The sequence below is a fragment of the Emys orbicularis genome, chromosome 16 (genome assembly GCF_028017835.1).
Source record: "Emys orbicularis isolate rEmyOrb1 chromosome 16, rEmyOrb1.hap1, whole genome shotgun sequence".
Lineage (NCBI taxonomy): Eukaryota > Metazoa > Chordata > Testudines > Emydidae > Emys > Emys orbicularis.
In genome coordinates, this window is record NC_088698.1 from 28,992,535 (window position 1) to 29,136,713 (window position 144,179).

At 48.6% G+C, this 144,179-nt stretch overlaps 1 protein-coding gene across 1 annotated transcript; it reads left to right on the plus strand.

The window, feature by feature from the left end:
* The first annotated feature begins 18,732 nt into the window (after positions 1–18,732).
* On the plus strand, positions 18,733–96,803 carry WSCD2 (WSC domain containing 2). Its single transcript, XM_065417895.1, has 8 exons — positions 18,733–19,114; positions 42,655–42,769; positions 46,836–47,020; positions 61,732–61,853; positions 66,379–66,553; positions 72,431–72,595; positions 83,396–83,596; positions 96,451–96,803. Exons 1-8 carry the CDS (start codon positions 18,733–18,735, stop codon positions 96,801–96,803), a joined length of 1,698 nt encoding a protein of 565 aa, XP_065273967.1.
* Positions 96,804–144,179: the final 47,376 nt, after the last annotated feature.

The following is a 144,179-nucleotide window of genomic DNA, read 5'->3' on the forward strand; positions in this document are numbered from 1 at the left end:
CTGCGAATGTTGCAGGAAGCTCGGTGAATAATTCTCTTGCACATCAGCAGGATGACAGAGCCCACAGTGTCTTTGGTTTCCCACACTTCCCTAAATCAGTGGCCTGTGCTGACAACACCTGGTGGCTGGAACCGCTGGGCAAGAGCCGTCTCCCTTAGCTCTGTTGAGTTCAGTGAGGTTACTTCTGTCTGGATTTCAGAGGCGAATCAGGCTCATTATGCTCCCAAAGCTGACCCTCTACCCCCCCAGTTACTCACTGCCAGATCGGAGTGGGAAGGACTGACCCCTCTTTTGAATCGGTGGCAATCGCTCCATTGGGGGTAGGGTGATTCGGAGTTAAAAGGCAGCCTTCTCCCTGGGCGAGCTGGCTGGGCCATCCGGAGCGCTGACCTTTGCCCCTTTGAGCCAGATTCTGCTCTCACTTACTCTGGTGTCAGCTGGGGTATCTCCCCCGGAAGCCCATGGAGTTCCTCTGGTGTAGAAATGGGGCGAGGTCAGAATCAGACCAATTGCACCGTTATGCAGACTCACCAGCTACTCGGCCACGGGTTGGCACCAGCAGACATAGCCCCCAGAATAACGGTGTAGCCCCAAGTTCAGCGAACCAAAGTTCAGGGGCTGTTTATCCCTGAAAGGGCACAGGAGCAGCTCCCTCCAGGCTGCATGGGTTGCTGTCACCACACAATTTCCTTTTCTCCCAGTGGCGGGAAGAACAGAGACACTTCCTGAGATGAAAGAACCTCCCTCCCCCCACCTTCCCAGGGCTGTCTATCTGCAGGCCAAGGAAGCCCTGTAGGGCCAGCTGTTACAGTACTCCTCAGCGGGGTAGCTTGAAGGTCAGCGTTGCAGCTACGCCTCTGACTGAAGGCAACAGAGATGCTCACATGAAAGATGTAATAAGGACAAATGCAAAGTACTCCGCTTGTAAGGAACAGTCAGTTGCACACATACAAAATGGGAAATGACTGCCTAGGAAGGAGTACTGTGGAAAGGGATCTGGGGGTTATAGAGGATCACAAGCTAAATATGAGTTAACAGTGTAAAAAACAACAACAACAACAACAACAACAAAAAGTGAACCTCATTCTGGGATGTATTAGCAGGAGTGTTTTAAGCAAGACACGAGAAGTAATTCTTCTGCACTGATTAGGCCTCAACTGGAGTGTTGTGTCCAGTTCTGGGCGCCGCATGTCAAGAAAGATGTGGCCAAATTGGAGAAAGTGCAGAGAAGAGCAACAAAAATGATTAAAGTCTAGAAAAACATGACCTATGAGTGAAGATTGAAAAAATTGGGTTTGTTTAGTCTGGAGAAGAGAAGACTAAGGGGGGACATGATAACAGTTTTCAAGTACATAAAAGGTTGTTACAAGGAGGAGGGAGAAAAATGATTCTCCTTAACTTCTGAGGACAGGACAAGAAGCAATGGGCTTAAATTGCAGCAAGGGCGGTTTAGGTTGGACATTAGGAAAATCTTCCTAACTGTCAGGGTGGTTAAACACTGGAATAAATTGCCTGGGGAGGTTGTGGAATCTCCCTCCTTTCCACTCCCCCTCCAATACCCCATTCCACTAGTGCTTAGAATCATAGAATCATGGGACTGGAAGGGACCTCAGTATGTCATCTAGTCCAGACACCTGCACTCAAGGCAGGACTATGTAATAACTAGACCATCCCTGACAAGTGATTGCCTCCTTGGATGGGTGCTCAGCATCTGTCAGGATCAGACTTTACCGAAACTTCCCAACTCCTTGTTGGTGCCATCAATAGTCCCCTCTTGCAGCACAGAACTCAACATGCCTTTCACCAAGCTGAGCACCTGGTACACAATCTACCAGCATGCCAGGGCCACCTGCACACAAGAACACTCAGCTAGAGCAGCAGCAGCAGCCGGGAAGAGAGCCTTGGCCAGCACGGCATCAGCGGCGCGAATCAGAGATGGCCTCATGGTACTTTCAGACCAGGCAGCGGAAACATCTTCTCACATCCGTGAGATGGAAAGTCAACTCACTGCTTGGCGAAACCACCTGTTGGTCTCTAGGGATCAATCAGTCCTTGGCCGCTCTGCTGAGTCCGCCCACAGTGGGGCCTGTTGGAACAATCACCTTTCCATCAGCCACTGGATTGAGACCATCAGCTATATCGCAGAGGCCATCAAACCGCTGTAAGGTGCCACTGGACCTTTGTTTGCTTGGGCTGGATTCAAACCCAGCAGCCTGGAGGTGAAATTCTCCGTATGCCATTACCAATCCCCCATAGCCAGCTAGCCCCCACCGGCAGGCTCTCTTCTTACACTGCTACTGGCGGGAATGCTGAGCCGTCCCCAGGAAGTAACGGTCCTTCAAACTTTTGATACTCACAGGTCATCAAGCCACGAAAGAGAGGCGCCGACTGACTTGTCTTTTGTGGGGAAGGCTGGCACATTTCTGAGCTCTTCGGCGCCGCAGTAATCTATGCTGCTTTTCAAATCGGAGGGTAGGAAATGTCCCGTGGGCGCAGAGAGACATTTGAGTGATAGAGAATCTGGAAAACATTTACAGTGTGTTTAAAAAAAAAAGTAATAGCTCAGCTTGTCTACTTGAATTTAGGAAGGAAGAGGCAGGGGGAAAAGCCGGGTGAGAGCTGCAGACAGTCTGTTATGTGTTTTTTGAAAGCTGAGATTGACTAAAACTTACATTGCGATGGGAAATGAGCCAGTGTGCATGCAGAAAGGGGCTGTGTGCCTGTCAGCAAGCCGGTCTGGAGGGTGTGCTGAGATCCAGCGCTTTGCACAGATTAAATCATTTAGAATGTTTCTACAGCAAATACGATGTGATAATGCGCTCCGGGCCGCCCTGACATTCTGTCAGCATCACGTGACACCCCGAGCTGCCTCTCTTACTGGGAGAGATGGTGCCCTCCCGGCTGGGCATTAGGAGAACCCCAATAGGCTGTCGGCTTGGGGTGATGCCCCGGGGAGCAGCTGGTACCCTGCTCCAGACCCCAAGTCACATCAAGGGATAACCCCAGCAGAGAACTGCCCGTTGGGTTCTGGGGGGGAGGGATATTGCTGCAGAGGGATGTTGGCACCCCATTCTGCCCGGTGCCCCCAAGGAGCTGCACTAGATATTAGTCCCCACCGTTTGCAGAAGCATAGGAAGAACTCTAAGCCTAGGTGGACAAAGAGACGCTTTCAGGCAAAGATGCCCCATTAGCAGGGATTGGCCCCCTGGTCAGCAGTAAACGGTTTATCTCTCTGGTCAGGCGCTAACAGGAGAGTCCGGCTAGCACACTGACTAGGTGGCGGGGGCACACAGGCAAAGCCGTGCTTTCCAGGCCCAGCCCCACGTCAGCGGCGGGGTGGAGATGCATGGCCCAAGCAGACAGTTCCTTCTAGAGCTCCAAAAGAGAGGTGCTGCTAAACCTATGCACGGATGTAACCTATGGGCCCCCAGTTGGCCAGCATGTCGGTCTGTGTCGGGAAGGAGGGGATGGGCAGCTGGTTTCAATGGGAGACACCCAATCCAGCCTGGGAGGAGCAGGGCTCAGTCACATGACAAAGATTAGGCCCCTACCAGAGAGGGGCCTCCTAACCAGAGCCAGTCGGAATGTGTTCATTAAAATATGTTTTTTTGTGAAAGCCAAAATGTTTTGCAGAGACTTATCGGTTTCTGGGTCTGGGGTGGGGAGAGCGGGAGACTCCGGCAGGTCCTTACTCTGTGGCTTGGGGGTTTGAGGATAGGCTGGGACATGGGACACCCAGGTTTGAGTCCCTGATGCAGAGTGATCTAGAATTAACCACCAGAACCATTTACTGAGGGTTGTGGTGGATTTTCCATCACTGACAATCGCCTGGGAGGCAGCAGCTGGATGTTTTTCTAAAAGTTCTGCTCCAGGAATGACTGCGGGGCAGGTCTCTGACCTGTGCTACCCAGGCAGTCAGAGCAGAGGGTCAGCATGGTCACTCCTGGCCTTGAAACCTCTGAATCTCTTCCCTGTGGCAGCTGGAGCCAGGTTCGCCTCGTCTGAAGATAAGTTGCAGCAGCCTGTTGAGAAGGAGGCTGTTTCAGGTGCTCTCCTGCACGGCTGTACGGGAAGGAGCTACCTGGTCTCGCTGAATGAAGCCGCTCTCCATTTCCTCGCAAACTCCTCTGCAATAAGGGGCTCTGGTGCTGCTGGTCTATTGCCCAGGGGTGAATCAAAACAGCTTCCGTCCGTTTTAGCTGCACAATTAATTTAGAAAGGGCTTTAAAAGGCCTAATCTAACTAATGAGGATAAGATGTGGAAGGTGATTACGCATCTGCCTCTCCGATCAACAGGGGCACCTGGCAATAAATATGCAGATTTGGACCAAATTCAGGCAGCCACGAGCGCTTCGCTGGTATCTGCAGAAACGAGCGAAGAAGAGCTCGGTGGGGCTATCTCAGGAGCAGAAGTTATTCCCTCACCCAGTTGGCTCTTTAAGTAGAACACTGGGAGACAGGAGGCCCTGAGTTCAAATCCCAGCTCTGCTACTGCGTGACCTTGACTACGGACTCACCTTTCTGTGCCTAAGGGTCCCCCTCATTAAAATGGGTGTGTGTGGGGGGGGGATCATGATAGTAGCTACCTCCCAGGGATATTGTGAAGCCTGACTGGTCAAGACAAGATTGTGACCTGGTTGCTGGGGTGGGATGGTTGAGAAGCAGGCTGTAGTGCCCTACTCTCATTGGACTCTGGTGTGTGTTGGCACTGCAGAGATCTGCAGTTTTCTCCCGGTAGCCCTGCTCTGTCACATACACTCACTGGGGTGGTTTCTCTCTCTCTTTCTGAGCCTCCTGTGGTATCGCAAAGTACCACGGATACATCCCAAGCAAAGGTACGTTTTTGGTCCGGTAGCTCCCGCGACAGACAAGGGCAGATGAAATAAACCCAGAGCCGCTCTGTCTCTCTCATCGGTGGCCCAGAGCAACTCTCGTCTCTCCCCCACAACTGCTCAGTGAAATATGAAAAACAGGCATTTTCTTGTCTGAGCCTGAACATCCCAGCAGCCTGATGACACCAAAAACGCAGACGAGATATGTCTTGCTGCTCAAGCCTCACCATCTGCTTTCAGTTCTGATGGAATCTGGTAGCTCCCAGCTGCTTCTTCCACCCCCCACCCAGTTCCCACAACCATGCACCACCTTCCTCCCCATGGCCCATATTCCTCTCCCTTCCCCACCGAGGTCCTGCTACATCTCCTCCACCCACAGCTTCTCCTTCCCACAGCTGGGTGGGTCATTGCTGCCAGTCCCGGTCAATGTTTCCTCTTGCCGGTCCATTTCTCAGCAGCGGGAGAGTTCGGTGTTTATTTAGTTCTGGGCTCCCTCCCCTCTGCTGTGTTGTGTGAGCAGCGTTGTGTGGAGCTCCCGGAAGGGAAGACTGAGATATTTTGGGGTGGGATGATTGAAGCTGTACTTGTAATTTTGTTTTTGAGGCCACTAGGAAATTTCTTTTGCTTGTTGATATCCCCTTCCCCCCCCCATTTCCCCACAACTGTACATTCACCTGGCACCTGAGCTAACCATAAAGCATGCCCTGTTGCACTCTACACGGGATCGTTATTACACTAACAATTTAGGCTAGAGATGGGATTTTTACCCATATCAAAATAAGATGAGTATCAAAGCAGCCGGCTGGATAAAATTGATATCTAGCACTTCATGTCGTAAGTACCTCACACAGCTACAAAGCAGTTTCTACAGGGGAAAGATATTGGTTGTAATAAGGGAAAGCAAAGCGCTTCGATTACACGGCGTTCATGAATATGGACGACACAGCACGTCCTGTAACATCTTCTTCCTTGGGGAACACCAGCTACACCTGTCTAATGAAGGAGGGGGTATTAGCCAGAGGGTCAGCTGTGATCAGTGAACGGAAGACTGTCATCAGCTTTGGTAAACAACGGTAATACTAAAATAGTAATGCCACTATTCCTATTGAGTGTTTCTAAGTAGGTAGCATTGAGAGGCAGTGTGGGCTAGCAGAGGAGGCGCTGTTCCCAGCTCTGCTACTGACTCACCGTGTGACCTTGGGCAAGTTACTTCACCTCTCTTCTCTGTCGCCCGGGTCTATTTAGACTGCAAGTTCTTCAGGGCAGGGGCCCTTCTTATGCATCTGTGCAGCACCTAGCATAACGGGGTTCTGATTTCAGTTGGGGCCTCTAGGTGCTACTGTGATACGAACAACAATAATAATATGAATACTCCCCAGGCATCTTCGCTATCAGACCAGCACTCCAGCGTGTGCCAACCAGACAGCAGCACCGACTGGATTTTCATAGACAGCATCTCTCGCATCCCTGTCATCTGCCCACAGGGGCATTTGTTCACTTGCTAGAGGCTCAATGGACCAGTGAATCTTGGTGATGTGAATGAACTATATCTGCTGCTTATCAACAGCGTACGGGGAAAACTAGTGAGTGTCCTGGAGTATGATCGTTTCATTCCGAATTTTCTTTGCTAAGGGGGTTGCTGGTAGCAGGGATTGAGCCGGTGACCTCTGGATTTTAAGGCATAAGCCCCTCCTGTTTGAACTGCAACCCAGTTGTATTAGCCCAGCTGGGCGGGAGCAGGCTCAACGTCTAGCTATGATGCGGTCACTACTAGAGGGGGACACAGCACCACACCAAGTGGGCATGGCTTGCAGAACTTAGCTCTGCTCTACACCCAAAAGCCCTGGGGTATGAGTCCTCTAGCTAGGTTCTCTCATGCCCCAGTCCTTACTTGGAGGGACCAGCCCGAATGGCTAGTGAGTTGAGGCTGCATGGGCCCCTTCAGTCTCTGCTATTTCTGCAAACCAAGGGGCCAGTCATGATGGGCCACTTTTCCTTTAAGAAGTGAGTAGATAGATGCCACCTGGTGAGGAGCATGGTAGAAAAGCAGCTGCCATGAGATCGCTGAACAGCCGTCAGGTGGGAGTCAAATCCTAGGCTGGATCTGAAGTGAGACGTCTCTAATCTCTCTCCCCGCCCCCAGCAACCAGTTAGTCCATTTGCCTGTCTGGAGACACCTGGCCTTGCTGAGCCTTAACCAGCATTTTACACTGTGTGGTTCTAATCTAGTGCGATAACCCTGGACAAATGAAATGCCTTTCTGCTTGTGAAGTCAAGTCAAACCCCATCCCCTTCCTAATTCAGTCCCAAGCAAAAGGAGCTCAACAGGGTAAGAACATGCCATATGCAAAAATGGCAGCTAAAAACTAGACCTCTTCAATGCTGCAAGAGCCACCGGCCTGGTGATTTTGTCCAGCTGCCGAGGTTTCATGAGGCAGGACGGTGGGCTGGTGGGTTGAGCGCTGCACTGAGAAGCAAAAGTTTCCTGCACGGCCACACATCCCCCTGTGGCCTTGGACAAGTCACTTGTTCCACCCTGTGCCTTGGTCCCCCTCTGTACAAGGAGGATCAGACTGCCCGGCCTCCCAGGATAAAATCCATGCCTGGCTGGGAGGTGTTCAGGCGCCGTGGTGGCGAGAACCATGTAAGTAACTAGAGGGCTCCTCACAAGTGAACCCCTGGAGTCAATCATTGTTATTTCAAGTCCTGTGGTCATTATTCAGGAAAATCTTCCACTGATTCCTGCCCAGGGTCACGTCAGGACCCTGTAGGCTGCTGGCTTGTCTCCCAACCCGGGGAACCCTAAACTCCACACCCCAGAGTCTGCTCAGACCCTTTCTCCAGCACACCATTGACCGCCCACCTACAATCTCCAGCAAACCCCATAAACCAGTTCAACATAACTCCAACAGCCACCATGGCACAGACCTCCCTGCTCCTGGCATCTCTTCCCCACCCCTCCTATAGACCATCTACCTCGGCCTTTCCCATGCCAGAGAAACCCACCTACCCCCTCAAGCTCTCCTCCTTAACTGAACTCTATCAGCCTTTATAAGATCCAGGTGCTCATCAGGCAGTCACCTGATTCCTGCCCAGCTGGGACTTATCATCCCCTCTACCTGGCCCAAACCCTGGTTCTTACAGGGGCTCTGCCTGGCCCTGCCACAGGCCCCGCGTTATTTCTTTCTTTCCCACAGTGTGTTCACTCCAAGTAAGGAACCGTGAGGTTCATCTGCAATAGAGATGGGGAACCAGTTTGGAGAAAATAAGAACTGTACTGATGCAGAAGTAAAACCCAGGTGGGAACTCGCTCTGATGCCTGCTGAAACTCAGAGGCGGGTTCTGTTGAATATATAAACACCTTCTACAAGCGCAGTAGTGTCCGCGTGCATGTATACTAGGAATGGGCAAACCGATTTGAACCTCCGTCCAGCACTTGCACCAGCTCCAAGTCATTTGGGGAGCGCTGATTTCAAGTGTGAAACGTCCTTACGTGCATGCTTCCGAGCTGGTGATATCAGGCGAGCATCCCCGTACGATCGTGGTTTATAGTCACTGTAATTCTCCTTCCCTCTGTTGAGCCCTCGAAGAAGAGTTGCTAGGGATGCCTGGGAAACTGAGGCTAGCACAGTGCTATCGTCCATGCCTGATCAGGGGTTGAATTTCATCCCATCCCAAGCGGCCGCCCCAAGGGAATGTGGCGATGGCAATCTGAAATAGCCGAGCGTTTTCAATGGGCTCTGTGTCTATCCAGGAGCCTGATCTCCCCATTCCCAGCACTGCACAGGGCTCTCCAATATGCTGAAAATGGTATTAAAGAAAGAGTTAATGGCCACAGGTACTGCTATGCCTCTTGCTCCAACAGGCTCGGCATAGTATTGTACCGTCAGCCAGAGCTGAGTCAAGAGGACTGTGTTCTTGCCTTGCTGTTGCATTGGATGCAATGCCACAAAGATATTGTCCTGCAAGATCTAAGGTTTGCGCTGTCTGCAAACTTGGGGAAATAAGGGAGACTCATGCACAGTCTCCCTAAAATCCCCCAAACCCTCCACTTTCCCCTCCTCCTCTAGTCAGCAGAATGCTAAAAAGCTGTGGTATGTAGCCAAGAACATAAGCAGTGTGGAATTTGCAGCTGATCTGAAACACAGGTGGGAGGGAGGGAGGGGGCATTACACGATCTGATCCCATTTATTGACGAGCAAAGCCATTTTCCACATCACATAAAGAGGAGGCTGGAAAATCTGCTAGTGAGTCAGACTGAGAAGCAATTCTCGTGCCCTCCTCCAGAACTGCTCGTGCAACGCTGTAACATGGGTGATGGGGAGAATTCCCTCCTGACCCCGAGCTGGAAATGAACTTCTGCCCTGAGGTATGAGGATTGATTGTATCCGAGCTAGCGTAACTGCCCTGCCTGTTCATGGGAATGCCTGATAGACAGTATCAGCATACAATCTGCTCATGCCAAGAGCTTGGTCCAGGCCTATGAAGGTGTATGCTTGTGTATTTGTGTGTATGTCCGTGCTGACCCGTCTGCATTGCACACTACATGGCATTCTCTTTGGGCGAGAGGGGCGACACGGGCGCCATTAGAAACTGAGCATCCTTGGATCATTGAAGGGCAAAGGCCTGTCTTATTTGTGACCCTTTTCAACACCTCCGTCTCCTGTTTATTCTTCCCACCGACCCAGAGCAGGGCAAAGGGGAGAACAGAAGCTCATGCACCAGCCAATCATTTTCAGGTCAGCAAGCTGGGCACCAGCAGAATGGGCAGCGTGTTCGGGCCATGTCCTAATGGCATGTGGGGCAGATTTTCATATGTGGGCACAATGGGTGCATCCCTGAGGATGCATAGGAAGGTTGGATGCCTGCAAGCCACTGCATGGCTGTGCACAGACGAGCCATTACCTGCTTTGTATGCGCAGTTTTGGACCCTTTCAGTGGCTCTTTGACTTGGGTAGGCAACGGGGCAGGCGGATTCTGCCACCGCCATTATCCAGGCTGAGTGCTTGTGATTATGTAGCGCTCGCCTGACTGGTGAAATAACAGGGGAAATGTCGTATAAGGTGGTTCTGGTTCTTGTGACAGTCAGAAAAGAGACTCCTGCTTTAGACTTGCTTGGTGCTCTCCCTTAGGCCACCTTAAATATTTGGGGGAGGGGGGCTGAATTCTCCTTCACAATGCATTGCCGCAGATGTCAGGACCAGGTGAATTCATTCATATTCACCACCCTAGTGGCATGCAGCCATTCTCCTCTAAGGGAAATCCTTGGAAATTGGCCTTTGGAAGGCTGGGAATCGAATATTTAGAACTCAGCCACTTCCCAGCAGCAAAGATGCAATTTACAAAAAGTTAAAGTGAAACCAAAGTACCCCCTGAATTCGAGGGTTTTCATCGATTTCTCCCATTCGTTCCGACAAGGCCATGATTAACGGTGACCTTTTCCCTTCAGCACCTTTGTGACCGAATAGCTGCCGGCTCATTAAATATGAATCTGAATTAACAGCCAATCAGAAGAGGGGTTGCTGCTGGGGAATGACTGAAGCCCCTTTGACGACTTGGCTGTAAATTTGCTTTTCATTCATTTGTGGGAGCCTGGCCTGAAGCATGACAGTCTCGAAGGGCTGTGATTAACGGGATGGTGCAAACGGCTACCCTGGGGATCAGTCTGCAGAGGCCTCGTTGCATACCAGGGACGGGAAACTCTTTGCCTCATTTCAAACCCAGCCGAATGTCCAGGCCATTATCGCATTTGTGTCCGGCTTTGGAAAGACAGGGAGGGGACGGGGGAGAACAGGAGAGGAGAAGGGAAAACGGTTGAAAGACAGACCCTACTGCAGCAGAGTGAATAGCAAATGTGCACGGAGTGTGGCACAACGGAGTGGAGGGGAAAAGAGTGAAAATGGATGCTGTATGTACATATATGTTGTACACCGGGCAGCTACTGATGTGTGTCTGTGTGCGTATGGCTGTGTGTATATCAGTGTGTGTGTGTGTGACTGTGTATATTGCTGCATGAGAGGGTTATTCTATTCTTGCTAGAAAAATTCAGTGGAACTTCCCTAGCAATCGAATGGCATTAAAAAACAAATGTCGTCACTCTAACTTGTCACCCTTATTACCAGGCATAAAGCCCTTCTAGTCCCGTAACACACCCTGGGGCTGTCAAGGCAGTCAGTAGCACGGCACATGTCTCAGCCCTCACCTGGCTGGCCCATGTCCCCAGAGGCCACGTTGGCCTTGGAAACTTTTATGTTGCAGATACACGGATACAAGTCTCCCTTCCCACCTGCTAATCAGCTCATTCATGAAACTGGCAACCTGCAGATAACATTCCATTGCCCTTGTAATTCAGATGGTTAATTGCTTTTGGCTACTTACCTGGTCACTTTTTAAAAAGTGGTGTCAATTCCTTCCTGACCCGAAGCTGGAAATCGCTTCTGGCCTGAAGCATGTGGATGGATCACACTTGTGGTTTGTATCCTAGCTAGCATAACTGCAGCGTTTAGTGCTCATACCTGATACACAGTATGGCCTTTTTATAAAGGCCTCTAATTTTGCTTCCTCAATGAACCATAGCCACAAGCAACAGAATATGGATGCCTGAGTGCTTGGTTACCCCTTGAACAGAGACACAGGCAGTCAAGCATGCTTAGTTAGATGGAATATCCTGCGGTACCCCTGACCTGATGCCACCCATCACTAGTATCTACTGCAGAACACAGGGAAATAAGAATCTTGTGAGAGACGCTCTGGGGTGGGGCTGGGGATGAAGATTTTGGGTGCAGGAGGGGGCTCAGGGCTGGGGCAGGGGCTTGGAGTGAAGGGGGGTGAGGGCTCCGGCTGGGGGTGTGGGGCTGGGGATGAGGGATTTGGGGTGCAGGAAGGTGCTCCGGGCTGGGACCAATGGGGTCCGGAGGGTGGGAGGTGGATCAGGGCTGGGGCAGGGGGTTGGGGCATGGTTGGTGGCGCTTACCTCAAGCAGCTCCCGGAAGCAGGGGCATGTCCTGCCTCTGGCTTCTGTGCGGAGGCGCAGCCAGCAGCTCTCGGCGCTGCCCCATCCGCAGGTGCCGCTTCTGGCCAATGGGAGCTGTGGGGGCAGCGTGCGGAGCCCCCTGGCTGCCCCTACGCGTAGGAGCCAGAGGGGGGACATGCCGCTGCTTCCGGGAGCCGTAGTGAGCCTGCTTTAGCCCCTCTATGCTGCTGACCAGACTTTTAACGGCCCGGTCAGCGGTGCTGATCGGAGCCGCCAGGGTTCCTTTTCAACCAGGCGTTCCGGTTGAAAACCAGACACCTGGCAAACCTAACATCCACATTTACATTGTGGGACAAGGGACTTAGCAAGTCTGCCTTGTAGCAAAGCAGAAAGAGACAAAACCTTCACTCCAGCAGACAGAGTCAGCCATCAGAGGGCCCAGCACAAGGCCAGTGATAAAGCTCCATTTAAATCCATGGCCTGAAGTAGGATGCAAGTGATGCATAGACCTTGTGCTGGTTTCTCTGCACGGGGTGAATACCTCTCCATGAGAGCCAGGGAAGCGCTGCAAACAATGGGCCTTGGAGAGTTGCTCCCAGGTGAAATAAATTGGTTTCAGCCGTGCCTGTGCCCCCTTTGTGTCCATCCTGCAGGTGGGTTTCACTAGCACGAAGGCTCCCGTAAAGTAAATTTCAATGCCACCTGGAGGAGCTGAATTTTAAATCCACACAAGGAAGTGGTCACACTTGCTCAATCATCCAATCAGGGAACAGGAACAATGCCATGTGACTGATCTGACCACTCTTAGCTACTTGGGATTGGCTACGCTCAGATAATTGTTTGTGAGCAACCTGGGCAGTTTAAAATAAAATGCAAAAAGGACATGTTCAATAACAAACACGCAAGAGGAAACTGTGATTTGCTTGGGGACACTCAGCAGAAAAAGTGATCAGTTATCTGTTGTGAGTTATTGGCCCATCCCTAAGTCATTAGTAATAAGAGCTCATTCAGATCTGGGGTGAATAGGCTGAGAGCAGCGGATAGAAATTGATTAGAGCATTAGAGTACACTAAATGCAATGATAATTAGCATAAATCCATGCGCCCGTGCCTGCTGCCTGGCCCTCGGTGTGATGAAGAGGGAATGTGAAGAGGGAAAGACCTGAATGAACAGAAAGAAAGCCTGGAAAAGGAAAGAGATCACAGTGGCCTGCCGCCCTGACTCTAGGGGGAGCTCCCGAGACACTCCCGGGAGGCTAGCAGTCAGTTTTGCACTGTTGTCCTTCGCGGGACCAGTTCAGGGTTAATGAGTCTTCTCGCCACGTTTTCTGTCTGCTACTAATTGTCTCATTTGCATCTTAAAAATCTTTCTCACCCCGTTGTAAAGGCTGCTAACTAGTAGTGCAAACCCCAGCGAGGAACCCAGAGCTGCAGAGGGATCTGGAAGGCCTAGCTAGAGACACGCAGTAGCATCTGCATACAGATAGTCTCTCTCTCTCACCCCCAGCAAGGCAAAGGGCTGCAATGTAATTAGACCTTTCCAAATCACACCCACTCCTTGGGGTTCTGTGGCTTGATGACGCCATTTCCAGGGGTAATTTTCCTGGCACGAGCTGCTTTTGGGTACATTCCTCTTGCCCACAATAAGAACTTGTGCCTTTTGGGACGTGGGGCCCAAGAAAGTTGAGACGGTGCCAGACGTGTCTGGGGTCCAGACGGCTCTTGTGTGGCCGGAGAGGAGCCAGGACAGGGGCTGGAGAAGGCTACTTTCTCGTCAGCGTAGAGGTGGTAGCTGAGGCAGCAGAGATACCAAGGCTAAGAGCCAGGCTTTTAGCAAAGCCTACGTAGCCCCCATGTGCTGAGCAGCTCGTCTGAAAATCGAGCTGTAAGTGTCACTGTGGGAGCTGCTGGGAGCGGAGCCAGTTTGTGGGGGCTGAGCTCGTTTGAAAACCTGACCTCCCGTGGGAGCAAGTCGCTAGGAAAGGGGCCCGGGCATTGAAGGAATTCACACAGGTATCTTTGCACAACAGAGCAATAGACACACAGCTAGGGCAGTTTGACAGGCAGGAGCGGAACAATGGCTGGGTTGGCTAATCCTGAGAGAAAGGCCAGTTTTGTGGAGCAGCAAACAGGAGAGCCGAGTCCTATCACTTACTCTCACTGTGCCTCAGTTTCTCCATCTAATAACACCAACCTATCAGGCCGGGGTTTATGAGGCTTATACTGGTGAAGTCTGTTGAGATTTTCAGATAGCAGGAACCCTGGAAGCGCAAATTGTCTATGGCATGTTACTTTGATTAGGGAGGGAAATATGAATGTAAAATCCATTCTTTTTCTAAGTGCACATAACCAAGGAACATCTGTTTGTTGGAGAGCATTAATTGGAAACAATGACCGTGACCGAACCTCCCTCTGCACTCAGATGTGTGCTCTATTAGGCAGGCTGCAATGAGGAGTTTGTTGCCGATGCTGGATGGCTTTGCGGTGGAGGGGTTTCTGATGGCTGCTTCTCATCTGTCATGCAGAACGGCCTGGAAAATGCAAGAGAACGACCACATTTAAAGAGCGCTTCATGGGGCTGTCCAGGTCCGGGTGTTTTTTGGTCTGGAAATAACCTATTTCTGGGTTGCATTGGATTAGAAACACCAGGAGAACAGCTGAGCCAGCTACATGTTGGTCCTTAATATTTCTAGTCTTCAATGAAGCTAGGGGCAGAGAGACACATTCAGTAAAGAAATAATGGCTGGAAAGTTATTGGAACTGTAATACCCCCCGGTTTGGGTTCAAGGAAAGCTTTAGGCAGAGGTTTGGGTCACTTCTGCTTTTCAGTGAACTAGCCAGTGCATCCCTACATAGGGCCAGATCTCCAGCTGGTATAAAGTGATGTTGCTCCATTGAAGACAAGGCTCCTCGGTGTCATGCAGGAGCAGCAGCTCCGTGCTTTCCCAGAGGCACAAGGGAAGACCCATGAAGCACAGACAGCTGTGCAGATTTAGCCCAGCTGAGGATCTGGCCCATTTTGTCAGAACCTCCTGTCTGGAGCCCAGGAGCGAGTATGGCATTTGCACAAGGAGAAGAAGCCGGGTTGAGCTGTTCAGGTTACACTCTTCGCTTGTGGTCCTACTCTCCTTTTTCTGTGCTTACGCAGGCTGTGTGCATGACCTGCATGCCCCCTATGCAGCACTTCAACCCTGTGTGTGCAAAGAGCCTAGTGCTGGTGCTCTGCTCTGCCCGGAATTTCACCTCTCGTTTTCCCCTCTCAGCGCATCTTGGGGCTTGTCTTCACGTACAGCGCTACAGTGCAGAGTTCTCAGCTGTGCCACTGTAGTGCTTTAGTGAAGACACTACTACGCCGTTGGTAGAGCATCTCCCGTCAGTGTAGTTCATCGACCTCCCCGAGAGGCGGTAGCTGTGTCAACAGGAGAAGCTCTCCCGCCAACATAGCACTGTCTACACCAGGGCTTAGGTCGGTATAACTCTGTCGCTCGGGGTGTGGATTTTTCATGCCCATGAGTGACGTAATTCTACTGTTACAGGTCTGGAGCGTAGACCTGACGTTAGTCACAAAAGAACCGGTACATTCTCTGGGGGATGGTTTTGTCACCACCTCCTCAACTCTGGAATGGGAAACAGGGAGTCTCTTTTGTCATTATGAGGGAGCTGAACAGGTACCTGTAGCACGGCCACCGTGGCTTATGATTGTGTCTGATTTAGCAAGCGAAGGCGAATCCAGGCTGAGCAATGCTTAGATGGGAGACTTCCAATGAAATCTCAGGTTGGGGTTCAGTGGGTGGTAGTCTGGGACCAATTGAACTGAGCCACTATGAACCAATGGGGGGAGGGAGAGCTCAGTGGTTTGAGCATTGGCCTGCTAAACCCAGGGTTGTGAGTTCAATCCTTGAGGGGGCCATTTAGGGATCTGGGGCAAAAATCTGTCTGGGGATTGGTCCTGCTCTGAGCAGGGGATTGGACTAGATGACCTCCTGAGGTCCCTTCCAACCCTGATATTCTATGATTCTATAATGCCACCACATGATCCTGGGGAGAGCAGGAGGGCCTGTGCTGATGGGAGTTGTGGCAGAGGTAGGGTGACCAGACAGCAAATGTAAAAAATCGGGATGGGGGTGGGGGGTAATAGGAGCCTATATAAGAAAAAGACCCCAAAATCGGGACTGTCCCTATAAAATTGGGACATCTGGTCACCCTAGGCAGAGGTATAATCCTGAGGTTCTCTGACCGCTGCGGGGGGCATTCAAGATCCAGAGCCCGTTAATGAAGCAGGGTGTTAATATGAAGAGAGCGATTTTCAAAAGTGCCTTGGGAGCCTGCAGCATAAAACGTCATTTGCATTATGGTCACCTGACCATGGACCGGCCCCTTTGGACAGAATCAGAGCCAGGTCACTGCTATTGGTTACTAAATTACTCCCCCGGCTCTAGGCTCTTTCTCAGCAAAGAGGCGTCCTGCCATCAGTGGGGGTTTTATCATCAAGTGCATGAGAATTTCATCAGAAGAGTCAGCCCTGGTTGCTTCCAGCTGTTGTGCTCTAAGAACTGGGAAATTCCAATGTTGCTCTGCCCTTGAGGCCTCTCGCCTCGGGTGAGGGAGGCAGTCGGGGGCTGAGATACAAGACAATCCCTCTGAGTCAGCAGGGACTTCTCAAAGCAGCGCATGGTTTCGATGAGGGGATCGGGGGCTTTGCGGTGACACATTTTTGAGGGAAGTTGATCCTCAAGAACTGAATGGCCTGATAGCAAAGGTTGGATCCAGACAAGGTGCAGGCAGGTGCTGTGCAAGCTTCTCATTTTAGTTCCGCCAGTACATTTGCAGCCTCCCCCGCCATTGTAGCCCTGGGATGTTCCCTGCACCGGCTCTGCTGCTGATGCCCTTCCCCCTGCTATGCCAGCCAGGAGCACCTTCCTCCTGGCTCTGCCAACAACCCTCAGTTTTGACTGGGCTCTAGGACACTGGTCTCTGCCATTCTCCTTTGACTCTCTTGTGCAGGAATTCCCCGCTGTGCATGGAGATTCGCTATGATATGCCTAGGACTAGCAGCCTACCAGCTTCATAATGACCTGACCAGGCTTGAAGTCCAGTCTTCAGCCCCAAAAGGCTCACACATGCTCTCCAGAGACTGAAAATCAGAGCTGGTTTAAAAGATCTTGCCTGTTTCACAGCAACCCCTCACGCTGCACCTCAGGCTCAGCTGGAGAGCCCTTACCATCCCTTTTGCTCATAATGAGCACAGTTTAAGGAGGTTTAGCTGTCCCTTTAACAAGGCAATGTTGGTGAAAATGTAGACAGCTAATCATTCCTCCATGTGGAACCATATGCCAGGCCAACAGGGAGTTTGTAGGAACAATAAGACACATGTGCTTTGAACCCAGTCTCATCGACCGGTTGGCTGGGTGTTCTCCGAGAAGTCTGCCTTTGCTCAAACTGTGACGGGAACAGATGCAGGCAGTTGTGTGGGGATGTGGCTTTCCACACACCATGGCAGGAAGGCGATGCACAAAGATGCGCTTTGTATGAAATGCTGCAATCCTCTGCCAGCTGATTGAAAGATTTAGCATCTGTAGAGGCTTTGGAGTGGAGGGAAAGGTAATTAAAATATAACGCAATGCGAAAAAGGCTGGTCAACAGGCTGGAAACATCAGAAATCCTGCTCCAAATACTTATATAGAAAAGTGTCAAACATTCTGATCCAATTCTAAGGATTCAAATTATTTGGAGAATCTGCAGACAACTTAGTGTCACAGTGGTATTCATATTATATTGTGATGAAGTAGGTAAGTAGGTAGGTAGAGAGAGAGAGAGAGTCTCACTATTCTCCACTTGATGGCATCATAACTCATCTGTATGACATAGGCCCTATACTGCTGATAGCTAATAGGGATTCTCCCTTAGCTAGCAGGGACCTGTGCTTTCATAGCAAGAGAATCTGAGTTCTATCCTGTCTGAATCCAGGAAATTCCAAGTGGTCGCAGTGTACGACACAGTGACAACTGTGACATGCCTGGACAGTCCTGGATTTCTTATAATACTAGGTTAATTTGCAAATATCCCAGACTGCTAAGCTTCAAAAGGAAAGAAGAGGATTTGTGTTTTATCTTGACTGGGATCTGTCTCGGGGAGGGTATGCAGCTTCAAATGCTATAAATCTGTCCCTGCTAAAGCCTTCCGAACACTTTTCTAATGATTGTCTTTCCTTTTGACTTGCAGGTGGAGATTTCTTGTCCTGAGACCAAAATGAATGGAGATTCATTAAACAAAGGGCTCCAGTCAGTATTCCGTACCTGGAGACGCATCCAGGGACCTTTCATTCTTTCGCTGAAAGGGAGACCGTGCCATTTCCATTACAGAAATGCCTGCAAGAACCAGCGCTGAGGAGCTGAAAGCGGAGAAAGTCAGTGAAGGGAGCCGTGTCAGCTGATCAGCTTTCAAATCGCCTTCAAAGACTCATTTTTCTTAACATGATCCCGCCATCAATGGAGTCTCCAGAGCACCCCTTAGGAACGTTAACAGGAGAAGAATAAAATGGAGCCAAATGGTACTGTGATTTGCTTTGAGAAATACCTTGTTTTCTTAGCACAAAACGGGAACTGAAAAATAGACTTTCCATCCCCTACCCCAGCCCCTTTGGACTTTATAGAATTCTCAAATATTTTTGTATGAGTTCAGTATGCAGTCCCGTTCTGCTTTAGTGGCTACTTATTGATCCCAAAATAATACCAGGGGAGAATACTTCAGCAGCTGAACCAGTGCAGCGGGACGGCTGACAAAAGGCCATTGTCCTCCCTTTCCCACTTATCTTATATCAGCTGGTTTTGACCCAATCTTGTGCACTTGAAGAGAGAGTGGCGAGACTAGAGTTGCTGTCTTTGCTCTGCGACTTCCCACCCAACACAAGGCGAGTAATGAAGGCGCTATGGCCAAATTACTGGTAAAGTTCCAGCGTTATTTTAGGCGGAAACCCGTGCGCTTCTTCACTCTGATCGCGCTGTACCTGACGGCCGGGAGCCTGGTGTTTCTGCACTCTGGGTTTGCAGGGGAGCCCACCATCTCAGAGAATGAACCCAACCCCCTGGATGGCACCAGCGAAGGGGCAGCGTTTCAGTACCTGGGGGTGGTTCAGCTCGGGAGGGGGTTCAAGGAGACCCCGGAGGCTCGGAATTCTGTCCGGAGGTATGGGCCGTGGTTCAAGAGCGTTTCCAAGGATACGCCAGAGAGGAACAAAATGGGGGACTATGGCGGGGCCTGGAGCAGAGCTCTCAAAGGGAGGAAGGTCCGTGAGAAAGAGGAGGACAGAGGTAAGATTCTGATGGGGCTGTGGGAAGAGAGGCTGAATAGCAGCGTATATTCACAGCAGGGAAGAGGCACAGACTCATAGCAAACCTTCCGGGCAAAATCCTGGCCCCGCAGGAGTCAAGGGGAGTTTTGTCCCTGATATTTGCTCCTCCATCCCCTTGTAAGGCATTTTCTAGGGCTTTAGCGATTCTGGTTTTTGATAATTCACCCAACCCAGCTTCCCCCACTTCTTTTGGGAAATGATGCCTCCAGCCAGGAGAATTTCCTCCCCAGATATTCAGCCTGAGGTTTCCTTTGCTCATTTTCATCTCGTAATAAGTCCTAGTCCAAGGGCCTCAGACCCAAACAATCCGCCTCCCCTAGGGTGTTTATAAGTGGTGCTTGCAAACATCCAACGGACCCTCAGGGAACTTTCAAGAGGATAACTGCTAAGAGAAGAGAAACACAAGTTGAATCTTAGGTCCAATTTATGTCCCATTGGCCCCATGGATTTGAATATGCTCTTGTGTCTCCTGCATTGAGCGAGTCTCATTTGCTAGGCACACCTGGAGCCAGATTCTGATCTCAATTACACTATCTTATGTCTCCATTGGCTTTGGTGGGGTTACTCTCAATGTACGTTGGTGTAACTGAGATTAGCAAGGGTCTTCATCTTGCCCTGTATTTTTACTGGCGCCAGCCTGCAGGAACACTAATCTGAAAACAACCTGAGCTTCTCCCCTGGGGGTGCGTTGAAATCCACTCATTTTTAATGGTCCCGCTGGATGCCTAATTGAAAGGCTGAGGAAGACCGAAACCCACACATTCAAGTGAGTTTCTGTTTCCCAAACATTCTGTGCATTGGAGCTGATAAGGCAGCACTGCAGTGGATCAGTGATGTTTCTAAGCAAGCCAAAGAGCTTGCACCAAAATCAGCATCCTCAATCTCTTTGTGTCTATATGAACTATACATCCCTGAGCTGTTCAGCTTTGGCACCATGACGGGGGACCGAGAGGGCACTGGGGACAGACCAACACCCGTCAGTCCCTCCTAATCCCCTTTTAAACATATATTATCTCAGTTTTAAATGAAACCTGCTACTGATTTTACCCTCAGCTGACAGCGTCTTTTGCGTGGTGACTTATTGCGCGGCTTCTGATGTGCTTATCGTCTCTGAGAACCTAATTTACAGGACTTGACAGGACAGTTATTTTATGAGGGATGCAGAGCAATCATAGGTTCTGTTTCTTTACCGAGCAGGGTGGCTTAGCCGGCTTTGTCTATTCCCAGTCATTATTTCCATTCGTGCCAGAGGGTGTCACAGAGAGGCAGCACGTCATCCATTTCTTTAGCAAGAAAAGGCATCCTGCATCTTTTTGCTTAACGCTGCCCTGCATGGGTGTTTGCTGCGCGGAGCAGACGGCAAGAGCCAAATAAACTCAAAACCTACTTCAGAAGCTACCTGATTTCCTCCGCCTGTTCTGAACATTCCCGCTGCTCCACAAGGAGTTTCTAAAAGCATCCGTGCCATCGGTACGAACTGTGAGACGAATGGATCACCTCGCTCCGGTGCTGTAGTTATAGTGGTCTTGTTGCTTACCCTGAAACATTTGCCAGACTGCCAGCCCAGAAAGACACTGACATGCCTTTGATCATGAAGACACCTTACCAATATTTATTGTTATTAATACTTCTGGTATGCCTCACGTGCTTAACGTGGGCATTCTGGGTGAATGGGTGGATGCAAATTCCTTCTAAAGTAATGGGAAATTAAAGTACAGCCAATGACATTTGCAGTAGGCTCTCAGATTTGATGTCTAGATGTCCTGATATACCAACTGTCCTTCTCTCTGTAGGTAAATAACGTACAATTTATTGTGGATCGGCTAAAATGTTGTTAATTACCCAGGATACGCTCATTTAGTCGTTCTCGTTGGTTTTTAAAAGCTCACGTATTTACCCGTCGGATGAGTAAACGCAGACAAACACGCACTCACTGAGGTGCTCTAAGGTTGCATTTTCAGAAGCGCTCACTGCATCTGGCTCGCTCCGTTTTGGGGCCTACGCCAGGAGAGCGGGGGCTGTTTGGTACCTTGGGAAATCAGGCCCCAAATGGCTCAAGTTGAGCACCCAAAACTAGTGGCCACTTTTGAAAATCCCGTCTCGTATGCCAGAGTTAATGCTTCATACCCGGGATAAGCCTCCCTTTAGAAAATTGTCCTACATATGCTGATGGCATTAAATATCAGACGACAGCAACAGGATGAGGTGTCAGGAGAGTACCCAATGATGACACAAAATTACCTGCAATCAGTGTTCCCAGATCTGAAGATGAACGGGAACGGTACATTTACAAGGCAGTTAGACTCTGCAAATACACTTTGCCTTGAGTTCTCAATCTACTGTTTTTTCCCCCATGAAGCACTAACTTGCATCTTTGGTTGAGTGTGAATGCTGTTACAATTTGTTGTCATTAATAAAGTGGGCTGGTGAGAAGAAGCAATATAGCATATTGCTACAGTACAGTGCACCTGTGACAGCAGCATAATAGATTGCCTTGGTATTTAGGGAAATAGCTGCAGTATTATCCATTATGAGAACCCAAAATGAAATACGAAATAGCAGCAGTAACTACTGATGATGGCTCCAGCAGCAGATTATATTTTTGAAGATGATTTTTTCCATAGCTTTTCCCAGGGAAGGCTTATGTGGACCAGTAGTTATTGCAAAAACACATAGTTCTGTTCTGTTGCAAAAACACAGAGTTAAAAATGTGCTGTGTCCACAGGAACGACGAGACCGCCTGCAAAACCAGACAAACCCATAGTGAGGCATTAGGAAGCAGAGCATGTGAAGGAACGTTGGTAGCATTCACATGTCCCCCTGTTGTGAACTAATTCAGTGTCTCTCTATCTGTTCCCTGAGATAGTTCTGTGAGTGTCCTGCTTGATTTAGCATTAATGGGTGAGTGTCCTGCAGTTAGCAACGCTTTTCTCGTCATTTGGAAAACGAGCTCAACTAGTTGAGTCAGTTGGTTACAAGCCGGTAATCTATTCCCAGGCGTTTCCCCTCTAGGTCATAGGCTGGCATCTGGCCCATACAAGCTGCGAAAAAGGCTCAGCAACAATTGCCAAACAGATAAAAGGTTTTAATTCATTCACAGCGAATGTTTCGACCAGCTCTGGCTGTAGGGATCGATGTTGGTGGTTCTGGGCTGTGGAGGTGCAAAGGAGGACTGGAAAAGACATAAAGGAGGTGGGATGTACAAGATACCCAAGAGGTGATGGCTTCTCTTAATCTGTTCACAGAATATGATCCCTGTGTATTTGCTTTACCTCTGAGTCCCTGGACATTTTGCAGCATCAGCCCCTTTGTACAGAATCTGAGCATCAAGGGACAATAAATGTTACAGGCCAATTCCGATTAACTTCCACCCTCAGCTCCCAGTGGTGTGGGTGGGAATTGTGGTGCACAGCAGCCCCTCAGCAAATGCTCTGCACCAAACAGGATTAGGCCCGAAACAATACTCCTAGGTGCTGCATGCTGTGTGTTCGAATGGCTGCAGCAGTGAACCAGCCAGGAACTCACCTCTGCACCGTGGGTGCAGCAATGATTGTTAATTGGCTGATATTTTGTGTTTCGTTTGGAATTCCCCTGCATTTGGTGTTTGCTCTAGAATAGCAACTGTCACTCACGCGACAAGGAGCTTGTGTAAAACGTCCACACACAAAGCCACGGCAAAGAGATGATGGACGTGCACAGCTCCCCTCGCAAGCTGGTGCCATTCGCTGAGCATGCCGCCCCCGCTACCTTTCATCTTGCCAGATGTGCAGACAGGAATATGATCTCACCAGTGTGCATGGGAATCTGTATGTATAACTCCCAGGGACAGTGAGTATGGAGATGACAACATACCCCCAGTTAGTCGGGATTTCACATTAATATGCCAGATGAGTAACCAGTGAAACATTTAATTTTCCACAGAAGTAACCTTCCGTGGAAATGTTCCACTGAGAGGCTGAGTATGTATTTCTCGGGGGGGGGGGGGGAAATGCTGTCATAAATCTGTGGCAAGCTAGGAATTTCACAGCTCTCACTATGCTGTGCACCACGGATCTGCCTCTCAGGTCCTCGGTTTCCAAAATCACATCCACCAGCCGCTTTAGCTCAAGTTGGATCATCGTTGGCAATTAGCAGTATAGGGCCTATGAATCACAGTTGAATGGTTCTTATTTAATCTAGTAGAGGATAATGATGCAAATACTCTCTAGACAGTTCATTGCAATGCTCTGTAGTGGCAGCTAAGTCATTTCAGGTCGCTCCAATCCCCTACTAAAGAAGCTTTTCCAAAGCTGGAAAAAAGTAAATTCCCTCCAGCCAAGTGACTTTCATGTCACATAACAGGAGACAGGAAATATAATGCCCAAATCAATAATCTGCCCTTTCCCCTCCAGCCTTGTGGTGTTCTTACACTTACAACCGAGGAATCTGTGGAAACCCTCTTCTGAAACGCATTTGGTCGTGTTCATTAGATTAATTTGGATTGACACGCAGAGAATCTCTACCAGATGGTTAGCGAGAATCAGCTGTCTGTCACCATAAAAAACCATGCAGCATTCCTGTTCCTGGCCATATGTAATGTGTCCACTGCAATTAACTGCTGATAAAATGGCTTCTAATTCCTAACGATGGAGGTGGGGATTGACGCAGGGAGATGCTATTGTTATCAGTGCACAGTGATGCTGGCCATGAGCGACAAGAGTTGGACTCCACACTTGCGTCAGCAACTCCTAGAAAAGGGGCTACTTTGTGTGCAGTGGGAAAGCAGATGCTGCTACCACTCAGTTTATATCTTAGTTCCCAGCAAGTGACCGGCCCAAATAGTATTCAGAAGAATCTTTGAGTTCAGTAAAGCCAGTTCATCCGTAAGAAACCTCTGCCGGCTTTCTGCTAAATCACCAGTAGAGAAACAGCCCAATCCGAGACGGGGCTGCATGTGAGACAGAGGGAGACTTTGGGGCTGTATTCAGTACATTCTGGCAAAGCCCCATCTGCATCATAAGTTTCCCTGCATTTTGAAGCGCAGATATTGTACATGCTGCTGTATTTATTAGCACTTTCCTTGTTTGTTTTATAGTGGAACTAGAATATTTGGTTACTCAGGACAAAAAATCAAACTGCTCAGTGCTCGGACTGGGTATAAGCAGCTATGGCCATAATTAACAAGAGTAAGCGAGAGCCAGCGAGGCCCGAGTGAGATGCTTGTGAGCAAATGGAGCCTGAACGAGATCTGAGTAGACCAAATAGAGACAATCGGGTGGATTCACCAGTATGGACTGGCAGTAACCACACCCTACTCAAGGGCCTTCCATAGGGTGAAACCGGTGTAAGGGAGGACAGAATTGGGCCCAGTGTGTGTGCCCATGCTCCCTTCTTAATCAAGGCTCTACTGCCTAACCTGCGAGCGCTCCTTCTTCCAGCTTGGGTTGACATACCTGTGCTAGCTTTGATCACAGGTATGCGTCGCAATGTGCAGCGGCATGGACTAGCTGCCCAAGTATGCACCTCAGGTCTTGGATGGGATTATACTCGAGCTGTTAGCCCATGCTGCTGTTTTTAGTGTGCGAGCTTGGTCAAAGTTAGTGTGTGTATGTCTATCCGAGCTGGAAAGGACACCTCCAGTGGCACTGTGGACATCCCCCTAGAGTCTCCAAGTACATAAAAGGTTGTTACAAAGAGGAGGGAGAAAAATTGTTCTTCTTAACTTCTGAGGACAGGACAAGAAGCAATGGGCTTAAATTGCAGCAAGGGAGGTTTAGATTGGACATTAGGAAAAAGTTCCTAACTCTCAGGGTGGTTAAGCACCGGAATAAATTGCCTAGGGAGGTTGTGGAGTCTCCATCATTGGAGAATTTTAAGAGCAGGTGAGACAAATACCTGTAAGGGCTGGTCTAGATAATACTCAATCATGCTGTGAGTGCAGGGGACTGGACTAGATGACCTCTTGATAGGGTGACCAGATGTCCCGATTTTATAGGGACAGTCCCGATTTTTGGGTCTTTTTCTTATATAGGCTCCCACTCCTTGTCCCGATTTTTCACACTTGCTGTCTGATCACCCTACCTCTCAAGTGCTCCCTTCCAGTGCTACGATTCTATGCTTCCTTTGTGCCCTCCATTGGAAATGTGTCCCTCTGTTCTTCAGCCATTCACTGCCCAGATGTGCGGCTTTTCAGAGAAGCGAGCTGTGTTCCTGTAACGTATGTCGCAGTCTGAGGGTCCGAGCACGTGCTCTCCTGCAAGCACCTCATTCAGGGGTTGTCTCTTTGCTGTGTCTGTTTGGCATTTGGGGGGTGGTTGGGTGGGGGTCAGTTGCTTGTGATGTTTGGGAGCTTGGACTCGGTGATCTGGTGACCCCTTCTGGCCTTAAACCCTATGCCTTTATAACACACTCTTGGCAAAATTCTCTGCTGGGCAGAGGTGACAGCACAAGGCCCAGGCCTCACCTCAGACCAATTTTGTAGGGTTATGCGGTGCCTAGTCCTTGTGTGAACCTCCCCACAGAGGTGAATTTCTCCAGCTGTGAATTGCTGATGACACTAACCATGACCTTAGGAAAGGAGAAACACCCTTAACAAGCTGGCTAAACGCACCCCTGGCGGTACGTCCCCAGGCTGTAACTTGGTGACACTCCTGCTAAAATCACAAATACCAGTCCAGTCCGTCCTCCTGCCCCATTGCTGGAGGCTTTCTGCTACCCCAGAGCCATCGGGCGCAAACCTAATAGCATTGCATACAGCAATTAGTGTGTAAACCCTTTAGAACAGAACTGTATTTAGGCTGGAGAAACTGTGCGTACCAAACACGCAAGGCCTTTGATCTGCAGCCTTCAGGATAAGGGTAGATATTTATTTTAACGCCACCCTAAAGCTAAGCCCTGAGAAATTCTTTCATCCTGCTTTTAACTAACAGTTAATGCCCCGTGAGCCAGCAGAGAACGTGGAGGAGCAGACGCAGAAGCCAGCGCAGCCGAGTGACTTCTGCCAGCTCCGAAAGGCAGACCTCGGCAGCATCCACGCCTTGCACTTCCTTAGCGTCAGCTGTCTGGGGATCTCAAAGTACTTTGTAAACATTAGTGAACTGGCCCCATGATCCTTCCCGGAGGTAGTGGAATATCATCAACCCCATTATACAGGTGAGGAAAGTGAGGCATCGAGAGGTTAAGTGACCAATCCAGGGTCATGCTGAAAGTCAGTAGCAGAGCTGAGATTGGAACAAATGAATCTTGCTGCCCAGCCCCTCCCCCCCATCCCCCAGCGCTCTAACCACTAAACTGCACACCCCACCCAGAGCAGGGTATGCAAGTCAGCAACCTTGACTCATACAGTTTCGCTTCTTCTTTCAGTCACTACATTACTCTACTTCCTGGGTGTGGTTATAGAACCCAGGAGTCCTGACTGCAGGTCCCCTGCTCTAACCACGAGGAACCCGTTCCCAGTGCCAGGATCCCTAGGCCAAGAGAACTGTCTGACTCAGCTGTAGTCAATCCCACTGAACGCATTCCTGGACATCGCGAGTTTGTTTTAGCGGAGATGGTGTCACATGTCGTTATGTCCAGATGCCAAGTAGCTAGGCCCAGAGGCTCAAAGCTATTTAGGTGCCTCCTTTCCCATGGGAGTTAGGCACCTAAATACCTTTGAAAATCTGGGCCGAAAAGCCTTGCCTGCTGCAAGCCCTTCCTTGGCGCAGCAGAAAAGCCTCTAGGGGCAGCAGCCAGATAGGAAGAGCCTGGGGGGTTGAGACTCCACTTTGCAACCGAGTGACAGCAGGCGGTCAGGTTCACCTTCGGTCCTGAGGAGAGCACGGGAGTGTATCAAAGTCCGAGTGAGATCATGTGCTGCTTGAGCTGTGCCGCAAAAATTACCAGACTGGCTATTGGTGTGAGGGGAGGGTTTTACTCCGGGCTTGGTATCGTAAATCAAAGGCCCCTCTAAGTCACCGTCCCCATGCAGAGAGGCTCTCAATATCCATCACTAGCCGCCGACACAGCTGTCCCCTCCAGGTGATCAATGGCTCTCTGGGGCAGGGAGAGGAGCGGCTTGTGGAGAGCAGGCTCTCTCCACATCAGCCTCTCAGATCCCTGTATTACGGGATGTAACCCAGGTGGCGGCACCAGGGAGAGTTATTCCAGGCGGATGAAAATCACCGTATAGGTCTCGTTATTTGTATTACAGTCACATTCTCAAAGGGACTGGAAGTGAACGAGAGCTGGATGCTACCTTTGCTTTTTAATCCCTTTTCCCCCAAATCCATAGTGAGGCTCCTAAATAAGTGACCAGGTTCCCATATGTGCTGAGCCCCCACAGCTCCCACTGAAGACAAAGGGGCCCCGATATGAGGCTCCCCGGTCCCAATTCTCCGTTGGCCTAATTCAGTTGATTTCAAGGGAATTGCACCAGCAGGGAATTTGATCCTCAAGTTTGAAGTGCTTGGTCAATGAACACACCCACGGAAGTCCGGATCGGTCTATGGACCATCCGAACAGGCTAAAAAGGGCGACGTTCACAACGGTGTAATAATGATTCTGTGCTTGTAAAGCACAAGTGCACCCTTTGGGTCACTTTTTATTTATTTATTTAAGACAATCGTGCTTGTTCTTGTGATCGCCTCTTCTTCAACCTTCCTACCACGGAATGTACCCATGGAGATCTCTCTGGTCCTTTGACAAACTCGCTGCAGCGCATCCACTCTTCGCTGAAGAACGAACATCCCTACATCTGCTGCTTTCAGTGCAAAGCAAAATGCCATTTTCCGTGGGTGCTGGAGATGGATGGAAGCAGCAGCAAGATTTTGTGCAAGTGATAAGATATGCAAAGACTGTGGTTCCAGCTAAGGACAACTCAGTAAAGTTCCGACCAACTAGATGAGTCTCTTTTTTGGCTTCCTTGACTGAACAGATGTCTACGCACAGCCAATCGTGGCCATTGGAGGTGGGACTCCAAGCGTTGGCAAAGCCAGTTCTCGTGTCTGGCCACATGCAAAAAAGACATTGGCCCTGATTCTACACTACATGATCAGCTGCTATATTTCACTGGAGAGGTGGCTGCATTTCAGTGGGGGACAAAGTGTATTTACTGCATGGCCTGTAAAGTGCTTTGGGATTCTTTGGGATGAAAGGCACAATCTAGACAAAACGACATTTACTATGAATATGGCCATTGTATTTACAACGCTAATGCCACTTAACTACCAACGAAGCCATCAGATGAGAAAGAAGTAGGAGGAACGTGATTTAATACATATTTGCTGGATGGCTGTTTTCCAGCAAGTCAACATGGTCCAAATTCACTTCTGTTCCATTGACATCGGTAGAGTTACACCAGGTCTGAATTTGTCCAAATGCATTATTTATCAGGATTATATCATAGTAGCTGTGTTATTAACTCTTAGCTTCTGCTATTCCAACTGGGCTGTACTATGCTCATCATGCCCCTCTTAGCCCCTTGTTAACTCATTATCCTTGCATTTCCCTAATTATTCAGTAGCCTTCCTAATAAGTTGCAGTTCATCTATGTCAAGAGCAGTGTACTAAACATAACGCACATCAGTCACTGGCCCGTTAAAAATTACTGGAGTAATCCAATATCAGTTGGATTTATCATGAACAAAATTAGTTGACCTTCTGAAACCTGTTCAGCATTGTGGAAATGCCAAGTTATGCTGAAAATAATTGGAAGCAATGAGCTATTACTATTCCGTGGTTAACGTTATCAGGGCACATTTCCATCAATCTTCCTCCCGTCTTCTCCTCATCCTCCAAAAGTCTTTTAAGAGTTTCTAAGAGGATCTTTTAAGAGGTCTAAGAGGATCCGACAACCTTTAACTGTTCAAGTTGAACCCAAAAAACCAAACACAGTCGGTATTGTCCCTGGGATGCACTGTGGTTTGGATGGCACCCATGCAGTGGGGTGTGGAGAGTATGGATTTTGGCTTAGGTAGCTGTGATGGTTGCAGACTCCAAGCAGGAGCTGAAGAATGTTATCCGTCAGGAGCACGGGATGGCTTGGTATTAGCAAGTTCCATTGCTGCTGCATCTGATACCAAGGTGATGGATTTGGCGTATGAATTTAGACAGATGAAGAAAGAGAGAATGAAAGGCCCAAATAGTTATAATTGTGCATTGCAACGTGCAGAATTCTTTCCAAGCCAGAGTGAGCCCATAATGAAGCTGTTCTATAGGTCTGATCCAATGCCTACTGCAGTCAATAAAAATATGTGCTTGGCGCATGGGAATGATGGGGTCAAATCACTATGGAAGTATACAGGAACACAGGCAAAGAGGTCAGATTATTCTGTTCATAAATGTATCAGGCTCCATCTTCAGACTACTTAGGGTGTGTGTCTCCACTGCTCCCATTGGGGAAAAATGTATAGAAAGAACCAAGTCCCCCTTCTGTGATTTGCCCCCAGTTGGCTCCACATTCTATGGGCCAGATCCAGGCCATTAACTTCAGCTGAGTTACACTAATTTGCACCCTCTGAGGCTCTAGTCCGATGGGTCTGTGGTCTGTGACACTATGCTTCAAGCGCCTCAGGACTGGGTCTAGATTTGGATCAGTTAATTCAGAGTAAATCAGAGTAACTCCAGTGAAGACAGCACTGGTTTAAAACCAGTCCGAGATCAGATATAGGCTTCTTGACTTGTAATTTGCCCTGTAAATCATCCCGATTACCCCGGCAGCCAATAAATACATGAATACTATCATTAATTGGCCAGATTCTCATCTCAGTGTCACAGGAACAAATCCAGAGTAATTCCACTGCTGTCAAATAGGTTCTACCGACCGGCCTGGACATGGGATGATCTCACCACAGCAGGATTCCCACGTCAAAGCTACAGCTGGGAATCCATAGTTAGGAGGAGGTTGAGTCTAGGCTATAAGCAAGGTCAAAGGCTCCACTTGAAAGGAGACACTGAACGTAAACGGTATTTGTCTGTGTGTCTTTGAATCCCAGTACTTGTGGCCACATCCCTGCTGATGGACAACTAGGGTCCCTGCTCACCTGAGGCTAACAGGTTTGCTCTAGGTCTAGGCCCAAGACAGGGCTCTGACGCCGTCGCCGTGAAGTAAGGGGTAACTAAACAAACCCAGAGATAAAAGGGACTTGACCCCTGTAGGATTCAGGAAAGTGTTTTAAAGAAACCATTTGACTTCTGCACATTCAAGAGCAAATCGGAGATATGTTCAGAGTTGCGTGCCTCGGGCGACTCCTGTCCTAATCAGTAAACTGCACATCGCCCGTCAAAACAGATTAATAAACGTTACATTAACAGATTACCAAATAGCTGACTACCCACCCAGCACTTGGGAAATTGCTTTTTTTCTTCCTTTAAAAAAAAAAAATCGTCCCAAGAAATGGCTGTAGGCTCAGTTCGCTGAACAAACATGTCACGTGACTCTCATCTGCAATGTAGCTTTTCAGCAGAGCATGTATTTTGTCTCTGATTAGAAAAGAAAAGGCGAAGGCAATGAGAATTATGCCGGCCACACTTATTAGTGGTGATACAATACCCCAGACAAAGCATCTAGCGTGGGTGCCTGCCTGCTTTAATTTTGACTGGCTCGGGTAACTGGTGCACAATGTATTACCTGAGTACCAGAGCTTCCCTAGTCTTCAACAATATTCTCATTCATAATTAGAGCTGGCTGAATAGTGCAATATATTTTCCCTGACTATTCCTCTGAATGTTTAAATGAATCCACCCCAGCCCCGTTCGCCCCGTTCTGCGTACTCTTTCCCAGTCCCACTAACAATGGAGAGACCGAGTTTTGCTGGCATGAATGTGTGCGGGAAACAGGTGTGAAGTTTCGATGCGTGGCTGTTCCTGGAAACCTAATTTCTCAGGTGTGCATGTTAGCACACAGCTCATCCAATCGGGGAACAGAAAAAATACACCTGTCACAACCAAAAAGCATCCAATCAGGGACCATAAGCAATATATGTGACTTGACATATCTGACCAATCGTGACTAGCCAACATGACTAGCTTATAGGGTGTATACTGAATACCATCAGAAGCCTGTTAATAATCAATCCACAGAGTTTTCAAAATGTTAGATCACTTCCAATAATGAATATGTTTAAGGCGATTCTTATTTGCTTGCAGATCACTTTGAAAAAGGCTAAATTTGTCCAATAAACCATTTCTTATGAATTATGTATTCAACTCTATCCCCATCCACTGACACGTTCCACAAGTACTATTCTTTGTCCTAGAACAATCTTAACTCTGCCCTGTACTGACCCAATGCAGTAACCATACAATGATGATAAAGGCATTTTAGTATATGTGGTTCCAGATTTTTAAAGGCGCACTAGATTTTTTTTCATGCTGTTTCTCCCCACATGGCCTCATTATGGGGCAGAGTTAAGGTTGTTTGGGTGCTTTAACTGGGTTTTCCTTACATGCTTGGATTTCTTGCACTCTAAATATCCTGAGTTTGTAATACTTAGTTTTGAGACTATTTCAACATCCTTGGCACATGTTCACGCTGACTTTACGGATACATACTTTTAACCTTTTCACACTATCTTAATCTCATCTTTGTCTGGGGATAGAAAAAAATATTTTAGTGCGGTACGGTCATGACTCAGACCGCTATGGTAACAACATCACAAGCTGTAGGGTCCATTCTTGTAGGATACTGTGTCTTTTAAATATAAAAAATGTTGGGGGTGAGAACCCTTCTTTGAAAAGCTTTCTAAGGGGTGTTTGAATTGCAACCTGCGGTGTAACGCACCTTAGAGACACACAGGACCAGATACTGACCTGCGGTCAAGGAGAAATAGCTGCATCTCAGGAACAGAGCAGAAAGGTTACTTTAAGGCACCTTCACGGTCCCCTGATACTGGGGCCTTCCTGGCATCGCCATAGCAGTTCTGATGCAAGTGCGATTTTGCAGATATCACTCCATCACCTAGGCTGGCCTGATTCTGATCCTACTGGCAATTTACATGATTGAGTGCAAGATTTGTAGATTCCAAGGCCAGAAGGGACCATTGTGATCATCCCATCTGATCTCCTGTGTAACACAGACCAGAGAACTGCCCAAAATAATTCCCAGAGTAGATCTTTTAGAAGAACATCCAGTCTTGATTTAAAAATGGCCAGTGATGGAGAATCCACCACGACCCTTGGTAAATTGTTCCAATGGTTCATTACTCTCACCGTTAAAAATATCTGCCGTATTGCAGCCTATTTTCTCCCCTATATCATGCTTTGGACATGAAATGTGGTTGTCTATCTACACCATCTCAGGACCTCCACCTCCATTAAAGTGACAGACAAATTTACATTTCGGCCATTAAAACTTTTTCTTCCTTTCAAATAAAGGTTTCTCTTTCAACTTAATTTAAGATATGTGAATCCATCCATTATTATTAGACAAAGATCTGGGACAATTGGTACATTTCCATAAAATATATTGATTCGCCAGCCTTGGGAAAGTAAAGGTTTTGTGAAATACATCAATAAAATAAAAAGAGAGACCAAAAAGAGCATTTCTTTGAAGTAAGTGTTTGCAGGTGCCAGGTCTCTTACAAACTTCCCCACAGCCAGTTCAGGCCTAATAGAAGATCGACTCTATCACTTTTACAGCGACTCAAAGCAATGCTTTCCCCAAGCAGTTTTCAACAGTTCCAACGATACCGGAAGCAGGAGATGCTACCTGAATGCAGTCTGTATCCAGACGGAATTGAGTGTTCATTACACCCAGGGCCCTGTCTATGTGTGTGGGAGCACTGCTGTTCATCTCAGAAGGCAGAGGTCATGCTGTGATAGTGCCGGCCTATTTCACTCTGCCTTTCGACAGGAGAGATGGCGTAGTGACAGAAAATACACTTCTGGCAGATCTGAGAAATCCCTCATTGAGGATACACCAATCTATGACCCAGCTCTAGCAACTCTATGTGAGCTCCCCGAGGCTGCAATGACTGTGTTAGGGAACTGTGTATTGTCCCATCAGCCATTTCGAGCAGCTTTCCCCATGACACCCTGCCGTGAACAAGCGGCTCACATTGAGATGCTCGGAGTTGGCAGAATGCAGCATTGTGTCTGCAATGAAACTGTATCGTGACGGGTTCAGCATGCAGCACTCATGGATGCCAGACAGACGAGGCGAAGGCACCAAGGTCTCTGCTGAGCTTCAAACCAAATGGTAATTGTCCCAGTGCTGCAGCCTCATTTTCTGCCTGTTAAAATTAGCTCAGTGTCGTTTTTGTCCCTGCTTTGCAGACTTTTCCCCCAACTTACTGGTATTGTAACTATAATTTCCTATGGACGGAACCGAAATTAACTCCCGCTCAGTTCTTCAGCTGCATAAAAATGCATGACAGAAAGAAAGACACATGGCTAGAGATATAGAGGTGACCATACCTCGTCCATGCTAGCTGCCTTATTGTTTTTTAAAAGATAGCACGTTCTGGGTGACTTCCTGGCTCAGCGGATCTGTATTGGCATAAGAAGTCTAACTTCCACATTGCAGGTTTGAATGTGGCCATGGTCTGTAATGATCAGAAGCTATTATCCAGTCTGTTTTCTGACCCAGGGGAAAGGAGTTGTATTATGTCCATTAAGTTCCTTATAGGCAGATGACCATAAAAATTACCCCCTCATTTGGTACAAAATAGGCCCGGTCTCATCAGAGAAGTCAAGGACTTGAATGGGCCATTCAGACTGAAATCCACCCCTTTCCCCATGGTCAGGAATCAGTATATTAGGAGGACAGCATGGGGGGAAGCTTGCTTTGTTGATGTACCTTTTTGGTGAATAAACAGAGGACTTCAGTCTGACAACCCGGTCCCTTTCTCCAGACCAACATGAACCAGACAAAGGAGAAAGCTATCCCTTGTGCACTTTTATAGTGGGATGAGGTTTGTGTTGCCCTCACTGCCAAATAAAATACATCTCTAGGCCCATCTTTCTATTTTTGCTAATAGCAGCTGCTTGCACTGTTATTTGATTCATGAACAGGTTTCAAATGCAAATCAACAACTCTCTAGAGGAAAGAAAAGGGAAACACAAAAAGCGTGGGTAACTGTGAGAGGTGCTGGCCTCTCCCATTGAAAGGTAGCACGGAGAGATTTCATGGACTCAGACAAAGTACATCTGCTGAGAACCGGAAAGCTCCTTCTAGCCTGGCTTGACGTTAAAGAGCAGTACAGTCAGAACAAGCAGAAACAGGTTTCAGTAGACAGCAGGTAGTCAGTGTGTGGACTTCCCGGTGAAGGAGTTCATCAAAGCTGGTCTGGTTAATTTCAAGACCACCCTTAACATTTTCAGCTCCTGCGTGCAGCCATGATCATGTGTTCGATCCCTGGCACACTTCACAGCAGATGGGGTGTGGAAGCCAGGATGCAATTCGCCCGCCCCCCCCCCCAAAACAACAACCAAACACAGCACTGAACATCGTCAGATACATTTTCTTTTTTTGCTGTCCTCTGGATATTGGCCATTACTGAGGCAAGACTACATGCACATATGGTATCTCTTCTGCTCCTGTATTAAAGGCCTTCTTGACAGATACTGCCCTATAGATCTTAGTGAAGAATCGAGAAGCAGAACAGAAAGGACTTCAGTTTAATCCCTTTTGTAGAGGAAAGAAAACCTCCTTAGTGTAAGACTCCCACATCTTGTCCGCTATCTGTATTGATTCTTCTTCTGCTTTAAGTACCTCTCCTAGATGGCTTGCAGCTCTCTGCACCATCGTGTCTGAGGCACGTTATACTCAGAGCATATATTTAAAAAGCAAACAAACAAACAGGATGTTTTGCTGAACAGCTCGACTTAAAAGAGAAAGCAACGGCTCTGCAGGTGCAGTGTGCAGATGTTCTCCGAGCTGTATTGCCTCTTGCCGCTCTCCCATGTGTACTTGAGCCACATTAAGCTCCTTCCGACTCCATTATTCCTTCGCCAGTTGCCTAGTCAGTGTGGGGAATGATTGACATTTGTCAGGAGTCTGATGGCGGCACAGACATTAGGCACTACGTTATATGCTAGTTTGCATGCCGAGCAGTCTGGCTTTTCACTGAAGCACCTGCACGGATGCTGCCTGTGAGCTACCCAGGCGTCTACACGCTGGGCCTCCTCCAAAGTCGGCCATGTTTTATTGTCAGGCGTGACCAGCGCTGACAGATTATCACTTTTCCTGTGGGGGCAGCGTGGTCCAGTGGAGGGGCACTGGGCTGGAAGTCAGGACACCTGTCTTCTGTTCCTTGCTCGGATGCATGGCCCTTGGGCAAATGGCTTCACTTCGCTTTCCCCTCCTGTTCTTTGTCTGTGTCTTGTCTCTTCAGATGTAAGCTCTTCGGGGCAGCGACTCCCTCGCATGATATGTAAGCACTGAGCTCAGTTGAGCCCTCTAGATGTTACTGTCATACAAATTCCTCCTCCCCCTTGTTTCCAACTTGGAGACAGCTCTGCTTTTGGGGAGCAGAGTTTCTGAGGGGGGTTCTCCAAGGGTCCCAAGGGAGTTAGGCACCAGCTCAAGAGCTCAACAGGAGTTGGGCATCTCATGCCTTTAGGCCCCTTTGCAGAATCCAGCTTTATTTCCTAAAGGATATAGCAGCTGGCAACCCACTTAATGGCCGGATTGTCATACTCTACCCACCTTCCCTGTGGAATTCAGAGCTCCCCCGTGTTTGTGACGGCCACTAGCTCATGCTCTCTTTCCTCCCTCCCTTTCCACGGTGCTACATAAAGCTACGCCGTGGGCTTCTCTTTGGTGATTAATGCAGCAGATATGCAACCCCGAGAGAGACACCCAGACCTTCGGCAGCCTCATTATTTGGAATCTATGAGGTGTGCAGGCAAGTGTAATGGTCCCCACAATGCATTATTCATGACCCATATAAATCCTGAGCTGGAAGTATCAACCTTTACACAGATGGAAGAGTAACTAGGACTTCTTGATTAAATGCTGCAAGCCTGTGGGCTTGATCAAATGCCCCTCCACTTCCACTGAAGCATGCCTGTGTTTGTAAGGGTAGATGTGACAATACACAGCCACCTTCACAAATGTGCTGTGTGCCACGTAGCTTTTCATAAAAGGTGTCTAGTGCCTGGGACAGAAACTGTCTTCCTTTGATTACGCCTACAGTGACTTAACTAAATACACTTGCACACAGGATTCCATGTGCAGAGTTGGCTGTAAAAAATAATTGTGAACAAAAAAACCCTGGCTGTAGAATGAGAGGTTGGAATAACATCCCTTTGGAAACTTGTCCCCTAGTTCACACTAGGGATAGTGCCCTGCACAAGTGGAACATGTTGCCTTTGTACAACATCATCCAGGCCCCAGTCCTGCATAACTTTACTCAGATGAGTAGCCTATTGGCTTCATTCATGAGTAAAGTTCTTCATATGAATCCGTGTTTGCATGATGATGCACAAGATACATAAAGTATCTAATGCTTTTCTACTCATCATAACTTAAAACCAATGTAAACATTTAATTAAAGTCTTGGAGGGGGGAAATATTTGCTCACGAACAATGGCTTGTAGCAGGGAGCAAATTTCCTTTGTTGGGCATGACCAACCTGACATTCCTTTAAGAGCATCATAAGCCCTGGATTGTCACTGCATGATGCAGCGAGAACAGGATGTGCATGATGCTGCTAGCACAGAGATTACTCTGCCTACTGCAGATTTGCTCCTGCTCTCCTTTCTCTCTCCCTGGCCCCGTGTGTCTCCCACTTCCTTTTGCATTGTCCAATAATTCTGACCTTTCCTATCTGCCTGGTCCAGCTGCCTCCAGCTTCTCCACCTGCCCAAGCCACTTCTTGCCTTTAGAACAAAGAAAAGCAAATACATCTCCGGCCACAGGAGGTCAGAGTCAAATGCTGTGGCTGTATTTTAAGAAGGGCGAGGTAACTTTATGTCCATTGCTAGCATTTGTCCTTGTGCATGCTAGGCTAGGGGGAATCAGACCTCACTTCAGGATAGATCTTGGCGTCTAGAGATTGTTGTAGGGATGCATGAGAACAGAAAGCCCCACCTAACAGAATTCCGGGCCTGACTTCCTTACACTTTAGAAACTCCTGGGCTCCATGCCCTGTTTCTGAAGAGCTCCATGTTGCAGAGTGAAAGACGGAGTGGGCTTCCTTCCTTGTGCATTAGGCCCTCGAGCATCTCTGTGATTCTCTGCGGCGTGCAAGATGGAGCACCAAGCACATTGCCTTTCCCTGACTCCCTGTTCCCTCCCCAAGCCTCGTGTAAAACACACACGTTTGTATCCTGGAACAAATGTTTGGAGAATGTCCACACCTGCTTCTACCAAGGCGCAAACGGCCCTGAGCTAAGCGGCAATCAGTTAACTCAAGGTAAAAAAGACTAGGAAGCAAATGCCCCCTTACAGGAAATGTCACCCAGCAATCAGGTTAATTTCACCCTTTTGCCCAGCGCACAACGTCCTCCTCGAGAGGCTGAGCCAGCAGATCTGGTGACAATCAAATGCACCAATAAAAATAAAAAGCAAAGACCGAGAGGCGCCTCGGTTTCTCCTCGCAATTTATTGCCATCTCAGCCCTTGATGTGGAAAGCTGCTTCATACAGTCGGGGCCAGATCCTCAGTTGGTGTAGCTCAGCATAGCTCCACTAATGTCAATAGGCCGGTGCTGATTTATGTCCTTGTTCAGAATCTGACCCTTCTTCAGTATTTTAAAATTCATTTGATTCACCACCATTCTATCCTCTTTTCCTGTTTTTCTTCTTCCAAGCCCTTCTAGTAAGAGCATTTTTTCTACTAGTGAGACTTCCGTTCTAAAGTTAGCCATGGTTTATGCGTAAACTTATGAAAAAATATGATGACTTTACTGTAATTTTAAGAATTGCTGCTTTTCCATCAGGGAAATCATGTAGTTTTTACATGCAAATCGAAAAACAATGGACGGATCTTTTTGTAGGTGCAAGATTTAAGTTGCACAGCGCAGCATTTGAAACCAACAGGCAGGGCCAAATCCCGAAGACCTGAGTGGGTTTTTACTCAGTCCTTGCTGAGGCAAAGACTTCTGTTGACTTTGATGGGGTAAAACCTGGGTTTAATCCCAAGCCTGCTGCCATCAGTGGGGGGAGGTGGGGGGGGTCTTTCGTTGTTAGCACTGATGACTTTGTTCCAAAGACGTCTTTGCCCAAGCATGTGTGACGGCTGCCATCTTAGCTGACAGGCCAGGAATTGAACTGGCGACCTCCAATGCTAAAAGCCTGCGCTAAAAAAGCCATGCTTGTTACAGCCATCGGGGCTGTAACGATGCATTTCCTCTGCCAAGCGGCACGGTGGGGGTCCTTTGACACATGCTCACCAGAGGGTTACACCTGCACTCTGTGATTTATCTGCTGTAGCTCTGTGGTGCTGATGGGACTTGTGCACAGTAGGTGGGGGACCAGCCCCAGCCTCACCATCTGATTCCAAGTATTCGCCGTGCCTGCTGGCACTAATTTCCTAAGCATCTCTGCCGTGTTGTCTCGGCTCTCTCACTTGAAGTGCTAGGTATTGTGCCTCAATCTGGGATGCGGAGAATCAACTGACTGGTGCTAAACATGATGGATTGAGCCATCTTCTTGGCCGTATTTTTTTTTTAATGTAAGGCAAGTCCTTGAAAGGACTGTGCTAATTATATAGTATATAGCTTATGGTTTGTATGAATTAGCCCTGAAACAACGGTTCACTCTGCAAATACAAGGAGCCTTTGCTCTGAATGACCTGGGATATTGTTAGCTGATAGGTAAAAAGAGAATTCGTCCCCTGATAGATAGTGCTGTCAGGCTGCTAGAGAGAGTAAAGAGCGGGGAGCAGCAAAGATAAGCTGAGCCGAAACACCCGCAATTAGCTTGTGCCTGCAGCTACTGGAAGTGCCCTCTTCAGGCAAGGGGCTTGCCCTAGACTCTCCAAAATTCACACTTACTGTTCAGAGCCAGAATTGAATCCCGTAGCCACAGGCTTGCCCATAGAAATGGGTGAAAACGGGGGGAAACAGAGGAGAGAGAATGCAAATACTGGAAAGTGTCCTGCTCTACCTGTATAGCTGTGGCATGATCTGCAGACCCACAAGGAAGAGACAGCACCTGGCTATGTGCCCCATGCCGAACCTTGGGATACAGGACCTGTCTTCACACCCATCCTTACGTTGTGCCTGAAATAAGGAACCAAAGCTCAATTGTGTGTAGCCCTTTGGCCCCTTCACACCATTCCGGCAGCATTAATTCCAAGGGGCTTTCCACTGGGAAATACCTGAGCGTAGGGCTTGCCCAGGTTGTGTCCAATTTACATAGCCAGCCTGACATTGTCCTCCTCTTTACCCTCTGCCCTAGGGGATATAGCTGGAGCACTTCTCTGCTTTGGCTAGTCTCAGCTGCTGCAATGTATTTTCTACTGGCCGGCTCTCAGACACTACAGAGGTGAATGCAGTACAAGAACCTATATAGATTCAATTTTTAAAATATAATTTCAAAGTATAATATTGATGTTTATTTGTAAGCATTTTTTATCCATTTAAATATTAATAGTTGCACATACAATTTTGATCTATTTAAATTTTCACGGGAAATTGGGGGTGGGTCAGACAATAATTATTTAATGACAGCAGACATTGAAATTGAAAAAGTTAAAGCTGTAGAACTGTTAAAACACAAATTGTCAACATCCCCTGTCAAAATATACCAAGTAAAAGTCCTTAAATCAAACTCTAAGTTCTCAAGCGGCATTTTTTTTTTACTTTGCCTCTCTGTAAATGTAGATGATTATCAATGGAGATATTTTTCATCGGTTTGCATGTGCTTGGTAAAATCAGCGTTGACTGACATTGACCAATAAAAATCTAATCCTTCCAAGCTTAGATATACAATATAATAGAATAGGGGCTGTTGAAGTTAAGTGTAATTTAGAGCAGCCTTGAGGCTGATCTAACTTATGCTGGGGGCCAGGCCAAGAACAGAGGGAGGTGCCACACTGTATGAAGCTGCCTTTGCTGCCTCTCTGTTCTTGCACCAAGTGTAGCTCAGCTGGAACTGCCCACTCTGTGTTCATGTCCCCTGCCTATTCCTGTACTGCATCGTGAGCTACACATCCCAGGCGTTGCATCCACTTGCCACTGGACCTGTTTCTGTGGTTCATCCTGGGACACAGGCCGTAGCCTGATTCTCCTCTCATGTACACCAGTACTTCCATGGACGAGAATGGAGCTACTCCTGGTTTACACGAGCACACTTGAGGGGGGTGGTGGAATGAGGCCTATTATTATCACACCCTCACCTATTTCCGTGGTGCGTCTTGGAGGTAGACCCGTTTCCCTTTGCCTGCAGGGTGCACCTTCGGCTGGCTGGCAAAGCACTTAGCTACATAATCAGGGGAAGGAAAACCCGCCGAGTGATTTGGAGCCAGGCAATGTTCTGTCATTAAACTCTGTGAGCAAGGTAATCCCCGACCTGAAAGGAGCAGGGAAGAGGAGAGGACAGCGAGGAGAACTTCAGAACAAGGGAAAAGACGGACAGAGCTACGCGGCTCATGTCGGGCAGTGTGTGAAGACATCCCATTTCTTGGCAATCCTGAGCAGCGCAAATCACAGCAGCCAAGCGTTGCAGTTTTGCCAGCAGCAAAGCAGCAGAGCCTGCCAGTCAATTGCCCTTTGCATGCCCCCTCCCCCAGAAGCTGATCCCTGAAAGAGAATGAGAGGGGGAAATCCAACGCTGAACAATGGCAGAGAAAGCAGCCGAGATGCTAATGACCGTGCACAGGGCTGGGATTCTGCAGATGGAAAGGGGAACTTGTCCCCAAAACCTCAAAGGGAAGAAAAGTCTGTTCAGAAAGAGAAGCCAACAGCTGTGAAATGGCAACGCCTGCAGTTCTCTGTGCTACCCATCTAGTGTAGTGCCCGTCACCCCATTAGCAGTGGAATCATCTCTATTGAAACAAACAGCAGGTAACCATTTAGGGTTGCACTGCGCCTGGTCCGTGGTTTGTGTGTGTGTGTTGTGTGTGTGCACGTGTGTGTGTGTGTGTGTGGGGGAGGGATAAGGAGTCTTCCTACATCCTCCACTTATAAGGAGCAGCTCCAGTAGGGTTGCCAACTTTCTAATTTCTGAAAACCGGACACTACAGCAGGAGCGCCAGAACCTCCCCCGGTCCCGCCTCTTCCCCGAAACCCCGCCCCTGATTTGCCTCTTCCCCAAGGCCACGCCCCTGCTCGCTTCTCTCCATTCCTCCCCGTCGCTCACTGCTCTCCCCTCTCACCCTTCCTCGTCGCTCGATCCTCTCCACCTCCCTCCCCACGCCGGTTGGCCTCTCTCTGCTCCGGGGCTGGGATGGGAGCTGCAGCCCCTGACACACAGCCTGCCTACCCACGAGATGCAGGTAGGGGGCTGTCCCAGCTGGTACGGGTTGATGACCCAGTGCGCCCTCACCCGCGGTAACCAGACTTCTGGTGTCCGGTCAGTACATCTGACTGGACACTGTATAGGTTCCCTTTCGATTGGACTTTCCCAATAAAAAACCAGACAGCTGGCAACCCTAAGCCCCAGTCATGTTTCCTGCCCTCATAGAGGCAAGGAGAAGGTTTGGTGGGTGCAGCTTGGCCACGCCTGTGGAGAGGGGAGCAGGGGTGCACTCCCTATGCACACTGGACAGTCTTGGGAGTTATTCTGCCCCAGTCTGGCCCCTAGTCACAACATGATGATACAGGACCTGATCCAAAGCCCACTGAAGGCAAAGCAAATCTTTCCACTGAATTCCAGGGCTCTGGATCAGGCCCGCGGAGAGGACTTTGCGTGTGGCAATGGTTGTGGGGATGCCCAGGGTGGCATGGCATCGAGAGAACCAGCACTGGGCTTGGGATGTTTAGCCCCCTGTGCCCATCCCTGGATGGAGCCGGGACGCACAGCAAGTAGCAGGATTCTGGGTTGTGCATGGAGGTTTGTCTCCAGAACCCAGCTTAGAAGTTCTGATTGCACAACTGGGAGGGCTCTAATGGCCATGGCGTTCTGCCGGCCGGGAACCAGAGTAACGCAGCCATGAACCAGGCCCCGTCTGGATTGTGTTTCTAGCCTCTGCATTCTCAGCTTCCCAACGTTGCAAATTACCTCCCCAAATTCAACCCCCTTAGCCCCTTCCCTGAGCCCAGTGCTGCTGAGGAGAGCAGAACCTCCCACTGAAATATGGGCTATTTCTTTAGTGATGGTTCCTTTGCGGACGTGCAGCGACTGGAGTTAAACAAGTGAATGAGTTAAGCATTCGGCCTTCCAGGGCTCTGAAAAACTCATTTTGCTTCCCTTCCTTCTCAGGAACCTGCTTTATTTGCCTGTGTATTCATTCCTTGCACCTACAGGGGTGCTTCGCTGATGGATTCCTGCTCCCCCTCTCCCTCCCCTTGACTTGCATTTCTAGGCCAGCTGAACTAACTCATGTTGAAGAGGTGAAAAATAATATTTAGCCAGAGGCTCGGATTCGGAGAGAGAGGGAGACATTGGGAGTCTCGTAACAAGCCGAATTCTTCTTCTCTTTCTTTTCCCCAGCAAAATACATTGGTTGCTACGTGGACAACACTCGCCGACGGGCGCTGCGTGGCGTGTCCTTCTTCGACTACAAAAAGATGACAGTGTTCCGTTGCCAGGACAACTGTGCCGAACGGTAGGGTGGTAAATGAACACAGCGTCTTCATTAATTTCAGCACATCAACAGCGTCTCTCTCTTGTCGGCTCAAGCACTCCAGTTTCTTGGCCATTTTCCTTCTGTCTCTACTCCACCCCCATCCTTAAATCCCCCCCCCCCCCCGGGATGTTTTGAAAGATCCTATTTTTCTCACCAGGAAAAGGCCAGGGCAGTTGATGTTTCTCATTTGGGATGAAAATGCTGTCCTGATTAGAGGGGAGCCTGAGGCCCTTTCGCTGAGCACCACCCACTGACAAAACCAAAACCCACTGACCAGATTTTCCAACCTCCCCAAACTACCCTGGTTTTAGGCCCATTTGCTTTGGATGAAATTCACCCTGTGCAGCAGGCACTTCAATGCCACGTACGCCCTCAGCCCAGGGTACAGCCCAGTGCTGTACAGGCCGCGCGTTGGCTCTCTGCACAGGGTTCCCCTTTACACAGCATGAGAACCAACCAGGACCCAATCTCCAGGCCTGGAGGATACACCTTTAGTGCAACGATTGCACTGTGGGCCAAGCTGCAAGTCACAAGACACAGGCTAGTGACGTGGTTTCACATGAGACAGCCGGCATCTTTCCAGGCTGCTCGGTGTGGCCTTTGAATAGCAGTAATTGCCGCTCACCCCTGAATCCCTTTTTGTTTTGGGGAGAGGGTGGGGAAAATACAGTGATCTCCAGGTGAATGAACGTCTGAAACCTTTTATTACATATGTGGCCTGGAAAAGCTCTTCTGCCCCGAGCATCGTCCCAGATATATAATGTGATTCCGTTGCCTCAATTACCATAATATCTGCGCATCTCACACATATTTACCCTCCCAGCACCCTGATGAGGTAAGGAAGTGTCATTAGCCCCATTTTTCAGATGGCAACTGAGGCCCAGAGATCTTAAGTGCCAGATTTTTAAAGGAATTGGAGCATCTAAAGATACAGAGGGTAGGCACCTAATGCCCATTGAAACCAGTTATTGAAAGCCCACTAGGGACCTATCTTCATCTTTAAACGCTTGCATTGCTTTAAAAATCTGACCTTATTCAAGGTCACCCAGGGAGTCTATAATGGGGAAGGGGGGGATTGAACCCTAATTGCTCACATCCGAGTATCAGTAGACATGGGGGCGCCTTCCGTGATGCCTTTGACCAGAACTTTAAGCTAAGCGCTGTCTAGGTTCCTGTCTGAATGTAAAGCTGGAGGGATGCATTAACACAGAGCGAGGAAAGGAATTTGGAAACAATTTGCTGCTTCTAAACATTCCACCAGCCACTCAGCGTTCCACGCACCACCTCCTCCATTGCCGGGCCTTTGAAATGCACTGAAGAGGGTCTGTATATTGCCAGATAATCCCTCCTCTAGGCTCCGTAGCAGACATTATCACTCCTGTGTCTTCTGTAAAGTCGAGAGGCCAAAGCCCAGCACGCGGAGCCTACATATGCCTGTGACATTCTTGAGCTTTTCCATTAGTGCAGCCATTGATACAGCAAGTGGAGTCCTGCTCGCTGATCCCCGGTTCCTCCCTGCAATCTTTCCTTGCAACGGCCACATCAGCAGGGCGGGGAGACAGAATAGGAACTGAATGATCACCCATTGGTCCAAACTATATTGGACATGCAGGGATAAAGCTGCAGCTGGACCTCTAGCTCACTGCCTGTTGTGCAAGTACCCGGCTGGATGGGCACAGACTTGTGCCTGCCCTTTGCAGGGGCAAACACCTGCTAAAACATCTAATGCTTCTGTGTGCCCTTTACACAGCCTGGGAGTCCACCAGTGTTAGCATCTGCACCTTAGAAAGGAACATTGCCTCCTGTTGGGTTCGTGGGTGCAAATGCTAAGATGTACCCCCGGGCAGCCGTTAGACAATTGAAAAGATGCATGCAGCGTTGGGACACGCACAGGTGTTTGCAGATGACAAATGCAGCTGCAGGGTCATGTGCATGCAATTTTGCACATGTGCAGCTGCTGGCTGAGTGCTAAGAACCAGCGTGACTGGAGAAGTGACAGTGTGTCTCTTGACTGAGTTGCCACACAATACACCACAAGATTATTTGGATTGTAAAGTCCCAGGTGCGGGGATCTTCTCAGCTCCGTGTTGTACACAGCATTGAGCTCAGCCCTGCTATTCAACAACTAATGATAATAATAAAATAATCGGAGAGTTTGCCCAGCAGCTCTCTTACTCAGCAGAATTGCTGCATGACTGGCTCTGCCTGGAGAACCCGTGTCACCCCTCATGCTAGTCGATTTTCTGTGGCAAGCTCTGACCCTTGTCTCTAAAGGCAAAGGGGTTCATCTCTATGTTCACTTTTCAAGCCCACTCCTGGTTCAGATAATGTTGCAATCTCTTCTTTTCAAACCCAATCGGTATCAACTAGTGGAGCTTTCTGACTCTGAGGCCCTGGAAAGTCTTGTTATTTCACCCGCAACACATATAATGTCCTTTTTGCCTGTAAGTAATGTTGCTGTCTCTTGCTTTATGATCTATAAGATGCACTAAGCACTTTTTCTTTGAAAGTGATGCTACTTCCAGCTGGTGTCTAGTAAATCATCAGCAATGGACACACACATCCAAAAAAATCAAACACACTCTTGTTCAGAGAACTTTAGCTGTAACATGACTGCTGTGGCAACCAGAACCCTGAAATGGCTTGCGGCAAGCTGATCTCCCATTGTGCCCAGTACTTGGAGCAATTTAGATTGACTCTAGAGTGGCTGAATTGTTATGGAGAATTCTAAATGCAGCAGAATCCAGGTAATGCCACAAGCTGGGATTGGACGACAGGGGATGGATCACTCGATAATTACCCTGTTCTGTTCATTCCCTCAGAAGCACCTGGCATTGGCCACTGTCGGAAGACAGGATACTGGGCTAGATGGAACATTGGTCTGACCCAGCATGGCCATTCTTATGTTCTTATCAGTATCTTAATCAGTGTACCAGCTTAACTGACGCAACAGCCAAGCAATGGATTCCAGGCTGGCCTGCTTCTGATTCAACGGGTCTGATTCTGATCTCACACCCAGTTGACGCTGGTGTAACTCCGTTTCCTTAAAGGAATTACTCCTGATTTGCTCCTGTTGAAGTGAGATCAGAATCATGCCTGGTTTCGCTAAATACTGGATAAATAGTGCACTGGTCAGTTTAAATGGCTCACCTGGTGCAATCTGGATGCCTGAGTTAACAGATGTGACTTGGGGCTTCCTGGTAGAGTTTATCCAGGGTGTTCTCCCCAGCACCTGTTGTTCACCATTGAGGGCCTGATCCAAAGCCCATTGAAATCAGAGAGGTTAGGACCAGGCTTAGGAAAGTCAAACTGGCCTTAATAGAGGTTTCCAAACTGTGCAACTGTTTTTGCATCACCTATTTTGAGTGCAGCTCCTCTTGATTTGACAAGCATCGACCTGCCAGGGCAGTGTGCTCCCCAGGGCCACCGGGAATGGGATGTGCCTGTGATGGGCATATTTCTCTTCCCCCTGTGGTCTGTGTCGGGGAAGAGCCCAAGAGTACTTGGAAGGAAAATCCACCAGCTATTGAGCGAAATTCCCCTTGCAGATCTGCACGTGAAACTCTGTGCATAACCAGGGCTGCTGCAGATAGTCGTGGGAAATCTGCACACACAGGGCCAAATCTTGAGACCTGCTAATGTGAGCAGGAGAGGTCAGCACCACTCAGGATTCGGCCGATAGCAAGAGCCAGGGATCAGAGTTGCAACCCACTGTGTGGAGCGGAGGGGAGAATTTATGCAGGAGAGACTTTCCACCACGTCTGTCTCGTGCGGTGGGCTCTGAGGAACCTCAACCCTTTCCAGATTAAACACGTCCCGCACTGGGGAACATTGACATTCCCAGCTTCTTGAACTGCTCGCCCACCACTGCTCTCTTTAGGGTTTTGAACCGTCCCCTCTGGCAGGTGCAAGAACTCAGGGGGTCAGATCCCCAGTAGCTCTACTAACTTCCAGTAGGTTTACCTGGGCCAGGCTCCTCCTTCCGCCTGTCTCTGTTGTTTCACTGTGTAAGGGATGCTGCTCTGACTGTGGTTTCTACCTCCAGGGGTTATTTGTACGCCGGGTTGGAGTTCGGTGCAGAATGTTACTGTGGACACAAAATCCAGGCCTTAAATGTGAGCGAGTCTGAATGTAACATGGAGTGCAAGGGAGAGAAGAGCAACATCTGCGGAGGTGTGAACCGTCTCTCCATTTACCGGCTGGAGCTGGCCCAGGAGTCCGCCAGGAGATGTAAGTAATAACTGTGCCGCTGTCGGAAATGGAAGTTAATGAAAATGGATGGGCAAGTACAACATGGAAACAGGGAAAGTGCCTGGCTGGAAGCATTTGCATTTCCCAGAGCTTCGTGCCCACCTCTTTGGGTGAAATGCACTCCGTGGGCTTACCTTACCTCCGTGGGTGCATTTCATCCCTGGTGATCACAGCAGCTGGGAACACTGCACTCTCCTCTTCTCATGCTCAATTCATGCTGATGCCTGTAGCCCAAAGTGAATAGTGAGACCCAGGCTGGGGAGCCAATGTACCTCACTAGTTTGGGAGCTTGGCTTTGGCTGGGCTCTGATGCTTTCCTGCAATGTTCAGAGGTGTCTCTGAACTATCCGGACTTCCCCAGCTGTGGATGACTATGAGCTCTCTGGCAAGAGCTCCAGCACCTCTTGCTTCTGGCTGCAGGGAGGAGTTCAATGAGGAGAGAGCAGCTCCGGAAGGGGCATCCCAGGCACAGAGGGGCTGGGCTCCTCTCTTAACTGGGATTGTTTCCAGAGAAATTGCTGGGGTTTATTTGGGGGAACGCTTGTGCCAAGAGGCGTGGCACACATTGTGCCCTCAAGGTGGCCAGACTTAGGCTCCAGTGTTAGGGACAACCCCCATACTGCCCACACCCCCTCTCTGAGACAGGGGAAGCCGTCTCCTGCAGTAAGAGTGAACTATGACCGGACAATAGCTTGGCTTTAGACTCACACCCTCTAGGTCCTGTGGTGCACTATACGGTCAATGTAGGGCCACTTCAAGCAGCCATTCTGTGTCCTTCTACTATAAAGAAAGGGGAACTTTATATTCTTCCCATCAACTTTGCCTGGCCTCTTTCTCTTTTCCAAGCTTCGCCTCCCCCCACGTTCCTCATACGAGTGCTGGGCAACTTTGAGCCATAAACCGGGGAAAAGAGGAGATGGGGGGGGAGGGTTTGATGAGCCCTGGAACCCCCCCTTACTGGCTTTCCTAAAGCCCCAGTTAATCTTCTAGTCCAGTGCATAGTGCACTAGACTGGGAATCAGGGGACCTGGGTTCTGTTCATGCTGCTGACCTGAGGCAAATCTCTTAATTTTTCTGCTCCCCATCAGTAAACTGGGGTTAAAGATATTCACCTTCCTTTGTAAAGTGCTTGGAGATCCACAGAGGACGAGCACTATAGAAGAGCAAAGTGTTATTATTCTCTTCTGTCATTCAGGAGTCTGGAAAGGGTGATGGATCGAGTGGTTTGCCACTGGGGAGCTCTGCTCTTACCTGCTCTTGTCATTCTTCACAAGGAAAGATAAGGAGGGGCTCTCATTGCTGGTCCTAGATTCTGAGCTCAGAGACACTGATGTGTATCTGGAGTAACTTGAGGGGAGTTACTCAGGATTTAACCTGGCCTGAAGTCAAAATCTGGACACAGGCCCTTTAATTCCTCTTCATCCCGCAAGGAGGGAGAGACCTTTGAATTAGGAATGTCATGTTGTTCCATTTGTCCTGCAGAAATGATGCCTGCGGAGCTGTGGGTGGGCATCAGAACTGAACGTGGGCACTTGCTGTTCCTCTAGGAGATGAAGAATATACACGGGCTCCAGAAAGGAATGAGTGGACTTCCATTCCGCTCTCCTTTGAACACATGCTCTCTCTCGCTCTCTCTTAAAGGGACTCCTTTTGGCTTCCAGTTAAGTTGCATAATACTGTAATTACCCCCCATTCTAAGCCTTTTTTCTGACACTCTTTGGCGGAAGCTGCCAAGAACGGTGTCGTTGTGATGGTAAAGTGTGCAGCAGCCGTCAAATTACTCCAACTGGGGTCTTGCCATAATCATTTTAATAAGGATGGATTGACTTCACTGGCATAATTTAGCAACAAATAACGAAAAGAAGAAAACTCGATGCCGTGTGCTTTCTGTGATGAACTACATGCCAGATTTTTTTTCTTGAAAGGAACCTTTACAAAGATACAAGGCAGTACGTGGCTAACATGTAGATCTGGGCACTGGGAAGCCCTGGGGTTTGAACTACAGGAGAACAAGATTCCATATTAATATCAAGTACCATGGGGCAGTTGTAGAAGCAGAAATCTGAAGAGCGGTAAAACTTTCATCTCATTTTGGGTGTTGGCTTTAGTGTGCAGGTGTTGGGAGGGGGGTGTTGGTGGGCTGTGATCGGAGGTCAGCTGAGATGATCTGGTAGTCGCTTTTGGTCTATGAGAGGAGGCAAGGGCCATGGCCTCAGAACAAGTGCAGAATGATCTCTAATGCACCTTAGGCAAGACAGCCAAATGGTGAGAGACTTGCTCAGGTCAGCAGCAGAGGTGGGAACAGAATGTAGGTCTCCTGAACACCACTCCAGTGCCCACTCCCTGGCACTCTGTTGCCTCTCATTGTGTCTCCAGGCAGGGCCTGATTTTCCCCCAGTTCTCTGCCTGGCCTGGCTGAGATCAAAAAAGGCCAGGTCACTTGCCCAAGGGAGCAGCCCATTCGATCCACAACAGAGGTTCTCAAAGTGTGGAACCATGGACAGCAGAGCACACGGAGAACATGGTGCTGGCTCCCAGCGGCTAACCTGCATGAACAGAAACTCAAAATCCATTCACTGTTTCCCTACTGTGACGTTTTCGGGTTGACAGGCACGCGGTTGCCACAGGGATGTTATGGGGTGGCGGATGAGAGGGAAAGTGTCTATGAGACAATCTGAGTGTCGAAATGTGGTCCGCCCAGTGAAAACCTGGGGGAATGCCTGCATTGCCCAGTGATGTGCACTTTGCTTGTTTCGGCGCATCCCACTGTGGTTGTCCAAAGCAAAGTCTGCAGCAACCTTGTGCTCGTTTGTGTCTTCCGTTGTAAGTGGTGAAATGCTCTCCATTAAAACTGCAGCATCGGTGCATCCCCCTCAGCAGCTGTCCTGAAACGTTAAAGATGTTACAAACCTATAGGACACTTCTTATAATCAAAGGGCCTTTCCCTTGCAGTGAGCTGGCATTAGCGTTTGCCAGAAACAGAGGAGTGGGGAGAGAGAGAGAGTCTTGGGGAGCTGACGTTCTCTCAGAGAAGCTGTGTTATTAATTTACAGTAAAGGTGTGTCAGCATGGACCTGTCAGACCTCATTAACCTTAATGCTGAGTTGCAGATGTCAGGATTATTTGCAGTATTACAAAAGAGCTGTGAAATGGTCTGTCTGAATCGCATTGCATACTTACAGGACTTTCATAATGAAGCCAGCACCGGCTATGCAGTGAGCCTGGCTAATTAGTTCATTCCTGCCAGGCAGACCAAAGTCTTCCTGAGTGATTGCTTGGTAAATATGCCAAACGATTTGATTTCTCGGATTGAAAACAGAGGCATAATCGTTCTTGTTTGGGGCAGACAGTGCCTGGCTGGAATGTGAGCAGCATGGAGCATACGGATCTCAAATGACGTGCGTCTGCAAGTCAGACTGGTTTAGCAACAGATAATAATAGATAATGGATTCCACTTTGATGTTACTACTTATTATTTGAGGTGGCCCTACAAGTTGTCTATACTATTGACTATTTGTGCTACTGTGGTACCTAGCGGCCCCAGGCATCGGCCAGGCCCCCATTGTGCTAGGCCCTGTACAAACACAGCACAGAAAGCCAGTTCCTGCTGCAAAGAGCTTCCAATCTGAGTGTGAGACAAGAGACAACAGATGGAAACAGACGGACAGGGGAGCAGATGGAAACAATGAAATAATATTGGTCTGTATGATAGACAGCGGTTACAGCACAGAAGTGTCCTATAGCACTTTCCATCTGGTGATCTCAGATAGCTTTTCAAGTACTACTGAATTAAGACTCCTAAGCCCTCTCGGTAAGGTAACTCAGAATGATCATCCCCATTTCTCCAGGGGGGAAACTGAGTCACGGAAATCGGAAGTGACTTGTTCGGGAAGCCTGTGGCAGGTCTGGGGAAAGAACCCATGTCTCCTGACAGTCTCAGGCCAATACATGAGATCTGAAGAACAGCTTGTTTGTTGTGTGCTGATAAGGTGATAGCTGAGGTTGTACTAAGGTATGATCTTCACATCAGGTTACCTCGGACTTTCCGGATTTGATTTTATCTGTACGAGTGTTGCCTGCAACAAAATGTTCCTCCCGGGCTGAGCTATTCCTGGATGGAATGGGTGTTTTATTCAGATGTTATTTCATAGCTTATAAAGCCAGAAGGAACCACTGTGATCGTTCCTATACAACACAGGACAGTGAACATCCCTGAATTAATTCCCCTTTGCCCTGGTACAGATCTTTTAGAAAAATACCCAATCTTGATTGAAAAATTGCCAGTTGGTAAATTGCTCCCCTGCTTAAATCCCCCTCTGTGCCTTATTTCTAGTCTGAGGGTGTCTACAGCACAGCTGCTCCAGCGGCACAGTGACAATGTTGCAGTTGTGCTAGTGCACACTTCCTACAACAACAGATGGAGGGGGGGTGTTTCTCCAAGAGGCAGTAGCTAGGTTGACGGAAGAATCCTTTGGTTGACCTAGCCACCTCTACGGTGAGGGTTAGGTCGACCGAACTGCAGTGCTCAGAGAGTGAAATTTTTCACAGCTCTGTGCAACTTCCTTAGGTTGACTTACATTTTAGGTGTAGACCAGGCCTGAATTTGTCTAGCTTCAAATTCCAGCCGCTAGATCTTATTATACCTTGGTCTGCTAGCCAGAAGTGTTCCCCACGTAGACACTTCTAGACTGTGATCAAGTCACTCCTTAAACTTCTCTGTCTTAAACTAAGCAGATTGAGCTGCTTCCATCTGTCGTTATAAGGCCGGTTTTCCAATCCTTTAATCATTCTCCTGGCTCTTCTCTGAACCCTCTCCAATTTACAAGCATCTTGAATTGTGGACACCAGAACTGGATGCAGTATTCCAGTAGCAGTCAGTGTCAAATACAGGGGGATATAATCTCCCCACTGCTACTCGAGATTCCCATTTGTACTTCAGTGATCACATTAGCCCTGGGAGCTCATGTTCAGCTGATTACCCACCTCGACCCCCCCAAGTCCTTTTCAGAGTCACTGCTCCCTAGGATAGAGTCCCCCCGTATGCAAGTATGGCCTACATTCTTAGTTCCTACATGTACGACTTTACATTTAGCTGTATTAAAATACCTATTGTTTGCTTGTGCCCAGCTTACCAAGTGATCCAGATCGTCTGTATCAATGACCTGTCCTCTTCATTATGTATCACTTCCCCCAATCTTTGTGTCATCTGCAAACTTCATCAGTGATGATTTTAAGTTTCCTTTCACATCATTGATAAAAATGTTAAATAGCAGAGGGCTAAGAACTGATTCCTGCAGGACCCCACGGGCAACAAAGTCATCCCCCTTTTAGAGTTACTCTTTGAGGCCTATCAGTCATCCAGTTTTGAATCCATTGGATGTGTGTCATGTTTATTTTGGCCCGTTCTAGTTTCTTAATGAAAATGTCACATGGTACCAAGTCAAACGCCTTACAGAAGTCTGAGGCCTTGTCTACGCTACACTACGAACAGGGGAGGTGCACACACTACAAAGCTACTTTTGGCGGCAAAACTCTGCTGTTTTGCCGACAAAATAAAACCACCACCACAAGAGGCATAAAGCTTTTTGCAGCAAAGTTAAAGCAACAGAGCGTCAGTGCAGACTCTGCTGTTTGTTTTGTCGACAGGACTGGCTTCCCCCAGTATCCCACAATGCCTGCCGTGACCGCTCTGCTCACTGGTTTGATCTCTGCTGCCCTGCAGGCATGCGCCCCTCCCCTTTCCGAGTTCCGGGAAGTATCTGACAGCTGAGTGCGCTGCTCCCTTTGGGGAACAAAGAGCAAATCATGGAAGGCTCCTGTTGTGCCCTGCCCAGGAGCACAGCGGCAGGCAGACTGCTGCTGCAGGGATGGGGAGGAGAGACTGCTGCGCTGCGTTGACAATCCTCAGCACGGAGAGCTCCCAGAGCTACTCAGGATGCCGCTCCCCGCAGATGAGGAGGCTGTGGGAGAACTCGGAGGGAATCACAGAACCAATCACAGAACCATAAGCAGGCAGAGCGGGCTGCTTCAGGAGAGACCAGTGTGCCAAGGAGAGCCAGGGCCTGATGTGGGGGTGGGAGGGTGTCCCCCTCACCCTGCCTCAGGATAGATCAGTCAGCCTGCTGTCTCCCCCGCCCCAGACACACCACTCTCCCCCCCCCTATTTCAGTTGAAAAGCGGCTGACAATCTACTTGGATGCCCCTGGAAGGATGGGAGGAGAAACCTGCATCATGTGACGTTATCCCTGCCCCATGAGGCATTGCAAACCCTTCCCAAAGCACCCTGCGGCCAGTTGCACAGTGGGATAGCTACCACAATGCACTGCTCTCTGTGTCCATGCAAGAGCTGTTAGTGTGGATGCACCCTGCCGACACAAGGAGCTAGTGTGGACATGCGATAGCGGTTTTAATTAAAGCGCTTTAATTAACGTGGCATAACTTTTGCTGACAAAACTCATTAGTGTAGACAAGGCCTAAGTATATTCCATCAACACCTTTAGAGCCAAATGTGTAATCTCATCAAAAAAGATATCCTGTTAGTTTGACAAGGTCTATTTTCCATAAACGCATGTTGATTGTCATTAATTACAGTACTCTCCTTTAATTCTTTCTAGTCAGTCCTAGATCAGCCATTCCATTAGTTCGCCTGGGATCTATGTCAGGCTGATAGGCCTATAATTACCCAGGTCATCCTGTCTACCCGTTTTAAATATTGGCACAACGTTAGCTTTCTTCCAGACTTCTGGAACTTCCCCAGCGTTCTAAGACTTATCGAAACAACACTGATGATTCAAACAGTTCCTTGGCAATCTCTTTTAAAACTATTGGATGCCCGTGGAATGTTTAATTTCAGGAGCTGCAGCTGAATATCGTCTTTAGTTACTGGTAGAAGGGAAAGTATTTAATCATCATATGTTAATATGACGACATTGTCTGTTTTTTCCCAATTACAAAACAGAACTGTTAACTGAACTCTCCTGCCTTTTCTGCATTATTACTTCTATTAGAGATTGGAGCATCCATTTGAATAATATAAGAACCAGCTTGAAAGTCTGTCTGTCCAGCAAACCTGAATCTTTTGGGAACTTAGAGCTCTAGAGGCAAACTTTCTCAAAGACCGCCAGTCTGTAACAATCAGAGCTGGACTGTGCTGGCCAAAGATGTTGGGATGCCCAGACAGTGAATCCACCTGGTCTCCGGCTCTGAGGATCCAATTCAGCAGGTTGCTCTGATGAGAAGGTCACCTGCTGCTCCAGCCCCTTTAGGAGAGTGATTCTCTGTGAAAACTTTGCCGTCTTCACCAACTGGAGACCCCTCTGGTCTCCATTCTGAATCAACAGCTTTCTCTTGGCATCCCTGTTGGCCTTTGCTCAATCAGCCTTGGAGAGCAAATATAGCTTCTCTTCTACTGCAGTGGTGATGGCATTTCCATTAGTTCCTGATCAGCTCCTGAGCATTTATAACATGGACTGGGAGAACCACATGAGACATGGACTGTCAGTTGGCTGCTGGGGGGGGAGCCCTGGAAATCTTTTTGCTCCTCAGGCAACAAGCTCCCCACACGCAAAGTGTGACATTCGGATGAACAAGGATCACCTGTTTCCCTGACAAAGGGTCAGGGCAGGTCCAGGAGAAGAGACAGAAACTGAAGTGCTTCTTGCCCTACTGTCCCCAGGGCACAACGCGGTGGGTATCCCAGGAGAGGATAAAAATAGAGACAGACTTTGCTCCTGGGCTTTCGCTCCTGTTTTGTGTCATAAGCAACCAGCAAAATGCAGCAATGTGAGTCTCACTGGAAAGCCTCACGCAGAAGGAACGAAGCTCATTCCGGCAAATTGCTTTTGCCCTTGTTTTGTCGTAGCTCAAAATGACTCATTCAAATGCCATTAGCAAATCTAGCTTCACAGCCATTAGGCGACAGCAGATCGTTATCATAATAGGACACAGAAAATGCTCTCCGGGCGCACAGAATCTGAGGGGTTTGTGGGGGAGGGGAAGCAGATGGAAGAGGATGTGTAGGGATTGATCCCTGTCTGTGGACTGAAATGGCAAAGGAAACACTGCTGATAGACTGAACCCTTCAGTGAAAATGTGGCTTTGTAACTTTTCTCTGCCTTTGTTTCCCCACCTCACAATGGGGATAATTCTACCTATCTTCCAGGTGGGGTGTTCCCCTCATTCACAGGGCTATAAAGTGCTGTAAGGATGCAGCAGAGAGGAAGGACATTCTTTTGGTTAAGAGACAACCTGGGATTCAAGTGATCTAGGTTTAGTCCCTGGCTCTGCCACAGACTACCTGTGTGACCTGGGACAAGTTGCTTAATCTGTGTGTGTTTCAGTGCCCCACCCATAACGTGGGGGTGACTGTACTTCCTTTGTCTGTCTGTTTAGATTGAAAGTCCTTTGGGACAAAGATGCTCTCGCTCTAAGGGTATGGACAGGACCTAGCACATTGGGATCTCAACTGGGCCCTCTAGGAGGTACCAGAAGAGCCGTAATGAGATGAAAGGGGCTATGGAAGTATGAAGTTTTCTTCTGCAGTAAGTGTCTCCTCGGTGAAATGCCATGAATTAAAGGGCTAGGCTCCCCACTTCACCCTCCTGCCTTTGACAACGGATAGGAATCTCTCTCTGGCAGAATGTTCTCAGTGTCCTTTAAGAGTCCTTCACGTCAGCAGTCTCCCATGGAGAAGGCCTACCATGCTTGGAAAGGAAGTATTAACCGAGTGGCCATGCATCAGCCACTTGACTAATGAGGTTGGTCGATGAGCTTCCAGAGGGATGCGAAATTCTGGTCACCTCCACTGCAAAGAACTTCAATCCGATGAGCTCACTCCAGAGGGTGGTTTAGATCTCAGGAAACAGAAATGCTCATGAAAGGGCAAAGGCTGGAGGTGGCTCTGGAGAGACGTCGTGGCCGATTCAGGAGAGCGGTCAAAAGCCAGGTCGTCTCCGTGAGGAGGAGGGAGGCCAGGTTCAACTGGCTGGAAAATTGAGCTGGCATCTCAGCCCACTACCAAGCAGTGTCTGGCTTCTCCAGCCAGCTGGGAGATCATGTGCCAGAGCAGACAAGGAGGTCGCAGGATGCACTCATATGGGAAGCAGGCGTGAGTGGTGGCGAGATTCCTACGAGAGACCCATGTGCTATCGGGATATTGGTGATGCGCTCTGTCTTCTCTACTGTACCAGCCACCGAGGTAGCTGAGCCCGCAGGAACAATTGGAAGCACAGGCTCTGAGGGGGATTTCTATGCCCTGTTAAGGTGCAGTTCCTCACCCCGTCACTCGGTGGTGCAGGTGGCCTGTGCTAAATCATAACCTGGCGGGCACACTGATTGTTCACTCCACTAGTCAGTAAAGGTACCTAGTCTTTCAGTCTCCCCACCCTGTCTGATTGCTTGATCCATCTGTTGTGTCCTGCCTGATACTTCTCTCTGGGGCAGGGCCTGCCTTCTTTATTTGTTTGGCGCAATGGGACCCTGATGCTTTGACTGGGACTGGGAGGCACCTACCATAATAACCATCAATAGGAAGGGCAGAATTTGCAATTTGCAAGTGACACTGCATTGAAACTATTTGAGACTTGCATTCTGATTCCATATGTAATACAAGCTTTGTACTCCTGGGTGCTGCGCAGGAATCCAGACACAGTGTGGAATTAGCTGATTATGAGAGTAGCCAATAGTCACTAAAAGAACCAGCTGATTGGTCCACGGGAAGTTAGACCCTTTCAATTCATTGAGCGTACCTCTGGGCCCAGGTAGCCTGTAACAGCTTGCTGATCAATGCCCTCTTTCCCCGCCGACCGTCTCTAATGGAGCAGAAATGTGTTTAATTACTCAAGGGATGTCCATTTTTTAATATCACAAAGGATTCGTTCTCCCATGTTTTTGTTGACGAGGACTAGTTATTACAGGGATTTCCCGATGTGGTAGGTTTTATATAAGAACGTAAGAACATAAGAATGGCCATACTGGGTCAGACCAAAGGACCATCTAGCCCAGTATCCTGTCTTTCGACCGTGGCCAATGCCAGGGGCCCCAGAGGGAATGAACAGAACAGGTAATCACCAAGGGTACCCACCGGATTGGCGGGTAGTGATCGATCTATCGGGGATCGATTTATCGTGTCTAGTGTAGACGCAATAAATCGATCCCCAATTGCTCTGCCGTTGATTCCGGAACTCCACCACGGTGAGAGGCGGAAGCGGAGTCGACGGGGGAGTGGCAGCCATCGATCCCGCGCCGCGAGGATGCGAAGTAAGTGATTCTAAGTCGATCTAAGTTACGTCAACTTCAGCTACGCTATTCTCGTAGCTGAAGTTGCGTATCTTAGATTGATCCCTCCCCCCCCCCCAGTGTAGACCAAGTGATCCATCCCCTGTCGCCCATTCCCAGCTTCTGGCAACGGAGGCTAGGGACACCATTCCTGTCCATCCTGGCTAATAGCCATTGATGGACCTATCCTCCATGAATTTATCTAGTTCTTTTTTGAACCCTGTTATAGTCTTGGCCTTCACAACATCCTGTAGCAAGGAGTTCCACAGGTTGACTGATAGCGGCCTCAGATCTGGATTAGAGGCCCTGCCTGTCTTATAATTAGCTAGTCACTTGACATCTAAAGGAATGCATCTGCTGTCTTTGGCCCAACTATCTAATAATGTAGTTCAGTAAATGTATATGTCTTGCTTGTTTTCAGGGGTGTCACCATGTAGGGTAGGTCCTTTGGTGCCCTCTGGAGGGGACCCCCTTGTGATACTCCTGCATCGCAGTGACTTCCCTAGAGGAAGGTCATGCTGAGCCCAGAAAAAAAGGTGTGATGGTTTGGGGTTAAATCCCAGCTTCCTACCTACATCTGCTGGGCAGGTACAGTTGAGCTTGGGTTGTGCCTTAAAAGGCGGCAGTAGAAACAAACGATCAGAAACCAGCGTGAAGGTTCTGGAGGCGCAATGGCTGCTTGGTTTGGTCTGATATTGTTTGTTGGGTGTTAACCGGCTGTTAAAGGGATGCCATCAACTTGAAACTCACATTTCCTAGGTGGGTGTAGCTATCCCCTGGTGATCAGTGATGGTGGCAATTTTACACCTAGTGACTTGACCAAGGTTGCACAGTAAATCTGTGGCAGATGCTGGACTTGAAACCCAGGAGTCCTGCCTTCCAGTTCACTGCTGCTCTAAACACCAGACTTTGTCCAAAATACTGACTGTTCCTTGAGGGAAATTTCCCCATTTCAGGAAAGTAATTCACCGGTGCATGTTCTAAGTGCAAGGTGACTTCAGCAGATCACTTTTGCTGCCTGGAAAACCCATAACCTCCCTTCGAGATAATAACGACCCACTTTGCATAAACGGAGCCAGGGTTGTGAATGGAAGGGGTGTAACCTTATTAAGTGATTTGGACAGGCGGATGAACTGTAACACAGCCAAAGGAGAGGGAAAGAAGAGAGAGACAGAAAGGCAGAGGCATCTGTGAATGCAGAGTGTTTCTTTAATGAGTCAGAAATGGGTTTTTGATCTCTTTCTGACTTTTTAAGGCTTTTGTGAATCTTGCCTGTAATTTCGTATTCATTGTATTCAGCCTCCCTTCATCTTTAAGCCCTAGACTTGTGGGGCTCATTAGCAAGTACTTAAATGTCAAAGGGAGAGAGAGAATCTATCCAGTCAGGTGAATGATCATTTACGGTGATACTTGGATGTGTCTAAGATCCCTGGGAGGAATGGTTTGGGGTTTTTGCCAGGTTGTCCCACAGGAAAGCCAGCAGAAATCAAATTAGAAAAATGCAAATGAACACTCACAAATTGTTCATGGCACTGGCATTGCTCTGAGACCAGAAGGGAGTGGAGTACTCCAAGCCGTGCTTTGCTGCCAGCATACTCTGGGAAGCTAAGACTCTTCGCTGCAAAGCCATTGTTGATACAGACCTACGGCAGGTTTCCATTATAAAGTCAGTTTTAATCAACAGTTACCCCACTGTCATGTGGCGTAGGCAGCCATGTACCTGGGATGACTTCGTTTTCTGTGTACTGCTTCTTTATATTTCCAAAACATCAGCCATTTTGTTCTCAGAGTCGCTGCAGCCTGTTACCGTGAGGCACATACACTGTGCTCGCTCTGTTTCTCTTGTTTATTTTTATTCACTCACCGAGTTTTTCCTTAATCTAAACTAGCAGCCACTTTAGTTGTAAGTAAAAGTGTATGAATAATGGATTTTTTGCATGGGTGCTGGACCAATGGGTATAGTGGGGGTGCTGAGCTGAGAGCTATTGTACCAAACTGGAAACCACTTCAAGCCAGGAGGTCTTCCACACTCTCAGAACGGCAAGGTTCAGCCCCTATAATTTTTTGGTTTACTGGCAATTCAAAAACAGGGGAAAAATCACTTCGGGTCAAACCAAAATTGCATTAAAAATTTTTTTTTTTTTGGCAAATTAAAAAGTTGGGGAAAAGTTCATTTACAGTTGAATGAAATGTTTCGCATCAAATTTGAGCACGTGAAGATGTTTTTGAATTTATTAAACTAAACAAAGGAAATCTCTAAACAAAAAGTCACTTCAAATTGAAAAATCAGAACGTTTCATTTTGAAAACGTTGAAATGAAATGTTATGCTGTTTCCAGAATTTATTTTTGTAGGGGTTTTTTTTATTCTGATTGAAACAATTCAGCAAAACTGACATGAATTCACAAAATGTTCAGTGGCACCGAATCTGTGTTTCTTGTTGAAAAAAGTTTTGGTCAAACAATTTTGCCCAGCTCAACTTTGAAGCTGGTTGGTTGGTTTCTGTGTGTGGAAATTCATAACATACAATATCTGAGACACCAGAGTCATTTTCTCTGCCATGTATATGTTCATACTGGGGTATGTAAGCTACCACACTATGGTCACTGGGGGCAAATGTTGATTTTTTAGGGATGACCACTGCAGATGTTTGTTCTAAAAACACATCAGAATAAACAGAACACTCAGACAGCAGAACACCCTGACCTTTCATACAGGACACTACAAAATGCACTTTGCTTCTGAAACCTCAGTTGAAAGGAGCTGTTGTTCTTTCAAAGATCCGTACAAATGGATTCGCTTATTGGGTTAGATTGTCATCATGCAGGAGTTCAACCCAGAAAGCTAGAAACAGGAGGAGAGAGGTCCATGGCAACCATGAGTTGCCTGATGCATGTTTTCCCTGGCGATGTCACTTGGGCTTTCAAAATCCCAGCAACCCAACAGCATCATTTTGCTGATAGAGATATTAAAAAACAAAGAGCCGGAGAGAGGGTTAAAAGTGGCCAGCAAGTGATGGAGGATGACAAGGGAGAGAAAAAAAAGGAACTCAGCCAAGTATGTTGAGTACCCATGGGAGGAACAGGGCTTCAAGTGACGGTGATGCGTGGGGGCGGGCATGCAGGGTCATGTCATCCCCCCCAGATTTGCTGTTTGCCTTGTACTGAGCATGCTCACATGGACTAAGCATGCTCAGTACCACCGCTGAAGCCGGCTGCCCTCACTCTGCCCCTCCCCCCCCATTATTGACAGTCACGGGTCATCTCTGGCTTCAAGCAAATCAGGCCAGAGACTTTCCAAGATTCACCCTGCCTTCGTGAAATGATGGAGATTAGACACAAAGTGCCAGGCTAACATGTAAGTGTATGCCAGTGGGTGCACTCAAACAGCCCAGAGCCCGGGGAGATACGTCTTCCTCCTCCAGCATGGCATTCCAATTGACACCCTTTCTAGGCTGGCTGGAGAAAAGCACAGAGTAGCTGAGTGAGGGGCTCTGGTGTCCGGAAGCAATAATCCTTAATCAGGCTGCTCAATACTCTCCTTGTAGAGCAAGAGACAAAGAAACAATGCATAGAACAGAGGATAAGGAATTAAACAGCAAAGAAAGTCTCATTGAGTTTGTGCTGCTGTTTGTTTTCCGGATAACCTCTCAGTACAAACATGAGGCGTTTGCATGTCAACTGGTGCATTTTTATTCAAGGCAGCAAAGAGTATTTTTCCGGGTAATGTTCTAGGTGCTTTCTCAGAGTACAGCTAATGGCATTCAGTTAGAATTGGCTCCTTTACTGTACCAGAGGCTTCTTTAACTTAAAATTGTCATGAAAGTTGGATCGTTTCCTGAGAATAAGGGGAAGGGTCCTTGATAAATCCGCCGTAGTGAAGAGACAAGATTGCTCGAGGGATTGGAGCCTTTCACCATGGATTCAGATCGTGATGAGTTCAATGATAGCCAGCCCTGTTACCAGCCAGTCACTGTCCATTGGTCTGTTAGAGATATGTAGGTGGTTGCAGACTCATTCATATTGGCCCTCTCTTCATGGAACTAGCCCGAGGTGGTAGGGAACTGCATGGAACCGGCATGCGTGGCAAGGGTCTGTAACCTATCTCATGCCTTTGTGTGGAGGAGGATTTGGAGTGGAGGCTCTTTGCATCAGTCAGGAGGGTTTGTTCAGTTGGGAGGAGGGTCAGATTACTTGTCGCTGAGGATAGCGTTTGCAGCCAGAAGGACTGGGTTTGGGTGGATTGACTGCCCAGGTTTCGTGGTGGGATGGGTGGCAGCAGGTGGAGAAGACCATGAAAAGCTCTCAGACAGTCTTGACTCATGTCTCTTTGCACTACAGCCATTGTTGCCAGTGAACCAGACTTTCCATCTTCCGTGTCACATGGACCTTTACTAACCAGCTCTCTCTGTTCCAGATGGCAGCGCGATATTCCGCGGATGCTTCCACCGGCCGAACAACGTCTCCTTAGCTTTGCCTGTGACTGGGGTGATGCTGAACATGTCTGTGGACAAGTGTGTGGACTTCTGCACTGAAAAGGTAAGTAGGAGAAGCGAATGGGGCTCTAAGCGAAGGACCCGGCACACACCTCCAGTTTGCAATGATGTAAATCAGGAATAACCTCACCAGAGCCAAGGAAGTGACTGGTGTAACACGGGTGCAAGTGGGGAAGGATCAAGCTAAGAGTCCTTCCAGAGCTCTGCATTTGCTTCAGAATAGTTATGTTAAAAATCATACTCAATCCATTTTAATCCAGCGTAATGTAATAATTGCTTGTGTCCAAACTACAAGAGGTGAAATTTACAGCTTGTATCTTTGCCCGACAAAAAGTAGGTTCTAAATCCCAGGAGAAGGCCATGCTGAGGATCACTAAATTTCTCCTTTCGCTTAATCTGTAACCTGCCAGGGTTTTATCCCCTGGCGGAAGCTTTACCTGTACAAATCCTATGCATGGACTTTCTGGGAGATTTGTATGCGGTTAGCCTGGCAGTGTCAGGATTTGACGCCACTGTTTCTAAACAACAAGTCACTGCTTCCCGTTTTAAAATGGCGGGACAGATTCTTAGCTGCTGTGGTGGCCATCACGCCACTGAAGCGAATGCAGCAAGGCTGATTTACACCAGCTGAGGGTCTGGGTCGGGGTCAGTTCCTACCCATGTTCTTGAGGTTGCTGGGCAAGTTTCTTCTCACTGGACTGGAGAGGGGAATAGGAAAAGTGTGTATTCCCGACCTTGGAATGTGTGTCCCGAGGGGAAGAGAGCAGAGAAAACAATGATCCTGGAGGACCGTGGAGGGAGGCGGAGGTGGGAAGGAGAGGGGACGGAGGAGTGGGGCCAGAGAAATTGTGGGACGGGGGAGGGAAAAGTGCATGGGCAAGAGAAAGAAGATCTAGAAAAAGAAAGGGGCTCTTGAATAAAAAATGCGGCCTTGGGAAAGAGACCCAAAGAGAGGAGGATGGGGCATAGGACTTTCAAGAGAACAAATTGTAACTCAGCTTAACCTTGAGGGGGAATTTTGCCATGAATGGTCCCATAGTTCCATGAGATCACTGAAGAGTCACGCAGCTTATTCTTCAGTCCTTGGCCCCTCTGCTGACACTGCCAACAAAGGCTGGGGTTGATAATCCTGGAGACCCCATTGTCTAGGCTTTGGACATAGGCTACCCAAGAGCCTTTAGGTGACCATGAGCCCACCCCATGACCCAAGAGCCATTAGGCTTCATGAGTTTGGTCACACTGGTAACCCAGGGCCAGATTTCACCCTTGTTGGTTCTTATTTTATTCAAACAAGTAAAGGGGCTTGATGGCGGAGGGAGGATGTTCACCCAGAGCGCTACAGAGGCTGAGCTGAATACTGCCCTGTGGGCAGTCGACGTTCTGTCTGGTGCTGTACCTCAGCCCTGCATGAAGGAGATTTCCTTGCTATCACCCACGACAAACCCATCCCTCAGGACAATCAGCAGCTGAGTAAGAAGGGAAGGAGGAGTGGGGCTGGACAAAAGCTTGTTTTCTTTCCCTTAATGCCCTGAAAACATGGGCAAGGACAGCTCCTGCTTAGGCGGCTCCCTGCCATGTTGTCAAGGCCTTTTCCCAACCTGCGCAGACACAGTTCTGACTTGGGAATTGCAGGGTGAATTGGTTGAACTTGCATCTTTGGGATAATTTGGCGCCTTCTCCCAACTCTGCTCCTCGGGGGAGGGAGAATCGACTTCTACTTCAGTGTAGCTCCCTTGGTGTCAATGGGGCTACACTGAATGGGGGTAGCCCCATTGACACCAGCTGAGACTTGGCCCCTGGGGTAGGGTCTCTCTGGCCCAGACTGCACACCAATCAAATGTCTTGCTGAGCAGTGAAACATCTGGGTGGGAAAGTAGCAGCATTATGCCAGCCCGTTACAAGGTCAACTACCTATCTCGATGCTTTAATCCATATAGATGACTCCATAGGGTCTCTTCCATGCCAGACTTTTACTATACTGGAGCGCGCAAATGTTAACATGTGCCGCGAGAGTTTTACCAGGGTTTAATCTATTGGATTTGAATGTTAATTTTTAAAAAATGAAAGAAAGAAAACAAGCAAACAAGCAAACTTACTGGTGGATCTCTGACCAGAAATAACAGATTAATGCTTCACCTCCAGCAGTAGACTGGTGGCCAAGAACCTGACCCCCACATGGGAAAATGTAGAATGTGTTAGAGGAAACTGCAGATTCCATACCATAGTAATGGGGAAAGGTAGTTTCCTTCCTGACCCCAGCTGTGGTCACAGTTTATGTCCTGAAGCATCAGGATTGTTCATTTTTCTGATAGCTCATATAACTGCAGATGTTAATTACGTAAAGGTCGAACCATCTGCAGCAGGGAGTTCATCACCAAACAATCCCTATAGCTTCCATAGGGCTACATCGCCACCCCCAAAACAGGGAGCCGTGCATGGGGAGTTCCTTATAATACGCTGTTACGAACCAATGAAACTCCATTGTCTGGCTTCCTGGGACTCAGTTGCTATGAGCTCTAAGGATGCCCAAACATATGCTTAAATGGCTGCCCTCTAATGAGGCCCTCCCGTCCTGCATCCGCTGACACTGGAAGTCTCCCTGCTGTGGCATTTCAGTGCCATAGACGGACGTAGCTCAAACAGATGCCTGGCAAATGGGAGGCTAAGAAAGGGATTTGAAAACAACATATCTAGACTCCGCAGCTTTCCCTGGCTGTGTCTCCATCTCTACCCCAGTGAACATGCTCCCTCAGCCGCTCGACAGACCAGAGAGCCCCTCTAAAAACCATTAGATTCCCTGCACTCTGTACAAGAGCAGCAGCTCCACACCACAGCCCTGCTTTGTTCTTGCTCCCCTGAGAGCTTGGCTCTTGGAGGTGTAAATAAAATCCTGAGCACCGAGCCCCTTGATTAACCCAGCGCCGCCACAGCCCTGGGTGTTAAATTGCCTGTCAGGCTCTGAATGTTCCCTCATAACTCCGCACTTTAAAATCCAAATGAGGTCACAGAAGATGCAGTCTGTGGGCTTTTAGTAACCTTACTCTGGGTGACAAACTCACAAATTACCAGAGCCGCATCAGGCCATGATTCTAAGAGGGGTATCATAGCTCCAGATATATTACACCCTGCACTAGCAAATAGCTCGGCAATTTCCAGCCCCGTGGTTTGGAATGCAGGGCCACAGCTGGGCGAGGAGGCGCTGGACATGCTAGAACTCGGGTTGGGTTGGTTTCTGTCAAAGCCAAGCTGCCGTTGCTAGCGATGCAGCGTTGTGACGGGCTCGCAAGGAGTAATAACACCTCACCCCTCGCCCGGCTCCACTCCAGGCCTGGTTACAGAGCTCATGGCAGCAGTGGAGCTGACAATGGAAGTTGCCCACAGAACATTTCATTTCCAAAGCACTGTGTGCCCTGAACCGAATTAGCCCTCGCTGCGTGGAGAGGGGTGTGTGCCAAGACAGCCAATGGGAGATGCCAAGGAGAGGGGTGTCTCCTAAGGCCCACCCAGTGGCACCAGCAAAGGCACTTACGGACCTTTTAACATGGAAATGTAGATGCCTAGTGAGTTTAGACACCTACAGGGTCAGATGGTGGGGGGGGGGAGGTTGTACATTGCAGTGGTGCCAAAACTGGGGTGCCTTTTGTGCATCTAGGCCTTAGTCTCGCTGTGCCTCTGTTCCCCATCTGTACAATGGGGACAATAGCAGGCATTAAAGATTGTGAGGCGCTCCGGTGATGGGGGCCACCGAAGTACCATGGATAGATAGAGAGCAGTCTGCCTGTGTAGATCGCAGGGCAGAATCAGGGCCTAAGAGTAAACCTACCCCCCTGGGATTTAGCTAGGAGCGGTCACGCTTGTAATGCACAGCACTTTTCCAGCTCCTGACCCAGAAAGGAGTCATGAGAGAGAGAGAGGGAAAAGCTTCTGTCACCCCAAAGCCTTGTGAACTGCCCCCAAACACCAATGCCATTATTCCTGTTTTACTGGGAGGGGTGGGGCAGCTTCTGGACAAGTACAACTGCAGCTCAGCTGTAAAACCCAGCTCCGGATACTCATCCTCCAAAGTGACTGTGGAGAGACTCCAGCCTCCAGGGCTGTCAGGCAGCCTCCCAGCCCGGCTAGACAGAGTCGCACTAGCAGGACTCCAGCTAGCACACTAAAAATAGCTGTGTGGCTGGGGTGAGCCCCCCAAACTCACACCCCAGCTGAGCTAGTGTGAGTCGACACGGGCCGGGAGGCTGAAGTGTAGCTACAGTGTAGACAGACCCTTTGATAACCACTGAACTTGGAGAACGAAAGGAACCACTTTCCCAGGCCGCTGTACTCAATCCCTGACCCAGCGTTAATAAGCAAGGGCCTGACCATGCTGCCCCTGCAGATGATGGGAGCTTTGCCCTGAACTCTGATGGCAGCAGAAATGGGCCCTATGTCTGGGGCTGAGTTGGTGGGGATCAGGAAGCCGGTGGGCGCGGGTGGCAGCGGGCAGGCGGCAACGGGCTGCACATCCCAGCCTCCTGGCCTGCTGCAGGCTGCTCAGGCTGAGCGGCTCTGTCCCTTGCTCCCCCCAGGAATACCCGCTGGCAGCCCTGGGGGGGGCCTCCTGCCATTGCGGCTTCCCCACCACGCTCTTCACCCTCCATGAGCGCGAGGACGAGCAGCTGTGCGCCCAGAAGTGCGGCGGCGAGGAGTTCGAGAGCTGCGGGACCGCCGAGTACTTCATCGTGTACCAGACGCAGGTGCAAGGTAGAGAGCGTCGCGCCGGGCTCTTGGCTCTGACAGCGTGTGTCTGCCGGGGAGGCAGCGGGAAAGGTGTCTAACTCTCCTCTTTCAGCAAGAGCAATGACTCCGGGAACCCCGGAGCGCGGCTGCTCAGCTGGAGTTCAGCTAATGCTGGATAGTTATTGCTACTTGCCTGTGGTGTCTTCTTCCCTGCAGAGGGGCTGGAGAGCTGGTGCATGCTGAACTCAGCTGCTCGCGCGATACTCCCCCTTTAACAGCTTTCTAGCAGAGCCAGGTGGCTATCCGGGCTCCACCCCCTCCGCTGAGAATAGGGCCATTCCCTCTCTGACTCACAAAGAGTTTTGCTCAGTGGTTTTTGACTCCCCGCTGCCTAGCCGAATGCTGATCCTTGGTGGCCCACCATTGCCCACCTCCCATTCATCGGTGCACCCTTTACTGGGGGTTGGGCTGATTGGACATGCAGTATGATGCATGTTCACAGCAGCCTTTGTTACAAAGGGCCCGTGCACTGGCGGGAATACTCTGCCATATATTGAGCATGTTCATTTCCCTTCAAAGTCAGCAAGGGGAATGTTTTGATTATAGGGCTTTGATGTGAGCCCCGCTCCCCAGCGAAGGACAACGAGCACCATTAAATCAGAGGTGCCTGCTTGGAGCGCAGCCTGGGACAATGGTTCTCCAGCTATTGATTCTGCAGACCTCCCAGGACGGGAAGGTCACCTGATGGTGGCCACCTTTACTGAGACCCCAGGACTTTGTGAATCTACATTCAGCCTGGCAGGTGGGCTCTACAGAACTAGACTAACGCCCCCCCCCCCAATTGCCCGGTGCTAGCTCTGGTGGGGCTCTTGGAGGAATTCTATGGGAGCAGACTCTACTTCCGTTGTTTAATGGTCCTAATCTGGGTCACAGAGTGGAGCTGCCCTGAACATTACACCGACAGCTGGTTCCTCTGCCCCAGCTGTATTTCCTGTGTAGCTTTTCCTTTCTTTCTTACCTGGGCATTGGAGTAAGGGGTGGGAGGAAGGACACACTAACTGATCAGATGATCACATGTCTCTGCTGCAGATTTCAGCTTTACCACCCGTGTCCAAACTGGCCATAGAATACATGGAGCTCTGAGCGTTCTGTCACCCTGCATAAAATAACCCGGGTTTCCAAATAGCCATTCGGCGTTCATTAAAAATTACCATTTATTTCAGTTTCCCAGGAAATAAATCCTCCTTTGAACATGCGACTTTAATTACTGCTTAGATCAGACACAGGAAATAACAGTTTGCCATCTGCCTTCAGCAGACTTTTCTTTTTTTTTTTTCCTTGTCACCGTCAATAAGTTACAGGCCAGAATAACCAATCACTGGTTAATAATGGGTCTCTGATCTTCTGTCACAGAGCCCTCCAGACATCCCAATGCACCTGCTGTCCAATGCTGCCCTGGGGGAAGCGTACAGGAGGCTGTGCAGACTGCTTGAAAGCAAAATGTGACAAATCCAGTCTCCTTTCCAAAGAAGCACCCAGTGTCCCAACGAGGCTGTTCATTTCCATTCGCTCTGGCATTTTCTTCTTGTTTGGGTGGTTATGATTTTCATCACATGGGATCATGCATATCAGTCCCTTCTGAACGCCTGTAGGCCCCACATGTGGCAGTGCTTTTCAGTTCTCTCACTAGCTAACCAAAAAGAATTTAGGGTTCGGCTTCATTCAGATCTGTGGGACTAGCTGCTTTTTTCTTGCACCTAGTTGGAAGCCTGTGTCTGGTGATCACAGCAGAGGCTGAGCATTAGCATTTCTGGGTGCAGCTCCTGGCACTGCCATTGACTTGCTGTGCATGTCACTTAATTGCTTTGTGCCTCGGTTTCCCCATCCATAAAATGCCACTAACATTCCTCACAGGGGGGTGATGAGGTTTTATAAATCGACCCATGCTTGTCAAGCGCTTTGAAATCCCTGTATGAGTACAAAAAATTAATACCCTGTGAAAATGTGGCCTAAATGAAGGAGGAAAGCCCAGCAGTATCATGTTTGAAGACATCAGTGCTTGAGAAATGTTACAGAAAGGTGCTTGGGGAATTACTGTCATAGAAAGAAATATACTCAAACCCCCATAGACCATTTTGACTTTGCCCGCTTGCCCCATTGCAATGCAAAGTAGATACATACATGAAATTGCTCAGCAGCAAGAGAATATGCTTCCTTCTGGTGAGTGAGTGAGTGAGTGAGAGAGAGAGGTGTCTTTGTCTCCTGAGCTCTGTTAGCATTTCACAGTGGCAAGGCGGAGAGTAGATCCATACAGTTACAACGCAGGATAAAAGACTGTGGGTCAAGGAAGGAGAAAAGGAAAAGCCAGTCCAGGAAAGTAGAGGAAGGAATCCTAAACAGAAAACTCAAAGGCTTTTCATTAGAGGCGACTTCTCCCAGCCCCCATTCAAGGTCAATTCCATCAAGATTGTTCCAAAAAAAGTTAAGTAATTAAAATGAAATCTCTGGTATGCATTCAAGGAGATTCTTTTTTTATCAATTTCATTAGGGCCCAAAGTAAGCAAAGACTTCAAGGACATCTGTAATCCAACATTTTTTTGCTATAACATGGTTACTTTTGTTCTGTACAAAAGCTCCTGTGGGGACTTTCTCAAGCAGTTTTAGCTTTTGCTAGAAAATAAAAAGGGTAGAATGTCTCCTGTTAATAACATTTAGCATGGAGATATCCAAGGAGCTCAGTGCACTCTGCAAACATTAATTGTCCATTAAACTTCAGAGCTCCCTGGGAGGCAAGTAAGTCACGTGCTCCCCATCCTACTGTCCAATAATCTGTAAAATTCTCTTTAGCCTTCGCTCTTTTGCCCAACATTCTTGCAATTCGTGTTCACTGGGATGGGAACAGAAAAGAGATGCCAACCAGCCCAGGAGAATTGGCTTCAAAAGTCAAACAAGTATGCACAGGGATTTAATATGCAGTATTCCTCCAGTTCTCCTCTTCTCTGTGGTCATTTGAAAAATGCTTTTGCATTAATCAGCATAAAAGAGCAGGAGGCATTTATACTTACGCGGCTTAGGAAATATACATCTATCTATGTTATTCTACATAAGATTGACACCAGTCCTGGACATGCAGTATTGGGCTGGCATCCCCAGCTCTGGAAGGTGATAAGCTGCATTCAGCACAGGGGATCAGTGCTGGGAAGATAAAATGTTGCGCCCACTTCAGCAGCTGAAAGCCTAGCAGGTGGGAGCAGAGAATCTATTATGGTCACTTAAAAGCCACTCCGCTGTCCATCTGTAGGCAAACGTTGCAGCTCCTCAGCGTTGCCTTTCATGATCCAGTCATTGGAGGAGATGTTTGGCCAGGATAATGTTGTTCCTTTTATTTTATTTGGCGACTCTGGTGAGCGGAGGAGGACATGGGATAGGAACAATAGCAATAACTCATCTCTGAGAGAAGCAACCAGGGGGAGGAACTCTTAAAACATGTTACCTCCAAAATGCCCGCAGGTTGAACTGCCAAATTCTGTGCGAGGTCAATAACATCACCGTCAGAAAACAAATAACACAAAGAATGTCTGGGTTGAAAGGGACCTCAGGAGGTCATCTAGTCCAACCCCCTGCTCAAAGCAGGACCAATCCCCAGACAGATTTTTGCCCTAGATCCTTAAATAGCCCCCTCAAGGATTAAACTTACAACCCTAGGTTTAGCAGGCCAATGCTCAGACCTCTGAGCTATCCTTCCATCCCTAAATTAAACCTGTTCCGTCTTGCACAGTGATCTCGATGCAAAGCAGCATTAAGTCTGGTCAGTACCAGGATGGGAGATCCACCCACCTACATCTACAGTGTTCAGTTCCTGAGCATTTTGTGATTCTGTCACCTATCTGAGTTGGCCAGCTGCTCCTCGAAAGCAGCAGAATTTTGAAGTAGAGCAGTTGTACCCAGTTAGAATATCTTAGTGGCTAGCACTTTTCAGTGTTTCTACAGTGAGTGAGGCTTTCTCCTAATGCAGCCATCTAACTGTGTACTGCTTCTGTCTGCTCCAGGAGACTACAGCAAGCCATACGGAGTTGACTCGTTTTCTCTATAGTAGAGCCAGTGATATATTGTTTTGCATCCTTATCAATTAGGATGAAGAAAGACACAAGGAGAATAAAACAGGAGAGCCAGTGTGCTTCCAAACAGCGGGGAAATCCTAGGCACGACTTTCTGTCCCTTGGAATATTCTGTTAACACTTTCTCCAGGGACAGCCCTCTAATAAAACCCAACCTCCCACTAAGCAAGGGGATACCAAGGGGCAATGTCGGGGGAAAGTTAAACTGGGACTCATTCTGAGGCTAAGGATGAAAGGTGGTGAGGATTTTCCCATCTCTAACAATGTTTACTGCTGGAGCCCAGTCAGCCTCTCTTCCAAGCTGCAGAATGATTTCCTAGAAGGGACCTGATGTGATTTTCAGTCCAAGGGCCAAGTCACCAGGCCGTAGAGAACAGCCATAATGGGAATGATTATTCCAGGTATAAGCTAGTGCTGGGCATCTGCCCGCACAAACCCATCAAGGTATACACTCAACCATGAATGCACACACACATTGTGTGCACACACCCACAGTACCTACACATTAGATATACATCCACCATTACACTCAGACTATCACACACACATGTCCTAGAAGCAAAACCACCTTTGAAATGGATGGTCCAGCTCCGTACCCAAAAAATTCACCTCAGATCCCCCGTCGTTATAATGGGCCAAACCCAAGTCCCTGATCTAAACATCCCAGGGCCATTGGGGCCAAAGTTTGAACTGCAGCCCAGGTCTGCCTCAAGGACATACGCACTGTTATTAGCACACATGGTGTCCTTTGCTGTAGTCCATCTGCCTTCAGAAGGGGTCGCAGTATGATGGCGGAGCCGGGTAGCAGAAGAAATGAGACTGTCAGTGTGTGCCTGGCTTGGCCATAACGATTCTTGTGCCACTCAGCATGTGTGTCCTGACTGACTGCCTTTTGGGGGTGGATCTGTGTGTCTTCCTGTTGGCCATTCTTGCTTTAGATGAAGGCTTTGAACTCTGTGGGGGATCCTGTGGGAAATGATCATTTCCTTTCATGTTTGTATAGTGAAACCCATCCAAGTGATGGTCCCTGCAAGTCTTCCCATCCCCCTCCCCCCATCCAACCCCCCGCAATGCATGTCAGGGATGGTCTGAAGGTTCCTCATTTCAAAGCAGCCCAGTTGGGATCCAGCAGCCATCACAGCTGCAGACTTGTGTTGTCAATGAAGAAGCAATCGCTGTAAAACATAAAGTAACAGGGACCTGAAAACCACAGTTAATGGAAAGCCCTTGAGTAATGTAGTCACCTCTTCAAATACCAGCATGTACAGCTGATTTTCCTTCTCTTTCCCCTTCTTGTCCTCACTGCCGGAGCTATGTGGTTCATATGCCCTGCTGCCAAAGTGGAACCAGAAACTGGCAAGACAGTCGCTGTGTCACTGAAAAGGCCCCAATGGACACAGGGACTGATGGAAAAGTGCTTAGTTTGGGATGCATCATCCACAAACATGAGGCTGAGGAGTTTGCAGCAAAGTAGCAGGAGTGTTTCTTGACACACTGTCCATAGATCCAGAAAATGGCAATAAAACTTGAGACGGCCACAATGGAGGGGAGTTTGGATGGTACCTGGTGCTTTAGCCAAAAAAACAAGCCAGACGCTGCTTCAGCTCCTGGGGCAACAAAAGAGACTCTCCCCTGGTGGCCATTATGAACAAGATTCACTGAATGAGCATTTCCACATCTCTGTTAGTATGTCCCCTGAGATCTGAAAACCTCTCTTCCCCTTATCTCAGTGGTGGAATCTTATGTATTGCGCCTTGACACATCTTCCATTTGTTCTTTCTAGACAATCGTTGTATGGATAGAAGGTTTTTACCAGCTCGGTCGAAACAGTTTATAGCTCTGGCAAGCTTTCCCGGGGCGGGCAACACTTGGGCGCGCCATCTCATCGAGCTAGCTACGGGTTTCTACACTGGGAGCTATTACTTCGATGGATCGCTCTACAACAAAGGTGAGAGGGGCCTGTAGCTTTTAAAATGTGCTAGGTTAAGAAATAAGTAGAAATTAGGCTTTGGCCTAAGTATAGAGGAGTATGAGAATTTGAGTTTGTTAATGTGAGCAAAAGTTAAAAATAGAAGTTGGAGTCAGTCAGATGTGAAAATTGAAGTTAGCAAGGACAGGGGCCATGTTGTGGCTATGTTTGGTTATAACTGGTTTTAGCAGGACATATATAGTGTAAATGGTAATTGCATGCCTCTTTGCTTACTAATCATTTCCCTCTTAATAAAATGGGGTTCTATCATTCAAAGAATCATCCAAGGTCCTCTACCAAATTCAATTGTCTGTAACTGATTTGGAGGCTCAGACCTGAAAACTAAGCTTGGTTTACTGCATTCTTAGCTTTAACAATTTAATGCTCATTGGAAACGTTTAAAATGGAAGGTCACAGGCGTCACCAGCAGCTTTGCTATCACTGTGACTTCAGATGGCCTATCAACGAGGATCTCAGGAACTGGACAACTTTGAGGGTTTCAGAAGAAAGGCAGGAGAGGAGATTTGAATTAGAAATACACTACTGTGACTAGGGAAGGAAATGTGCTTTATTGATGAGCAAAAGAACATAAAGGGGGCCACCAGCGCTGACTTTCCATTGTGCTTGACCCCCGGCTCTGCCCCAGACCCCGCCCCACTCTACCCCTTGCCTCAAGGCCACACCCCTTCCCCTCCCCCACCCCACCTGTTTTCACCCCTGCTCCCCCTCTTCCCACCCTGGTCCACTCCCTCCCCCAAGCGTGCTGCATCCTCGCTCCTCCCCTCTCCCCCCCCCCCCCCCCAGCCTCCTGCATGCCGCGAAACAGCTGATTGTGGCAGGCGGGAGGCATGGGAAGGGAGGGGGAGGTGCTGATTGGTGGGGCCTGCCGGCAGGCAGGAGACACTGGGGGGAAGGGGAGGTGCTGATAGAGGGGCTGCTGGTGGGTACTCAGCTCCCACCATTTTTTCCCTGTGGGGGCTCCAGCCCCAGGGCACCCCCGGAGTCAGCGTCTCCGAAGGGTGCACAGGCCAAATGCTCCGCCCTGCAATGAAAACTCATTGATAGATAGGTGGGTAGAATTCCATTTAAGTCAATATAATTACTCCTGATTTACCCCTTCTCCCCAAAACTGACGCATGTCGGGGATGGTCTAAAGCAGTGGTTCTCAATCAGGGTTACACATACCCCTGGGGGTATGCAGAGGTCTGCCTGGGGGAACATCAACGCATCTAGGTATTTGCCTAGTTTTAAAACAGGCTACATAAAAACCACTAGCGAAGTCAGTACAAACTAAACTTTCATACAGACAATGACTTTATACTGCTCTATATACTATACACTGAACTGTAAGTACAATATTTATATTCGTTGATTTATTTTATAATTATGTGGTACAAATGAGAAAGTCACCCATTTTTCAGTAACAGTGTGCTATGACACTTTTGTATTTTTATGTCTGATTTTTTAAGGAAGTAGTTTTTTAAGTGAGGTGGAACTTGGGGGTTCACAAGACAAATCAGACTCCTGAATGGGGCACAGGAGTCTGGAAAGGTTAAGAGCCACTGGTCTAAAGGTACCTCATTTCAAACAGCAGAGCTGGGATCCAGCCAGCCATCACAGCCGCTGACTTGTGTTGTCAATGAAGAAGCAATAGCTGTAAACATAAAGTAACAGGGACCTGAAAACCGCAGTTCATCGAAGGCCCTTGAGAAATGTAGCTGCCTGTTCAAATACCAGCATATCCAGCTGATTCTGTTTCCCCTTCTTGTCCTCACTGCTCTGAAACACAGTTTTGAGTCTTTCAAGCCATCACAATATCTTGGTAGATTTGTTACTAAGGATTCACTGGGTGCATTTCAAAGGGCCCCACACCCAGCAGTCCTTATTCAGCCAACACTTCCTTTGGCTCCAGTAGGAATTTTGCCTGAGGAAAGACTTCAGGCTTTGGGCCAATTCTTGCCCCAGGCTCATGGTGTGATCTCCACACTTTGGGAGGTTACGTGTCACTCCTTTCTGTACCTGCTGTACGGTTCTATTTGCATGGTCCATCTATCATCACCTCCTCGGAAACGGCCCGCGGGCCGGACTGTACCAGTTCCACGGAGCCCTGCGTGGGGCATGGCACCATTTAGCTCAACTGAGGACAATCTGAATTCCCCCCTCTCCCCCGCCGCATATCCACACGCACCTTCCTGAGGGCCAGATTGTGGGCTGCCTTGCGTGACCTCCCAAGCGAGTAAGGGGGTAACTCCCTTGCACCACCTACTTGGATTGTGGGAAGCAGGAAGAACCGTCTCTGTGGGACCAATGGGGAGGAGGAAGTGGGAAGTGGGTGGAGAGTGTGCGGCGTGTTGGCTCCCACTATCCCATTGTACCAGCTACAGTTGCTATGGCAGCCTCCCGGGTGATGCATGCCACACCCGGTGTGGACCTGGCACAGGGTACTTCCCCCTGGGAGTAGTGGGAACCTGGGAGACAGATTCTGAGTCACTCACACTGCCTGTTGCTTGGGGTTCGAGGCCATGCCACGACTGGGCCCTTGGACGGTACATTCACTTTGGCGTGGAAAAATTCTATGTAGAATTGTCATGTTTGTGTTGCGGCTGTCACTTGTGGTCCATGCTGGGGACTGAAACTTCCCATAAAAGGTCTTGGCTGGAGCGGCTCGGAATTTGTCACAAATTTACAAATTCCACATTTTTGCACCAAAAAAAAGAAAAGAAAAGAAAAGAAGCCACTCATTTTTGACCAGCTCCAGGCTCAGCCTACTGCAGAGTGGCTGGACCAAATGCCAGGGGCAAACTCCCATTTTGTTTTGCATTATAAAAACTATTTGGGGTCTTATAATGGACTCCTCTCCCCCACCCTTAACTGGGTATTTTACCCTGTTATTCCTACCCTGCCTTGTCCCCTGTTTATGATACCCATTTTGTAATATGTCAGTACTAAATTGTGGATTCGTGTGGGTCACCCCGAGACCATCAAATCTGCCTTTAAACTCACATTTCATTAGGGATTTTTTTTTAAATAATTTCTGTGGGAGACTAAGTCAGTGCAGTTAACAATCACCATCCTCTGAGAGCACAAGAAGAATTCAGCAACCAAACGCAACAATAACAAAGAAATCACCGTTACATCAATCAGTCTTAGATAATCTCCCAGGCAGAGAGGAAAACTGCTGAGAGTTAACTTAATGATACAGCAAAGCAAGGCTGCACGCTGGCTGGCCATGACTGTAAAACGCTGATGTCCTGCGTTAACAGTCGGGTAGAGGGACTAGAAAGGGTTGGCTTTCGTGGATTTGACAGTCTTGCTCCAGGGTGCCCAAATTGCTAACCAAAAACATCACAGACCCCTAGTGAGAAGGGCCAAAACGGAGGCAATCTGGGGGTCACCCAATGGAGCCTCCCTGTGACTAGCAGGACCGCAGCCTGACAAAATTGAACAGCATCAAGTCGATTTGCCTCTCCTGGTACGGTAACACCTCGAGAGAGACTGTAGCAGCCCTGCACAATCCACACCTAAGCCCATTCCACCTGGAGCCACCACGGGCAGGACTTTCTGACGGGACAAGTGGTTTTGAGCACCACACTACTGGTGATTTTAAGAAAGGGCCGAGCACTTGTCCTTTTTAGTGGCATTTAAGCATGTGCTTGAAGCTAAACACGTGCTTGATACATAGCGGCAAAGATTCCAAAGCCAGAAGGGACCACGGTGAGCATGTAGCCTGCCCTCCTGGATAACACTGGCCAGAGAACTGCCCCACAATAATCCCTAGAGCAGATCGTCTAGGAAACAGCCCATCTTGATTTAAAAATTACCAGTGATGGAGAGTCCCCCAGGATGCTTTATGAGCTCTGCAGAACAGAGAGGAACATAAGCACATGCTTCAGATTAAACACGTGCTAAAGTTCTCTGCTGAATCATGACTTTAAGTTCTCTGGACCTCAGTTCCCCATTGTAAAACAGGGATAATAATATTTCCTTTCTTTAGGTCGCTTTCTTGATCTCGTCTGTTTAGACGGCAGGCTCTTCAGGACTCTGACTGTGTGTTTAGATAGCACCTAGAATAACGGGGCCTTGGATTTGGGCCGCTCAGCTACACCAAACAAACAAATAAATAATGAATAACGTCGCTGGCTGGGGTTCCTACAGGAATACAAATCACAAAGAATAATGTTTGCATTTGAAAACCGTCGACGGGCTCATGGATGATTTGCAAACAGAGAGAGGGGGTCAGTTCCTTTTGAATATCACTCACACTGGATAATTTAACCAGCCCCATTCGTTCTCTTTCTGTTTCTCATCCTGCTCGTAACTTGGGAAATCGTGAAAAGAGCAAGTCGTTTGAGAACAAGTTATCCACTCCCCTCCCCCATTGCAAAAAAATGTTTTGGTTCAGACTGAGATGTGAGTGTGGAGTCAGATCACTTTGCTTTTTGTCAGGCCCGGCTCCCCCTGTTCCACAACAGCGCTCACTCCTCCAAATAAGAATCTATCTGCTTTCGAAATGCAGTAAATCCCCTCACCCTATGATCAGGGCCGGCTTTAGGAAGTGCGGGGCCCAATTCGAACAGTTTCGACGGGGCCCCGGCAGGGATGACTAAAAAAAAAACCACGTAAAAAAAATACGTGGGGCTTATACTCACCGGGCGGCGCTCCTAGTCTTCGGCGGTGGGTCCTTCACTCGCTCCGGGTCTTCGGCGGCACTGAAGGACCCGCTGCCGAAGTGCTGCCGAAGACCCGGAGCGAGTGAAGGACCCGCCGCCGAAGTGCCGCCGAAGACCCGGAGCGAGTGAAGGACCCGCCGCCGAAGTGCTGCCGAAGACCCGGAGTGAGTGAAGGACCCGCCGCCGAAGTGCCGCCGAAGACCCGGAGCGAGTGAAGGACCCGCCGCCGAAGTGCTGCCGAAGACCCGGAGTGAGTGAAGGACCCGCCGCCGAAGTGCCGCCGAAGACCCGGAGCGAGTGAAGGACCCGCTGCCGAAGTGCCGCCGAAGACCCGGAGCGAGTGAAGGACCCGCTGCCGAAGTGCCGCCGAAGACCCGGAGCGAGTGAAGGACCCGCCGCCGAAGCGCTGCCGAAGACCCGGAGCGAGTGAAGGACCCGCCGCCGAAGTGCCGCCGAAGACCCGGAGCGAGTGAAGGACCCGCCGCCGAAGTGCTGCCGAAGACCCGGAGCGAGTGAAGGACCCGCCGCCGAAGCGCTGCCGAAGACCCGGAGCGAGTGAAGGACCCGCCGCCGAAGTGCCGCCGAAGACCCGGAGCGAGTGAAGGACCCGCCGCCGAAGTGCTGCCGAAGACCCGGAGCGAGTGAAGGACCCGCCGCCGAAGTGCTGCCGAAGACCCGGAGCGAGTGAAGGACCCGCCGCCGAAGTGCTGCCGAAGACCCGGAGCGAGTGAAGGACCCGCCGCCGAAGTGCTGCCGAAGACCCGGAGCGCCGCCGGGTGAGTAAAAATTAAAAAGGCGCCTCTAGCCAGGGAAGGGATTCTCGGCCACTTCTCCCCCTGCCACTGGGCGCGGGGCCCTTTTAGGCGCGGGGCCCGATTCGGGGGAATTGGTGGAATTGACCTAAAGCCGGCCCTGCCTATGATGGGAGAGGCCAATCTTTCGGTTACAAATTAGACTGGTTCAGAGCAAATGTTATTGCTTAGGGCATGCAGGATGGCTTAACAGAAAAACGTTAGACTGCCAGTCTGCTCACTGCTGCTGGTTGACTCACAAAGCATGTTTCTCCTTGGGCGTAATGATTTTGCGGATATCCATCTTTTGTTCCTGTAGACATGGAGAAATTATTTACTGAGTTAATATTTTACAGGGAAAGAGTTCTTCCCTCACTCTGCCTCTAAAGCCCCCGGAGGGACAATAGCAACGCTGCCCTGAGGATGTAAAAGATGACAGTATGACTGGCTAGAGCTATAAAGAGCTACTACTGTGCTCAACGCAGGGAAGGTCTGAAACGGACGGAGGAATAGCTTATGGGACAAGCCATAGAACACAGTGAGGGCAACACAAGGAAGAACAGTTTTCATGCACTTATGCAATTAGCCGTGGAACTTTTTGCCATAAGATATAATTGAGTCAAAGACATTAGTAGAATTCATTGAAGGCCCGGTCATTTATATGGCTAACAGTAGTATCCAAAGTGAAATAATATGGTTATTTGTTACAAAAGAAGACTTTTGGAAGGGTTATAAACCCTCATGCTCCAGGGCATAAGACAACCTCTCATGGGGGTCAGGAAGAAACTTCTCTGGGAAAAGGTTATTTGATCAGTTCCTTCTGCAGGATTTCTTGCACCTGCCTCTAAAGCAGGTATTGCTGACCAGTGTGGCTAACAGGATACTGGACTTAATGGACCACTAGACTGATCTAGTCTGGTAATTTTTATGTTCTAATGAAGCTCCAGAAGAAAATTAAATTATTATTATTTATTCTTTGTATTGCAGTAGTGCTGTGGAACCCCAGGCAGGGTTCAGGGCCCCATTGCATGCAGTTCCCAAACTTTCCCCCTGCATGATGCCATTTTCAGATGTATTGTTTCCCATGTTTTGCCTCCCAGACAGCATGGAGGATGCCATTTTAAAATGGCGTCCTGCAGGCGGCGTAATCTCATATGCACCGTATGTACTAGGTCACGCTGTGCTGAGGACGCCATTTTGCTCCACAGAATGTGCTACTCTGAGCAGGGCCGGCTCCAAGGTTTTGGCCGCCCCAAGCAGCCAAAAAAAAACCAAAACCAAAAATACCGCGATGGCGATCTGCGGCGGCAATTCGGCGGGAGGTCCTTCGCTCCGAGCGGGAGTGAGGGACCGTCCGCCAAATTGCCGCCGAATAGCTGGACGTGCCGCCCCTCTCTGGAGTGGCCGCCCCAAGCACCTGCTTGCCAGGCTGGTGCCTGGAGCCGGCCCTGACTCTGAGGACACCATTTTGCTCTACAAACACCGACTAGAAAGACCCAGAGAGTTTACAATCTAGATTAGTGCTCAAGAAATGGTCTTTCAATAGCATTCAGTTTTGTGATAAGAGGAATAATGATGATCATATTTTATATTTATTTTCAATACCTTTATTTATAGATCCCAACATTTTCTTTTCTTTTTTTAACAAACTCTCAGACAAAATCTCTCCTCCTTATGCTATCTGTACCGGAGCTGGCCTAACAGTGCAAATGGTTATCATAGATAGTCATTTGAATACATATGTGAAATTTGATTAAGCTGTGTTTGCCACTAGAACCGGGTGAATAATTTTAAGAACTTTTTTTTGGTGAGTAAAATAGTCAATGAATAAATTATTCCTCAAGTATGTGTGCAAATGGCTCAGCACTGGAAATGTTGCTCAAACCTCCAGGATTCTTTCACGTCCACGGATCCTGATGATATCTGAAAGACTCACACCTAGCAAACGGCATGGCACTCAGTTTATGTGCCTCTGAAGGATGACTGGCTAAGCTGACCCTGTGGGGAATTAAACCTGTAACTACAGGGAGTCTAGTCTCATGCCTAGAACTGGTCACTCCCAGGATTAGAGGAGACCATGTTTCCCTAGTAGGCTTTACCTTACCAATCCTTGCTCAAAGCAAGTCCATGAGAAGTCTATTTCAAATACATTCCAAGATTCTCTACGATTTCAGTATCGAAACGCTGAGCTCAGTTTAATTCTATGGCACCCATTTGACATGGCATTGCAATAGTTGTAGCTGATACAGCATGATAGAGTTTCCAGACAGGCACTCGACACATTCACTTATATCAACCAATGCCCATCCCCTCGTTCTCCTTTGCACAATGGTTCTTGAGGATGTTTGTCCATTAGAGCAATTTATTTAAATGCCTTTATCCCACTGAGTTTAAAAAACAAACAAAACACACACAACAAAATCTACGCACTAATGATACAAAACATTTTGTTCTGCTGGCTAAAAATCAAAGAGTATTTTATGTTTATTCTGGGCTTTCTACTCATCTGACTGGGCTAGAATGTATCCAAGCAACTAGTAGATTAGCTACCATGTAGCTATGTTGTACAGCCTAACGGAGGAAAGCAAATGACACATCTATAATTGATGTAATACATCTACTTACATCCTCTGTCTCCCCCCTGGCTTGAATCATCTGCTGACATGTTTTTTTGTTTTGTTTATTTAGACGTGGTATGTGTATTTTTCATACCGCTAGGCCCACGGGTCATTGAGATGAGGCTATTCAGCATGTTGAGTGCAAGCTGGTTGGCTGCTCAGTTGGATTTGCAGCTGGTGAACTAAGACAGTGAGGCCACAGCCCTGTGTGCTCAGCAGCAAAATACGTCGAGTTCGGAGCAGCGGGGAGAGGGAAACCTGTGTCTTCCCAAAATGAGTTTGCTGGTGGTTTTTGCTATTGTAATCTTAGCCCTAGGAAATGGCACGGGATGCACAGCAAAGTGATTTCGGCAACCACACATTGGGCCGTTGCTTCTACTCCGCAGGAACCCCCAAGCACTCCTGCCCTACCCAGACTGTAGTTAGCACCAGTTCTGCTCTGGACACCTGGCCAGCAGGAAGTGGACTGGCTCCAGTGACTCTCCTTCTATAGGCAGTATAATGACTCAGCCAGGATCAGGCTCACAACCTGGAGGTGGAGAGCGGTAGCCTATCCCCAATGCCCGGAGACATCTGCTCCCTTCAAGTGTATTTAAGACAAATTATTCCTTATAGGAGCTCTGCTGAGTCACCTTGGATCAGTAACAGATGCCAGGTGTTGGGCGACGTGGTGTTAGGCGAAAGCCCCAGCCAGACATTGTATGGGCCATGGGTAAAACTGAGGCCTGTGCAGAGAACCAGCCTAACACTTTTACACTGCTTAACGCCCCCAAACCAGGCTAAAGTAAGCGGTGCAGGAGCCTCATGTTGGTCTGCTGCCCGGGGATGGATTTCAGCGCTGGACTCCCCAGGGGTAGTGTCACGATGGCCATCTCTAGGCTTGGCCAAACAGGAGTTCGACCAGCCGGCCTGTGAGCGTGCCTTTGCTCTCCTCAGCATGCAGGGTTGAGATCTTCAGTCAGAGATATGGGGGGGGGATATTATAAATCCCACCCTGCCCCTGATTGAACACAGGTGGTGCCTAATTGGCTGTGCACAGGGGACATGGTCGAGCTGAATTTTTGATCTATATAAACAAACAGCTTTAAAAGTCGGACGAGTGAAACCAATTTACAGACAACAGCAGAGGCCGGAGACATTAATGGGCACTCTGAGCGCTCCCATAACAGGCTGTCAAGTGTCATTTCTCACGTTACGAGTCACCGCCGAGTTACAGGGCGAGTGTAAACACCACGGCCAGGAAGATTATATTAAAAAAAAGTGCTCTTGACCCTCCGATTCAGACCAGGGCTCAGGTATGTCGGTTAATGCTGTAAATAGCCCGCGAAGGCTCGTGAATGCCGGCGTGTTTGCCACTGGGGCCTCAAGGAAAGCTGAGGTTTGGGAAATCAGTCTGTTTGCAGATAGCTCTGCTGACAAGGGGTGAAATTCACTGCACCGGCACAAAGCCAGAGGCACCGGAGAATCCTTGGCACCAAACCACCTGGTGTGTACCTGTGCACAGGATGCAAAGACCTGGCTAAGTATCGCTATCCTCCTTTTATACCTGAGGAAACTGAGAGGAAGTTATTTGCCTGGGTAGCCATGTGAGTCAGTGAAGGAGCCAAAAAAAGAACCCAGGAGTCTGGACCTGGAGCCCTGTTGGGGACATGAAATCCAGACACATCCCGCCCTGGTTGACTGGAGTGGGGGAGTCTCCCAGGGAGCCCTGGGAATGATGGGGGATTTCAGTGCCCCTTCTTTAGACATGGCATTGACCAATGAGGAGGCTCCAGATCTCGCTGAGAGTCACTGCAGTTGTGGTGTGCATGGTTCAGCCCTGGGCGAGGCGAGTTAGAGGGACAGTTCACCTCCTCAGCTGGCCCTTTGCCTAGCACGCCTCCAACAACTGGCCTCGGCTAATCCAGACATGGGCAGCATGTTCCCATGAAGCCCCCGGGAATGCCCTGAGAACACGGCCACTGCCGCCCCATGCTTTCACATCAGCGAGCTGTGGGACCCCGGCACTCACAGGCTGAGACCGACGCAGAGTGGGGCAGCTGGGGACAATGCACCACAGTCCCTCCAGGGCTGCTGTCATTAGAGACACTTGGCACTTCTACAGCACCTGCCTCATGGGGATCTCCAAGGGCTTTATAAGCGTCAATAACCTAAATCTCACAGCCCCTTGTGCTGTCTAGTAAAGTACAGGCATCATCATCCCATTTCACAGATGGGAGAGGCTCAGGCACGGAGAGACTGGTCACCCAATTTGCCCAGCTCCAGAGATTCCAGGGGAGTTACTCTTGATTTACGTCGCTACAAGAGCTCAATCTGGCCCAAAGTGATTTATCCAAAACAGTTGGGAATAAAACCTGGATTCCTGACTCCCCGTCCTCTTCTGTGACCATTAGGCCCCACTCTCTGACCACTGTCACTAGGACTGAAGCTGAGGTTGTGGACTGAGCCACCGGATCATTGCACTGGGTAACCAGGCACTGTGCTAAGTAAAACATGAATTGCTCAGAATCCAAGCAAATAAATTATTTCCATCTGGAACGAGGATGCAGATATATTTTAAATTGCCAGCTGCTTTCATCCAAATATATTTTGCAGTCTGATTTCTCCCTGCTTGCTGTTTTCTTTTCTTTGGTCTTTTTTTTTATTATTATTATTTTTGCATTTCCTTATTCTTTTGTGTCTGTTTATTTTTCTGGGAAGGGTTCAAAGGTGAAAGGGATCACTGGCGAAGTGGAAGGACAATCTGCATCAAAACCCACGAAAGTGGCCAGAAGGAAATCGAGGCCTTTGATTCAGCCATACTGCTCATCCGGAACCCATACAAAGCCCTGATGGCTGAATTCAATCGCAAGTATGGCGGTCACATCGGATTCGCTTCTCACGCACATTGGAAAGGCAAAGGTATGCTAGTCACCTCGATACTTTTTGTACCAGTGTCACTCGCTGGTTTGGGTTGGAGGGAAAAAACCCACCCATTCAGAACAAGTCTCAGTGTTTTGTGTCAGCATTTTCAAAATGAAATGTGTTGATTGTTTGGATTGAAACGACTTTTTGTTCCAAAAGGTCCTTCAAACGTGCACAGTAACTTGTATGCAGGCTGAGTTATGCATGCCACTGCCCTCTAGTAGCTGGAGGTATGAAGAAAAGACTGAGGCTAACATACACAATGCTCCTTTTGCGTGTGTTTTTCAGAGCTGTGCTACAGGACAGTTCACAGTTGTAACATCTATGTACAGTACATGAGGGCAGAGGACATTACAGGATTGCAAGGGAACTAATGACTTCTCATAGCCAGCAGCTTAATGTATAATAATAGTATTTGCCCTTACTTAGTACAGAGGCATAATCACCCCCCTATTACAGATTTCTATATTAAGGCACAGACCACTGAGGTGACCAGCCCACAGCAGGTGGTCAGCCTGTGACTGACCTGGGACTAGACTCCAGGAGTAGAGTTAAGTGACATTTTTTAGACAAAACTTTTTTTCAGTAAAAAAATGCAGATTTGGGGACACCAAAACACTTTGTGTATTTGTGCTGGTTTCACTGACTGGTTTGGGTTGAGGAAAAAAAACCCAACATTCAAAAAGTCTTATGATTTTGTTTCAACATTTTCAAAATGAAATGTTTTGATTTTTTGGATTGAAATGACTTTTTGTTCTGAAATTTTCATCAAATTTCTTTTAATGCGTTCAGACACATTTTAAAATAACGCTTGATGTAGAAATGAAACATTTCACTTCAGGATTTCATTCGACCCAGAATGATTTCTCTTTCTCTCTCTCTCTTTTTTAAACTTTTTGATTCACTGAAAATTTCAAAACCATTTATATTCGGTTCAATTATTTTCCTCATTTTTTCAGAATTACCAGCAAACTGAAAAATCCACTATTCTCACAGGTCTCTCTCTCCCGGAGTTCTGATTTCCATTCCACGGCTTTTACCACTAGATCAGAGACTTTGTGCTCATATTTTGCACAGAGGGGAATTTCACCAAGAGAGCAAACTCAAAAGGGGACTGGATATGGAGAAAGGGAATTCAGCCTTTAATCTGGGCAAACATTCAAGATAAAGATGTTTTGCCCAGCTCTGATGCATAGAGTTTGGTTGGTTTGGCTGGCAGAGGCAGACAGAGAGGATGCTGGGATTGATTGTCCCTATCTTCTTTTAACTCAGGGGCTCTCAAACTCAAATGACCACGAGGGCCACATGAGGACTAGTACATTGGCCCGAGGGCCACATTACTGACACCTCCCCCGCCCTGCCCTCGGCCCCGCCCCCATTCCAACCCCTTCCCCGAAATCCCCACCCCAACTCTTCCCCCTTCCTGTTCCCAGGAGGTGGAGGGGTGTGGGGTGTGGCGGGGGCTCAGGGCAGGGGGTTCGGCTGCAGGAGAGGTTCGGGGGGCGGGCTCCGGGAATGGGGAACCGCGGCCAATGGGAGCTGCTGGGGGCGCTGCCTGAAGCAAGAGCAACACACAGACCCCTGTGCCCCCCTTCCCCACGTTCCAGCCGCTTCCCGGAGCGGTGCGGGGGCAGGGCAGGCAGGGAGTCTGCCCTTCCCCCGGTGCACGTCGGGCTGGAGCCGCTCTAGGTAAACGCTGGGGGGGCCACAAGGAGCTTGCGGGCCGCAGAAAACAACCCCGCGGGCCGCATGCAGCCCCTGGGCCGCGTGTTTGAGACCCCTGTTTTAACTCATCGTACAATAGAGATAACACCCATTGAGCTGCAGCAGGCTTGGAACACGCAGCTTTTGCAGTTGGTTCTCAAACACCCATCAAAGCCATTTATTCCTCCTCCATTTGGAACATTATCCCTTAAACAGTGGTGTTAGCAGAGGGTGACACCATCACTCCCATTGGACTATTCAATTCAGCCTTCCTATGTGCTGAACGGAAACAGGAAACCTGTGACTCAGAGAATGCCCCTGCAAGGGCTGCCTTTCCCTGTGGTGTTAAACCAAAACAAGTAGCAAAAGTACCTTCCTCCAGGTACCATCCAGTGCTTCTGCACAAGCCCAGCCTGACTTCACTACTCTACCAACCCGTGGGACTTCAATGCTTGTAAGAGCCCATTGGGAGGCCTCAGATAAGCTCCGACATGGCGCTGAATCTCTGCTTGGTGGAATGAAGGAGAAATCCTCCAGGGTTTTCCCCTCTGAAGCCAGAGCTGCTCTCAGAAAGGGGCCTGGCCTCCTAGCAGAAATCACTATTATCAGAGCATTGCTTCAGGATGAGGCCATAAAATACCTGGCCCTGACACGTCTTCCGACTTGATGATCTTTCCCTCTGAGTGACTGGACATTTCATGTAGGAGCCCCAGCAGGAGAGAATCCTCCCCTCTAGACAAATCAGTCGCAGCCTTTTAATTCTGCACACCCTGCTGCTCCGGAGAAAGCACCTTTCCCAGCCACGCACAGACACATATTGTGGATGCTTGTTAATTACAGCAATTTACAAATTGCTGTTGTGAAATTGACTTCATTGGAAAGAGTTAAAATATTTAGCTTGATTGAACATCTGCTACCCTTAATTCAGAGTTTATTTAAGGGGATCTCTTCTTGTGTTGTTGGTATGTGCCTGGATTTCATTATTGCCACGTGCACTGAAATGCTCGCTCTCTCTCTCTCTCTCTCCTCTTTGCAATGCCACCAATACCAGAGACATGACCAGAGCAAAACCCCAGTGCTGACTGCAATCCAAACTTGGGGAAAGATTCTGCCTTTTTCAACACAGCTCTGAGCACAAGGTGGTGCGTCAGGGGCACCGTCCCAGGAGGAATTGCTTCCCCATTGGCTCTGGGGCAGCAGCGATTTGCTGTTGACTTAGGCCAGTAACAAATCACAACACTGTTTCACACCAGCTCATCTGTGCCCGGGAGGTGGAAGGCGTGGAGCCTCGTCTCCGCCCATTCCTCACCCATTTGTGCCAGTGGGGAGTAGCTGGGGTTTGTGTGTCTTGGAAGCAAGGTCTGGGTAGCCCATGCGGGTGTGTAAGGGGGGGTTGTGCTCTGCCATATCCCTTGCTGCGGGCACATGAACCAAGTCACTACCTAGCCCTCAGTCTGGGGCAGTTCATAGGTTCAGAAGAGACCATATTGATCATCTAGCCTGACCTGCATGACAGAGGCCATAGAGCTTCCCAGCATTAATGCCTGTTTGAACTACAGCAGATCTTCTAAAATAACAGCCCATCTTGTGCTCACCTCTGTGGTTACATTTTAGCAGTTTAGGCCCCTCTCTAGGACTGATGTGAAGGCTGAGGGAATACAGGCAGGAGAGGGTGCTGAGTCTTTCTTTGGAGTATGTGTCCCTGTGCTGAGGGTGCTGACAACAGTGCTATCTGGAACAGCGAGTGGTAGGTTTTTTGGATATCCATCCAGGCAGCCCCATCTGCTGATCTCCTTCAAATGACTGTCAGAGATAGCAGGCTGGATTTTATTTTCAATTATCCAGAGCTACTCCACTGAAGTCACTGGGGTTCTCTTGGACTTACATCCATACAAGTGAGATCAGAATCACACCAATCAATACTTGATGGCTCCTTAAAAAGGCTACAGGACAAAGGCAGTTGTCCATGTCTCCATCTACTGTTGATGTTCAGGGGACAAAATTCCCGCAAAGCCCTGCTCAGTTTTTGTAGCTCAGGGAAGGGCAAATGTCAATGGGTGGCCAGGCAGGCCATTCCCCGACCTGCACCAATGGGGTCATTTTCAGGTTTCACGATGCACACGTGGGCAGGTTTTCAGGTCCAGTGAGCATGTGCATATTTTCATGCCTCCCCGCACTGTACCCACACCTGAAACCTTTTCCTTTAACATACTGGTCTGGGATAGCCAACAGCTCCAGATATTTCTCTGTGTAAGTTTGTGCCAGTTGGGTAGAGCGCTCGGCATGATTCACCGATTGTCAGCGCCGGTTCCAGGGTTTTGGCTGCCCCAAGCAGCCAAACAAAAAACAAACAAACAAACAAAAAAGCTGCGCTCGCGATCTGCGGCGGCAATTCGGCGGGAGGTCCTTCGCTCCGAGCAGGAGTGAGGGACCGTCCGCCGAATTGCCGCCGAACAGCTGGACGTGCCGCCCCTCTCCGAAGTGGCCGCCCCAAGCACCTGCTTGGTAAGCTGGTGCCTGGAGCCGGCCCTGCCGATCGTAGTAGCAATAATTATGCTGCACAGAGAATGTGGAGAGAGGAAACCTCAGAGAAGCTTATCTGAGGTGTTAGAACAATCAACACACAAAGCTGAGGAGAAGGTGGGAAAAATCTGTCCACAAATATTCTCTCCAACGCAAAAACTAATTTCGATTTGGATTTAAGTCAAAATATACCACCGTGTGCTCTAAATAAGACATATTTTTAACAGTGAGGGTAATTAACTGGTGGAACAACTTGCCAAGGGATGTGGTGAAGTCCCCATCATCACTCGATGTCTTTACATCAAGAACAGATGGCTTTCTAAAGAGTACGCAATGGATCAATGACAAGATGTGGGTCCGATGCAGGAAATAGAGGGCGAAACCTTTCGCCTGTGTTATGCAGGAAGTCAGACTAGGTGATCACAGTGATCTCTTCTGGCCTGGAAATCTGTGAATCTATAGCACTGCAAACCTTTCAAGTTCACTTTCCAGGAAAGTTCAAGCACTTCATCTTCACCAGCAGGAATACTCACGAAGAGCAACATTTCCTACTGGACTGTCCTGTTTGTGGAATTTGTGACTAGCGCTGTGTTGCTTAGTTACCTGACTCATCCCAGCAGAGGACAAAAGCAGAATTCATAGTGAATAGTCAACACAGTGCAAACCAGATGCGCTATATCCGTCTGCAGAGGGGGCAGCACGCAGTGCCTCGGCATTACTTAAGCCCTTGTTTGAGGGCTGATGTGGGAAATAAGTGGCCTCTGCCCATTCTGAATATTTGCAGTAAACTCTTAACAAATAACCTGCAGAGCAAAAATTATTCTCTGCAGAAATTCACTGATAAATCTGAATACAGAAGCAATTTAACAATGGTGCAAACTGAAAAGAAGACAAAATTTGTCATCGGAATTATCTATTGGAAATCATTCACTCAGCTCTGCCCACTCCTGGATACCTGTCCCAAAGCATTCCCCATTCAATGAGGGACTAGCCAAGCAGTCCCACTGCTGATTGCAAGTGCCAGACTACAAGTGAGCCCAGTAAAAATGGGAAATATGTCTTAGTGCCCTAGCAGGTTTAGAAACCCAGGACCTAATATTGCAGAGTTATGGTTCTGTCAATAACTATGAAACAGTGCAGCGAAGAAAGGCTGCTTTCATTGCAATTGGCATTCATGTGTGTTCTATTAATCTCTGCTCAGGATTGCTGCAGTGGAAAGGAGAGAGGCAGAGAGGGAATTGGAGTTGGGGCACTAGCGCAAATTTTTCTTTTTTACTACATGTGATTTTCCCCCCCTCAGGGTTGAGGGGGAAAGGCTGGCGAGAAATATACCAGCTAGTTCTCCAAACTATTCTAACTGCAGAATCGGCCAAGGTCAGCTGTAGGCGTGTTTGGGGCCGTGCGCTTTTGTGGTCCAGTTCTCACTTGGCAGCTCACATTCCAGCCCACTCTCCCTCTCCAGCAATGGAATAAGAGTGGTGAAAATTCCCCCCCCCCCCCCCCCCCCGATCTCCTGCTTGGTACCATTAGGTCCCCATAAATTATACGGCTGACCACTCAGGAGGGGGCTGCGGCCTGGGGTGCGGGGGGCGGTGTGAGGGCTCCGGCTGGGGGGGCGGACTCTGGGGATGAGGGGTTTGGGGTGTAGGAGGGTGCTCCGGGCTGGGACCAAGGGGTTCGGAGAGCAGGAGGAGGATCAGAGGTGGGGCAGGGGGTTGGGGTGTGGGCTCTGGGGTAGGGCTGGGGATGAGGGATTTGGGGTGTAGGAGGGTGCTCCAGGCTGGGACTGAGGGGTTCGGAGGACGGGAGGGGACCAGGGCTGGGGAAGGGGGTTGGGCCATGGGAGTGGGTCGGGGTGCAGGCTCCAGGTGGTGCTTACCTCAAGCAGCATGCAGAGCCCCTGGCTGCAAGAGCCAGAGGGGGGACATGCCGCTGCTTCTGGGAGCCGTGCGGGGCCATGGCAGGGAGGGAGCCTGCCTTAGCCCTGCTGCGCCACCGACCGGACTTTTAACGGCCTGGTCAGCGGTGCTGACTGGAGCCGCCAGGGTCCCTTTTCGACCGGGAGTTCCCTACACAGGCCTCTCTTTTATATACCCCAAGCCTGATTTTCACATGACCTACAGGTCACACCACCTCCATTTTCCCCACCTGGGGAGGTGAGTGGCTCTTGTCACAGGTGGGGCTGAAGCCCATCTCCCCTTGTGGGGCCCACCACTCTGGTCAACCATCAAAGCACAAGCCTCTACCACATGAAAGGAGTAACTCCATATGTTGGTAGCAGTGGTAGGGCTGTTATCCTGAATGTGGGCCAGCTCCTTGAGGATAACAACCTTTGAACCTTGGTGCAAGTCCCTGCTCTGCGATAGACTAATAACAATAATACCTTGCTCTTATCGAGCACTTTTCATCCATGGATCTCAAAGTGCATTACAAGGGAGTGTCAATCCGATTATCCCCATTCTAGGGATGGGAAAACTGAGGCATAGAGAGGAGAGGTGACTTGCCACCAGGCCAATGGCAGAACCAGGAATAGAACCCAGGGCTCGTGGGTCCTAGTCCAGTCTGCTATCCACTGGGCAACACTGCCTATGTAACCATGGGCAACTCACTTAGCCTGTATGTGCCTCAGGTCCCCCTCTGTGCAATGGGGCAAAAAGCCTGGCTCTGCCTCACAGGGATCTTGTGCAATAAATACAGTAACGATTATGAGGCACTCAGATACTGCAGTGAAGGGGGCCAGATAAGTCCCTAAGATGAAAGGTGGAGGAAGACACTGCTCACCCTTCTAAAAGGCCTTTTGTCTGGAATGCTACAGAGCCAAAGATTAAAACAAAAGGCCGAGCTGGCATTTCGTTATTTCCCCGTAAGTCCCGAAGGCATGAGGGAGTCCCTTATCAACGCAGCCTCCTGTGCGGCACACACAGCTGTAGCATTGCTCATTCTTCCCACAGCCGTGACCTCCGGGCCTAAGGAAGAGGGAGCGACTCTTCGTGGCAAGAGAGAGATGATTAAATTTTCTTTGCTAGCTTAATCCATGGCCTTTCCTCAGCAATGACTGTCAGTTTGGCCACACACAGGCCATTGGTTGTTTTTCTTTCCTGACCGAGCTATTGGCCTTTCTCTTGCCAGTGAGTTAAGGACACCCAGCTTATTTCATGTCAGACATGACTTTAATCTCCAGCAGGCTACCAAGGGCACACCATCCTCCTTGGCATTTGCCCTCTGAGCCAGCCCCCAGGAAAGCCTACCTTTAACCCTTTCTCATGGGGCTACATTTATGCATCCAAATCATGTGTCTCTCTATGTAGTGGCAGACCAGGAACTGCAACTGGTACCTTGTTCCCTATCATTAAAAACAAACAAAGGAAAGGCCTATCTGGCTGGATATGAAAATGACCAATAGAAACAGGATCTTCTTGGTTTTTACTTTTCTCATTAGGATCTCTGCATCATTTCCAAGCATTGTATGCTCTATCCACTGCTCTAGCCAAGCATTTTATGCTCTATCTAAGCACTGGTCAGCGCAGACAGACCCTGGTGACTGGATTCCTCTTGTTTTCTGTGTGTCACTCTACTGCATAAACAGCCACGATGCAGGCCTCAGTCAGTGCAGCTTTCCTCGCCAACGTGGTTCACCGTTGGCCCCAAGGAGGGAACCCCCCTCAGTGGCTGAAAGAGGAGCTCACTCCCCAGGGCCAATCCAGTTCTAAAGGCTGTGAGTGACAACAGGGAGGGCATTTTAGGCCTCAGATCAGGAAGGGCATTTCAGGACCTGCGTGAAGTGAGCTTAAGTGCTTTCCTGAATCAGTGCCATCGTGCCAACGATGGGGTTTTTCCACCTAGCTCTGAATTAGGTGAATGTGTATTTCACAGCAATACAAGGTCACGTTTTGTACAGCCAAAATCTCTGTGAAAGCCCCTCCGCTGTTTCGAGCTTTGATGTACAAATTCCCCTCTGCCAACAATGGGATTTGACCAAGGCCCTGCTCTGCCCTGAGAAGGTGCTTGGGCCGCACCTGTGGAGATATGTCTGAGTGGGCTAGAATCTGCGATGGTCTGGAAGGGCTTGCTGGACCATAATGGTGATTTTCAATCACTCTTGGAACACTGAGAACGGTAAGGGGTGACTTGAGCAGACTGTATCGGTTCCTACATGGGGAACAAACATCTAATAATGGGCATGTCAATCTAGCAGACAAAAGTATAATGAGATCCAATGGCTGGAAGTCGAAGCTAGACATATTCGGACTGGAAATAAGGTGCACATGTTTTTAACGGTGGGAGTAATTAATGATTGGTACAATTTACCAAGGGTTGAGGTGGGTTCTTATCGAGATTGGGTGGTTTTCTAAAAGATCGACTCTAGCTCAAACAGGAATTAATTCAGGGAAGTCCTACGGCCTCTGTTATGCAGGAGGTCAGACTAGATGATTGCAGTGCTCCTCTCTGGCTTTACAATCTATGAACGCCTCACTCAGCAAGCGACTTCTATGCCTGTTGAATCGAATGGGCCAGACTGTGACCTCGGTCACACCGCACCATGGAACTGGAGTGACCCTGCTCACGGTGTGAGTGGCAGAGGAATCTATATCCACCCATCTAAAGGGAGCTTATTGCTGTGACTAGAATACTAACGCAACTTTCCAAAATGGAAGCACGGCAGCTCCGTGGCTGAGCAAACGCAATGGGCATGTAAGGCACTATTGGAATTATCTGAGCTACTGCGTGTGAGGGGGACGAGACCTTGCTTGGCCTCTCCTGGCTGCTGCTGTTGTTGAATACAGCTGCTGGTCCTTTCTTTCCCTCCTGGTTGCAGCTGTGCTTTTCACCAGCCTGGGCTGAAGGCTCTTTAAAATCAGTATTTTGTTCCATGACATTAATTTTATGATATCCCTGGAGTGGTTCCAAAGCAAAGTTTTATGTGATATGATTACACAAGGTGAATTGTCCTGTATCTGTTTAATGAAACAGATACTGTCTTTAATGATTCTTTGGGGAATTAAATACAGCTAAGCTATTAATCAGGCATTGGTTCCTCAAGGAGGACAAGAGGAAGGAGCACATACCCAGAGCTTTTATGCATCATAAGATACATGTGTATTACAGTTTCAGCAGAATCATAGCTTATTATTGGTGTTTCATCATCCTTTTTATCACCTGATTTTAATGTGGGGATCAATTAGCAAGAGACCTTGGGAATAATTGAAAGAATTTTAGGAGGGAGCACGTGTAGTCAGCCTAGGGACCAGATGGCTAGTTGAGCTCACTGAGGATATTATCAATCACCAGCCAAAGACCTTTGTGGAACTTTATCGACAGGGCCCATTGTCATTTCTTTCAGAGCCATTTTGCTGAACTACTCCTGGTGTTGAAGATCAGCAAACACCACATTTGGTAACTCTCTCTCTCTCTCTCTCTCTCTCTCTCACACACACACACACACACACACACACACACACACGGCCCATTTTCATTTACAGTTGTCCAAGGGAAAAATTGAAACTATAAAGTCAACCTCAAAACTCAGTGCTGTGATTAGACAGACTGTTCGCATTCAGTTTTAGGAGTGACAGGTGGTAATAGCCACCTTGATTAAACTCAGAGAGCCCAAGTAGCATGAAAAAATGCAGAGTCTAGGCTGATTAAATGCCCGGGGGGAAGGCGGAGGTGGGGGGAGACTTGCAGTGGTTGCCACTGACAGTAAAAGTGAAAAGAAGGCAGGCATTACCTTGCCTCAGTAGCTGAGGTTTCCAGCTCACATGACATTGTTGTCATGGAAATCATACCAGTTCTGTGTACAGAAAGTGAGTCAGCCCCATTGACTTTAGAAGCAAGCAGCATCTCAGCAGAGTTGAGGGAAGCTACAAGGGGGAAAGATACTGGGATACAGAAGAAAAGTATCAGACTTAAAGCCAGTTTTAGGAGATTTTGGTAAAGATCGATCTGGTAAGGTCAGTAAGGTTACGTGATGCATATGACATGCATGAAGTTTGCATGCTGTATGGAAAGACTCCTCCTCAGCAGATGGGCTACAGAGAGTGACTCAACCGTGACTGGAAAAACACGAGGCCATTAACAGCAAGAAAACACAATTTGGACAGGGTAGGAATGTGGGATCAGTTTAGTTCTGTAAGGAGGGCCGTTAAGTTTAGAAACGTGACCGTCCAGAGCTGTCAGAGACATGATCAAAAGAGCACCCCCGCCCTCGTTAAAAATACTGCAGCTCTTACAGCAGTAAAAATCGCACCAAATTATAGAAATGTGGGGCTGGAAGGGACCTGGAGAGTCATCAAATTCAGCCACCTACGCTGAGGCAGGACTGAATAAACCTAGACTATCCCTGACAGGTGTTTGTTCAACCTGTTCTTAAACACCTCCCATAATGGGGATTCTACAACCTCCCTTGGACGCTTATTCCAGAGCTTAACTACCCTTAGAGTTAGAGTTTTCCCAAATACCTAACCTAAATCTCCCTTGCTACAGATTTAGCCCATTACTACTTGTCCTACCTTCAGTGGACATGGAGAACAACTGATCACACTCCTCTTTATAACAGCGCTTAATGTATCTGAAGACATATCAGGTCCCCCCTCCGTCTTCTTTTCTCAAGACTCAACATGCCTGGTTTGTTTAACCTTTCCTCGCAGGTCAGGGTTTCTAAACCTGTGGTCATTGTTGTTGCTCTCCTCTGGACTCTCTCCAGTTTGTCCACATCTTTCCTAAAGTGCAGCACCCAGAATTGGACACAGAACTCCTGCTGAGGCCTCACCAGTGCTGAGCTAAGTTCCCCCACACATCACCTCCATATTGGTGCACATAACAAAATTAATTCTGCACATGGATGTAAAAAATTAGAGGGAACATTGATGCTGAGTAGAGCAGTACCTCCCATGTCTTTTACATACGACACCCCTGCTAATACACTCCAGAATGGCATTAGCCTTTTTCACAACTGCATCACACTGCTGCCTCATATTCAGTTTGTGATCCGCTATAACCCCCAGATCCTTTTCAGCAGTACCACCACCTAGCTAATTATTCCCCAATTTGTAGCTCTGCATTTGATTTTTCCTTCCTAAGTGAAGCACTTTGAACTTATCTTCATTGAATTTCATCTTATTGATTTCATATCAATTCTCCAATTTATCAAGGTCATTTTAAATTTGAATCCTGCCCTCCACGGTGCTTTCAACCCACCCTCCCCTTCCAGCTTGGTGTCATCTGCAAATTTTATATCACCTTCATCATCATCATAATTTGCACACTTCTCCTGCCTTCTGTTGAAGATCTCACTGTATTTTACAGTGGGGCCAGGTACAGAGGATTTTCCTATATGCATATGCCAAGATTTTCAAACTGGATAAGGATTTGGATGCCCGATTGCCATTCAAATGAATGCGAATTGGGTATGGCAATCTCAGCCATAGCATGGATCAGATTTTTGCCCCACATTGGAGTGTTCATTAATTATGCCTTGTTACACCCTAGTGAGCTAGGCAAGTATAACCAGTATAATTCATATCCCCTTTTTGCAGAATGGGCTGTGAGACACAGAGAAGGCAGGTCACTGGCCCAAGCTTACACAGTGAGCAAGCCATACCGTGGCGCCACTGCTGGTCTCACGTTAAGGCTCGAAGGGAGGTCTGAGCAGCACAAAGCTGACATTTCAGAGAGTCTGTCCTTCTGTACAGGGGAGCTTCGGTGTGTCCTTCTGGGAAAACGAAAGGAACACAAACTGACTGCAGGAAGGGAGAAAACAAGCCAGGTTATTTGATACCTACATTTCCTGTCAGATCCTCTCTCACACTTGTCCCGCCTCCTTATGCTTGTTGGGGAAGAGAAGCCGACGCATTTCAGACAGGGCTGGGGGAAACGTCCCAGTGCACAGGTCTAAGACCATATGTTCCTTCGTCAGCCTGGGTCAGGGTCAAGAACACAGTCTAGTCTATAACACCGCGTTGATATGTTTATCTTCAGCCTTCCAGATATTTCTGCCCCATCCCCTTGGCATAAGCCTCAGCCCCCTCCAATTCTTTCCCTCGCTGCTGGCTCCAGGACCTCCTCCTCACTGCCCCCAGGATTGGAACAGGCTCCCAGACCCAGTCAATGTGAGTGCCAGTGCTTCCCCCCCACTTCCTAAAGACCTCACCCTGTAATGAAGTCCTGATGTCTTAGCTCCCACGTACATGAATTGCACCCTTCCTGTTTGGACACTTAGACCAAGTCCTGCATGCCTTCCTTGCTTGAGGGCTGGGCTGGATTGACCCATCACTGGGCCCTAGGCAACCACAGGGGTCACAGCGCCACTCAGGTTTGGGTCTTCTCCCCCCAAATTTGGGGCATAGGCACCTGCTTAGTTTGCCTATGCATCAGTCCAGCCCTGCTTGAGAGCTCTCTTTGACATCCAACAGATCAGGATTTGACCTTTGCTTTGTAATCTCATTGGGTCAGGGGCTGAATTCTTTGTTCTGATAGGGGAATTGTTACTCTTGCAAAGTGCCGCCATATTATTAATGATATTAGTAATAGATAGATTGGTAAACAAGAGACCTACATTGTATCTAGTGCCTTCACACATGCTGTGACTGATACTGTTGTTAATGGATTTCCTTTGCTTCTTGCAGAATGGCCAGAGTTCGTCAAAAATTACGCCCCCTGGTGGGCCACTCACACCCTGGACTGGTTGAAGTATGGCAAAAACGTCCTTGTGGTGCACTTTGAGGACCTGAAGCGAGATCTCTTTGTCCAACTGAAGAGGATGGTGAGCCTCCTGGGCACCAGGGTGTTTGAGGACAGACTCTTGTGTGTCGAGGGCCAAAAAGACGGAAACTTTAAGCGCTCCGGGCTGAGGAAACTGGAATATGACCCCTACACGCCCGAGATGAGAAAAACGATCAGCACTTACATTAAAACTGTGGACATGGCTCTGAAACTCAGAAACCTCACAGGGGTCCCAGATGACTATTATCCGAGATGATGAAGATGACGCTTGGGGGAACTGACTCTAACCAGAACAGAAAGGCTTGGTTTTCCCAGCCAGTACCTAGTTCCACCCAGTGGGTGGCTTTCTTTGAATTATCCATCTGCTGCTATTAGCTGTTAATGAATTCCCTGCATGAGAAAAAAGAATGGTCACCAGTCATCGCTGAGAAGATGCCTTGGCAAACACATCAACGAGTCTAAATTCTTTGGGGATTGTGTCCTTGTGAATTGGCGTTTGCGACATGAAAACCTTCACCGCTGTCTTTACCGTTTTCTCTCCTGTCGTGTGGGGTGCATTTTCCGTTCTCTGTCAGACTTGCTCAGCAATGGCGGGAAGGAGAAGCAGGCTCCGATTTCCAGTCTGAAACGGGGCTGAACAGAGCCATGGCATTTAAAATTTGATCTGATGTTATTTACGGTGATCCATTCATTCCTAATCACGTAACTCTTTATTTATAACCTTCCTTGGGGTTTGGGGGTAACGCGAGTGCTGGAGATTAACAGTAAAACTCACTGTGCATTTCCTGGGCCTAATTCAGCTCGCAGGCCCTGACCCAGCAAGGCGCTTTAGCACATATTTAGCTGTTAGCACGGCTTCTTAACCTGGGGGTCGTGAACCCTGAGTGTCAGGGGTCACGACCTCCTTGATTTTCTTAGATCACTAAGTAGGAGGGAAGTCCTGACCGAATGGGACGGGCATCGGAGGGAGAGGAGTATGGAAGAGGCTGAGAACCACGGACTTCAGGCACCTGCTTAACTGTAAACATGGGAACAGTCCCATTGGGCCTACTCCACTACTCCCATGCTCAAAGTTAAGCACGTGCCTAAGCGCTTTGCTGGATCAGGGATACGGTTACATGAGTCTAAATCTGAGGAACAACACTGGAATCACTGGAGTTACACTGGTTTAAAGACGAGCCAACGTGCCCCATCCCCCACCTACATCCCAGCTGTATTGTCCTCCCCACCTCCTCCTGCCTAAGGCCTTGCACGTCCCGGCTGATGCTGATCATCTCTGCCATCACTTGGCTTTGGCAGCCGATGCGGCCGGGCCTGGACAGGCTCCTGTGCTGGCTGCCGACATTCTTGTCACAGAATCCCAGACAGGGCCATTATCTTGAGACAAATATTTGCTGCTTCATCGGTGCAAGGTCACCAGAAGCCGCTTCCATTTGCCCTCCTCGCAGACGCCAGCTCTCTCCTCTGGCAAGCCAAGGTCTCCCTCAAGCGCTCACAGCTGACCCATCCCCTGGTGCTGACAATCACCCATGGGCGGGGAAGTAGTTGCAGGGGCCGCATAGCACTGAAGCTGTCAGGCTGATTAGATCCCCCTGCTTGCTCATTTGACATTCGTTGCCTCTGAAAATTGGAACAGAAAGAAGTCGAGGAAAAAACGATGCTCAAGAGGGAGAGGTGGAGGGCTGGGTCCTCCATCCCTGCCCTCCAAAGCGCGTAAGCCATGAAGCAGGGGTAACGTCACCGTCCTTTGGAGGATTACAAATGAGCGAATGGTTTTGGGGCTGGGCACCAAGTGCTAGAGAGCTGTTGAATTTAGATCTGAGCCTCATGTCGACCAGAATCGGGGGTCCCCAGATTTGAGGTTCCAGTTAAGTGTGTCCAAGCTGTGAAGTCTGGATCTAGCTCTGAATCCAAACTCCCTCGAAATTCAAGGGGGAGGGATGGTTCAGGCCCCAGTGTCCGGATTGGGCCGATCTACACTTATCATGTATCAGGTACCCATCTGGCTCGGGCTCCACGGCATAGCAACAGCAGACGGGACGCGGCCCTTAGTTAGCTGAATTGTCATTGAAAATCTTGCAGCTGAGTAGCTCCTACTCTAGCCGTTCGCAGCCTTTTAAAAAGCCCTTTGTCTCTGGAGAGGCAACAAGGAGGCTTTCGGCATCAACTGGATAAGAGCAGCCGTACTTACTCAGCCTGCTTGACCCTCCTTCGCTCCCACTCCTCCCCAAGCCTGCTGCTCTGCGGAGAAGGGCTGAACACCCACCTCGGAAAGGAGTTCGCTGTCGCTCCTCCAACCTGTCATTTGTTCTGCAACAAGGATGTTGCCCCGTTTTCCATCGGCCGTTACCCTGCCCTTGTGCACAAGAGAACGAGGAGAGGGCTGCAGGGGTTTAGGGAGAGAATCCCGAGGCGGAGCTGTTTAGATGGCTAAAATCAGGAACTAATTACTCCAGCTGGAAACAATTCAGGACCACTCCCCGCAACTCGCCTCCACCCCCACTCAGACACTCACCCATGCCCACACCAAGAGGGGGCGGTGACAGACACTCTGTAGCCTCTGAGTTCTTGCTGCGAAAAAAAGGAGTCAAATCCCAAAGGATTTGTGTGTATTTCAGTAAGGGATCATTTTGCAAAACCGACATTCCTAGGAGCTGCCTGTGGTCCCACAGCAAATTCCAAACTGCCGGTTCATTCCCGGATCAATGCTTCACCGCAGTCCAGTTCCCCCACCCCGCCAACATCAGCTGCGAGTCCCCTTTGGGTGTAGATGCAAAAGCCATATATTGTACTCAGCCTTTTTCTATAGTTAGTTACTTGACAGTTGGCTTCTATCTTGATCTTGATAGAAATAAGTGCACAGTTCTATAGATATCTCTATATTCCAGGAAAGCAAAGCAAACTACATTGAGAAGAGGAAAAAATTAAATAAATATATTTTTTTAACATGTCTGAGGAAAAGACATAGCCAAATGGAAAATTACAGCAACACCAGGGCTGCGGGGTTTGCTTTCATTGGGGTTTTTTTTCCTTCCTGATTTCTCTTTTCTTTGGCTGTTTGGTCATCTAGGTGCAAGCAGAAGTCTTAGCTCACAGGCCGGGTCTCATCTCTGAATGTATTTTGTAAGGAGTAGCTACAGTGTTTTTAACTCTTTCTTTAGCCAATCATTTGAGGTTTTCTAGGAGATCAGACGCCTGTGTCCTGATAGAGAAAACAATCTGGTTTCCCTTTCCTTCGTTTGTGGCAGTCCCGGGGCTGCCAACCTCTGTCAGAGCAATCCTCAGGTTAACGCCTATTAAACGAGAGTTTTGTTGATATTCTGCAGTGTGCTGGCATGTGTTTTGCAGAGCAGCTTGACACACACACAGACTCGAGCCCAGGGACACAGAGATGTCACCCACCAAGACAGCTCAAAGGCAGCTGTCAGGCACGGACGATATTGCCCCCAAAATGGGCTAGGTGCTTCCCAGAGCAAATCCACAGACGTGACATGGTTTCCTGACCAAAGAGCTGACAATCCCATCGGTGACGAAAGCAGCGAAGAGGAGGGGATGCAGCAACCGGAGGAAAGCAGGGAGCAACAGGGGATGGAGCAAAGGGCCAGGGTTACAGGCATGCGCTCCCTTGCCTATAGAAACCTGGGGAAATCACAATGTTATTGCTATATTTATGCCTCTTGTGGGAGACACAAAATAAGTGGCGCTTTAGGAAGGCTCTGAATGAGAAAAAAAGGGAGGGATTGGTCAGGATATTACATGTGCAAGGGGCAAAGGCATGGGACTGGGAGAAAAATTCACACACACACACACACTCTGCAGGTTAAAAGCCCCCAAAGACAGGCCCCTTGAGTTTTCCCGTGCAAACACAAACCATCTGGTGAAGTTCAAGGAGGCGTTACCTTAGTGGGACCCAGACCCAGAATCTCTCCAGTTTTGCCAGCCTTGGGGCAAACACTCTGCTCCTCGGGTGGCGATGCAAACAGAACAATCCCTTTCTCCCACGGGAGCGTTCTGCCCTTCGTTATGGACACAACGGGCCAAGTTCAAGAGCAGCCTTGCCTAGAGCAGATCAGTTCTGCTGCCATGAGCAGATGCTGCTCAGAACAAACTGCCAGAGCAACGAATTCTAACAGGGGCCGCCAGGAGACGGCAGAGTGAAAGCAAAAGTAACACCTCCCTATATACTAAAACCAGAGCGAAAATGCCAGGCTGGCATCTAGCATCGAAGCCCGCATGTGTAGTTGGAAAAGAGAAAAAAAGGACAAGCTGGAGAGCTGACAGCATAGCCCTAAGCTGGCAGCCAGAGAAATCTTCTCCAGGCTGACCGGAAGGAAATCTGTAGACAGTAGCTCCATACAGAGCCATGTAAAGGCAGATGTCGACACCCGAAAGCCGACAAAACAAAAATCGCCAAAGGGTGTTCACACTTGCTCCCTCTGTCGGCAGATCATGGCCACATTGGAGGCACCATCATCGACAGTGTGAGCAATGCACTGTGGGTATGTATCCCACAATGCAGTGTTGGGGGAAGGCGGAGCTGATTGCTGCGCATCTGGGGCGGATTCCCTCCGAGTTCTCCCACAGCCTCCTCAGCTGCCAGGAGCGGCATCCTGAGTAGCTCTGGGAGCTCTCCGTGCTGAGGATTGTCAACGCAGCGCAGCAGTCTCTCCTCCCCATCCCTGCAGCAGCAGTCTGCCTGCCGCTGTGCTCCTGGGCAGGGCACAACAGGAGCCTTCCATGATTTGCTCTTTGTTCCCCAAAGGGAGCAGCGCACTCAGCTGTCAGCAGGGCCTGCTCCAGGCACCAGCCCACCAAGCATGTGCTTGGGGCGGCGCCTGGAGGGGGGCGGCGCGGCGGGGCGCTCCGGCCTGAGAGCGGGGCCGCGACTGGGCTCGCCGCCCTCCCCGACCGGCCGGAGCGCCAGGGAGAGCGGAGCCGCAGCGGGCTCGCCGCCCTCCCCCCGGCGTTCCGGCCGGTCGGGGAGAGCGGGGCCCCGGCCGGGCTCGCCGCCCTCCCCCCGGCGCTCCGGACGGTCGGGGAGAGCGGAGAGCCGCGGCGGGCTCGCCGCCCTCCCCCCGGCGCTCCGGCCGGTCGGGGAGAGCGGAGAGCCCCGGCCGGGCTCGCCGCCCTCCTCCCGGCACTCTGGCCCCCAGGGAGAGCGGAGAGCCCCAGCCGGGCTCGCCGCCCTCCTCCCGGCGCTCTGGCCCCCAGGGAGAGCGGAGAGCTCCGGCCAGGCTCTCCGCCCTGCTCCCGGCGCTCTGGCCGCCGGGGAGAACGGAGAGCCCCGGCCGGGCTCGCCGCCCTCCTCCCGGCGCTCTGGCCCCCAGGGAGAGCGGAGAGCTCCGGCCAGGCTCTCCGCCCTGCTCCCGGCGCTCTGGCCGCCGGGGGCTCTCCGCCCTCCTCCCGGCGCTCTGGCCGCCGGGGAGAGCGGAGAGCCCCGGCCGGGCTCGCCGCCCTCCCCCCGGCGCTCCAGCCGGTCGGGGATTGCGGGCCCGCGGCCCGGCTCGGCGCCCTCCCCTGCCGCAATGGAGGGGGGGGGGGGCGGCTGCTGGCTTTTTTGCCTAGGGCGGCAAAAAAGCCAGAGCCGGCCCTGGCTGTCAGATACTTCCCAGAACTCGGAAAGGGGAGGGGCGCATGCCTGCAGGGCAGCAGAGATCAAACCAGTGAGCAGAGCGGTCACGGCAGGCATTGTGGGATACTGGGGGAAGCCAGTTCTGTCGACAAAACAAACAGCAGAGTCTGCACTGGTTCTTTGTCTACAATAAAGGGAGGGGGAAAGAAAAAAGTCTCTCGGAGGGGTGGAAGTTTTTTGTCGCCGAACCCGGGTGTTTTTCCTGACAAAAGTCTCATTGCAGTGTGTACGCTCCCACTGTCCTGTTGCCAAAAGGCAGTTCTGGGTGACAAAACTTGGTAGTATAGACAAAGCCTGAGTGAAAGGCTAAGTGCTAGTAGTCACTGAATTTCCGGAGCAGGAGGAGTGACTGGTACGCTTGAGATGCTACTTGCGATACCGGGATCATTCTAACTCACTGGAAAACAATATTCCAATGCTTCCAGAGTTTGCGCAATCTAGTAACTCACCAGCGGGCTTCTGTTGAGTTCTATGGACAGAGCAGACTTAGCTGCCGTGGCTGCTGGAGACATGGCATCCAAGCTACTAGTAATACATAAGGCACTATAGTAGGGGGGAAAGCATCATCTAAAAGGTCATCCTGCATAAAAGGTGGACACCAACGTTCCCCACCTCACCCTCTCCCGAGTAGTCCTGCACACCCGTGTTTGTAGATTCCTGTGGTAGATGGGCATCAACATCATCAAAATTATAACAACTAATTACTTGAGCCTCACAAGCCCCTTGGGCTTGGAGAAGCTCTCAAGAGTTGTGATGAACAGCTCAGCTTCTAGAGTAGACAAATTGCACCAGGAAACTCATGAGAATCAGCTTTCGGGTCATGTTTTTGGTCCGTCTTGCTTCTTGTTAGGCTGAAAATACCATAAGAACAGCCTTTCCTTGCATTACTTTGACACCTTGCACCTCCAAACTCAGATTTGCAACAAAACCCTAATTCAGGCGAGTTTTGTGTGATGTCCAATTGCACCACAAAAGTTCTGTTGAGCTTTAATCTGTGGATGAAACGTTGCCTAGATTCAAGGATGGGTGCATTACGAGTGTATAAAACTCATTGGCTAGAGAGATAAACCACCCCTTTTTCCTGGCAAAATATGCCTGCTTTTATTTTTGGCACAAAATATTGTCCAGTTTGTGTTAGCTGAGAGTGCTGAGCAAAAGAAGAGTTAAGTTTTACAGACTTCAGTGCTGCAGGTCTTTGAACAGGCAGAGAAGGTTAGCACAACACATTAGGGCAGTCACAAAGTTCTCTCTGTCCATACTGTATAGCATGACCCTTCTAAACTCCCTGTTCCCCCTGACAGCCACCACCAGAGTTATTGGCCTGCAACCCAGGCCCTCTTGGTACTGGCCCACCCTGTAATAAAATCCTTTCCACTGATGTTCTTGGAAACGGAGTGAAAACCCCAAGACCCAAATATACAGAGCTCCTCACGCTGCACAGTGAAAGCTCCATAGCAAAGCTATTAATGGCCCTACACACGAGCCGGCAGTTTACAATGGGAATCAGACTCGGTGGTGCCTCGAGTGAAATTGAGAAAATTACCGAGCTAATCATTTAATTACAGCTTGGCGAGAAAGTCAAGCCAGGGTAACGCTTCAGACAGCCCCCTTCGTGACTGGCAGAGGATTTCACAGGCCTATGGTCTGTTACCCGGGCCGGGCCTGTGTCATCCCACATCAGCAATGCCTGCAACTCAGCTGTGCCAACAGCAAGAGTTTCAAGGAACACGCAGCCATCCTTGTAGCCACATGAATGGGGTTTCATTGGGCTCGCCCGGAAAGAACCACAGCATAGGCCCCAAGGACACAGGTTCTTTATGCCCAACAGCAACGTTCTCAATGGTCTGCTTTGTCAGAGCGAAATGCCTTTGCCCGCAGACAGTGGGGCATTATGCTGTATGGCAGAGCTTGCAAGATGGAATGAGAATTTGGGAGAGTGAAGGCTCCAAGTAGGAGGTTTTACCAGCTCCTCTGACTATTCCCCGCCCTCCAAACATTTTAGGATTCACAAATTAAGTTTGAGTTTTAAATGACAGATCCCCATCTCCCTCTCCAGGATGCCAGGGGAAGATGCAAGTAACCCCACAACTCCTTCTCACAGAGAACCCCGGCTCCCACTTTTCTCACTGCTGGTGTCTTCTATGGGATGAGGTCACCAATGACCTATCACCCTCCCACCAATCCTCTTGTGCTGTCTGTCCTGGTGGTAGGAGCTGGCCAGGAGTCAAGGCACTTTCCCCCTCCAATCTATGGATCTTCTTGGGGAAAATAACCTCTCAGGACAAATTCTTTACATAGAGGGTTTCTTGTATTATTGTTCCTAGATATAAGCCACAGGTAATAACAACACATTATAAACATAAATAGCTCCTTCATGCTATTTTTATTACCTCTGGAATATCCTTAAAGCAAGGGCTATTCTGTTGCATCCTCTAAGTTTAAAGCCAACTGATTCGCTAAGAACATTATTTCCATTCTCTGTATAATTATTTCCATGAAATAAAGTTCTGGACTTGGTGGAATTTATTTCTTTTCTCTTTGTCGATCGCCCTCTCATTTTCAATTCTTTACATTATTATTTTTAGTGATGCATTCACCACAATAAAAATATATGCAGTGCGTGGCTTATTCTGACAATATCATCCTGCAACAGATAAAATTCCAATAAACCCCACTGGAAATAATTAAAACAGAGAAAGGACGCTAATCTCAGAGATAAAAGAATTAAGAGTCAATATCCCATGCATAAAACATACTCTGTGCTTAGTTTTCAATCTAAACCTTATAATCCCCTTTGATTAGAAATATAGGGGATTGGTAAATGGATACAATTCTAGCTCTCTCTCTATTGTATTTTCAGCACTGCCGTCACTAACATCACAATGGGCAGCATTTTCCAAAGCCGTTGGCCTTGGCCGACTTTGCTCCCATTGAGGCCAATGCTAAAACTCCCCTTGCATTCAGTGGGGGCAGAGTTAGGCCAGTGTTAACCCCTTTTGGAAATCCCAGCCCTTTACATACACATTTGAACCCTCAGCTCTGTGTAACGGGGGCCCCGTCTTCACCACTCCAACAGTTACGCTGCTTTCTTCAGTAGGGTTTTCTTGCTTTGTCTCCATGACGAATGCCACCAGGCCTCCTTCAGCTGACATCACTGATGGGACGCTCATGCCAAGTGCTTACCCTGCTCTCTAGGGGTCCATCTACACAGGGATAAAAGACCCGGAGCACGGGCATGGCTGGCCTGGGTCGAGGGGCTAAAAATTGCTGGGTCGACATTCAGGTTGGGACCTTCACAGGATCCCAGAGCTCGGGCTCCAGCCTGTCTACATGGCAATTTTCAGTCCTGGAGCCAGAGCCATGCGAGCTTGAGTCAGCCGACCCAGGCCAAATGTGTTTTTTTTTTTATCCCTGTGTAGACGAACGCGAAGAGAGACAGATTTCCAGTAGTGAAGAAGTCACCTGGAAACCTGCTCTGGGCTCTGCCAGTAGCTGCCCTGTGGATCCTGGAGCAGGAAGCCATCCCTGAGACAGCTGGGCCCAGCCTGCTGTGGCTTTAAAGAGCAGCACAAGGACCTCAGAAGAGAGCTGGAACTGGATGGGGAGCCGGGGCAGAGTGCAGAGTCCTGGCCCGATGTGTGCTTGTCAGTTTACAGTACCCAGCAGTGGGCTGTGGCAACTTTCGTGCTGGCTTTGCCTTCAGTCCCGCATGCAGAACACTGCCACGGTGCAGCCTGCAGCTGACAAAGGCGTGGCTAGCCCCTGGAAGGAAAGGGTGCAACCTTCTGGTAAAAGACGTTAATAGCTACCACTGTCATTTGGGTGTCAAGGATCAGAGATGAGTCCAGGAGGCCCATAAGATTCATGGGTTCATAGATTCCAAGGCCAGAAGGGACCATAATGATCATCTAGTCTGACCTCCTGCGTAACACAGGCCAGAGCATTTCTCCCAGAGATTCTCGCTTCAAGTCCATAACTTCTCGTTGAACCAGAACAGGCCTTTACAAAGACACTCAGACTCTGTTTAAAGACTTCCAAGTGATGGAGGATTTACCCCCGTTGCTAGGTAAATTGTTCCAATGGCTGATTAAACTTATCATTAAAAAATTGCATCGTGCTGTGAGTCTGGATTTGTACCGCTCTCGCCATTGTGATTTAAATACTTCCGGCACCTTCGAATCTGGGCACAATGGGTGAGATTTTCAAAAGGGACCAGCATTGGCCAAATTATCCACTGCAGCATCTGACTTCACCCTTCCATCACTTCAGTTCTCCCTGAGGGAGCCTCAGTCATCTCCTTTTCATCCGCATATTTCTATCACTCGGGCATGGGACATTGCCTGCATTTGAGCAAGGCAGAGCTGGGAAGCATCAGCATATTGTTTCATAAGGTTACCAGACCCAAGAGGATCTGGTCGCATTCAAACCTCGCAAGTTCCTACCCGCAATGAACCTGAAGTTGGAACCTTCTGAGGTTCACCCAGTGCTGTAGATGGCTTTGATGCCTGTGTCTCTGGTTTCGCCAGATCTCACTCAGGCTTAGATCAGGCTGTGTGCTTGTGCTCACCAGGCTCTGATGTGCCTTTCACATCACACCCTGAGCTTAGGTAAGCAGCTATCAGGAAAGAGAAATCAGATTGCACATAGTCTGCATCCCCGGTGAGCAGAAATCAGAGGAAATTGATAACACACTGAGATACATTTGAATGTTCGTTTCAAAATATTTTTAAGAAACAAGATATATCATGCTTCACAGGCCGCATCTTCTGAAAGCCCAGAAGCAGAACCTGTAGTGACCTTCATGGCCGAGAAGAGAAAGGGCTCAGTTGTAATGAATACAAAGGGGATACTTCATTAAGGCCAAGGGACTTGAATAAACCCCGCTGTTCTCTCTGACTCTATGACCCAACGCAACCTCTGTGCCACCTAGCATCACCACACCGGATCTCTGTACATCTTGGCAGTCAAGGAAGGGACTTCTGATACACTGTAGCACCTTGTACGGTAACCATCTTTAATGAGACGTCTGTCTACAAGATGAGACACTGGCACCGTGGAATCAAACAGGCGACTACTGTCTCTTTGCAGATCCATGCTCTGTATGTTTAAAAATACATAACGCAGCCCCACTTGGTTTACACAGTCTAAATCACTGTATAAATAAGGAACAATTTTTTAAGAGTGAAGGTAAATATAAACCATTGGAAACACTGACCTCGGCACACAGTGATTTCTCTATCACTTGATGTCTTTAAATTGAGTCTGGATGTCTTTCTGAAACATACTCTGTGGCTCAGCCAGAAGTGATAGCCTTGAAGCAGGAATCACTGGAAATCTATGACCTCTATTATGCAGGAGGTCAGACCAGAGAATCATAATGGTTCCTTTCTGGCCTTCAAAATCTGTGAATCCATAAATAAATTATCCCCTTTTATACAAACATCTTCAAAATGCGGCACCAAAAAGAGTTCATGCTCAAAACACCTTGTGAGGCTAGATGCATGTGAAGGTCATTTCACTGCTGAGGAAACTGAGGCAGAGGGGGTAAGTGACTTGCCCAAGGTCATACAACAGAGGTGCTGGTTCTCTTCCCTGTTACCAGCTGAGAGGATGATAAGTGGGGGGCAGAACTGAAATGAACAAAAGCAGATAGTCTGAGCAACAAGGAAGAAAGCCAGTAATTCCCTGGAGAGAGCTAAAAATGCACTAGCTCCTTTCCTGACATCACTCTTCCATGAGAAGAGTTGCTGGAAGCGCTGCAGGAATGTCCTGCGATCACAAATAGGAGGGGACATGGCTATACAAGCACCCCATTAAGACATGGTCTACATGCTATGACAAAGTTTGAGAACACCCACCCTATAACGTAGCAGGGGCACAGCCAGAAACAGGCCCCAGGAATTCTGACTCCCAGAGACCTACACTAACCTGCAGGGGTTGCACAGTTTGTCCCACTATGGAGGATTTTGATCTTTGTTCCATCCCAGCCTTTCTAAGGAGGTTGTCTGCAAATATTTGGCCAAGTTACAGTTTTCCTGAGGTATTTAACATCTTACTGTCCTCAGCCTTCTCTGGAGCGAGTATCACACACGTTACACGGTTGCTTATATTTGTGACGCAATCTGGTGTTATTTCCTTTCGGCAAAACACAAGAGATCCCCGCACACAGCGTGCTGTCTCCCGCTAGCAGCGCCGATCGATTTTGAATTACAGAAGCATTTATGCTGTATGTAATGTGGAGCCAACCCAACTATTCAAAACTAATCAGAGCGTGGCAAGGTGTATAATGGTCTCTATTGTAAGTACTTATATGACTCCCGTCACCATAGTTTCTGAGGGCCTCACAGTCTTTAATGTATCTATCCACATAACACCCCTGGGAGGTAGGGCAGTGCTATTAAGCCTGTTTTACAGATGGGGAAAGTGAGGCACAGAGCGGCTAAATGACTTGCCAAGAGTCACACAGGAGGTCTGCCTCAGAGCAGAAATGTGCACTCGGGTCTCCAAGTCCTAGGTTAGTGCTCTAACCCCTGGGCCATCCTTCCTCTCAAAATACTACCTTGGTGTTTGACAATTTTACTTCAGAAACTTGGAAATATTTGTAATTTGCGGGCTTCTTCATTGTTGTGTATGTTGCATGGCACCACGGGAATCACCCTATGACAATGTAGGCACAACATGGTGATAAGCTGTTGAGATGGGAACAGGATTGGGCCTAAAGATTGTTTCCTCTTGTTCTGTAACACTTTGGAGTTAGTGCCACAATTTTTTAAATGGTGCCTATCCAGACAGAGCCTAGCCTTGCCTAGGCTGTGATGAAAGAGGCATTTCAGAAGCAGATCAGGTATATTTCCAGATGACAGAGAAAACCAAACCTTAAAGCTTGCACAATGGCAGAGGAAATCCTCCAAATGCTAACAATATCATCTGCCTTTTTTTTTTTTTGTGGCTTTAAGGATCACAGAAGCTTAATTCATTTATTTCACCGCAATTGCTTTTTGCAATGAAATTGAGCAATTTAAGTCATTACTTCCTGGTAATTGCCCGTTGAACATTTGATTGCACATACACTGCTTCCATATATCGGTGCCTTACAGATGTTCCCAGGAAGAGCCGTGTCAGCACATTCCGATTCACCTTTTTGTGGGATCTTCTCCCAAAGTATCTACCACCCCTCTTTCCATGCAGTATGAGACCATAAGGTCCACCGCTTCAGATGTTACCTACAATGCAACTCTGAAAAGAGACTCAGGGGTCAAACTGGAGGGGGGAAAGAGGTGATCCTCTTTCAAGCTCCACCCACAAAATAAGCTCCATCCAAGCAAGTCCCCAAAATGAGACTCTGATGACAGCAGATTGCGTAGATGTTCAAAATACGGCCCTGCAGACTCTGTGAGCTCCCCTGGGTGCCCCTCTGTGCGGTCTGAAGATCCCCAGATGCTCTATTAGGCTTCTTCCAGGGCTGCCCATTTGCTCCCACTCAACTGATTCTGTGTCAGATTGGCTCAAAATTGCAAGTGGAGAGATGATTTTTTTCTAGCAGCCAGAGCCACAAACTGGGACTTGGATTCTCTTCTGTCCGCGCTAGTAATGGAGATTCTGCAATTGGTGGCTATATGGTGTTGAATCATGAGGGTCCGTGGCCCACGGATGCAGGACCACTGCCAACTCTGCCCTACTGGCAGAACAAGCGATTGCCTAGGTCAGCAAAGTACTAGCAGGCAGCAAAGCAGTGACTGACTCTTCATGTGGGCGGCTGCAGGCTGTGCCCAAACTACCCCTATGTTGCTGGTTAGCTCAGCAGGGGCTAAACATAGTGAAAATCTGTTAGTTATTAGTAAGGTGACGGCTCTGACTTGGAGACTCCTGGGGAGCAGATCCTGTATGTAAGGAGGGGCCATTTTTTACCTAGACAATTTTCTGACCATGATCTAATTTTAAATAGCTCTGTGCAGCATCCCCACCCTGCTGACAGACTTCGTGTTGGCCTGCTAGGGTCAGATCTTTGGGCCAGGGACCGGGAAACTGACTAGTCCGTTTTCAGGAGCTATATAAATAAGATAAGAAGTAGCAGAAACAACGGAGTGCAAAGTTATCAGCCAAGCAGACCCAGGTCGTGTCGTGTCCGAGAGATTAGAGGAGCTCACGGCAAGGAGTTGCAGCAGTGAAGTGCGTGACTGGACTTCACTGACCCTGTTTTCACTGCACTAGGTATGGACGCAGGCAGGACAGACGAGACTCTCCAAGCCTGGCGTTGCCTACACGGGGCTCAGTGTAAGACCCAGAAAGCATGCTTTTCTTGGTTTGCCCCAGAGTCCTGCCAGTGGTCCGGGGAGTTTGTCTTCTGGATGTTACAGGCACAGTAAGTTCCTTGCAATTCTGAGTTTCCTTGTCCTGAGCTGCCCTTGAAGGTATCTGCACATTTGTACATTTCACAGCCAGGACTGCTGCAGAACAATGACTGGAGCCCTCAAAAGGATCAGCCCAGATAAACAACCAAAAGTTCAGATACTAATTGAAACCACTTGACCCTGTCTGGTCTGTAAACAGGGCTGGGAATACTCTCACTGGACTTCTGCTCCCTCTTACTCCAGATCCAGGCTGGGATTCCAGCAGGAACACCGCCCTCTGGTGGTGTTTTTGTTTCTTCTGTTTCCACCCAAAGTTCAAAACAGGAAGGGGTAAAATGAAACACATTATCCTGAGAGAGAAAGGAATCACCCCTAAAACACAAATTTGAGCTCAGCTTGGAGACCGATTTTCTCATCCTTAGCAGCATGGGCACAAGGAGCCAGATGTGGAGGGATTCTGCCTGCTTTAGGGTGCATTAAGGCACTCTGTATAACGACCTCCTCCCATGGATTGTGACCAGGGTTTGAACCAGGCACATTCAGTTTGTGGCACAGATCTTGATCACCTGAGCTAAAGAAGCAGTATCAATAGTAGGTTGTTATCCTCTAGTGGAGCAGCCCCCATACACGTGCTTTGCCAGGGACGCAGGATTAGGCTGCTAAGTAACTGGTTGTCTCTAAAGGCAAAGTAGTGCCTCTGTGAACATCTGATAAGCCCTTGGGGGCTAGGATGCTTTTTCCAACAGCTAGTGAAGGGCCATGTGGTATTTTGACATTCCATCTAGGAAGCATAAAAGACCACCAACAAAAAATAGCATTGCAGAAATATTAAAAAGCAAGAGATAAAAAGAAATGCCGAGGATTAAAGCTGAAGAGGCAGGCTGCTTCTGCAGGGAGATAAAACGATAGTTATACCCAAGCAGATTAGTTCATTTCTCCCAACGGATCCCAAATGCTATTCCATGCCTCTTTTATCCTCTCCATACAAATAGGAACCTGCATGCCTCTGACATGAAACACTCCCCTGCTCCCACCCTGCAATGCACTGACTCTATTAGAGACTCCAAAGCTAGCAAAACTCATTGTGTTTCCAGATGGGTTTGTCACATAAGTGCGAGTGGAGAAGTTTGAGCTCTCGATTGCTGCCTCCGACTCTTCCCTGACAGATCTGCAGTTCCCCCAGCGCCTCGGTAACCTGGATTAATCAAACCTTTGCTTTGTAGCACGGGCAGAGAAATGCAGACGCACAAGGACTCCGAGTGGGTCATCAAGATACCAGTTCTTGCAAAGGAAGCCTCCAGACTTTTTACCCCCCAATTTTTTGCGTCAACTGCGGGTTACATAATGCACAAGGAGCAGATGCTATAAATAAACTACCCTGAAATTGTCACTTGAAAACAATAATCGCTCTCAACTGCTCTTAGGAGTGAAAATGCGTCTGTTCAATGGTGAAATTAAATCCTACCCGTCTCGGGAAAGAATATGGGAAGAAGACTGTGGTTTCCATGGGTGAGCGCTATATGCCTAAGGGGTGGCTGTCTGACGTCATTGCTCAGAAATCCATCTCTAGCTCACACGAAAGGTGCAGTCACCGACATTCTTCTCTCTGCCTGGTTCAGTTCAAATCTTGGGCTGGTGTCCATTAGGATAGCCCCTTTGGTTTCAATAGCTTGAGGGTGATTTATACCAACCCTACGGCTCCAACCATCCTTACTTGGGCTGAAAGAAGCAACCGGTATCCTCCCAGCCAAGTGCTTTTCCTGCTGCTGTATTTGGCAAAGCAGCATTTTATTGTACTGCGCCGACTGTATTTTTCTTGCCAGGCATCTTTCCTCTCAGAAAACATGTGATCTCGCCCCCTTTTAATTCTGAACAACACAGCTGCTGCATCTGTGACTGGGGACCCCTACGTGTGCCATGGTGCAACCTGGTCCCACCTGATGGTCCCGCCATTAAGTTGCCCATTCCGTAGGAAACTGTCTTTGGACCTCTACCTGTGTGCCGTCAGCAGCGAAGGGCCAAATTCAGCCCTGACCCAAACAAGCTCACTGCAGCTGCTCAGCCCAGGGCTGCATGTGGGCTGGGGAGTCTGTGCCCTTTCTCTCTCTTTTGATACAGCTACAAGTTTATCAGTACTTGCTCCTTGGGCAGGGACGGTGTGTCCCTCTTTGCAGTGGTATGCACATAAACAACATCACCCACTCCCACCCCCACCCACCCAAAGCAACCTGCGTGCAGTGGACAAAACCAACCCATCTGCAGGCTGTTCCTCGCCGGGTCCCAGGCTGGCTGATCCGGCTGCAGGGGACTGACTTTGCCCAGGAGGAAGAGGATCCTTCTGGAGAGAAAGTGCCCAGCACCCAGAAGAACCATTTCTCATCTCCCTCTCAGCCCCCTTGTATTTATGTGGCTTTGCTGCTCTCCCCATCCACTGGCCGTGGTGCTGAATGCTGAGTGTCTCCAAGCCTAGGCCGCCTAGGCCACCCTTTCTGAGCTGTTTAGTCCACGTTCTGCACATGCCCCCAAGCTGCTTGATTGCGGGTGGGGGACAAGGTAGATCAACAAGGTAGAATGCTAATGGGAGGGGGGTAGGTTTAGCAGATAAAATAAAAAAAGAACAAGTTAAAAATCACTTAGAAAAGTTAGATGCCTGCAAGTGACCAGGGCCTGATGAAATGCATCCTAGAATACTCAAGGAGCTAATAGAGGAGGTATCTGAGCCTCTAATTTTATCTTTGGAAAATCATGGGAGACGGGAGAGATTCCAGAAGACTGGAAAAGGGCAAATATAGTGCCCATCTCTAAAAAGGGAAATAAAAACAACCCAGGAAACTACAGACCAGTTAGTTTAACTTCTGTGCCAGGGAAGATAATGGAGCAAGTAATTAAGGAAATCATCTGCAAACACTTGGAAGGTGGTAAGGTGATAGGGAACAGCCAGCATGGATTTGTAAAGAACAAATCATGTCAAACCAATCTGATAGCTTTCTTCGATAGGATAACGAGTCTTGTGGATAAGGGAGAAGCTGTGGATGTGGTATACCTAGACTTTAGTAAGGCATTTGATACGGTCTCGCATGATATTCTTATCGATAAACTAGGCAAATACAATTTAGATGGGGCTACTATAAGGTGGGAGCATAACTGGTTGGATAACCGTACTCAGAGAGTTGTTATTAATGGTTCCCAATCCTGCTGGAAAGGCATAACGAGTGGGGTTCCGCAGGGGTCTGTTTTGGGACCGGCTCTGTTCAATATCTTCATTAACGACTTAGATATTGGCATAGAAAGTACGCTTATTAAGTTTGCGGATGATACCAAACTGGGAGGGATTGCAACTGCTTTGGAGGACAGGGTCATAATTCAAAATGATCTGGACAAATTGGAGAAATGGTCTGAGGTAAACAGGATGAAGTTTAACAAAGACAAATGCAAAGTGCTCCACTTAGGAAGAAAAAATCAGTTTCACACATACAGAATGGGAAGAGACTGTCTAGGAAGGAGTACGGCAGAAAGGGATCTAGGGGTTATAGTGGACCACAAGCTAAATATGAGTCAACAGTGTGATGCTGTTGCAAAAAAAGCAAACATGATTCTGGGATGTATTAACAGGTGTGTTGTGAGCAAGACACGAGAAGTCATTCTTCCGCTCTACTCTGCTCTGGTTAGGCCTCAGCTGGAGTATTGTGTCCAGTTTTGGGCACTGCATTTCAAGAAAGATGTGGAGAAATTGGAAAGGGTCCAGAGAAGAGCAACAAGAATGATTAAAGGTCTTGAGAACATGACCTATGAAGGAAGACTGAAAGAATTGGGTTTGTTTAGTTTGGAAAAGAGAAGACAGAGGGGACATGATAGCAGTTTTCAGGTATCTAAAAGGGTGTCATAAGGAGGAGAGAGAAAACTTGTTCACCTTAGCCTCTAAGGATAGAACAAGAAGCAATGGGCTTAAACTGCAGCAAGGGAGGTCTAGGTTGGACATTAGGAAAAAGTTCCTAACTGTCAGGGTGGTTAAACACTGGAATAAATTGCCTAGGGAGGTTGTGGAATCTCCATCTCTGGAGATATTTAAGAGTAGGTTAGATAAATGTCTATCAGGGATGGTCTAGACAGTATTTGGTCCTGCCATGCGGGCAGGGGACTGGACTCGATGACCTCTCGAGGTCCCTTCCAGTCCTAAAATCTATGAATCTATGAATCTATAAACACCCTCTGCGGTGTTCTAGACACACCCTGGGGTCTGGGGTCAGGCCTGCTGGGCCTGGCCCGGCTCTGCAGGATACAGTACGCAGGGAAAGCTCACAATAGAATTTTCTCATGAAATATTGGCAGTGCAGGAGAATGCAATTCTGAAGGCTATTTAGCTGGAAATAAAAGGAACTTTGAAGTGTGCTCTAGTCACAAAAGCAGAACATAACTAATTTGATGGCTGTTTGCCGCTGCGTTCGCTCCCCAGTTCTGACAACAACAACAAGAAAAAAAAAAGAAAAAAGCCTTCTCAATGCTCCACAATCCAGGAAACCCAGTCTGGGCTTGGGTGAACGCTGTCAGTTTAATACCATGCTGAGGTTATTGCACTGAATCCAACCCTGGCTGACTTCTCCAGGCAGGAAGCGGAGCATCTGCGCAATTAGGATGAGGTGAGAGGATGAAACAGAGGAAGAGATTCGAGCGTGAACGGGAAAAGACAGCTTCTTCTAAACAGCCGATATTCTTCTGCCTGCAGCAAAGGGTTAACTAAGGTGCCATGCCACACTCATAGAGGAGATGCACCACTTACATCCCACTAGAGCCCACAGTCAATTTCACCTGCAGAGAATAACCATGGCAGGAAATCTCCTGGGAGCTGTGCACTTTCCTTTCACCCATTGTTAGGCGACGGGAGCAGCTATGTCAATGCAATTATTAGTATTATTTATTACTTGTATTATCATCGTGTCTGGGAGCCCAGCCGTGGCCCAGCGCCCCACTGTGCTAGGTGCTGTACAAACACAGAACAAAAAATTATTGCAAATCTTCTGCCCCAGCCAGAAGGAAGGACGGAGGTGAGAAAAATGTCAAGGGGAGACCTCCAAAGAAAAATCCCAGGGCTGCAGGGCACAGTGCTGGGGATACAATAGGCATAGATGCTTCTCTCGCTACTCAGCCAATGCGCCAGCATTCCATGGTGGGCGATTACCATGCGAGGTCCTCCTGCCAGGGCAAAGAAGTTATTCACTTTCCCTCCCAGAAATCCATTATGCAGCATTGCTAGTGTAGACCCACTGCGTGGTCCACCCCAGAGGTGGCTGCATTTCAGCGATGACTCCCTGTGGACACAGCTTATAAAGCGTTTTGAGGACCTTCCAGAGGAAAGAAGCTGTGCAAATAATAACGATATTTAACATGTGCACTAGCTATACTGCTGCTCCCATCCCCCCATCTATAGCAAAACTTATGCCAGCTCTTACGTGGTAAGCAAGCCTCTGCCTGCAGCCTCCTCCCTTCGTTTTCAAACCGATTTCCGATTTGATCTGGGAGGCAAATATAGACACCTGGTTTCTGGCAACACTCTGCATAGAGATGTGTCATCGTCCCTGACTTCCCCTGCAGCCACTTCCGAAAGGACAGGGACAGGTAATCAAAGCCTCGATCAGTTCCCCATGATTAGAGCTCCTTGCAGAATCTGTCGTGGCTGTTGTGTGCTTCCTCTGCGTCTCTCCCACTTCCTGATGGGCCAGGACTCCCATTCCACACACAGCAGATAGCTCCCAGGGATGTCTCAGGTAAAATAAGAGGAGGTAGTGGCTTTGCCAGGCACTGGACTGGGATTTACTCCAAGCTCTGCCACTGATCTGCTGGGTGACCTTGGGTAAATCACTTCCCTGCTCTGTGCTTCTGCTTCTCTTCCCATGTGTGTTTAGATGGTCGGTTCTTGGGGGCGTGGCCTGTCGGCTACTTGGTGTTTGTGCACCTAGCACAATGGGCTGCTACACACCATCTGAAGAAGAAGACGGAGAAGGAGAAGAAGACAGCGAAGGAGAAGAAGGCGACGGAGAAGGAGAAGGAGACAGAGAAGGAGAAGAAGAAGACGGAGAAGGAGAAGAAGACGGAGAAGAAGGAGAAGGAGAAGGAGAGAGAGCTACATCATGGTGAGAACTGCCCGCCGTTGGCCTCCCCTATATTTTACAGTGAGGGTGGCAGCCAACCCGCGTTATGTATCCTGAGGTTGTTTTACATCGTTTTGGGCAGTGACGCCATAAGCTATGTCACTGTCAGGGTGGGGAGAGTGCGTCTATCCACGGGCCCGAGGCATCCAGCTCACGGTCTGAGTGAGTGTGCTGGGGGCAGGAGAGTGCTGGCTGCAGGACAGCGCTGGAACCGGGAACCCCCTGCCCCCCCAGGCCTGCTGGGCACGGACTTAAAAGGGAATCTCTTCCTCACAGCGGGGCAGCATGCGGAGAGAGGCAGAGGTGTGCTCACTGCTGCAAAGGGACGATGCCAGGAAGGCATTCCCGGGGCTTGGGGGGATGAGGTCCCCTGCACAGAGCCGGGACTCACCCGCTGAGACCCATGGACCAGAGACAACCGCCAGCTACAACGTGCCCCACGCAGGGCAGAGCAATCGGAAGAGACCTAGGGGAGCGTGCTAGCCGGCCTGCAGGTAGCGGACTCCGGCCTTCCGGTGCCCAGAGGGCCCCTGGGTTGGAACCCAGGGGAGTGGAAGATCCTGGGCTTCCCCTATCCCTGCACCACTAGGCGGCACTGTCACCTCAGCCTCTTACCGCTAGGCAGCGCTGATGTCACAGACCATAACTGTGAGGCAGGGAGGCTCGCCCCACTCACAGCGAGTCCGGGGGGGCTGGTGGCTGCGGAGCAAACGTGCCGATGGGGCTCGTGCTCATCCAGTTTGTCCTTAAACTCTCAGACGATGGGATTCCCAGCCTTTTCCTTCCCACAGTACCAGGGAGAGGAAGCAGGTTTGCCAGGCAGAGGCTGTCCTAGGCTGGTGGCTCTCCAGTAGCCTCCATGCTATGCTTTAGTGGCCCTCCACCCCATTCCACATACCCGCCCCTCCTCCCTCTGAAACGTGATTGCTCCTGGAGAGCCCCCGGGCCGTGGGAACTGAATTCCCAGCTCTGGAGAGGGGGCCTGTGGAGAAGAGGTTGAATGCAGTGGGGGGGAGGATCTAGGAGAATGCAGCTGACTTTGCTCTATGTGTTCTGGGTGTAGAGATTTCATGCCTCCGGTGCTGGTGATCTGTCTCTTCTCACCCTCTGCTTCTCATCGGCGTCTTGCTGTTCAACGTTTCCAGCAAAAAGCTGCCCCAGCTTAGCCACAAGCCCCAACCTTTGTGGCGTGCCCCAGAGCAGTCCCAACACTGCGGCTGGTTCGCCACAATTACCCTGATTGCTCAGTCAAACCAGCTGAACCCTGGACCCCATCAATCCAGCTGTTTAAGATTCGCCAGTGGTATTTGGATGCGAGGAAAGGCCTTGAGAGGGCAAGCCACTGCTGCAGCTAGTGCACAATCAGTCTGCTATCGGCAAGAATTGACATCCGATTATCTATCTGCTTTCAGCGTATTTCTGCCAGTCTCCAGCAATCCCACTGGAAGCGTGGTTAGCCGAGGCTGGATGTAATTTCATTAAGATCACAAAATGTATGTTCAGCAGATTTCTATGACATTATCGTCTACTACTGTCATTAAGTTAGTGAGGCTTAACAAGATCGCAGCATGAGGGGAGAGCAAGAGAGAGGCTTGCAAGACCAACCGAAAATGAAGGCTTTCTCTCAAAGTGCAGGCAGCATCGGAGGGGTTGGCAGAGGACGGGGATGGCTGGACAGCGCCTGAGCGAGGGGATCCCGGTGCACAGGGAGAGCGGGAAGCTTATTCCATCTGCCGGGGGCTGCATTATGGTATTTTCTTTTCCTCCAACGCAGGTTACAAGTGAGTCAGTGCCTGAGCCCGGGTCACTGCCGATGATCGTCACAGGGAGAGCCACTGTCTGCTAGCATTGAATCAGGGAGCTGATCAGAGTAAGGGAGAGAGTAAGCGATTGCTAACCCCATGCATTCAAAAATCATGAGTTCGGTCCCCAAAATATCAGGAAATTGGCTTAAAAATAATGAGCTTTTTAAAAAAAATAATGAATTTGGGGTTCTCTTTATTCGTGTTCTGGCTTCTGAAGCTCTAAAGAGCACTCCGGGGTCAAGTTTTTTGCCCATAAACATGAGGGCTAAAAACATACTCTTTTGTTTTTGAATGAAAACGGAGATTTTCCTCTAATCACATGAAACCAGGAGCTGGAGATTTAAGAAAAACACCAACTATTGCAAGACCCGTGATGCACAGTTTACTGGGCCTGAAAGGACCATTATGAGCACCAAGTCAGACCACCTGCATAGCTCTGAATTAATCCCTGTTTGAACTAGGGCAGATCTTTTAGAAAAAACATCCAATCTTGATTTTAAAATAGCCAGTGATGGAGAATTTACCGCACCCCTTGGTAAGTTGGCAACCTGGACCTATTATCCCTAAAGCTGGGAAAGGATATCAGGACCTTTGGGGAAGTTCCCAGAGATCTCCCCAATTGCTACAAAAACCCCTCCCCGCATTTTTATTAAATTTTACAGACGAGAGGAGGTCAATGCACCAACTGTTTGTGCTACTGAACCGCCCTCCAGAGCCGGCGGCAGCCCCTGGGCAAAGCAAAGGAGGCAGAGGAAAGTCAAGATGCTTGAAAAGTTCCACTAGCCTGCACTGAGTGAGGCCTGTTACTCCGTTTGGCTGGGCCTGAGCGGTTATTCCATGGCAGTCACGCAGGCTAAGCTAGCGGGAATCAGTTCTCGTGCCTCAAGGCGTGCAGTGCCCCCTGCATGGGTTCCAGAAGGAATTGGACATGAACACATTGTACAAATGGCCAGGTGCATTCGAGTGCCTTTGCCTTCCTGTGAAGCATCAATCAAGGCCGCTACCACGTCTGAGCCAGACTGGCAAACCCTCTGCTTCTAAATTAGCCTGACCCCAGCTTCCGCTTCCCCATTCAGCACAAACAACACTGCTCAGGGAGCAATTATTTTCCTCTCTGACCGTGCTCCCCCCTGGCCAGCTGCGCTGCGCACTCCAGTCACCTGAGCCACATATCCAGGTAGAGGTGACTGACTGACTGACTTTCCCTCTTATCATGCCAAGAGGAATCATAGAATATCAGGGTTGGAAGGGACCTTGAAAGGTCATCAAGTCAAGTCAAGTCCAGCCCAGCCCAGCCCAGCCCCGCCCCCTGCCTTCACTAGCAGGACCAAGTACTGATTTTTGCCCCAGATCCCTAAGTGGCCCCCTCAAGGATTGAACTCACAACCCTGGGTTTAGCAGGCCAATGCTCAAACCACTGAGCTATTCTCCCCCCCCCCCCCATTTCTCAGCAGAGCAGGTTCTCTCCTTCACTGCTGGCTCAAATCTCTAGGGCTATTTCTTATCACCGTTAAGCAGATGTGGCGCCGCTGATCTGCACGGTGCTTGCCAGTGGTAAACCCAGGGGCCAGGGGGAGGGGGAAGCCAGCGAGGAAGGATTTGTGGAAGGAGTGGGTTTTGAGGAAGTTCTGGGGGATGTCAGACTAGAGCCGCGGTTCTCAAACTGTTGGTCAGGACTCCAAAGTAGGTCGCTACTGCATTTTAATGGGGTCGCCAGAGCTGGTGTTAGATTTGCTGGGGTCCGGGGCTGAAGCTGAAGCCCGAGGGCTTCAGTCCTGGGTGGTGGGGCTCAGCTTACAGCCCACCTCCACCCCCGCCCAGGACTGAAGCCCTTGGACTTCAGCTTTGGGCTCCCACCCCCACTCCCCCTGCCTGGGGAGGGGGGACTCGCTGGGCTCAGCCTTCGGTCCCCCCTCCTGGGGACATGTAGTAATTTTTGTTGTCAGAAGGGGGTCACGGTGCAATGAAGTTTGTGAACCTCTGGACTAGGTGATCCCAATGGTCCCTTTTGGCCTGGGAATCTATGACGGACAGGAAAGGGAGGGGGCCTCTTGGCAGAGGAGAGAGGCCAGCGGATCCCCATATAGCACAAAAGCCAGCACTGGTTTGAGCACAGGAAAGACAGACCGTGAGAGGACCAGGGAGAGCACACAGAGTGAGAAGGGGAGTAGGAGGAACGGCAAGCAGCAGTGTGGGTGAGCAGGAGATCATGCCAGTCACGGAACAGCAAGACAAGGATCTTGAAGTCGACGCAGCAGAAGCCAGAAAGCCCATGACAGGTGCCACTGTGACCAGAGCAGGAGATGCGAGGTGAGATCTCACTCCCTGGGACAGAGACATGTGCATGGCTCCAAGCATTGTTAAAGGCACAAGGGCTTGATCCAGCCTGGGTCAGAACGTTATCCTCATTTAACAGCCGTTTAGTGACCTATGTGAAATGCTTTGTCTCATTCCACAGCTGGCAGGCAGGTACCCTCATCTCAACAGCCACCACACTAGGAATGGGGAACCCTTCAGGGGAATCTCAGCAGAGAGGGCAAGAGCAAGGATTAAATGGGCCCAGAGGCCAGGCCTTCAGGACACCTTCCAGGGCTGCATGGGAGAAGCCGGAAATGCTGCTGACCCGGCTCTATGCTTGAGAGCAGGGGATTGATAACCAGGATCCCTGGATTCTGTTAGCTGTAGCTCATGCATGATGCAGTCAGCAAGAGGATGGATACCCCATGGCTCAGTTACTTACTATTTACTAATCCGGAGACCCATGCGGGCCTCTCATTAGCACAATTACTCTTAGGCGCGTGATGAGTTTCACCGTCGCCCATTAACTCCCCTCATTTAGGCAGAGCACGCAAGCACCCTGGCTACCACGCCCGCTGTGCAAGGAGCAGCAGGCTTTAAGCTGAAGCGAGTTGGGAAGCGAGAGGTGCCTTAATGGTTTAGTGTCAGCGCTGTTCATCTGCGGACTGAAAAGAATTCCACTGCAGACCACTAACCTGAAGCGAGGGCGTGTGGGTTTGTTTTGCCTCCAGACCGGTTTCTCAAACGCCCTGCAGGGAAGGATTTGCACCAGAACTTGTCAGCATTTAAGCTGCTCAAAGTGGAATTTGTTGCTCCGGGAGGGCGAGCGGCATTTTTGCAACGAGCCCCTGCTGGGTCTGACATCCGACCTGTACAGCGCGACCCATCCCGCGGGGGGATGTCTCTCACAACCAGCCTCGTCTCGCGGATGGATTGCAACAGGGAGACGGACTCAGAAGGAGGGCAGCTTGGAGAGTGAACGCAGGGGCTCAGAGTCTGGGGCACGTGGCCTTGCTTTTCTCTCTCTCTGCTGCTCTGATCAAAAGGGTCAGCTGCTTGTTAATGGTGGCAGGTGCTGGGTTTTCCATCTGATCAGAAAGGTGGGGTCTCCAGCAACATGCTCAGGGTACGATTCGGTGCTGAGTCGGAGGGCAAAGCAGCCATGCTGCTGAGCTTTGCTTCAAGCCTGGCTCAGAGAGAGAGCAATGCTAGCAACACTTTCCCTCAAGGACCTGGCTATTGTTCTTCATAGAGGCCCCTTCCATTGATCTAACTCCCGGCCAGGCCTTTCCCTTCATAGCATTATAAAGCTGAGAAGCTCACCGCACCGCTCATTGGTACCCTGGTCAGAGAGGTAGAAGACCGAGCGCGGTGGGGAGAGACAGAGCTGGTGTTAAGCCAAGGAGCACGTAGCGATGGTATTTTAACTAGGTAAGAGGATAAGGAGGGAACGGATAGTTCTGGGGACTGGATCCATGACACGTATAGATCAATCCGCCATTCCGCCATAGGATCTTCTTTTTTCAGACTTTCATAGTCCAGAATGGACCATTAGAGCATCTAGCCTGACCTGCATATAGCAAGCCAAATGTCCCTACCCTGAGCCCAAGGGCTTCCATTAGAATAAAGCATTCCAGTCCTGAGGAGAATCTTGTGTGCCCCAGACAGAGGACAGGAGAGACCGAGGGGGTCCCAGAGCTGGAGGTCCCTGCGCCGGCAGGGAATTGATGAGGTGACACATGCCTAGATAATCCTAGCAGGTGATCCACACCCCATGCTGCCGAAGAAAGTAAAAAAAAACAATGTCCCAGCCAATCTGACCAGGGGAAAATTCCCTCCTGGCCCCAAATTTGCTGATGAGTTAGACCCAGAGCATGTGAGCAAGACCCAACCAACCAGGCATCTAAGACAAAGGATTCTCTGTATCACCTCGGCACACCAGTCTCCCACAACCAATATCCTGCCTCCAGCTGTGGCAGAGCTCTCTGCTTCAAAGCAAGGCAGCGGGGAAAAACAGATTACAAATGTTTATTAGGAAAAATAATTCCTTCCTGACTCCTGCAGGTCACTTGTCTGAAGCCCTGAAGCATGAGATTAGATTATAGTCATTATCGTAAAAAAGAACTACAAGTGTTATGAGCATGCTGAGGCCTTGGCAGTCCTGGTCTCTGCACAAAGCAGTGAGTACCCTCTCCTTCCTGCTTTCGGGGATGTTTTCACACTTATTGTCAGTGCTAAGGCTTTTAGTTTTACTGTTTTCCCTAATTTTGTGGCTGGCAGAATACTCTCAAGGTCTCTCTCCAGGAGTCACAGGCAAAGCAGGCTAGATAGGTTACCAAGCAGTTGCCCTAGCAACAGTGTCTATATTAAAACTCTCGCCGTATTTCCCCCAATTTTGTGCAATTTCTGTACTTAGTGGGTTAGTTTCTTTAGATAGAAGAAAATGATGCAGGAGATCAGATGTGACTTCATCAGAATAATGGGGACGGTCCCAATCCGCCCTCGGCTGCTCTTGCAAAAGGGATTGGAACTGGCTGTGCTTGCTGCAAACTCAGCCATCTTTTGCCCAGTGGTTTCATCCTAGATTTACAGAGTTTAAGGCCACAAGGGACCATTCGATCGTCTACGGTGGCCTCCTGCCTAACCCAGGCCAGAGAATCTCACCCAGTTGCTCCTGCGGTGAGCCCAATAAATTGTGGCTGACTAAAGCCTATCAAGTGCCCTGCATCCAAATCTGCCCTCCTGCGAGTACCAGCTGAGCTGAATGCTGCAGTTTCCTCGACACATGGTCCCAGAGAATTCATTGTTTTCCAGATGTTTGTGTGAATACATTTCTAACCCGCTCCGGGCCTGGAATGGGTCGTGATCCCCATTCAAGTATTCGGAGCTGACTCTCCAAACCTTTCCAGGTCACCCTGTCGCCAGCCCCTTGAGACTGTTCTCTTAAAAAGCAAATGGCTCTGAGTCTGAAGAGTTTGACTCGGAGGAGCAGCCCACCTTCTCCTACCTTATATATGCATTGATCTGGCTTTCCACGGCCCCACAGTAAAAGGACTGTCGAACTGACAGTCTTTGAAAAGTACACTAGCACCACACAGATGCATCAGTTACCCCAGAGCCAATGTAACGAAATCCCCTCCTTGCTGATACCCAGCCCCGGCAGCGTGCCGTGACAGAGTTATGGATCCTATGGGATGCAAAACGGGGCCACTGGGCATGATGAGTAAGGACGAGTAAGGGCTTGCAGGGTTAGGGAAATAATGAGAACCACAGCCAGGGAAGTTCCTATCAAAGCCCCAGGCTCCTGGCACTAGCCCAGCGCGCCATCGGCACTGCAGCCAGTTGTAAATCAGAGGTAACAAAACCAGCGTTGTCTCTGTTGAGAAGTATTTTCCTGACAGTGACCGCGAGCGGTAAATCCATCTTTGGAGCAGCTGAACAAAAGCTCAGGCAGTGCCTTTAAAAACCTGGATTTTCTTAAGGAGGATTATCACCTCCTTGTTTAACTTCAGATTAGCCCACAATTTAAACATTGTCATTTTCTCCCTCGACGGGGGTTATTGAAATGGCATGGCATGGATCACCTGAGAAAAGAAGATATTAAAATGGACAGGGTGGGAGGTGCAGTATAACCTGACTGACATTGTACGTGAGACAAGGGATGGGAAAAATACAGGCAATGCTCCCTGTGGATAACTCCCCCATGCCCCAAGTAAAGGACCCAACTTCCTACCATACCAAAATTAACAGACCAGTTACCAGACTTGGGAGTGGTCTCTTCAAGGTCCCTTGCACTGGGAGACTTCACTCTGCAGACTGACAAAGCCGAGGATGCATTGCTAGGCCAAGAACTCATCACGGGTTTCTCCTGGCTGGTTTGTGCGCCAGCCACATGGCTGGCCACGCATTAGATTTCACCTTCACACCCTGGATGACAGACCACCAAAAGCAGAGGGCCCCACCCACGCCTCACAAGGAATCAGCTGATGTCTGCCAATGACTTCCTCTAGCACTCCGTCCATCAGCTCTTCACACTGAAGAGACATGGTTTCAACCTGCCTTTGGGTATTTTTTAATAAAGAGAGACTTTGTGGGGATTTGTGTTATTTACTGAAACAGCTACTGGGGTCAGCATTGCCAGCTGCCTCCGGCTTCCGGATCTACCTGTGATAGTAGAATCATTAAAAGGGTTTAAGTGGGACTGAAGCGGACATTTCACCCTGGGCAGAGAGGGGCCTCAGCCAGAACCTTACATCCAAACTCGCCCACATTTAAGCAACTTCGCATCGGGGTCTGAAGTTGGTGACCCGAACCCATCTCCACTTTTCAGAGATCATTTTAAAAGTGGGCTACTACTTTGTATTCTAAACAATCCAACGGCGGTGAGGCCCAGGGTCAGAAGGGATATGAAGATGAGAACACAGGATTCATATGGGAGAACGTTGAGTCGTCTGGTCAAGCGTCCTGCCCCTGGCAGGCAGGAGGCAGCATAGATAGGGCACTGGACTCAGAGTCAGGAAACCTAAGCTACATCTGCCGCGTTTGACCTTTGGCAAATCACAGCAAGAGCTCTGTGCCTCAGTTTCCCCAATTTGAAAACGGGGATAACAATACTTCGCTTCCTCTGCAAAAGTGCTTTGAAACCTCTGGATGGGAATCTCTAAGGAGTATTTAATACTCCACCCCAACATTCTGCAATGACATATACAAGAGGGGAGAGTCCTGCCTCCTGTATTGATCAAATTATGTCCTCAAACCATGCGAGTTGATGGAAGGCAAGTCTGGGCAGGGTCCCCACACATCCCCAGTCATTCTCTCCTTGTCTGCTCAGTGTACAGGCTTCCTCTGCAGGGAGCTGCAGCTGCAGGGAGTGGGGTTTTGGCTGTGTCCATGACTAAAGCAGTACTGCTGACAGGCCTTGATAGTAAGCTGCTACAGGAAGTTCCCCGGCAGGTTCTCAGGAGACCCTACACTGGGCTTTTCACACCTCAGCGCTGATGGAAGCTTGTATTGCCACTGCCCATGCTTTGCCTGGCCTATGGAGAGCAGCAGACTTTGGCTACCAGTAAATGCCACCAATTGGTCACCAGCATCAAAACACCCTTGTAAAAAAGGAGAAAATCCGCCGTATTGCAAATGGAGCTGCCCTAATTAAGAGGCAACAGAGAAAAAAATGCCTCCATGTTCCTTCAGATTGTGGACCCAGTTCATGCTGATACTTAAATGAGAAAAGGGGGAAAAATCTTGCCAGTGTAATACAGACGCCGCCAACTCCATTTTTATAAAAGCAATGAAATGCAGGGGAGATGAGAGTTATAAATCTGAATAGCGATCATATCCTTCCCCTACAAAAAAAAACATGTTTGTTTATCGCTTTTACTATTTTCCGTAAAATTTACAGTTGACAATCTGCCAGAATGCGGCAGAGATCTTTTAAATGTGGCTCCAACCAGCCTGGTATGGAGGAAGGAGACAGGCTAAAAATATTGCTTCTTTTTCTTCAATCCAGTTCCAAACAAAAGGGGTGATTTACCAGGGAAGCAAAGCACAGCTTTCTGTCGAGGGCCTGACAGCTCCCTGGAAAGAACAGTCATTATGTTAAACAGAAATGATTTTTTTGTGTATTCTGGAGTTAATTTTCCAAATACTTGCGTGAAATGAGACCAACCCAAAAGTTGCAGAGATATGGAGAATTGCTTGTAATTACAGGAAGGGGAACAGAAGCCAACCAGACCCTATTAGAGGGCGCTCAGTTCTGGAATTCTGGCAGCTAGAGGGGTCACATGCGTCTCTTTAACAGTCCTTGGGATGAGACATTAAAATCAAGGTCCCATCTGCAGCTGAGTCACCTCGGGCTGCGACCCCACCATATCTCAGAAGTCAGGGCTGGAACAGACCAGTGCTACAGGAAGTGATTCAGTACATAGTGCTCCTCTCTCTTGGACAGTATTGACCCAATATTGGGTATGGGGTATCGTGTGAATGGAAGTGCCATCTTTCCTGTGAGATGAGTTACCTATCATCATTAAAAGGGTCCATGGCACTTTTTGCAAGGATATGTGTCCTGGCGCAATTCCACTTTGGATAGTTGTTACAGTCCATCAACCTCATTGAACTGGATACAATAACCTTCTTCACTTCCTGTCTTAAACTGTTGCCTAGTGCTTCTGGCTTGGGAGGAATAGCACGTAGAGCTCCGAAGATGGTTACATTCCAGTGGTGGGGTAGTGAACAAGTGCTCCACTCTGTTAAGTTATTTGGGATCTCAAAAATAGAAGGTGACATAACAAATATGGGATCCTTATTTCCTGCATGCGTGTTGTAAAGGGCCTAGCAGACATGGTCTTCACCATTGCATTGGTCCTTTGGTGTTCCCAGCACCCAATAAGCAGGGTACGCCAGACTTTGAAACACAGTCAAGGATGGTTATCATGGTTCTGCATCCACTGGGGTCTGACAGTGAGGAGAAGTCTTTTCTGCCAAGCATCCTAACAAGTTGGTGACTCGTTTATCCTAGTCACAGTCATTCCTGCAATTTCTAAAAGCTACGTTCGAACAGCTTAACGCTGGGCATCACACAGGGTAGATTGGGCTTGGAATCCCAGTAATTCCTGGCCACTGGTACCTGTGAAATTCAGGTCCCTGTTGTATTCTTACATCATTGATTTCAATGAGGCTTTTGCCTGAGTAAGGTCTTCAGAACCACTAGCAGATGGCACCACTAGGGATGCCGGTGCCAAAAGTCCTCTTTCGAGGGGGAGGGATAGCTTTTAAGGGGGAGGGATAGCTCAGTGGTTTGAGCATTGGTCTGCTAAACTCAGGGTTGTGAGTTCAATCCTTGAGGGGGCCACTTAGGGATCAGGGGCAAAAATCAGTACTTGGTCCTGCTAGTGAAGGCAGGGGGCTGAACTTGATGACCTTTCAGGGTCCCTTCCAGCTCTATGAGATAGGTTTATCTCCATATATTATAAGTGGGACTGAGCAATGCATGGGCTTGCAATGGTACCCAACCCTAGGGGCCTAATCCTGAAGCTCTTGCCCTCTCCATAACTTACAAACCTTCACAACGTGGGCATGGCGCTCAATCCTGCCAGAGGCTAGTAAATCCCAGAAATGCTCCTTGTCAATGGGAGTTTCATCACCAAGGATTAGGACAATTCTAAAGTCTGCTCAGTTCCTTTTGGGTCAGATCGAGCTCAAATCCGGATTTTGCCCCCAAAGCGCTAAATCTCTTCGGTGTCATTGGAACAAGGGCGTTCGTCTGAATGCTGATGATATTTTTGCTTTTAGGTTTCGCTCCAGTTCCATTAACCCGCTTGACATGATTTATTCAATGGACAGAATTAACTCCTACAAAGGGCCAGCTTGTAACTTACATTTTTAGACTCTCCGTGATGATAAGATAAATGAAATTGGCTGATTTGGGGTCAGCGTGGTGACTTCGAGGATTAATGCGCTAATATATTAGACCTTCTGCTCCAAAGTAGCTCATTTAAATCCTGCATTGCTAGGCAGTCCTTCTCAGTGGCAAGCTTCCAGAGCTTAATCAAATTGACAAATGCTTCCACGAGGGGAGAGAAAAAGCTTTTACATTACCATTAAAAGTACAGGCAAAATGGCACTAACTGGTGGCACTGTGGTCGGTTAGAATTCTCCAGTAGTTGGTCCGATCTTCTGTGGAAATCATACCAAAATTTGGAAAAGAATTTTGTTCAGAAGAAATACTGGAGAATTCATGCCACTGTCCACAGCCATAACTATTCCCACCTTCCCTGTACTTTTAAGAGTTACATAAAACATTTTTATCCCCCTCTTTGCAATAGACACAGAAAGGGATGTAGCTTTAATGTCTCATCTGAAAGGTGACTGAAATGATGCATGTTCAACATCCCAGAGAGGTGCTATTGGCTGCAGGAATTTCTGCAATGGGCAAGCCTATCAAAATACAGGACATTTTAGCCACGGGAAAAACTATTAGCCTAATAAAAAAGATAGGTATACAAAGCATTTGGATACCGGCTGCCCTCCATTGCTCACTCAGAAGTTAGATTAGGAAGCTGTCTAACTCCTGAGTGTTTCTATTTACGGACGTTTTATTACTCAGATTATCTTCTCTTTTTTTCTTTTGTGTGAATGTAAACTTTGTAAATGCTCTTAGTTTGACCAAGCTGTCTACGCACTACCCTGTTGCCTGATCTGTTGGTTGTGCATTAATTATACTGAACACTTAAGACTCTATGCTGATGCCCACTATGCCTAATGCATATTCATTATTTGCACTTCCACACCCCATTCACGTAGAGGGTGCCCTTCTCCCATAGGTTACAAGGCCTTTTGCCTCAAATTCATTAGCATGTGCATCAACTAGTTATCATGGCATTCTTGTGGTTGGACACCTGTGGATGTTCCGACTTAAAATACCTAAAGCTGGCATCTTGGGGGTACCTGTCAGCAATTTAGTCATAGCTGCTCATTACAGCATTCCCTCTTGTGCTATCTTATGAGCTAGGGTTACTCCTGGTTAGCCGCTTATGCTAAGCTATTGTCGTACAGGCCTGGAGGCTTCTAGGCTCCTTGTGTTACTGCCTTAACATATATTTATGCCTTACATAGCAAATACCTGTAGGCTACAGCCTTAGCATGTAATACACTTCACTGGAAAGCATTTGTATTATTTCCTTGTGACCCTAATTCATGGCAGCTTTCTCACCAGCATAGCTCATTAGCTCAGTATAACTACGTCGCTCAGGGGTGTGGATGTCATTATACCGATATAGGTCTGTAGTATAGACCAGACCTCGTTCTGCATCCAACCCCTCTGTTCTCACTGATTGTAATTTGCAGCAACGAGCTTCAGAAGAATAAATCTTGTCCACTATTGGGATAGTGGAAATGTAATTAGCGGCTAATGCTCCCTGTCAGTCCTGGAAGATGAAAGGGATGCAGTACTCAGAGACTGGTGGATGCTGATGAGGGAAGGCGTGATTGGTGGGAAGTTGACAGGTATGGAAGGGCAGGTGCCGATTCTTATCACGAATGCGGCTCACTCAAAGGATGCGGGAGGGGAACCAGACCTTGTCCAACCCGAAGGTTATGTTGGCAAGAGTGGCAGCAAACTGAGGGCCACATCTAATTCGAATAAAATGGAGCAGACTGCTGGCATCGACTGCTTGGACAAAGCTGGAGCATTGCCTGCTGGGATCTTTGCTGCCCAGGGGCTGCACCTGTGTATTAAAGTGGAGGAAGGCCTTGGGCTGCCCTGACAAATACAATAATCACATTTTGGACACCTTTGATATTTCATAAGTTAAAGTGGTGGCCATTAAAAATCCAATATTTGCCAACGCATACCACATGGTGACAACCCCAATTTCCTATTTTAAGCACACTGTTGTCTCAGATACCGTTGTTTGGTAACTGTTAACAAATGCTGACATCTCATTGGTGACCACTGGACCGATGCTGGGGCCAGGAGCAGTAGAATGTTTGGGTGGGCTGGCCCTTCATTTCACTTTATATTTTTTTACTGTTTCCTAGGGTATCAATGGTACCGTGTGTTTCATCCGACTTCCTTTGGGATGAAAGGGAGCTCAGTTAATACAGAGATTCCGCTGGGTTTGGAATGAGCACTCAGAGTCTATCCCACTTCGCTGAACTTCTTTGATCTGAAAACCGGACCAGTAATAATGTGAAATCAGGATTTCCCTGCTAGCTTTCTAGTCCTGCTTGAACAGTCAGGATGGATAGAAAACAAGATTAGCTGTTCCTTGGGGTATTTTAGTATTTCTCCTGCTTTCTCGTGAAGAAGGTCAGAGGCATATGAGCGAGTTTCTAAAATGTTAGCTGAAGAGCAGAAGCCCTCAGAGGAAAAGTTCTGGGTAGATGCTTTGCTGCGGCCTTCAGTATTGTCTGCCCAATCCATCCCCATAACTATCTCTGTCCTAAATATGGAAAGAAACAACAATGGCAGAGAAGTGATGTGGTTGTTAGCGCAACGCCTCAGAACTCCTGGGTTCTCTTCCTGGCAGGGCCACTGACTTGCTGTGTGACCTTGGGCAAGTCACTGTGCCTCAGTTTGCCCAGCTGTAAAATGAGGATAATATGCCCCTACTTTCCAGGGGAGTTGAGGATTCATTATTAGTGTTTGTAAAGTGCTGGGAGACCCCTTGGGGAAAGGGGCTGAATAACTGCAACGCATTTAACTTTGCCATTCCCCCAGAGATGGCAGCTGTATAACCCAGCTGCTGGCTGAAGCTGCAACAAAACATGGGCACTGACATTGTATTTTAAGCATTCTCCCTTCATTATTAAAGTGTTTGATAGTTATTCCGGCAAGACGAACAAATACTTTGGACTGAAAGCAGCTGTTGTACCAGGAAGCCTCCCTGTTCTCCCTCTGTTGACAGAAGCAGGAGGAGCAGGCGCGCTTCCACCCATCTTTGGGCTCCTCCTATCACCAGACATGTGCAGTGTTGCCAGCTCTCATGATTTTGTTATGAGTCTCATGATAATTATTGTTTTCCTTAAAGCCCCAGCTCCTGGAGTCAAGTGGAGATGTGCGGATTTCAGCCTTCGTTCTTAAAGACAAATGAAGTTTCTAGCCCCCGTGGCTGTGGAGAAAGCTTCCAAAGGTGACCCCAGTGCACCTGAAAGGCTCAGAAAGCAGAAGGCAAATAAAAAGAACCCCAACGCTATTATTTTACATCATCTCAGGATTTTAAAGCCAATCTCGTGGTTTTTGGTGAGCACTCGGGGTGTCGGGGGTCTCTCTCTGCCTTGCTCTCTTAATTTCAGTGGGTAATCAGGCTCTGGGAGAGAGAACTGTCCATTGGATCCAGAATCACTCCTAGCTCTTGCTAGCAAACATTTCCATCACTAGCCAGGACCTACAATCTGGATCTGAGCTGTAAAATGGAGATAATAATCCTGCCTTTCTTCCACCCTTTGTGTGCCTAGTCTATTTAGACTGGCCGCTCCTCAGGGGGAGGGGTGTCTCTTCTACATGCCTCCACAGTGCCCAGAACATGGAGATTAAGTGACCTGCCCAAGGTCACTCAGAGTCTGTGGCAGAGCTCCTGACTCCCAGTTTAGTGCCTTAAGCAAAGGGGATGGTTGGCCTTCTAGTTACTGGTTAAGTCTGCTCTAATGGACACTTAGATTTGGTAGCCAGTGATTAGAATGAGAAGCAGTGGAGAGAAACAGATTTTTGCCTACATTTGAACACATGGAACAGTAAGTCAGATGGCCCATCATTCCTACACCAGAATGGGAAACAATGCCGTAAAACAGCGGAAAGGTCATTTGAAACATGCCAAATCACTTTCACGGCATGGAGTCAGACAGTGACGAAAACTCTCCCAATGCCTGCGAACCCAGCATGGAGGGAAATGTCGCCAACTCTGATACTGTGAGAGCAGAGCAAGATGTAAATTGTTCCGAACCAGATACCAATCTCAGTGCTGTCATTAATAATTCTTTTTCAAATAAGCATAACAGAACATTTGCCAGATCGTATCGGACAGAGAACACATCATGTTGACATGAATACAAAGAAACATATTGTAGGCCACTCAATGCATGGATTAATGAATTGGGCAGGGGAGAGGAACAGCCCCAACCCATGGGATCTTGTGTAGGGAGCATCACCGTGATAGCCCTACATGATGTTCATCCACGGGGCAGCAGAAAACATGGCTGCCTTTCAGACAAGGCAGAAAATACATATATGGGACCCATGCAGTTAGACACACGTAGGCAGACCCATGTCTGTCCTTTGCAGGCGGCAGAACGTGGAAGGAATGAGAGCGGTTTCAGGGCAGGGCGAGCTGGAAATGGACTGGCCCGTGATCAACGCTTCAGCTCTCTCTTGAGCAAATTCACCCCAGTGCAGGGCACCAGCATGAGGCCTACACACCTTCAAGCTATATTTTGCACTAGAAGAGCTTTTGCGAAGGGCTGCATTTCACCCTGGAGATAATATTTCTCAGAGAGGGACAGGCAAGGGTTGAGATGACAGTGCAGTACCTTTATCAAATGAGTCAGGCTTTTCTAAACATTATTGGCATGTCTATGGAGCTCACCAGCTCCCACCTGAACTAAGGAAGAACAGTGACATCAGCTGAGCTACAAGTTCAAAGGGTGACCAGCCCTCAGATTGCAGGATAGAAGATGATCTTGGGGGGAGAGGTGGAGAAAACTCTCCACACCCCCTCCCCGGGATAGAACTGCAGAGTTAAGTCCGGGGCGGGGGGCGGGGAGGGGCTGAGAGGCAGAGGGGTGAGTTGGGCCTTGTGAAATAGCAGCCATGGGCCCTGTCAGACCCGGACACCAGGCTACGGGGACAATGTATTTGCACGGGCATGGTAGGCAACTGCTATGTTCTGACAATAAACAACAGCGCAGCTATGAGAGGGATCAAACAGCCTCTTCAAAATGAGGTAATAACTCTCATTACAGGTGCTTAAATGCTGCACATTAGAAGCTCCAACGTACATGGGTGACAGGCAGGCGGGTTTATCAAAGGTGGAGGGGGAAATGGTCGTCATTAGTAAACAATATACGTCGGCCCGTAACGTGCATTGATCCCCTTTAACAGAGACCGAAAACTCTGCTGCCTTTTGAGATGTTGCAGGACATTGTGTAGACACAGCTGATACCAGCATTTTCACACTAGCTACTGCACTTTAGCCAGAGGTACGTTCCCCACTAAACTGGACCAAGTTCAAGGTTCAACTACCTCCTTCCAAAAAGGAAGCTCTGATCACAGGATTTACAACAGGCTTCCCCTGAGAGCAGATTAGCTCCAAGAAGAGTTATATGTAGAGTCCTGGCTCTCAGCAGTTTCTTCGCTCTGAGCCGCCGCATCTTTCTCTTTGATTTCTATTGCAATTGGCTCAGCTCACTTGGAGACAGGCTGTTCTCAAGAGCGGTGCAGGACTTGCGTATGGGATCCAAACAGAGCTGTTCAGCCATTAATCATCTGTGCTTAAAAATCCACTGACTCCTTGCGGAACATTTGGGAGAGCCTCCGGTTCAGAAAGGAGTTGTAGACACAGGACGCTGGCAGTTCTTTTGCAAGGTTTGGGGTTCGTTAAATGCCTGCATTAACGTTAACAGAGGGCTTGAAGTGACAGCCTGGAAGATGGCAGGCCCAAGACGCTCACGGGAAATGTACAGCACAATCCCATACTCCCCTATCCAAATCAAAACCCCACAGTGATCACGCAAGCACTCTGCAGTATCGTGAGTCTGAGATATAGGCCCAGATTCTCCCCACCCCCACCCTCAACTGGGACACTTTGCACCCATGTCACCTTAAAGAGCATCGGGAGTATCAACCCAGCACAGGGTGAGCCTCTGTGACGTAGAACCCACATAATGGCTCTTCTCCTTTGTGCAGGGGGCCATGGCCAAAGAACGGGTGTGTGGCCAGACCGACACTGCTTGGTAAGGCGCTTGGCAGCTGGCATAAACTAGTACAGCCTTTAGGCTGCTCCGAGTTACTCTGGGGAACTGGCCTGGTGCAGAGCCGGCCCAGAATTAGGGGAGCCCCAAGGCATCTAACGTCCTCTTTGCATCGCCCCCTCCCCACTTCTCCACTGCCCTGTGTGCTCCTCAGCCAGGATCAGTGCTCAGGATAACCATTACTGCAGAACATGGAAGTTCTCCTTGGAAGGGCTGCCTGCCGCAGCGTCTCAGCCTGTCTAGGCAGAAGCACCACCAGGGCTGGGAGAGCACTTAGGTCTGTGTGGCCTTCACAGACTGGCGAGACTAAAACAAGGGTACAGATTAGTGCAGTGAACCTCTCTCCAATGGGAACTGGGCTGAGACCACCAATTCCTTTCACGTAGGCCACTGAACAGGGATGAGGTGGTAAAGACTTTCAGTTACTACTTGCCTGGCTTAGTGTGAGCCAGTGATGCCTAAACGTGATGCCCTGTGTGACTCTCTGTAGCCCATTGTCAAACCCTTCCGAGCGCTCCTGTCCTATTATCACTACAGAATCACAATCGAGGATCGGGGCCCCATTGCACTGGGAACTGTACAGACAACCAACAGGAAAGCCAGTCCCTGCCCCAGAGCGTCTAGATAGGATCATGTTGCCTGTTCCTCTCTCAAAGTCACAAACTTCTGCTCCTTGACATCATGCGCATGTGCTTGGAGAGTATTGGTGGTGGGGAAGAAGCACGGGAGGAGCGAAGCCAGGAAGAGAAGAAAATTAAATCAAATCAAAGAAAGGCCAAAAATTAATCGTTTCTGCTGTCTGTTTGGAGTGGGGGGGGAAAGAGCTTCTCTCATCCCCAGGAGTTTTCGAGGCTGCTGAGCAAAATGGATGCAGTTTTCCTGTGCGTAGCCTTTATTCTCTGCTTCCATGGGAGAGTTGTGCACAGTGCAGCAGATATGCAAGAAGGAATTCTGTTATTAAGGATGTGCTCATCATCCTAATGTGCGTCTTGGAGCCTTTCCTTCAGAGACAAACTAAGGAAAGGAACAAAGCCCCCTCTCCTCTACAGTGTGTGCTGACCCACTCTGGGTTATCAGCAGCTCTGTTATTATGCTGCATCTCTTCCTCAGTCTTTTTCTTTTATTTCCCTAGCTCCGTTAATGTCTGAAGACTAGAGGAAAGAATCCCCAGGGCCATCTTGAGGTTAGCAAGATAGCACGCAGACATATTATACTTTGAAGCTCTTCCTCACCAGGGATTTGGGCTCGGCAGTTGTCAGGGGGTCTCTCTCTGCCTTGCTCTCTTAATCTTCCCGTGGCTGAACAGTCACTGAACGGCTTGGAAACCCCAGGATCTAAAAGCACTGGCAAAAGAAAGACATCATCCTGGTCCTCGCTGCAGCTTTATTCCACGTAGTATCTCTAAGACAAAACAAAGCTCAAAATGCTCTTCTCGCCTCACATAGTCTCAAACCTTTGCTGCTTCTAAACCTGTGGCCACCCCGTTGATCCTGATTTCCTGGGGCTAGTCGTTCTGCAGCAGCTGTTACAGTGATGAATGCTACCTGCAGCCTCTCCTTTGTTTCTTGGAAAGGCTAAGCTCTAATTAACATCTGTGAGCTCCGTCGGTGTAAATGAAAGCAGAACACGACCCACAGAACAGAATAAAACCATTCCCATATCAGCAAGGCCTTTTAGAGTCTTGAGATGCAAATCTCACTGAAGAAAAGGGAAAAAAAGCTCTGAGATTAATCAATTATTATTGCATAATTATTTGGCAACATGCAGTGACAAATGATGTTGGAGAGGATCCCTTGCCAGAGGTTCAGCAGAGTATCGCTTGCTTTTTGGTTACTGAGATTCTAAAACTGAAATGTCCATTTCCCGTGCTTCTCTCACTCAGTCATGGGGAAATTCCCAAAAGCTAAGGGTGACCTTTCCCTATTCTGGCCCCGTGAAGAATGTGGGAGAGAGCAGTTTATGAATCATATGTGTTGCACCTCTGTGTTTTGATTAGTCGGATGTGTTCTGCCATGAGGTGACAAGGAGTTCAGTTCCTGCAGGAGTGACTCACACGTTCCCAGGTCTCAGGTAGCCAGCCATCTACCAACACTGTTCTCCTTGCAGGGCTATCTCCAGCCCCTGCTGGGCTCACAAGGTGAGTTTGGTAAGGAGAGGAGACCCCAGCTTGTGGACACAAAACAAAGGATCCTGCTTATTTTAAAAAGACACTCTCTCTGAAGCCCATGGGAGTCTGTAATGCTCTGTCTCTGTAATGCTTTTACCCTCTTAATATATGTGCTTGCTTACGAAGAGTTGGGTGGCAGCTTAACTGTGGCCGTTACACAGTTTACCATCACTGAGGAGAAAAGTAAAGTGGGTTGGCTGGGAAGGTCACAGTGTAGGCAGGGTTTGTGTTTGTTGTGGTGTGCTTGCTGCCGGACTGAAATATACCGTGTGGTGTGTTTATTTGGGGGACTGTATGCTGACCGTGTGGGTGCTGAGCCTAGCGGCCTGCTAGGCAAGGCTGAGAGCTTCTTAACGAGGCTTTGATCCCTAAGCCCTTTAGCACCCATCAACCATTAACCAGGGGGTGGGGCTACTCAGGAAGACCAGGGCTTTAAAAAGCCCTCTCCTAAGCGACCAGGGGAGCTAGTGAACAAGAGCGGCTAACAGGGGAGTTTTGCGAGGGAGTTCACAAGGGAAGCGTGGGGGGGGGGGCGCTACATACACTTACCATTCCTTAAACTTCAAGCCAAAAACACCCCCTGATAAAAACAAAGCAAGACCAAAGGAGCCAGCTGCAGGAGTAAAAAGAGAATGCAGGCAGAAGTCCAGCAACAGAGTGGGGGCTACCCAGTTTATTGCACCCAATGCAGCATGTCTGATTACCTGCCCTAGGGGCAGGTGGCGTATGTGTGCACTCGGTGCAAGGAGCTCCCGGCCCTCAGAGCCCATGTACAGGTTTGGAGACCAGGGTAGCTGAGCTGGAGGAGCTAAGGGAGACAGAGAGGTACATAGATGAGACTTTCTGGGACCCAGGAGAACAGTCCCACCCCCGGTCTGACAGCCTCTGTGCTGTTGAGGAGGATGAAAGTCTCAGGAAAGGAGAACATCCAACTGGAGCAGAGGGAAACGATCCCATAGTTGGGACCCTCCTTCCAGATGATGTTGTGATGTCCTCTCGCACTGAGGACACCTCTCTGGGGGAGGGAACTCCAGTTATTAGGAAGAGACAAGTATTATTAATGGGCGATTCGATCATTAGAAACATAGATAGCTGGGTTTGCAATGACCAGGAGAACCGCATGGTGACTTGCCTGCCTGGTGCGAAGGTTGCGGATCTATCAAGACATCTAAATAGACTTATGTGTAGTGCTGGGGAGGATCCGGTGGTCGTGGTACATGTAGGTACCAATGACATAGGGAAGGATAGGAGAGGGATCCTGGAGGCCAAATTTAGTCTGCTAGGTAAGAGGTTGAAGTCCAGGACCTCCATGGTAGCATTCTCTGAAATGCTTCCAGTTCCATGCGCAGGACCAGTTAGACAGGCAGAACTGCAGGGTCTCAATGCGTGGATGAGACAATGGTGTAGGGAGGAGGGGTTTAGATTTATTAGGAACTGGGGAAACTTTTGGGAAAGGAGGAGCCTATACAGGAAGGATGTGCTCCACCTAAACCAAAATGGAACCAGATTGCTGGCACTTAAAATTAAAAAAGGTTGTAGAGCAGTTTTTAAACGGGGAAAGCCAACAAGGGCGGAGAAGCACATGGTTCGGACAGCAATATCCCTTAGGGGATGATCTATTAATGGAGATTCTCTATGTCCTAGTACAGAGGAGAGGATGGAAGATGATAAAATACAGGTAGGATCTGATGAGAAATAATCAAAAGAAAAAAAGTCCCATTCAATTATGTCACGTAATGGCAGACAGCTAAAAAGTGACAAGTATTTAAAGTGCTTGTATACCAGTGCTAGAAGTCTAAATACTAAGATGTGTGAACTAGAGTGTCTTGTATTGAATGAGGATATTGATATAATAGACATCACAGAAAGTTGGTGGAATGAGGATAATCAATGGGACACAGTAATACTAGGGTACAAAATATATCAGAAGGACAGAACAGGTCATGCTGGTGGGGGAATGGTACTATATATGAAAGAAAGCGTAGAATCAAATGAAGTAAAAATCTTAAATGAACCAAACTGTACCATAGAATCTCTATGGATAGTAATTCCAGGCTTGAATAATAAGAATATAGCAGTAGGGAGATATTACAGACCATCTGACCAGGATGGTGATAGTGACTCAGAAATGCTCATGGAGATTAGAGAGGCTATTAAAATAAAAACCTCAATAATAATGGGGGATTTCAACTATCCCCCATATTGACTGGGTACATATCACGTCAGGAAGGGATGCAGAGATAAAGTTTCTTGACACCTTAAATGACTGCTTCTTGGAGCAGCTGGTCCTGGAAGCCACCAGAGGAGAGGCAATTCTTGATTTAGTTCTAAGTGGAGCACAGGATCTGGTCCAAGATGTGAATATAGCTGGACCGCTTGGTAATAGTGACCATAATATAATTAAATTTTACATCCTTGTGGCGGAGAAAACACCACAGCGGCCCAACACTGTAGCATTTAATTTCAGAAAGGGGAACTACACAAAAATGAGGAGGTTAGTGAAACAGAAATTAAAAGGCACAGCACCAAAAGTAAAATCCCTGCAAGCTGTAAGGAAACTTTTAAAGACACCATAATAGAGGCTCAACTTAAATGTATCCCCCAAATTAAAAAACATAGTAAGAGAACCAAAAAAGAGCCACCGGGGCTAAACAACAAAGTAAAAGAAGTCATGAGAGGCAAAAAGGCATCCTTTAAAAAGTGGAAGTTAAATCCTAATGAGGAAAATAGAAAGGAGCATAAACTCGGGCAAATGAAGTGTAAAAATATAATTAGGAAGGCCAAAAAAGAATTTGAAGAACAGCTAGCCAAAGACTCAAAAAGTAATAGCAATTTTTTTTTTAAGTACATCAGAAGCAGGAAGCCTGCTAAACAACCAGTGGGGCCACTGGACGATCGAGATGCTAAAGGAGCACTCAAGGATGATAAGGTCATTGGGGAGAAACTACATGAATTCTTTGCATCGGTCTTCACGGCTGAGGATGTGAGGGAGATTCTCAAACCTGAACCATTCTTTTTAGGTGACAAAGCTGAGGAACTGTCCCAGACTGAGGTGTCAGTAGAGGAGGTTTTGGAACAAACTGATAAACTAAACAGCAATAAGTCACCAGGAGCAGATGGGATTCACCCAAGATTCTGAAGGAACTCAAATGTGAAATTGCAGGACTACTAACTGTCATTTAAATCAGCTTCTGTACCAAATGACTAGAGGATAGCTAATGTGACCCCAATTTTTAAAAAGGGCTCCAGAGGTGACCCTGGCAATTATAGGCCAGTAAGCCTGACCTCAGTACCGGGCAAACTGGTTGAAACTATAGTAAAGAACAAAATTGTCAGACACATAGATGAACATAATTTGTTGGGGAATAGTCAGCACGGTTTTTGTAAAGGGAAATCGTGCCTCACCAATCTACTAGAATTCTTTGAGTGGGTCAACAAGCATGTGGACAAGGGGGATCCAGTGGATACAGTGTATTTAGATTTTCAGAAAGCCTTTGACAAGGTCCCTCACCAAAGGCTCTTAAGCAAAGTAAGTAGTCATGGGCAGTGGTGCGGAAGTGATTTTAATAGTGGGAGTGCTGAAAGCCAACCCCCTTACCCTGATGTACCCCTCTTCCCCCCACCCAGAGCTGAGGCCGGGACCAAAAGCCCCAGCACGGAGCAGCAGCAGAGCCTTGGGAGCAGGGCGGCAGCCAAGACCCCGGGCGTGCAGGGCTGGCAACTGAGACCCCGGACACGGGACTGGCAGCTGGGAGCCCAGGGGTGCTGCAGCACCCCCCCACACACACACACACCCCTAGTTCCCACACCTATGGTCATGGGATAAGAGGGAAGGTCCTCTCATGGATTGGTAACTGGTTAAAAGATAGGAAACAAAGGGTAGAAATAAACGGTCAGTTTTCAGAATGGAGAGAGGTAAATAGTGGTGTCCTCCAGGGATCTGTACTGGGCCCAGTGATGCTCAACATATTCATAAATGATCTGGAAAAGGGTAAACAGTGAGGTGGCAACATTTGCAGATGATACAAAACTACTCAAGATAGTCTCTTCCCAGGCAGACTGCGAAGAGCTACAAAAGGAGTTCTCAAAACAGGGTGACTGGGCAACAAAATGGCAGATGAAATTCAATGTTGATAAATGCAAAGTAATGCACATTGGGAAACATAATCCCAACTATACATATAAAATGATGGGGTCTAAATTAGCTGTTACCACTCAAGAAAGAGACCTTGGAGTCATTGTGGACAGTTCTCTGAAAACATCCACTCAATGTGCAGCAGCAGTCAAAAAGGTGAACAGAATGTTGAGAATCATTAAGAAAGGGATAGATAATAAGACAGAAAATATCATATTGCCTCTATATAAATCCAGGGTACACCCACATCTTGAATACTGCGTGCAGATCTGGTCGCCCCATCTCAAAAAAGATACAGTATATTGGAATTGGACAAGGTTCAGAAAGGGGCAACAAAAATGATCAGGGGTATGGAACAGCTGCCGTATGAGGAGAGATTAATAAGACTGGGACTTTTCATCTTGGAAAAGAGACGACTAAGGGGGGATGCATCTGAAGAAGTGAGGTTTTTACCCACGAAAGCTTATGCCCAAATAAATCTGTTAGTCTTTAAGGTGCCACCAGACTCCTTGTTGTTTTTGTAGATACAGACTAACACGGCTACCCCCTGATACTTGACACCATTCAGTTCAAGCAAACTCACTTGCTAGAATATCGGCATTTAGCACAGGCATATGCATTTAAACGTTCCAATAAATATTCAGACAGTCTTTATGCAATATCCTCTCACCTCTACTCAAGGTCGCAGCAATATTCAAGCAATTTTACTGCAAAAAATACTCCTAAAATGATTATTTAGTAAGATATTGCCTTGATGTGGATTGGCAAACTCAGGATTGGATCCTCAGCTGGTGTAAATTGGCCTGTGTCTGTTGAAGTCAAGGGGACTATGTTGATTTATAGCTGCTGAGGATCTGGCCCTTCATTTTTAATGAATCGTTTGTATTTTAGAAATAGAAACATCCATTAGAGCATTATAAAACAACAGCCTACTGCAAACCTCCAAACTTCCTTCTCTCTGCATGGAGCTTTCGCACAGAGATGCCGTATTTGTATGTAAAACAGACTTTTTATATTAAATAGGCAAACAGCTACAAAGACAAAATCAAATATTAGGTTTCCAAAGCTGTCATTATCATGATGATTTAAGCCAAGGTTATGTACCAAGTCAGAATTATGGGAAAGCTGTTTGCAGTAATGATAGATGGGGCTGAAAAAGCCAACTGTGAAAATTAGTGAGGATTCTCCCCACGTTAACTTCTCCTCCGGGAGGGTCACATTATAAAACAAACAACAGCCTAACGGAAACCATGTGCAGCTCTAGGGGCTCACAGCCACGCTGGTGCTTTGCTGCCGAGGGGGGGGGACTGCATCTAACTCCAAGAAGAGAGCAAACACACATACAGAGTGCAATTCACCCATTGGTCAGATGATCAGTGCACGGCTGTGCAGCCCAGCATAAGGACTGCATGAAGGTTCCCCCCCGGCCCTACACATCACACAAAGGGCCTCCTTGTTGGCTTCATGTAGACCAATGTGGGAAGCTGCCACCGAAGTGGGTCATGGGGCAGGATCAGAGGAGAGGCCCCATATCCACTTTTACATGGATTCAGTGTGCTCCATACAATCAGTACAGATGGTCTGATATTCCAGAGAGTAGGGTTGGAGAGTAGATTTCTCCACCCCAGCTGCCCCTCCAACCACCTGCAGAGGTCCTGAACCTACCCCCCACTGAAGACAATGGAAGCTCTGCTATTGCCTTCAGTGGGTGAAGATCAAGCCCAAAGACACAGAAGGAGTGGAGAGGATGTCTCCCAATGGACACAAGCAGGAGACAGAGGGGACTGCGCCCAGGCACCTTGGCAATCCCACAGTGTTATGTTAAACACCCAATGTTTTCTCACACCTTTACAAAGAATTAAAATAGAAAAAGGAATTGGAGAGCCCGCAAATCTCATGTTAATCCAAAAGAGCTTCAACCCCCAACCTGAGCCAGAGCAAGGCCGGTACCAAGCCATTTGGGTAACTTATTGCCTTCCATTTATTTGGTGTTTTTGCACATCTTGTCTCACTGTAGGCCCGCACTCATCCCTGGAGCCTGGCACCATCTCACCTTTAAGGATATGGATCTGGATCCCGACATTGCTGCTTAGACCCGTTTCTAGTCTCCACATTTCTCAGAACTCTGACAGCCCAATTCAGGAAAGCATTTAGGCATGTGCTTAACTTTGCGGATGTATTGAAGCCTGACTGACTTTCCTGAACAGGGATGGACTTAACCATGCGCTCAAAACTTCTTTGAATCAGGGATTGGAAGCAGCTTGCCTGAAATACCACCAGAAAGTCAGGGGGTTGGCATAACCTGTTTTCTCATCATCCCCTTGAAACTCTGCCACGTGCCGACATGCACTGGGTGAATATTTTGCTCCTGCTAATTATTCATTTCTTTTCCAGCTTTACAAGGTGGCCATCAATTCTGACATGACATGCATATTTGTGATTGACAGTTACAGTGCTAGGCTGAGGAACTAGTTCTCCTACCAGCTATAAAAACCTTCTGTTCTTGATGCATGATTTAAAGACGCTTTCGACCTCTATTCGTGTTCAGCTAATAGGATTCCAGAAGCATACCTTTTAGCATTTAATTAAATATTATGTACAGTAGAAAGTGGGCAAACAAAGACTTCTTCCAGCTGTCAAAAAACCACACATTTTTCCCCCTGCGATGGAAGAACAGGAAGGTGTTTCAAAACAAAATACAAGCAATGGATGACAAAATGTAAGCACAGCCTCACAGAGCCTCTGAGCAGCTTATTCCTTAGGGCATTTAACTAGCGGAGGTTTTAGGAGACAGAAGAAAGTATATAAATTACACTGACAGATTTCCATGATCAGTTATTAATGTTAACAGCCCAATGTTTCCTGAATGGAGAGATTTCATCCATGACCTTTTGAACAGCCCAGGACATACAATAAGCATAAAAATCAGGTTCTGCACATGAACGCAGGCTGTTTTGCGCAACTATGCTCAGCGGTCAATAGTTTCCTGCACTCGTATGACCATCCAAAGGTCAAGAGTGCTTTGGAATGTTGGGGTGTCACTGGTTCTGATTGGCCAGTGATTCTGTGTGTCATCTTGTGCTGCCTTTAGAATGTCCTAGCTGATTGGCTGGTCAGGACATTAGTCATTTGCCTAAACTCTTTCTGCTAGGATCTAGGCTGGGACCAAAAAGTCACCTGTTAGGTGGTAGAGTCCCTACCCTACTGCTAGCACATACACAGCATGCTATTCAGAGAGCTAAAAAGCCAATTTACTCATCAAACGGTCAGTGCAAAATAAGACAGCAGTCCCAGAGGGAGAGAGGGCTGGCTCAGACCCCAAACTCCCTCTCTGGTAAGGGCGATGCCCATTTGAATAAGCCCACCTGCCCCATGAATCAGCTGTAATTAACCTGCAACTCCCAATAGGGTTCTGACACCCCGTAGCAGAGTGGAGGGGGAACAGGAAAATCCTACTGCCCAAAAGCTATCCTGTGCCAATGACTCTGGGTTGCTGCAATGATTTGGGCTGGATATGAAATAGTGACCTAAAGGGGAAGACGAAACTGACTAGGGTTCACTTGAAATGTCAAGCTAAGGGATATTATTCCTACAAAGCGGATTGCTGAGTGGAGCCTCCTGGATCTGCCAGGAT

Excerpts from the sequence above, each read along its gene's own strand:
- WSCD2 (XM_065417895.1), top strand. The coding sequence starts at position 18,733 with ATGGCCAAATTACTGGTAAAGTTCCAGCGTTATTTTAGGCGGAAACCC. Across the intron at positions 47,021-61,731 it reads CCAGGAGTCCGCCAGGAGAT|ATGGCAGCGCGATATTCCGC; the intron begins GTAAGTAATAAC and ends TCTCTGTTCCAG. Across the intron at positions 61,854-66,378 it reads TGGACTTCTGCACTGAAAAG|GAATACCCGCTGGCAGCCCT; the intron begins GTAAGTAGGAGA and ends TGCTCCCCCCAG.